Source organism: Pelodiscus sinensis, chromosome 18 (genome assembly GCF_049634645.1).
Source record: "Pelodiscus sinensis isolate JC-2024 chromosome 18, ASM4963464v1, whole genome shotgun sequence".
In the NCBI taxonomy this organism is placed as follows: Eukaryota; Metazoa; Chordata; order Testudines; family Trionychidae; genus Pelodiscus; species Pelodiscus sinensis.
The window spans coordinates 31,521,204-31,639,737 of NC_134728.1; the positions used below are offsets into that span (position 1 = coordinate 31,521,204).

General features: G+C 45.2%; 1 protein-coding gene across 1 annotated transcript; it reads left to right on the top strand.

Moving 5' to 3' along the window:
- Positions 1–7,208: 7,208 nt before the first annotated feature.
- UQCC1 (ubiquinol-cytochrome c reductase complex assembly factor 1) lies at positions 7,209–118,172 on the top strand. Its single transcript, XM_075901448.1, has 10 exons — positions 7,209–7,518; positions 12,834–12,938; positions 13,794–13,898; positions 24,575–24,682; positions 27,984–28,056; positions 38,707–38,764; positions 60,064–60,172; positions 109,261–109,338; positions 113,068–113,181; positions 116,362–118,172. Exons 1-10 carry the CDS (start codon positions 7,351–7,353, stop codon positions 116,494–116,496), a joined length of 1,053 nt encoding a protein of 350 aa, XP_075757563.1. The 5' UTR covers positions 7,209–7,350; the 3' UTR covers positions 116,497–118,172.
- The last annotated feature ends 362 nt before the right edge of the window (positions 118,173–118,534 follow it).

The following is a 118,534-nucleotide window of genomic DNA, read 5'->3' on the forward strand; positions in this document are numbered from 1 at the left end:
AGAAAGCCCGATAGCTAAAATGGCCATCGGAGCTTTCTTGCGCAAGACTGTCTACACTGGCACGGACGCTTTTGCGAAAAGCAAATCTTTTGCACAAAGGCATGTGCCAGTATAGACTCTCTCTCGCGCAAATACTTTTAACAGAAAAACTTTTCCGTTAAAAGTATTTGCGCAAAATCATGCCAGTCTAGACGCAGCCTATGTGAATGACACAGCTCTTCAGCACTGTTATGAACTGAATAAACCTTGATATGGGTTATTAAAAGGAGGTTGTTGAACCCACCCGGGAGTTCTGGATTGTGGAGGTAGAGGGCTTTTTGCTGAGGGATGTGGGGGAGAGAGACAGACATACATGAAAGAAGGCATGTTACAGAACTAGACAGGCAGCAAGAAATCCAAAGAGCAGCCTATAAGAACTGGCAGAAGCCTAGAGAAGACAGCTTCCTGTTTCCATAACTGGAGTTCTTTGAAATGTGTTACTTATGTCCATTCAACATAGGTGTGTGTGTGCTTGCCACATTCACTGGTGCTGGAAGATTTTTCCCTCAGCGGTATCCGTAGGTTACTGACTCCAGCACCCTCTGGAGTGGCATGCACATGCTGCAATATATAAGGTGCCACCGGGCCCCTCCCTTCTCAATTCCTTCTTGCCAGAAACTCCAACAGTGAAGAAAGTCAGGAAGTTGAATGGACATAAGCAACACATCTCAAAGAACATCAGTTATGAAAACAGGTAACTGTTCTTTGAGTGCTTTCTACATGCAGACCACAACTCAGCTCTGCCAAACATTGGATCATCTCTGGCCTGCTGCATAATAGTCAGAGGGTGTGTCTAGACTACCTAGTTTTGTTGACAAAAGTGGACTTTTGTCGACAAAACAATACCAGCGTCTACACTACCGCGGAGTTCTGTCGACATAACGTCGACAGAACTCCGCGGTTTTGTCGACGCTGGTATACCTCATTTTACGAGGCAAAACACCTTCTGTCGACAGAGTTCTGTCGACAGAAGGTGTTATTGCCTGTAACACTGCGTCCAGACTACGGAGTTCTGTCGACAAAGCGGCTTGCTTTGTCGACAGAACTCCATGTGTCTGGACGCTCTTTGTCGACGGAAGTTTTGTCGACAGTATCTGTCGACAAAACTTCCGTCGACAAAACGCGGTAGTCTAGACGTACCCTTAGGTAAGCTGCTACCACTGACATACAACTTGTGAAAACCCTGAGGAGCATGGTCAGCCCAAAGGGCAGCACTGCAAACTAAAGATGTGAACAACTAGTTGACTATTTGATAAGAAAATGCTTATCGGACAGTCGACACACTAGTCACTGCCTGCCTGCCCCTATCAGAAAGAGGCAGTTGGGGAGGTGAGGGTGCTTCAAAGTGGCAGAACTGCCTGGAGCCAGACCCTTGGCTCCATGCAGTGCTGCAGCTTTGAAATGCTGCATATAGCCCCAGCTGGCCCCAGGCTGCATGCAGCATTTCAAAGCAGCAGTGCCACGTGAAGCCCACTCCCCCGCTAACCCCGGGTTTCATACAGCACTGCCACTTTGAAATGCCTCAAGCACAGGGCCAGCGGAAGACCCCTACAGCCCTTGGGCTCGTGCTACACCTCAAAGGCAGAGGCATCCTTATAAGCTATTCAATTAACCAATTAATCTAAATTTAACATCCTTACTGCAAACTAGTAATGGTTCAGACCTACCATGAATCAAAGAAATTGTCTGTGTCCCTCAAAGATTGCTTTATGGGAATATGCATCTTTGAGGTTGAGGGTGGCATACCAGTCCCTTGGATCCAGGTCAGGAATAATCAAAGCCAGGGAAACCATACAAAATTTGAGGTGGACCAGGTGATGGTTCAGGCCTTACAGGTCCAGGATAGGACGAAAGCTCCCTCTGGCTTTTGTGTTTTATTCTTTTTTTTTTTTTTTTTTTTTTTTTTTTAAAGCCCTGGTTTCTGAAATGAGGTGGTACCCTCTCCACTGTCCCTGTCCAAAGCAACTCCAAAACCTCCAGCTCAAGAAGTTCTTTGTAAGAAAGGTCCCTGAAGAGAAACAGGAAGGGTGAGTGGTAAGGTGGGGTAGAGGATAGCTGTAGAGTATAGCCACGCTGTATAGTGGCTAGGATCCAATGGTCTGTGGCAATGTCTCTCCAGGCTAGGAGTGAAGGTGGGATGCAAATAAATAAGGAGGATTCAGTGTAAAAACTATGTTGCCCTCAGGCGTGCCCTCTAAAGGTGTGCAAGCCTGGCTGGAAGAGGGCTGGGAGTGATGGCTCTGCCTCCTCCAGGAGGGCTTTGAACATCCCTGAGGTTCTTGTTGGGAGTAGGGCTCTTTTGGATGGGGCTTCAACTTTTTCCTCTCCAGCCCTGGAATGTACAACTGCAAGGTTGTTAGGATGTAACGGAGTCACTGAGCCCATGTAATTTGGTGTCCGTCTGTTCTGCAAGTAGGACCGCTTCAGTAAATGGAAGGTCTTGGATGGGAATGCTGAGCTTCCAGAGACAACCCCAAGGAGGAGTAACCATCCTGCTCTCCACTCGAGAATGCAGATCCATGGCTCGTGCTGCCAAACGTGTCACATCAGAAGCCTCCTGCAGTGCTAGCCTGGCCATGGAGGCTCCCTTGTCTGCAAGTGCACTAACCTCCTTGCGGGGGGCTTCTGGCCTCAAATTTAGACATTGCCTGCTATGTATCCAAATCATAGTGGGCAATAGGTGTGAGGGTAGCAGACCAGCTGTCAGCTCAGGCCAGAGCCCTAGGCCAATTCACTTGTGTATTAATATAGATTAAAATGACTGTTAAATGTATATGAGTGTATTTGGTGTTCAAATGTCATGAAAACAATGTTATGTTATTTGTATTGTTTCACTTAGTGTATGCTGTTATAATGTAGTAACAAACACTTATATTGTGTATATATCCCTGAAAGGAGACTCAAGGAGCTTGGCTTGTTTACTTTAACCAAAAGAAGGCTGAGGGGGGACATGATTGCACTTTTTAAATATATTAGAGGGATAAATACCAGGGAGGGAGAGGAATTATTTAAGCTTAATACCAATGTGGACACAAGAACAAATGGATATAAGCTGGCTAGTAGGAAGTTTAGACTTGAGATTAGACGAAGGTTTCTAACCATTAGAGGAGTGAAGTTCTGGAACGGCCTTCCAAGGGAAGTAGTGGGGGCAAAAGATCTATCTGGTTTCAAGATTAAACTAGATGGGTTTATGAAGGGGATGGTTTGATGAGATAACATGATCTTGGTAACTAATTGACCATTCATTATCAGTGGGAAATAGGTCAATGGAGGGATGATAGGAGTTACTATAGAGAACTTTCTGGGTGTATGGCTGATGAGTCTTGCCCACATGATCAGGGTTTAGCTGATCACCATATTTGGGGTCGGGAAGGAATTTTCCTCCAGGGTAGATTGGCAGAGGTCCTGGAGGTTTTTCGCCTTCCTCTGTAGCATGGGGTACAGATCACAGCTAGAGGATTCTCTGCATCTTGGGGTCTTCAAAGTATTTGAAGGCTTCAATATCTGAGATACAGGTGAGAGGATTATTCTAGGAGGGGTGGGTGAGATTTTGTGGCCTGCACTGTGTAGGGGGTCAGACTAGATGATCATAATGGTCCCTTCTGACCTTAAAGTCTATGAGTCTATAAATAAATAGCCCCTCAAAGGGGAAAGACTCATAGTATACTAGAACTGGAAGGGACCTCTTAAGAGGTCATCGAGTCTGGTCCCCTGCCTTCATGGCAGGACCCACTACCATCTAGACCAGGGCTACTCGGCCCATGGCCCATTTGTTGGCCACCTACGGGGCAGTTTGGGTTTATGCAGGGCTCAACACGCAGCCTGTGGGTGGGATCCTTTGAACACTGCTTCCACTGGGAACACGCTCCACAAGGGTGAGGTGTCTCCCAAGAGGGGTGTGATGAACCGGGCTGGGTCTGGGCACAGCTGAGGGTATCTGTTCAGGGTGAATTGCTCAAACTCAGGGCTCCTTACAGCCCCTGACGAGAGCCCTTCCCAAACAGGTCACAAACCAGTCACACCGAGCAAAACCCCTCAGACACTCCAGCTCTCCCTGTGCCCCAATCAGCCCCCGGCCTAACACACAGGTGAGGGATTACAGAACCCAATCTCACCTACCCCGAATGGGTTCTCCCAGTCCCAAAAGACCAGCCACAGTTCCCAGTCAATTTACACTTTGGATCTTATCCACAAGAGCACGCTGAGCCAATCCATTAGAATCTGTAAACCTTTAGATTACTAAATGAAAGAAAAGCATGAGAGTAATGTTGTTTAAGGAGAATACATTACATGCATCAAATCACCAGGTTCTCGATGCAGGCTCCTAGCAGAGATGTTATAAACAGCTATCTTAAAAGTCTCTGGTGTACATCCTACGTCAGAAGGGGTCTACGATTCTTCCCGGCTCTCTGCCCCTCACAAGGCTGCAGCTAGGATCAGGAACAGAATTTAAGACCAAATGGCATCTTCCTGGCCAGAGCAGGTCACATGGCCCAGTGACCTAGCCCTGTGTCCCATGTCCATGGTCATCAGATACTGGCTGGTTTGCATGTCCCAGACACATTCCTCAGGTGTGTATTTGGCCATTGTCTCTGTAGCCCTGCTAATCAGCATAGTCACTAGCTGAACATTCTTTGCCCATTGCTCTGTCTCAGAGAATCATCCAGCATAAGCATAGATTACATATTTATAACTCCACATACAGATATCAGACAAGTACATCAACAGCATATACAGAATCAGTAAAATACAAGCTTTCATTTGACACATCACATGGCCCCCTTTGTACATCCTTTGGGGCACCCCCCCATGGGTGCAGCAGTGACCTGTCTGATCCCCTTAAAATCCAGTAACGTGACAACAAGGGCGGGGTGTCTCCCAGGCAGAGTGGGCACCGAAAGACGCAAGCGGATGGGCTGGCTGGAACAGACTGGTAAAGGGTGTCAGCGTTTCTAACCTCCACGGAGAAGGTGCTGGGAGCACCGGGGCATTGTGGGAAGTGCTTTGTATTCATGCCCGTCAGTGTGAAAGAAGCTATTTGCATGTATATGCAACCCCACTTAAGTTGCAGCCCTTGTCATGTGCTGTGAGTATCATTGTGGCTCCTAGGGCTTCCAAAGTTGAGGAGCCCTGATCTAGACCAGTGGTGCACAACCTTTTCCCCAGCATAACCCCCAGGAAAATTTTGTTTGAGGGAGAAAAAAAAATGCCGCTCTGCTCACCTGCCACTCCCCTGCCCCCCACCATGTGTATGCTGTGCCGGGGAAAAAATGGCAGCCAGGCCAGCGCTACGACCCCCTCTTCCTCCCCCCAAAAGACAGCCACGACCCCCTTGGGGGTCACAACCCACAGGTTGTGCTCCACTTATCTAGACCATCCCTGATAGATATCTATCTAACCAGAAGCCAAGTAGAATACAAATGAAGACTGCTAATAGAAAAAAAGCTAATTTCAAAGCAAATGCTCACATTTTTGGCGGAAGAGGCAATGCAAATGAAGCGCTCATTAGCAACTTCTTGCACTTCGTTTGCATATTCTCTTCCGCAAAAAGCATCGGAAGAGGTTTGTTCCAAAAAAAGCAGTGTAGACAGGTCCATTTTGCGCAAAAAACCCTTTTTGCGCAAAACAGACCTGTCTACACTGCTTTCTTTGGAACAAACCTCTTCTGCAAAAAGCATTGGAAGAGAATATGCAAATGAAGTGCAAGAAGTTGCTAATGAGCGCTTCATTTGCATTGCCTCTTCCGCCAAAAAGAGGCAGTGTAGACCTAATGCCTGTGTACTGATCAGAGGTCAAAGACTCAGTTTGCATTCCTGTCACCACTGGAAAAGCCCACATGGGTAATGACACTTTTAACTGGTTTTCTATAAGAAGCTATAAATATGGATTCAAGGAAAGATCCTGGAGCTCTGAACTGTTTGCATCCTTAGAGGGAAGTGTACCAGATGCAAAGTTGAAGATCTCCAGAGACAAGCTGGGTACCTTGAAAAGACTTTTAGGAAACTGGTAGTTTATTACATCATTGCCACCATTTGGAATTACAAACAGTGACTCATCTATGCATATATTTTACATTTTTAAACTCTCTAAGGCTATGTCTATACAGCGGTGTTATTTCAGAACAACCGATGTTATTCTGAAGTGAAGAGCGCTTTTACACAGCAAACCATTATTTAGAAATAATGGCGAGCTGGAGGACTTACTCCAACTCCCATAACCCTCATTTCACTAGGGCTACGTCTACACTGGCCCCTTTTCCGAAAGGGGCATGCTAATTTTCCAGGTTGTAATAGGGAAATCCGCGGGGGATTTAAATATCCCCCGCGGCATTTAAATAAAAATGTCCGCCGCTTTTTTCCGGCTTGTAGAAAAGCCGGAAAAGAGCGTCTACACTGGCCCCGATCCTCCGGAAAAAGCCCTTTTCCGGAGGATCTCTTATTCCTAGTCACTTATTTCCCTAGTCTGTATTTGTTCCCTTCTCCTCTTACCTCCAAATCTGTCTAGCTTGCTGCCTACCAGCTCCACTGCAGAGCCTTTTCAGCCCCCTCCATCTCTCTCAAATTAGGGTTGCCAGGTGTGCAGTATTGAACCAGACAGTCTGGTATTTTCACCTACTGTCTGGTAAAAAAATTCAGAAGATACCCGACACCTAAAACGTCTGGTGTTTTCAGATTTTTCCTCAGCCAGGAGGTGAAAATACGGGGTGCCAGAGGTTCTGCTGGGGGGCTGTCTGGTCTGACACAGGGAGGCAAGATGGTGGGCAGGGTCCTTTTTTTTTTTTTTTGGCTCAACAACTTTGGTCTCCCCCCTTTTTTCGCAACATTTTTTCCCACCGGTGTTTTGTGTGTGTGTGTGGGGGGGGGGGGGGGGTCGGTATTGCTGGTTAGCCATCTGGCAACCCTCGCTCCAGACCCCCCGGCCTCTCGCCACCCAGCGCTCAGAACCCGGATATCAATGCCTCAGGCTCTGCCTCCGCCCACCGACTCCCCTCCTCCAACCTGCCTCTTCCGGGCCAGGCCCGCTCCCGCAGCCCAGCTCGGCCGATCACAGCCGTTAGTGCCCCTGTCTCCAGGCAACCGCCCACGGCGTCCCCCCCAGCCCCTTCCGGCCGTCCAACCCCGTCGCTTGCCCCTCTCCGCGTCACAGGAAGTGCCGCCATCTTCGCAAGGAGGCGGCCTGCCCCAGCTCTTCGTGTCTGCCCGCTACTTCCGGTCCCCCGGCCGTGGCGCCCCGCGCAGGCGCCTGGCAACGCCGGCCGTGTGTGGGGAGGCGGCTGAGTGACCAAGCAGGCCACTGGCGCTCGCGCCACCCATGACCGTGCGCGGCGCCTGGGGCTTGAGGGAGGGCGGGCAGGCTAGGAAGTGTATACGCACGCGCAGTTTAGAATTCCACCCGCAGCACCCCCCCATCAGAACCGGAAGTAGTTACCATGTTCCGGAAGTGCTCCGGACTGTCATGGCGGCCTTGGGGAGAGCTGCGGTGAGTGAAAGGTTGGGTCGGAGCCGCAGCTTGTCTCTGCGCTCGGGGTCCGGCGGCTGCGGAGCCTCCCTGCTGCGCGGCTTGTGCCGGTAGCCGCCCGCCAATGCAGCGGGTGCCACGGCCTGGGAGCGGTACCCGGGCCCGGGACTCGACCGGCGGGTCTGGCAGGCCCGGCTGTGCCGCTTGGCGCGCGGCTCGGGGAGGGGAGCTGGGCTGCAGCGCCTGACACAGCCTGGATGCCTTCGGCTCAGAGCCAAGCACCTTTCCGGGATACCGATCTCCTTTCCCTTGAACCGTGGCTGCGCGGCCTCGATTCATGAGCGTCGGACAAGTCTCACGTCAGACACCTTAGCGCCGCCTTTAGTCACTCTCCATAGAAGTCGCTGGGTTTTATTTCAGGATCGCCTCACTTGTTGGAAGCTGTATGTCAGGACATTTCAAGAATTACTGTTTACAGTCCTCTGACCTGCTGAGCTAATTTTCTGAATGTTAAAGCTTTTATTCATTCGGACATTTGCAAATCATTTTGGGGGCTGGCCCCCATTAGCACAAAAAAAGATCTTTAACACTTTGATATTTAGAGAAGCCATAGCTCTTTCTTCATAACTCACAAGTACTTTAGGCAATAGTGAAAATAAAAGCCTGAGTCTTTGCTCTTATTGATAATAATATTTGCTGTTAGAAGATTTAGCTTGCATTGCTCAATTCATTTTTGTTTGTTGGAAAATAAAATGAAAGTCTATGTGCTTCACTTGAATCATTGAGTTGGGCAGAGGATGAAGGGTTTAGTATGCAGACTGACCTGGGGAGAAAGGACTATCCCAGCTCTCCCTCCGCAACAGCCCGGGGTCCGGTAAGAAGCATCCCTCCTCGCTGTGCCTGCTGAAGCAGCCATGGAGAAGTGCATGTCTTCTGGTGGGGACAGGTCCAGGTTAGGCTTGGTAGGGGACACGAAAGGACCACCTATCTCCTGGCAGCAGTAGCTTTGGGGCACATTTGGGTTAGGTACATGGCCAGAGGGGGAGGTGGCCCCTTCCTCTAGCTCCAGCATGGAGCAAATATGGCTGGAGTGGGAGGAGGTGAGGTATCCCTTCTCATGGTCCCAGCATAGAGCTTCCACAGCTCGGGAAGAAGCATGGTTTTCCGGCTGCCCAGAACGGAACTGCTGCAGCAGAACTGTGCTGGTGTGGGAGATGAGGTGCACTGGCAGAGGTGGCACTCTGTGCTCCTGCCCTGAGCCCTCTTTCAACATTAGCTCAGTTATGTCCATGATAACTATACTTGATTTGGTGAGTGTGTCTCTTTTCTGTTTGGTTTTATGAAAAGCAAACCCATTGCAGGCACATCCTGTTTTCCTGGCACAACCAAATTCTTACCTTGCTTTACGTTTTACAAGAGGAAACAGTATGCCAAATTTGGTGGTCCTAGCTTTTGAATGAAAAGACATACTCTCTCAAATATATAGTAGATAGTAGCACCTAGGGGCGGCTAAATATTGTACAGTACACAGCACAATGGTGCATAAACATTAAGTAGTAGAAGCCAGAAAATACTGGAGATTAAATATTGGCTGCTTGTCTGGTATAAAATTTTAGGCTTTGGTTATGTGGAGCTTTGATTATGCACTCCAGTGGGAGAGGAGGCTGTATGACTGGGACAGCTAGCATCTCCCTGGAATAGGTGGATGCTAATGTTCTCTGTTGGATACTAGCTGAATTAGCCCGAAGGCTGTTAAATTACCAATACAATGGGGAGGGTGGTAAGTAGGTAAGTCTGGTATAAACTTAAACTTGGAATGTCACAAAAGAGGATGGAGAGAGGCTGTTCTCAGTAGTGACAGAGGGCAGAACAAGGAGCAATGGTCTCAAGTTGTGGTGGGAGAGGTCCAGACTGGATATTAGGAAAAACTATTTCACTAAGAGGGTAGTGAAGCAATGGAATGGGTTACCTAGGGAAGTAGTGGAGTCTCCATCCCTAGAGGTGTTTAAGTCTCGGCTTGACAAAGCCCTGGCCGGGTTGATTTAATTGGAATTGGTCCTGCCTAGAGCAGGGGGCTGGACTCAATGACCTTCTGAGGTCTCTTCCAGCTCTACAGTTCTATGATTCTATGAAATGAATTGGTTCAGTTGAAAGAATGTTTTCAATGGCTTATATAACTTTGTTAATATTCTGAGTAACAAACAGGGAATTGGAAATTTTTCATAGTTGAGAAGAAATTTCTCACTGAAAAGAAATTTGCATGGTTGCAATGTTAAGTCACTTGTTAATACCTGTCTAAGAAGACAAGAATAGGTGAAAGAAGCAGGGTTAGCACTCTACATTAAAGACATCATCTGGTTTAAACTTATCAGACCCAAAGGAACTTTGATCAATATGCATTCATGTGCTAACAAACAAACTGCAGGAAGGAGTACTGGTAACGGACTCCTTACCACCAAATCAAACAGGGAACCTTGCTTTGGAGGTTAACAATAAGTTCACCCAGTCCCTGAGTCCCAGGTATTCCCTTGTGTTGTCTAGGGATGTAAATACCCCTTCAAAAAGTTAACCGATTAAATCATAATTTTAATTGTTTAACTGGGATCCGCCAGCCAGCCAGGGTCCTACCTCTGGTTAACCGGTTATGGGTAAGCATGTCAGTAAGGCTACTGCTTACCAGGTAATCCGTTAACACTGTGGTCTCCAGCCTTTTTAAGCACAAGATCACTTTTTGAATTTAAATGCAATCAAAGATCTACCTCAAACCCAAATACTCTTCCCCACCTCCTTTGTGACCCTTCTCTGAAGCCGAGGCCCTGCCCCTGCTCATTCCATCCTCCGTCCCTCCAGCACCATCCTTCACTTTCACCAAGCGGGGGTAGAGAGTTGGGGTGCAGGCTCTGGTCTTGGATTAAGGAATTTGGAGTGTGGAAGGGGCTCTTAGCTGAGTTTGGGGCAGGCAGAGGGGATTCTAGGTGCAGGTTCTGGGAGGGCATTTGGATGCTGGGGTGCTTGAGGTGCAGGACGGGTAGGTTGGGGTAGGTTTTCAGGATGTGGGTACCCAGCAGGGCCCTGCTTATCTCTGGTGGCTCCTGGGTGGTGATACAGTGGGGCAAAGGCAGGCTCACCCCATCCTGGCTCTGCACCACTCCCAAAAGCAGCCAGCAAACTCTATCCCAAGTCCTGTTGTACCCTAACTTTGCTCTGTGGAGATAAGGTGCTCCCTCTCCCACCCTGTATCCTGACATCAGAACCTCTCCTCTCCTTCCTCTGCCCTGCACAGAGAGCAGGAGACTCCTGAGGGGACAGCTCCAAGGCAAAGGGCAGGAGATGTGCAGCAGTAGGTGTGGGGGGGAGGGGGGAAGGAGGGAGCAGGGCAGCTGAAGTGCTGTGCTTGATAGCCTTTTGGCCAGACCAGTTGGGATCACCTGTCAGGCTCCAAGATCTACCATTAAATCCCGATCTACTCCTTGGTGACCACTGGTTTAACAGGTAACCTTTTACATCCTTAGTAGTGCCCCTTATACACTGAACACACACAGAAATACCAGGTCTGCTGTCCCCAAAGGAACAATATACACACCAACTTGTAAGATTCATCTCAGGACTAGGATGATGTGTAACACCACAGCACCACTGACGTATATTTATAGTGAAAACAAGAATATCAGACAAGAGATGGAGCATGTAGGGAGTAAGCATATTAGAAAAGTGTCTATAAAACAAAATCATAACATGCTTTATAAGGACTACATTTAATAAACAAGTTAATCTCTAAAGCAGTTTCTCACCCAAAATCAACTGTAGCATTATCATGCAAGGTTGGTTGATATCCCGTTTTCATGAACGCAAATGCATTGCCCATTTATTTCCTTGGGTCTTTGCCTGCTACCTATATCCCCAAAGTTCATTGTCTGTTCAAAGAGATAGGATAACAGCCAATAACCAGTCTTGTGGCATCTTAGAGACTAACACATTTATTAAGTCATGATCTTTCGGGGGCAAAACTCACTTCATCAGATGAGTGATAGAAATGTAGCCGTGTTAGTCTGGTGTACCTGAAGCGAAATACAGGACTATGTAGCACTTTAAAGACTAACAAGATGGTTTATTAGATGATGAGCTTTCGTGAGGAAGTGTGTCTGGCCCACGAAAGCTCATCATCTAATAAACCATCTTGTTAGTCTTTAAAGTGCTACATAGTCCTGTATTTTGCTTCATCAGATGAGATTGAGTAGAAATTACAGAATCCAGGGTATATATAACAACTAAAGAAATTCCCTGTCAATTGTAGGACCAGTGATAACAAAGCTAATTAAGTGAACCTGGATGTGATTCGTAGCATGTGATTTGGAAATGCGAATATCAAAGGAAGGGAAGTTTTGTAGTGCATTAACGAGTTAAGATCTTTCTTCAAGCTTAAATTGATAATGTTAAACTTGTAAGTGAACTCCAATTCAGATGTCTCCCTTTATAACTGATGATAAAATTCTTGTGTAGAAGAATGGCTACTTTTAAGTCCATTATTGAAATTTCCATGGAGGTTAAAATATTCCCTATAGGTTTATGTAAGTTACCATTCCTGATGTCTGATTTGTGTCCATTTATCCTTTGTTGCAGAGACTGTCAGGTTTGACCAGTATACATGGCAGAGGGATATTGCTGGCACTTGATAGCATATATCATATTAATATTGATGGCTTGTTTTTCCTGTTTGCTGCTTTCTGGTTGAGTTCACATTTCTTTGTTAACATTTTACTTTGTATGTAAATAAGCATACATTGTGTTATTTTACAATGTTTAATTTACATTCCCACAGAGAGAGAGAGAGATTCTTCTGTCTGAAGGAAAACCTATTTTTCACCTCTGCTGGTATCCATCACTTCGATACAGACTTGAAAACATTTTCAGTGTATATATTAAACTTCTTCAATAGTATCTGCACATCCATTAAATAATAATACTAATGACCAGTTTGATATTGGCTTTCATTTGAGACTTCACATGACATTTGTTGGTGATCCAGAATGTACACACCTGAATCATCATAATTTCTATAAACTTCTTACCTGTTGTCATTATGAGGTTCTATCAGTGTGACTTCAGAACAGCACAGGTTATTCCTGAGTGAATCTGTTATGAATGACCATCAAGTTCATAGGAATATCTGTCTTATGATTGTTTGGGGTTTTTTGGATGCCCACAATGGATAGTTATAATGTAGATGGAAGTTCTAGTAGTCTTCTCTTTTCCCTGGTTTCAGGTAATATATGTGAATCTTGGGATGTTCCCCTTCACTGCTGGTTACTATGTGCATGTTGATCTCTCTACTCTAGAAATTCCAGATTAGAGTGCCCCAATGGATTACAGTATGCAGTGGATTAATTAAGTCAACTTTGCCCCAAGCAAAGTGGGACAGAATGCTCTTTGGCACTCTTCTGGTAAGATATTTCATTATTCTAAGGTGTGTAAGAATTGGGGATATGCCTAGATCCACACATGTGAAATAAAAGAATACAGTCTTCTAACACATGAATGGAGGGGACAGTCCTTGCCAGAGCTGCTACCTGGGCATCTAGAAAAAGAGATCTTGTAAAACTGAAATGATAGCTACTCTTTCCCAATTAAGGGAGCTGAAATAACCTTGTACAGTTCTGTTTCCCCAACACACAGTCATCATTTCTGTTCAAGCCCATGCCTGTTAGACACTGAATAAAAGGCTGAACCACTTCAGTTAGATTAGATGGAGAATTACATTTTTCAGACAGGCCATGAAAACACACAATCTATGCTTGTGTACTAATGGTGTTAATCATAAAAGCTAAATAAGTGGAGGTTTGCAAGGCAAGACTGGTTTAGGAGCGGGGGTGACTTGAGTATCTAACATTGTGTATCATTTTTATGACACTCCAACAGCATTAGTATCAAATCACCAACCAACATACAATATATTTGGCATTGGAAGGATGTTCATACCAAAGAGGGAGAAGAATTGTTTACTGTTGTATAAGTAGGATTAATGGAACAAATATGTGAGAGAAAATCTAGACTAAATTTCAGGACAAATTTGGCGATACTAAGATCCATGGGACTGCCAGCCTAGTCTATAAAATATTTAAAATATTAGTGAATGTACTGTAGGAACAAACCCACACTAGACCCAGGGAATTGGCTTGATGACCTAACAGAATTTTTAGATGGCCTAAGAATGTAATTTAGTGAATATTTTAATGTAACACCGTTTTAGTGTTTATTCCTCAATGCTAATCTCACTTTGATTTTGTCACTTTTACCAGAGGCATGAGACTTGCCGACCGCAGTTGAACAAAATATGTGGTGGATCGATACCAACCAGTGGTGCAGTAACACAGCAAAAAAGAATGCTTCACAGCACTATTCAGGTTAGAATAGTTTATTATTATTGTTAGCGGCTCTTTTGTACTAATCACTGTACAGGCACTTTTAACTTGTGACAGGATTACTTTGAGTACATTACTGGTGGATGGGGAGAAGCAGTACATGTGCTACACCTTGATTTAAGTAAGGCATTTAACACATTACCATCTGACATTCTCATAAGCAAACGTGCTGTGGATGAAATTACTGTAAGGTGGATGCATAGATGAAAGACCATACTCGGAGGAGTTACCAACGTAATATGTGGCACATAATTGTCCTGCTTTACTCAGCACTGGAGAGGCTTTTGTTAGAGTACTATGTCCAATTTTGGGTGCTACAGTTTAGGAAATATTGGAGTCCAGAAGAGAACAGCAAAGGTGATAAAAGGTTTAGAAAACCTATCCTATGAGGAAAGATTAAAAAAAACTGGACATGTTTAGTTTTGAGAAAAGAAGAATGAAGGGGGACACCATAGCAGTGTTCAGATATGTTAAGAGCTGTTATAAAAAGGACATTGATCAACTGTTCTCCATGTTCACTGAAGGTAGGACAAGAAATGGTGGGTTTTAATTGGCAGCAAGGGACATTTAGGTTAGATGGTAGGAACAAAATCACAATTCTAAAGCTAGTCTAAGCGCTGGAATAGGCTTTCCAAAGAGATTGTGGAACCCCATCATTTGGAGGTTATTAAGAACTGTTTGGACAAACACCGATCAAAAATGGTCTAGGTTTACTTGGTTCTGCCTCAGAGCAGGAGGCTGGACTTGATGACTTATTAAGGCCATTTTCCATCTCCTCATTTATATGTTTCTTTGTGATGATATCTTTAAACAGTCCAGGAGATTGAGAGATGCTCAACCTGAACATTAAATATAGGATAGACATTATTGTAGACCAACACAGTGATTTGAGAGCTGAAAGGTATCTCTTGCCCCCCTCCCCCGCCCCACTCCCCACCCCTTAGAGGCTGAGCACGGAAAATGTCATGTTCCTTTCTCTCTCCCCAACTGGGTGACAGTGAGCTACTGGGAAAGGTCCCATGAAAGGACATGCGAGGAGATGGGGCTGAGAAGGAAGAAAAATAATTATAGGGGACAGAGTCTTCCTTGTTTCCATCAGGAGAAAGGAGACGGAAGTGTTGCCCCACTTCTCTTCTTGGTTTGTGTGTCTGCGAATGATATGAGGTATAGCAAATTTTGCAGTTCACTGAATGCTTAATACTGTCATACTCAATATTAATAGTGGTAACCAAAGATGTTGCACTATGAACACAGTGTCTTCTGCTGACCAGTATTGTTTTGTTTCCTTTTCTCCCTGTAGCTGTTCATTACATCTACTGTGACCTCTTGTTTGGACTGTAACTTCATTGGTGCAGAGTCCATCTCTTATTTTTGTTTCGTGCCTAGTACGATGAGCTCTTATCTTTGATGGCCTTTAGTTTTTTATGTCTCCTTCCCCGTGATTCTCAGCCTTCTCAACGGCATGTAGGCTTGAGACTGGGATGGAATAGTTCTACCGTGTCCTGAAAAGTCTTGTCTGAATACCTCTTTGTCTCTCTTAGCTTCTTCAGTTTAGCCACTCTGGTGTCTAAAGTCTGTACTTGGTTTGCAGGCCATTAGCTGTTTGCACCTAGTGCATGTGTATGCCATCCACACACAAAGCATGCATTATATATGCTACACCCAGTGCAATAAACTGGATAGACCTCGGCCTGCTGCTGGACTTCTCCCTCTCTTTTTACTTGCACAACTTTTTGTGGTTTGGAAGGGAGAGAAGTGGCTGAAATTTAAAGAATGTTAATCTGGCGCTCAGGTTCCTTCTCTAAACTTCTTTACAAAACTCCTGTTAGCTATTCCTTGATATTAGCTCTTCTGGATGCTTTAGAGCTGACTTTTTAAAGGCCTGTTTTCCCTGAGTAGCTGTGCTCCCTAGTTTATGTTGGATGGATACTAAAGGGCTTAGGGATGAAAGTCTTTTTAAGAAGTGCTCAGCCTTGCCTAGCATGATCTAGGCTCAGTGCACAGTCCACCCCAAGCAGACCACATTCTATATGTCAGTCAAGTCGCAGGGTAACAGGTAGATACCAGCAAAGGATACATGGTCACTCCTCCTTCACTTGAAGACCTCCATTGCAAATCTGCCCTGTTAGTTAAGCCAGAGAACAGGAGCAACTATCTTGAATAATTTTGTATAGTCTGTTAATTTTGCCACCTCACTGTTTACCCCTCTTTTCAGGTCATTTATAAATATGCACTGCGCTGAACAGCACTGGTCCCAGTACAGACCTCTGGGTAACACTACTGGGTCTCTCCAGTCTGAAATTGGCCATTTATTCCTACTCTTTGTTTCTTTTCTTGTAACCAGTTACTGATCCATGAGAGGATCCATGACTGCTTACTTTGCTTAAGAGCCTTTCATGCGGGAAGTACACTGTATCACTTGGATTACCATTGTGACTCCTGCTCCATAGGTTGACAAGGCATGATTTCCCTTTACAAGAACTGTGTTGACTCTTTTCGACCAAATAGTGCTTATCTGTGTATCGGATAATTATGTTATTTAATAGAGTTTCAATTAGTTTTGCCTGGTATTGGAGTTAGGCTGACTAGCCTGTAATTGCCAGGATTGCCTTTGGAGCTTTTAAAAATACTGGCATCACCTTAGCTACCCTCCAGTTGTCTGGTAGAGAACCTGATTTAAGTGGTAGGTTACTTAGCACAGTTAGTAGTTCTCAACACTGCTGGTCATCACAGCTCTTTCCCACCAGCCTGTATTGGTCTCCTGAACCCAGAGATGGTGCTGAATGCACCAGGAACTGGTTCTCTGCTATCGGTTGCTCATTTTCTTTGTCTGCTTTCTATTTCCACTGTCACATCACCTGCTCAGTGGTGTGGCTGGCAAATACACCTGACTTTGAGTGCTGAAATATAGCCCAGGTAGCCTCTGCATATTTAAGGCTGTTGCATAGTGACACAGAGCATAAAGAAGTATGGGAATAAACAGGAAGAACTAAAAGTACTTGAGAATAATCACAGCTATGACACAGTTGGCGTCATAGATATTACACATGACTAGAATATTAATATAGAGGAGTACAGCTTGCTCAGGAAGGGCAGGCAGGGAAGACAGAGAGGAGATATTGCCTTGTATATCAAAGATACAGTCCTTACTGCCTTGCAAGAGTTAATTTTGTGGACTATAGCTGCTAGGCCTTCCTGCCCAGCAGAGAAGAGCTGCCCCAAGATGTGGGACATGTGACCTTATTACCCTATGGAGCAAGGCATTTCCATGGACTCTGGCCACTGGACTTAAAAGCCCTTCAGATCAGGACATCTTTATGGACTCTCATTCTTGGGTCTCATGACTTTGAGGGGAGTTTGAAGGATGGGGGGAACTCATCCCACACTTCACATATGGTGAAGAATGCAGGCAGCATTCAAGGTTTGCTGTGAGGCCCATCCTTAAATCCCTGGTAGGGGGGAAATTAGTTTTCCCCTTGTGGCAGCGTGAGAACAGGGAGCTGCCGAAGCCTAGTGGAAGGCAGATATGTAGGGAGCTGGATATGTGACTTTATGTTCCCCGAGTAGGCTGTTAAAGACTATGGGACACCTGCAGCCACTTAAAGTGGAGGTGCACACTATAAAACTCCCCCAGGCAAGGCGGGGGGGGGGGGAGGAGAAAAGGGACAGACTAGAGGAGAACTCAAGGAGAAGGGAGCAGCCCAGAGCAGGAGAACACACCTGAATGAGCTGATGTGAAGGTTTGCTCTGCAATACCAGGAACGAGGGACAGCAGGATGGGTTGGGGAAGTGGTCCAGGGAGGGGCTGCTGCTTGGAGGGCTAAGGCCAAGGTACATGGCCTGCTTGGGACTGTCCCTCCACTATAGCGCCCTGGGCCGGAACCTGGAGTAGGTGGGTGGGACCGAGTTCCCCCCAACCCTCCCCTCTGGCTGGAAGGGCCAGCAGGGACTGGAAAAAGAAGGACACTGGACTGGCCAGTGATGAAAGAGGCTTTGGTAGCAGGGTACCCTGACCTTCGTGGCAGTAATTAGGGACACTGTGAGCCTCTGAGGCCCATAAGAACCCACCAGGAAGCGCAGGACCCACAGGGCTTAGCCCAGACTTTGCCACACCCTCTACAGTAGTGGTGGTCTACTTGTGGCCCTGGGCCTTATGCACCTCACCAAAGTAAGCCGCTGGCATGTTGCCAGACAGGTATTTTACCTTGCGCCTGCAGGTATGGCTGTCTGCAACTCCCATGGTCCATGGTTTGCTATTCCCGGCCATCAGGAACTACAAATTGTAGCCATTGGGAGCTGCAGTTGGCCATACCTGTGGATGCAAAGTAAACAACCTGTCTGGTGGCCTACGAGTACGTTACCTTGATGAGCTGTATGTGGCCTGCATGCTGCAGGTTGCCCTCCACCACTCCACACATAGTGGCGCTTCGCTGCCCAAAAGATTATCAGACCTCAAGATGGAATCCGACAAGGTTTAGAAGTGGCTTCTGGAATGTCAGCAAAGTAGATTGCCAGTCGACACCAGCAGATGGAGCATGAACTCATCACCCAGCAGCGAACCCAACAGGAAAGTTTCATGCAACAGATGGTGGCTTTATTATGACCTGAAGGCAATCAGGTTCCCAACCCAGCGGTGTTTGATGCTGGCACCCTACTATCCAGCCTCCTGCTGTGACTTATCAAGCTAGGAGACCATACAACCATAGAGGTCTGATTCAGGATGATGACCATCCAAGTCTCGTCCTGAGAGGAAGATCTGCAGGCAGGAATGGGATCAATGAAGGAAGACCTGTTGGCTAGTGAGACACATGAATGCTGTTGTGAGTGCAGTTAAGAGGGGCATGGGTGATAAAATTGCCCTATATCAGGCATGTCCAAAGTCCGGCCCGCGGGCCAATTGCGGCCCGTGTTCTGGTTTAATACGGCCCCACAGGTAATTTGGCAATATCTATCTTTTATGGCCCCCAACGAATCCATATGTATTGAGATGAATACATTGTAAAATCTCAGTTAATGTCAGTTGGTCTAAATCAGTTATAAATATATTTGGACACAACATGTATACTTGGTGTTATGTTCCTGTTCATATTTTTTGAACTTAAAAGTTGACAGACAACCTTTATTACCAATAATATGTAATGTACTTTACAATGTTCCTGACATATATTTCAGCTTCCTGGATTTTTTTTTCATCTGGCCTTCAGATATGAAAGGCAGAGTGATTTAACACCTGTTTAGATTTGTCATCCATGTGACGAAATGAAAAGTATGCCGTTTGCAATAAACTTTGCATAAAATAGTTAATTTGCATTTAATTTTAATGGTTCAAAGAATGTCAGGCAAAATGGCCGGCCCTCACGCATGTTCACTTCATCAAATCTGGCCCTCTTTGAAAAAAGTTTGGACACCCCTGCCCTATATGATTTGTAACCAAGGACAAGTGTGGTAGCTAGCCCATGAGCCTGGAAGAAAGCAGGTGGGAAGCTTGCGGTACTTGTGCATGTAGATTGGACACCCAAGATGGGCCTGATTCATTCTAGAATATAGTCAGACCCTGATCTGGAGAGAACTGATCCCTGAGCTCAAGCAGCAGGATCCTGAATTTCCTTAGAGTGCATCCATGAAGTTGCATACTTCTGCCTGACTTCCTCAGTAGCATTAGAGATCTCTCACCACTATGCAGTTCTACAGATGGACATGGTCCCTAAATTAGCCTATCTAGTTATCCAGTTATTTTGGCATTTGACTGGGCGTGGTCCAGTATGTGCATGAATGTGCCCAGCATCTGCCAACAGGGGAGAGTGATGAGATAACGCTGAAGAAACTCCTCAGTCACACTGAAGCCAAGGATCCGGGGAGTAGGGCCTTCTCATGATGGGGGGAACCCTAACTGTGTCTTCCACTAGACAGGCCCTTCTGCGGACAACACCCAAGTCAAACTTGAGTGTGATAGTGATTTCTTTCAAGAACAACTGGAGAACCCAGCGCTTAATCAAGTCTGGGCACAGGCCATAGTTCAGGACCAAGAAGGGGAGGCAGCGGAACTGCCTTTATCAAGTGGTTGAAGAACCCCAGATCCATGAGATGATCTGACAGCTGTTGGTCCCCCGGAGATCGTGCAGGGACCTCTTACACCTGGCCTATTAAGTATGCTGGGCTGGACAATTGGTAAAGGGGGGAAAAAAAACCTCCCAAAGGTAGAATATGGTTCTTCTGGCCAGACATCTACTGGGAGGTGTGAGACTATTATGTCTCATGGTCAGAGTGCCAATGGACAGGATCAAAGGGGGTGCCAAAAGCCCCACTCTGTCCATGGTTGGGGTACCTTTCAAGCATGTAGGGGTTGATTTGGTAGTCTACTGTACAAGAGCATGACTGACAATTGCTATATCTTTGGTTATTGTGGATTTTGCAACCTGATATCTCGAGGCTGTCCCTTTTTTAGGCTTCCAGAGCTCCTAAAATCACAGAAAACTTGTGAAAGTTTTGCTTGGGTAGGATTTTGCAGGGGATTCCTAACTGATCATGGCAGCAATGTGACCTCACATTTAATGCCACTTCTTAGATGTCCAAGGCCTCTGAACCTCCATGTACCATCCACAAATGGACAGTTTGGTGGAAATGTTTAATAATACACTAAAAAGCATGTTGCAGAAATTTATAGATGAAGATCCATTGCTCTGGGCTGCTCTACTCCCCACTCTCCACTCCCACCAAATGGGAGGCACCCCAAGTGACAATGGGGTTCTCTCCCTTCAAACTCCTCTATGGTAGGCAATCCCAGAAAAATCCTTGACTACTTCAGGGAGGGATGGTAGAAACAAGAGACTTGGGCAAAGGGAGTGGCCCATCATGTACTGCTGTTGTGGGAACAGCTCCAAACACTGAGGAATCTGACGCAAGCACAGCAGGCTCAGGTGCAGCAATATAACCAGGGGGCTCATTTATGAGCTTAGAACGCAGAGACTGGATTCTGCTCCTGTTGTCTTCAGACGAATCTAAGCATCTGGCTAAATGGCCACTAAATGCCTGAAGCCCATCTGTGGAAATACATGGAGCCAAGTGTGACGGACCGGGCCGTGTCTGGGCACAGCTGAGGGCGTCCGCTCAGGGCGAATTGCTCAAATCCGGCGCTCCTTACAGTCCCCAGACTGGTGACCTCTCCAAACAGGCCACAAACCAGTCCCACAGAGCCTGCCTGAAGCCTTCTGAGCAAAACCCCTCCAACACCCCAGCAATATCCGTGCCTCAGATGGCCCCGGGCCTCATACACAGATGGGGGGTCCTAGCACCCAATCACACCTACCCCGAACAAGTTCTGTCCGGTTCCAAGAAACCAGCCACAGATCCCTGGTCAATTTACCCTTTGGACCTTACCCACAAATTATGCTGGGCCAATCCTTTAGCATCTAACAACTAAAGGTTTATTATCACAAGAAAGAAAAGCATGAGAGTAAAGTTGCTAAAGAATCATACATTACATGCATCGAAACTTCCAGTCCTCGATGCAGGCTTTAGCAGAGATGATTAAGCTGCTGGTTTAAAGGTTCTTGTTGCACATCCTAGCATCAGGATGGGTTCACAGGTCTTCCGGGCTCTTCGATCCCTGCAATGCTGCCTCTGGGATGAAGTGCTGAGCTGAGAACCAAAATGGAGACTACCACATGGCCTATTTATCCCTCCTTCCTGGTCTCTTCTTGGCTATAGCAGGTCACCTGGTCCACCTTATTCCTGTGTTGCCTGCTGGTAGGCCTTAGGTATGAGTCACCACTCATGCTTTAGGTGTGTCCTTGGCCCATTGAGTGCCATTGTCCCACAGGGCCTTGCTGATTAGCATGTCCATAGGCTGGACTCTGCCCAATGCTCAACCGCATGCAGAGAAATATTCAGTCTCCACACAGATTACAGATTCCTAACTACACACACAGACATCACACAATCACACAAATAGCGTACACAGGATCAGCAGACAGCAAGCTTCTATTCAACACCCCACATAGTCCCCTTTTATACCATTTTCTGGAGCCAACACCCCCACCTATGGGCGCAGCAGCGACCTAGCTGCTCCCCTCAAAATCCAGTAACGTGACACCAAGGCAGGTCGGGATTCCAATGTGCTTAGCCCTGGGCTTCCACTGTGCTATTGACTGGACTTTCAGCAGCACTGTTGACAGTGCTGACTGGAGCTGCCAACGTCCCATGTCCATTGAAAACCGGACACCTGGCAACCCTAGATGTCACGCACTTTGAAAGAGAGCAATAATGGAATTCTGTAAGGGATGTAATCAACAAGAAGCTTAGTTGTGAAGCATAACTGCAAAAAATGACCATTAATCTTAAAACAAAAACAAGAAAAAAATGCCTTCACATATATTGGAATATCTACCTATGGGCTGCGTCTAGACTGGCAAGTTTTTCCGCAAAAGCAGTTGCTTTTGTGGAAAAACTTGCCAGCTGTCTACACTGGCCGCTTGAATTTCCGCAAGAACACTGACTTCCTACTGTCTGAAATCAGTGCTTCTTGTGGAAATACTATGCTGCTCCCGTTCGGGCAAAAGGGCCAGTGTAGACAGCTCAGATTTGTTTTGCGCAAAAAAGCCCCGATTGCGAAAATGGCGATCGGGGCTTTTTTGCGGAAAAGCGTCCGTGCCAATCTAGACGCACTTTTCCGCAAATGCTTTTAAGGGAAAACTTTTCCGTTAAAAGCATTTGCGGAAAATCATGCCAGTCTAGATGTAGCCATGGATTAGATTTTAGTGAGTCTTAAGTGTGTGGGAAGTTTGTAGAGTCTTTTCAGTTACTTAGGCCAGATCTGCGCTAGAAACTTTTCCAAGTATTAGTAAATGCTAATTTGTAGAGTGTTTTGTTTCCCTCCTGCCCACAGTTCTACATTGATAAAATCATTCTTAGATATCTGTCTCCTTCTCCCTCTCCTTTCTCCTCCTCCTATATTTTAGAAATATGCATCTGTCTGTTCATCCATGAGTCCTTTGTTTCAAAAACTCTTGAACGCTAAGAGTTAGGACCACCAAATTTGTTATGCAGCTTTCTCTTGCCATAACTTAAAGCAAGGTAAGGGTTTGCTTGTACCAAGATAATGGGATGTGCCTTGAATTTGATTGCTTCTCATAAAATGGAAGGGGAGAGGTCTGGTAGGAGAGAGTGAATTATACTGTTGAATGACTATAGTAGTGGGGCCAGAGATGCGGGACTGGGACAACTATAACCCCATTGGGCCAGCAGGAAACTGGGGTGGAGAAAAGGACAGCTATCTACTATATATTGTGTGTCTGCGTGCCACCGCGCCCCCAGGTGTGCCTGCTGCAGCGGCCAGGAATAGACGCTTCTCACTGGGCCCCCAGCCTGCTGCAATGAGAGACGGCTGGGGTAGTTCTCTCTTGCTGAACCAGCCTACACACTGAGCCCCTAATCCCCAGTCCCACTTCAGAGCAATGATTTAAATGAAGCGTGTACATTTTCCAAAAAACAAAAATTGAGTTGAGCTGAGGACCTGAGCCACCCTGGGTAAATCGTGTAGTGAAGTTACATTTGAGATCTTCTGATGAAAAGTGTAGTGGTGGTATTATTATTCACTTTTAAAAAGATTTTTGCTAATGTAATTTATTTTGCTTTTTTGCTGTCATAATTGAGAGTACTCTAAGAGGGACTGGTAGTACAGTTATCCTACCAAACCTTTTCTAATGTAGATCTGGCCTTAGATAATTCAGGACAAACAATTAGCCTGACATGTAATATTAATTTTCTCAAAGGACTAACTTAAAAAAATCTATTTTTAACTTGTTATGCATAGAGTTTCTTGGAAGTTTTCAGGAAGTTCATTCATTTCCCAAAAAGCAAATGTTTGCAATTTTGGGGAGGTTACTCTGTATTCTTCAGACAAGTAGGGTGTCAACCTCTTGTCATAACATGTAAAGCTCAACTTAATTTTAACTAAGGGCCAATGACCTCTGCTTTCATACTTTTATCAATAATGTGAAACTTTGTGTGTGTGTGTGTGTGTGTGTGTGTAACATGCTTAAGATTTACAGATCATGCTGTAGTTGGAGGTTATACAAGTGGAAACTCAATAGTCTTTGCTAGGATTAACAGTTATTTTGTATTTTCACATATAGATTGTGCAGACAGATTTCTGAACTATACCTATTAGAAAAGGTGACATAGACATTAAAAAGGTGTAACTTTTTTAACAGAGACATTAATCACTGGAACATGTTACCATGATATGTGATGGATTCTCCATCACTTGATGACTTTAAATAAAGATTGGATGTCCTTCTAAAATGCACTGTAGCTCAACCACAATTTATAATGTTCTAATGTGTAGCTATGTTTGAGCAATCTTTAATACCGTATGGTTCTACTTTATTTTATTGGTTCATCCCCCCCATGGTAGGCTGGAGGTGTGTACAAAGTTTCTTATCACTTGAAATAAAGTAAATCAAAGAGTATAGATGTAGCATTCCTAGGAGTAGTAGCATGTCTGTTTTGTGTACTCTGTTAGTTATGAGAGACAACTTACAACAGAAGTTAAAATTGTTAATTATATTGATTTGTTTAAAATAGTCAGATTGAATTGCTGAGATAAGGATGTGGTTCTGTCTTTCATTTGAGCTTTTTTACCTTATTTTACATTACAGCTTCTTGCTGCAAAAGATTCCCTACAGCCATCTGAAGAGAAAGTGAGTGCCTTCACAAAGATAATAGAAGCAATGGGATTCACAGGACCACTTAAATATAACAAATGGGTAAAGCAATTATTTTGATAGTCTTAATATTTTCCTGTAGTTGGTTACTTTACATCTGTTTTGAGAACTAGATTCTTTGTGACATGGGAGGGGTAGTCATGTGCACAGTCCCATTCATAATATCCATATGAAGTCCCCTCACACAGGATGAAGAATAATAGCCCAAGGCTTTAACCTGCCATGATGTATGCACAGGGCTTCCATTGACACAAGTAAAAGTGTGTTTTTGTTTTGGTGTGTATGAATCTGAAGGCTACTTGGATTCCCAAAAACTTATTTCTTCATTTTATTTATTTCTTCATTTTATTCATGCATCAAAGTTCCCACATTGCAGTTACGTTTTAGCAGTCATAGCTGGCAGGAATTTTTTGGAGCTTGTGAACAGAGTGTGTTGCTGAAGAGCATTACATGTTGCTTTTTCTATTGGTCCCAGCAAAGGCTGACCACACTGCCTCTGCTTTGTTACCAGTTGCTTTTGTCCAGAGACTTGGGCTTTCAGAGGGGATGGGTTTTGGGGTTATGAATCTAGACTGTGACTCTGGAGACCTGGATTCATTTCCTGGGTTTGCCACAGACTCCGTTGGGTAAATCACTTAATCTTTCTGTTCCCTACCTCTAACATTTCATTATCTTGCCTAGCGTGTACACACTTAATGGACTGACTTTTGCTGTGTTTGTACAGTGCTTAGTGCTGAGGGCCCTGATCTTGTTGCGGTCTCTCCATGCTATGATGACAGCAATAAATATGAAAATAAGAATTTTAATGCTAAGCAATGATAGAAATGTAGCCGTGTTAGTCTGGGGTAGCAGAAACAAAATACAGGACTCTGTAGCACTTTAAAGACTAACCAGATGGTTTATTAGATGAGCTTTTGTGGGCCAGACCCACTTCCTCAGATCAAATAGTGGAAGAAAATAGTCACAACCATATATACCAAAGGATACAATTAAAAAAAACAATTAAAAAAAAGTGAACACATATGAAAAGGACAAATCAAATTTCAGAACAGAAGTGGGATGCGGGCGGGGGGGAAGGTAAATGTCTGTGAGCTAATGATATTAGAGGTGATAATTGGGGAAGCTATCTTTGTAATGGGTAAGATAGCTAGAGTCTTTGTTGAGACCCCCGCGTAGAGTGTCGAATTTAAGCATGAATGACAGTTCAGAGGATTCCCTTTCAAGTGCAGTTTTAAAAGGCTTCTGAAGCAGGATGCAGGTAATTAAGGCGTTGAGACAGTGTCCTTTATGGTTGAAATGGCAAGAAACTGTTTTTTCTTTGTGATCCTGTCTAATATCTGTTTTGTGGGCATTGATCCTTTGCTGAAGTGTCTGAGACATTTGTCCAATGTACAAAGCAGACGGACACTTTCGGCACATGATAGCATAAATTATATTTCTCGATGCGCAGGAATATGTGTTCTTGATCTTATAACTCACTTGGTTAGGTCCAATAATGGTATCAGCAGAGTGAATATGTGGACAAAGCTGCCATTAGCTCACAGACATTTACCTTCCCCCCGCATCCCTCTTCTGTTCTGAAATTTGATTTGTCCTTTTCATATGTGTTCACTTTTTTTTAATTGTTTTTTTTAATTGTATCCTTTGGCATATATGGTTGTGACTATTTTCTTCCACTATTTGATCTGAGGGAGTGGGTCTGGCCCATGAAAGCTCATCATCTAATAAACTATCTTGTTAGTCTTTAAAATGCTAAGCAAGACATGATAGATCTTGAGCTAGTCTGATATTGATTTAAAATCTGGGTTAAGTTTGTATAACTCAATTTCCCTTGTATATAATGACTCAGTTGTGTCCTCCTTTAAAGAGCTAAATATGGGTAATCTGACTTTCTTAAGTGGTTATTTGTGTCATGTGCATTTGAAGTGATGCATTTTGACTTGTTTCTTTTCTGTTACTCTTCAAAAGTGCACACATTCTCCTCAGTTCTCTCCAGACATCACACTGCACTACAAAGAGTGGAAGAGTTCCAATAATTGGCAGTTAATATGTCAAACCCTGGCAATCTCTAGATTTCCTGTCTCCTCCTGGGATCCAATCACTTAATATTTATACCCCAATTTTTCCCATCTATAAAAAAAAGTGATTAAGCTACTCTGTCACCAGGATGGTGGCAGGATATTATCATTAATGTTTGTGGTGTGTTCAGATACTATGGTGAAAAGAGACATTGAGAAGACTTTAAATAAAACAAAGGGAAATGGATTATATATTTAATAGAGGATTATAAAGCCAGAATGAAAATTAATTGAGACTGGGTCCCTACTAACAATATGGGTTGAGATCATTATGCAGTGGTAACAATACAGCAGAACAAAATTTCCGTAAATTTTAATTGAAATAATTTTGCATTGATATTCTTTTATTGTATTGATGTTGTCACAAAATCTGAATTCAAATGGGTTATGTTTTCTATTGTAAATTGTAATTATAGAGGCATGTTGTAAGAATTTAGGCATAATTCTGATTGAGAGCTTTGGCTGTCAAATTTTTCCATTTTTCTAGAACTCCTCCAAGACTACTGAATGAAAAGAACAATTGTGTCTTAAAGCTGTTCTCCTCCTTTTGGAAATTATTTCCTTCATTTCCTTGTAGTCAGATCACATTTCAAAATACGAAAAGGTGGATTTAAGTGTTTTCTTAAAATGTAGAGAGTGCCCATTCTGTCTACTAGTGCAGTAGGTTCATGGTTCCCTAGGAATCCCAAAGGCAGGTGGAAGGCGAGTGCTGTGAAATCTGTCCCTTTCACTGTCCCTTTCCAGGGTGAGTGGAAGAGAGCAGTTAGGAATTCTCTTCTTCTACTTCACATTATATAGCCTTTTAGAAAATGTAATGAACAGCCTAATGTTGCACTGGAAAGCAGTAAACAAGACTACCAAGCCTTGGCCCATATCAGCAATATCTTTGTCTGAGATTCTCATTAAACTTACTTGTTCTATGAATGAAACTAAACAAAGAAATTTTGATGAGTCTTCAGTGGTTTCTTATTTAACATTTTTAAAAATTGACTTGTGCCAAGTTAATCTCAGAATAGTATAAATTGACAGTCAGAGATATTGGAGGATATCCTGAAAGACAAGACAAGTCAATATGTATCTATTTCTTTTTGAAATGCTTTATGATGGCTTTAAGGAAGGATATTAAAATCAGTATCTGGTCCAACACCTGGACACACAGTTTTGATTGTGGAAGAGCACTATGTATGCTTGTGTAATCATTCCAGACTTCATGGTGACCTTTTGGTGAGTATTACAGATATTTTGTTTTCTCTCTTTCTCTCTAGAAGATTAAAATAGCGGCGTTGCGCATGTACACTTGCTGTGTGGAGAGAACTGACTATGAGGAATTCTTTCACAGTAAGTTATTAGTCTCTAGGATATTAGAATCCTAGAGTGTCCCCCAAATGACATCAGAGCTGACTAGAACATGGAGTAGCCAGTGCCTGTGACAGGTGGGTCAATTACATTCCTCTGTGTAGTGGGGAAAGGACTGACTAGAACTTGGGTCTGTTGTGCCTCTCCCCTAATTGTCCTGCCATAGCAGAGGTGCCTCTCCACCCTTTCTGTAAGTCTGGAGCAGACTGTAGAAACTGAATTTGCTGCTACCATCTCATTCTCCCTACACTTTCTGCACTGTGGGGAGAGTTTGTTTGAATTCTAAGATGTGGCCAGACAGAACCCAGAGTGATCCATCCATGAGGCTGTCTAAGACCTGAAGGTGTTCCTCCCCTGTGGCTTGGACTGGGATGACCCTTCTTCACTGTGGTGGGGCTGGGACAGCTAGCTTCTGGAGACACACACATGAGAGCTGTCTGTCTGTCTGCATGGGAGACAGGGTATTTGCACTGTGTTTTTCATGCTTATTTGAATTGTCAAAAAACCTGATGGAAATTGCATATACAGTACATTTTCTGAGAACTAAGATTTACAGTTATCTCTGAAAATCTGGGCAAACGTTATCTTGGCTAAATTAATTAGTTTTGGTATTTTATATATGCTCATGACACAAAAGTTTTCCTTTCTTTTCATTTTAATTGGGTCTCTCAGTCTCTATTCAGCAGAACTTTTACTTAATTTTATAGTGATGATGGGTAAAATTTAGAAGAAAAATTCAGAACATAACCAATATTAATAAGTGAAGACCTCGGTACTTTTCATCACCATGTAATTTTGGCAGATCTCCATGTCCTCTTCTGGACTCATTTCTGGATGGGTACAATTTTCACATGGCAACTTTTAGATATTTTTACCTGGAGAGCATTAAGACTAAAAGTTTGTGTGGAGTTTTTTATGTTTAGTGTCATTGTAACGTATTTTTGATTAGGCCAGTAGCATAAAAAAGCATGCAGTCCTTTTAAAATAGTTTACAAAACTGAGGATCATGTGAAAATGAGAGAGAGTCACACAGAGAAGGCAAAAGGTGGAAAGAGTGAAAATACTGTAAAAGGGATTAAACAAGACAGAATGAGAGGAAAAATTTTAAACAGTGAGGCAAGAAAAATAGGCAAAAAGAGAAAATGGAGTATCACATGAGAAAGTTTTAAACCCTCAAGAAAGGAAAAAGAGCCTATAGCCTGTTACAGGTCACATGGCAGAAAGAGAGTCAGCCCCAGACAAATCAACCTCTTCACTGAGCTAGTGAGAAGATATTCTATAGACATTTAATAGAATATCAAAATAAATGTGTTTTCCTGAGCCAGTGAAAAGTTTGTCTAAAGCCATTGCCTTTTAGGAACTTGTGACAGGTGTCTTGATTTTCCTAAATCACTATGTATATAGCAGGGTGGGGTTTTGTATGTGTGTGTGGGTGTGGGTGGGTGTTTTTAATCTAAGGATGTTTCATAGCGGAAGCAACATGCCCTTTCCTGCAATAAAAGAAATTTTAAATTTTAGACTTGGAACTGAAACATCATGCCCCAATTAGAGATATTTCAATAATATTTTGTTTAAACAAGAGAATGAGATGAAAACTGCAAGTTTTTGTGTTAGGGATAATGTGTAGAAAGACTTTAAAACTAGTGCTTTGAAAAGCTTTGCTTAAATAGTTTCCAAGTATGCAAAAATAACCAAAAACTACTCTAAAGACTTATTATTGTATACAAAACACACACAGTCTAATTTGAGAGGCTAGTTTAAATGGATTTGTGAGAATTGATAGCATTTTTATCTCTGGTAAAGTATTATTTCTTCCTGACTTTAAAAAAAAAATCCAAATACTGTTAAATATAATCACACAACGTACAATTTTAACAAACTTTTTAAAGATTGTGGAATCTTCATCACTGGAGATATTTAAGAGCAGGTTGGATAGATATCTATCAGGGATGTTCTAGATGGTGCTTGGTCCTGCCATGAGGCCAGGAGACTGGACTTGATGACTTCCTAAGATCCCTGCAAGTTCTAATATTCTATGATTCTAAGATTAACATGAAAAGCAGGGCATTGATAAATACTTTGTAGCATGCACTTCTAAAGGGAACCTGGGACAGAGGAAACAGCATTGTTATGTGTAAGTGAAACAGCTTTGTAGCTGTCAGACACAAAACCTTTTAAAGGTAAAATAACCAAAATCCATGTCTTAAGGATATTTTGTAGAGGGCTAGTGAAATAAAAATGATGTTTTTTTTGCTCTGCCCCCAGCTTCCTGGAATCAGCCACTGATCAGTTTCAACAGCGGCTGAATCTGGAGCCTGGGACAGAACAGCTGGGGCACTGCCGGGTAGGTCCCCCCCAGGACCAACCCGACAGCACCCCAGCTGCTCTACCCCAGGCGTCCACAACAAAAGCCTGGTCTGCTGGGGGGGGGGGGGCGCACTAGCTGCGCCCCCACCCCCTCAGCAGACCAGAGACACCCGGAGCAAAGCCGCAGAGGCGGCGGCGTCCCACGCCTCTGCGGCTTTGCTCCGGGTGTCCCTGGTCTGCTGGGGGGGAGTCCCCCCCAGCACAGCAAGGAGACACGAGCAAAGCCGCACAGGCGGCGGGACCCTGCTGCCCGTGCGGCTTTGCTCCTTTGCCCCGGAGACAGGAGACAGGACTCCTTTGCCACAGCAGGGAGACAGGAGCAAAGCCACAGAGGCGGGGGAACCCGCCGCACTGGCAGCGGGGTCCCGCCGCCTGTGCGGCTTTGTTCGGGTCTCCCTGCTGTACTGGGGAGTCCCCCCCAGCACACCAGGGAGACCCGGAGCAGCTTTTCTCGCCCCGGAGGACGCGGTGGCAGGACCGGTGCACTCTGGGCGGTCCCGCCGCCCGTGAGCTCCGGGGCGAGAAAAGCCCCGTTTGTAAGTGCGGATCCGACTTAAGTCGGATCCGCGTAAGTCAGGGACTGCCTGTATAGAGAATTAGCCTTTGTGAGGGCTACTTTTTCAGTTTGCTTAATTGTGTAACTTGAGTAATGGGGTGTTGTATATCTGAAAAAATGTACCCTCCTTTAAAAAACATTGAATAGTTGCAACAAGAGAATTTTAATTAGAGAAGTAAAATGTCTCTAACATCTATTTACAGGATATTATTTGTAAAAGGAAGAGTTTGTGGAGTAGTATGATATTCCTTACATTTACAGATAAAATATATATTTTTTAAAGAAAAGCCATAGTTTTTTACTGCATGAAGAAGGGAGATAAAGACTGTTCCTGTCTTAAGACACATATCCCCTCCTTTTTTCCCTAAAACAGCTGTCTTTTGTGCGAAATAATGTTTTAATCACAGGATTAGAGTGAAATAAAATGAGAATTGAAATAAAGTGTTAGTATAGATTTTAATCAAACATGTTAAAAAAGGTTAGCTGATTCATTGAGTTTGTGGTCACTAATTCTGCACTGGATCCCAGTATTACACAATGTCCAGAAAGGAAATCAAATGTTTCATATTGTTTGATCTTCACTAGAAAGCCACAATACGGCCAGATATTTGCCTTTTCAGGACAATGCATATCACAGTTGAAGTAATTCTAGGCTTTTTAGAGTGCAATTGCAAATTCTGTCAGTTTTCACACTCTTAAATCATTAATTCCTTTTTAAACTTAAACTTTTTAAACTATATCACATAACTCAATTTGTTTAATTCCGTAAGAGAAGTAACTCAGGATTTCCTTAAACAGAAGTTCCTCCTTATTTATCGAGGGAGAGCAATGGACCTTTGAAGTGCTAGCCCTAAACTATTGGCTTAGAAAGTATTGTGTAACTTAACTAACCTTCAGTTTGAGATGCTGGATCCCAAGCAAGAGACCCCAAGTGATTCAAATAGTGGGTTATACAGAGATGAATTGGAAGTATGTTGCATGTAAGAATGTTTAGATGGTTGGAGGAGATCTTGCCACAGTAGCCTAATTGGCTAGAGTCTTTTGTATTAAGATTGTACAGAGTCCATACTGTTTAAAACTGCAAACTAAAAAGGACTCTTGACACAAAGTAAAATGTTTTAAAAAGTATACTTAAGAAAAAGTACCATTATACCTTACACACATTTCTTAGTTTAAATTTTTCAGTGGTTGAGCATTGGTTTTTCAGAGGCCTTAGAGACTCTGGATGCTGAGAGCTCCAAAGAAGCAAATGGATTGGGCCCCAAATGATTTTAGCAGACCCAAACAAGATGCTCAACAGGATGTTGAAAGAGATGAGGATGCTTATTATCTAGGCATGTACTAGCTAATATTGAAGAAGAAATATGATATGGATCCTGTAAGCCTAAAACCATCATACAAGCAGTTGGACAGGTTGATGTGTAGAGAATTATCAAGCACTGTCTGAAAGAGAAGCAATTTAATCACTGTCCTGTGTCTGTTGTGGATTTCCCCTTTCCTAGAGGAGTCAAAACTGTGTGAACTGGACTGTAGATGATGTGCACTATCAAATCAAAGAGAGTGTGGAGAGTGTTTAAAATAACACATTTGGATGTGCACAGCAGTGCCTCTCTTTAACTGGGAACATTTAGCTTAAGGGGCACAGAGGCAGAGGACACAGAGTGTTAGCTAAAATAATCACACTGAGAGATAAATGTTTAATGTGGAATAGTGAACATCTTTGTTCAACAAATTACAAAACCCTGTTAAGGGGGGGACAGGGACCTATAAGTTAGAATGTGGTGAGGGATGTAAAAATAAGCGTGTGTTGTAAATAAAACATTAATTGAAAATGGCTGTGTGAAATGTTTCTTCTGAAGCTCCCCCTCAGAGATCCTTGTGTCATATGAATGGATCAACACACAACTATGTGACCATCCACACAACGGCCTCCAGTTTTTAGAAGGTAAATTTCTGAAAGGGGTGATGCTGTTTTCAACCTCTGTTCCTATTTGCCCCCAGAAGGTGCCCTCTGGACTACCTTTTAGATGTTCTGAAAGTTCCCTATTTGGTAACAGGCCCCAGAACAAGTAGGCATGTTGAGTTCTGCAATGTCTTTCATAAAAATACTCCAGTTGCCTCTTGTTAGTGAGTGAACGGTTGTTGGTACTGTCCCTAGGTCAGATCATCCCACTGCAGAAGATTACCGCTGCTGGGGTCAATCTTCCGAAGTTCGATTTAGTGAGTCTAGTTAAGACTCACTAAATTGAACTCAGAGGGCACCCCCACTGGCGTCCAGTACTCCTGCTCTTGCCAGGAGTGAGGGAAGTTGATGGGAACATTTGGTCCTGTCAGCTTCCCACTGTGGGGACACTGCCAAGTTCAGCTTATGGTAAGCTGATTCCAGGTACATAGTCTACATAGCTGGAATTGCATACCTTAAGCCAAGCTGCCAGGTCTAGTGTAGACCTGGCCTTAGACCTCACAACTACCACACCCCACTGTATGAAATTTTTTATCATCCCTAGAAGAACCATCTTTATGCTGACTCAATTTATTTAACATCTCAATATTTTTAGAGTGAGCTTTTATTCCCTCCATCTCCAGTACTCCAGAGTTTAAAGGATAGAGAGGGGCACGTTTATTCAGATATGCACGGCTTCTCTGTACTACAGTTTGACAGTTCTTTAGCACATGGAAAGAATGGCCATCATAAAGATATTGCCTCCACATAATTTAAACACAGCCTGTGAAAACTGTCCTTTTTATTTCACTCATCTGCTACAAAATATCTCTAAAAGATACTTCTAAAAATCAATATCCATATATGTGATGGCTACAAAGGCATTATTAATGTTCTGTTTTTCATCTTAAAAGTATATTTATTAAACAATCACAGCAAAAAATGTTTTAACAGATTTTTTGTTAAGTCAGGAAGAAATAGCATTCATATCCAGTAGAAAGTGTGATCAGCTCTTACATATATTAGTTTATACTAGACTTTATTTTGTTAGGCTGTGTGTATTTTTGTATGAAGTAATAGGTGTTTAGAACTTTTTTTTGGTTTGGGACTGCTTTTGCACATTGGCCAATTCATGTAAGCAAAACTTTAAAAAGCTCTATTTTTTTAAAGTCTGCAACATTTCTAACAAATATTCCTAAAACAAAATCTTGTGGTTTTCATCTTTCATTTGTTTAAAGACAATATTACTGTGGTATGTTGAATATGAAGTTTATTTCTAATTGTTTTATTGCAGGGGACAGGGAGGAGCATATTTGGTTCAGCTATGACATGTACCGTATTTTCCGGCGTATAGGGCGACTGGGCATATAAGACGACCCCCTATTTTTTTAATTAAAAGATAGGGTTTCATCTTATACCCCAGCGCCCCTCCGCCTCCTTTGCTCCCGGTGTCCCTGGTCTGCTGGATATAGTCCCCAGCAGACCAGAGGCACCGGGAGCAAAGCCGCAGCAGCTTTGAAAGCCTCGGGGGAAGCCGGCGGCCGGGCATCCCAGGCGGGGCTCCGGCGGTGGGGCATCCGAGGCGCGCCTGGGATGTATACCCGGCGTACAAGACGACCCCCGATTTTTGGGGGATGTTTTTTTAACATCAGAGGTTGTCTTGTACGCCGGAATATACGGTACTTAATTTTTTAAAAATTGCTGTCTCTTAGTGATCGAGGATGATCAAGGCCCCCCCAATGGTTTTAGATTACATTTAGGGGCATATAAAAGTTTAAGAAAACACACACACACTATTTTTATATGCAGTGCTATTGTGGCCATGTTGATCCCAGAATATTAAAAAATGCCCCGGAGATGATCCTGGCAATTGCAGATCTGTAAGTTTGATGTCAGTACCGGGCAAATGAGTTGAAACTATAGTAAATAATATTGTCAGACACTGAGATAAACATAATTTGTTGGGGGAAAGTCAACATGGTTTCTGTAATGGGAAATCATGCCTTATTACTCTACTAGAGTTCTTTGAGAGGGTCAACAAGCGTTTGGACAAGGGGAAATCCAGTGGACATAGTATACACAGGTTTCCAGAAAGCCTTTCACAAGGTCTCTCACCTCTTAAATAAAATAAGTTGTCATGGGCTAAGAGGGAAAGTCCTCTCATGGTTTTGATAACTGGTTAAAAGATAGGAAACAAAGAGTAGGAATAATGGTAAGCTTTCAGAATGGAGAGAGGTACCTAGTGGTGACCAGTCCTGTTCAACCTATTTATAAATGATCTGGAGAAAAGGGTAAACAGTGAGGTGTCCGTGCCAATCTAGACGCTCTTTTCTGCAAATGCTTTTAATGGAAATCTTTTCCGTTAAAAGCATTTGCGGAAAATCATGCCAGTCTAGACAGAGCCATCAGGTTTGTGGTTGTTTTTTGTACCTAAGACCTTCTCGTTGCTCCCACCAGAATAACACAATAAGTGCTTCTAGAATTAGAAGATTAGTGTTGAAGGAGACCTGAGGAGGTCACCTAATCCAACCCCCAACTAAATTATTCCAGCCAAGGCTTCCTCAAGCTTGTGTGAACTGGACTGTCAATGTGAACTATAAAATAATTTTTCTTGATTTATAGGGCTCAGCCCACAATAACCACATCCAGACTTTACAGCATCCCACAGAGCTTTTCTTTTTCTGTGTCTTATCACGTGCATGTTTATTTCTTACTAGAAGATTTACCCAGCATTGATCAGGTCCTTAACTCAATTAATTTTTTTTTCATATAAATCATTGCTCTGGGATGGGGCTGAGTATGTGGGTTCAATATGCAGGCACCTTGGCAGGAGAGGACTACCCCAGCTGCAGATTCAGGCCAGGTGAGAAGCGCATCAGGAGACCAGTTTGCTTAGCCCTCTTCTCCCTGCTCCACAAAGAGCACTGTAAGGTTCAGTTTTTGAAGAGACTGCCAGGGCATGTCTCCCTTTTCATAGAAGCATAGGGCTGGAAGAGACCTCAGGGGGTCATCGAGTCCAGTCCCCTGCTCTAGGCAGGGCCAATCCCAACTAAATCAACCCGGTCAGGGCTTTGTCAAGCCAAGACTTAAACGCCTCTAGGGATGGAGATTCCACCACCTCCCTAGGGAACCCATCCCAGTGCTTCACCACCCGCCTAGTGAAATAGTTTTTCCTAATATCTAACCTAGGCCTCCCCCACTGTAATTTGAGACCATTGCTCCTTGTTCAGCCACCCGCCATTACTGAGAACAGCCTCTCTCCATCCTCTTTGGAACCTCCCTTCAGGAAGTTGAAGGCTGCTCTCAAATCCCCCCTCACTCTTCTCTTCTGCAGACTAAACAGACCCGACTCCCTCAGCCTCTCCTCATAGGTCATGTGCTCCAACCCCCTAATTATTTTCATTGCCCTCCACTGGACCCTCCCCAATGCGTCCACATCCTTTTTGTAGTGGGGGGGGGGGCCCAGAACTGGACACAATACTCCAGATGTGGCCTCACCAGTGCCGAATAAAGGGGAATAATAATTTCTCTAGATCTGCTGGCAATGCTTCTCCTAATGAAACCTAATTTTCCATTCGCCTTCTTGGCTACAAGGGCACCCTGTTGACTCATATCCAGCTTCTCATCCACTGTAATCCCCAGGTCCTTTTCTGACGAACTGCTACTTAGCCAGTTGATCCCCAGCCTGTAACAATACTTGGGATTCTTCTATCCCAAGGGCAGGACTCTGCCCTTGTCCTTGTTGAACCTCATCAGATTTCTTTTGATCCAATCCTCTAATCTGTCTAGGTCACTCTGGACCTTATCCCTGCCCTCCAGCGTATCTACCTCTCCCCCTAGCTTAGTGTCATCTTGTGAACTTGCTGAGGATGCAATCCATCCCCTCATCCAGATCATTAATAAAGATGTTGAACAAAACCGGTCCTAGAACTGATCCTTGGGGCACTCCACTTGAAACCGACCGCTAACTTGACATCTAGCTGTTGATCACTACCCGTTGGGCCCGACAGTCTAACCAGTTTTCTATCCATGTGTCCAATCCATACTTCCTTAACTTGTTGGCAAGAATATTGTGCGAGACTGTATCAAAAGCTTTGTGAAAGTCAAGATATATCACATCCATTGACTTCCCCATGTTGACAGAGCCAGTTACCTCATCATAGAAGATAATCAGATTAGTCAGGCACGACTTGCCCTTGGTTTGTGTCCGAGCTTTGGAAGAATTTCTGTCTCCTCTTCCCCTAATATCCGTTAGAAACTATCTGTTCCTATAATATGAGAACTTTAAGATGAACTTGTGGAACAGATTGTGTGCACCCAAGGAAGCAGTCCTTGAACATTCATTTGTTCAGCTTGGTTCACGGTCATGCAGGATACCATAAGGTGTACCAATGTGTAAACAGTGTGGAGAAAGTCTCCTGCAGATACCTGGCCCAAAAAGTCAGAGTTCAGGATGTTTTCATTACCCAGATAATTCTTATTGTCTTTTCCCCCTTATGCCTGCTGTTATAAAGAAGTTAGGGAGCAGGGAAGCAGATTTAATGTAGCTACTTTTTAGCAAGACAAAGAGTTGCTTGTGCCTGCCAGGTTTTATACGGAAAGCTCTAGTGAATTAAGGCCAGAGGGGAATCACTATGTTCTTCTTTGAGTGATTGTCCCTATTGGTTCCCTGTGAGTTACTCATGTGCACCATATCCCTGAGTCAGAGAATTTGAAAGCCATGTTCATTGGTCTGTGCATACACCCTGATGTAACTCATGCTTCCATCTAAGGCAAAAAATGGGGGGAACATTGACTGCTTCTCCAGTTCTGTTTCACCACCACATAGTCTGAGTAGAAACCCTCCGGTGGCCCCACCTCCTGCACTCCCCACAGCCCTGAGCCCCCTGAATCCCCAAGGCCCTGTCATGACTCTTGCACCTTCCACACCACCAGCCTCCCCTGCACTGAAGGACTTGGACAACTCCAGGTAAGTCTTTTAGTTGAGAATATGAAGTAAAAAATATATGTGCATGCACACACACACCAGTCCTTCCACTCCTCCAGAAAAGACTTGAGTAAAATTCTCTATGCAGAGATCCACATGAGGGCTGTGCATCTTTGACTGCCATAGTTCATAGACTTGGTACAGCCCTTTTTGTAGAATTGAACATTGTCTTGGGTAAATAGTAGAGCCTGTCAATGTGCCTTGAATGCCAACATATTCTCCTTCTGTCAGGGAAGAAGGGAAGTCTGTTCCAAAGGAGGAGGGGCCTTGACATTTGTAGACACACAAAAGAAGGAACTGGTAGCAAGCCTGTGTCATCTGACCTCAACAGTCAGATTAAAGCATGAAGAATGAGCTGCTTCTGAATTGGCTGGTGTGAAGTCTGAGGAGTGAGATCAGATTAAGAGGGATGGATACAGGGTCTTTTCTGTGCTAGCGGAGTTAGACCTGGAAAAAGAGATGGGGCACCCTTATTATTAGTGTAACCTTTACAGTTCAGTAGCATTCAGAGGCCAGGCAATCTAGGTGCTGCCAAACATGCATTAAATGACAATTCCTTTCCCAAGGAGTTTGCTGTCTAAAAAGTGTGAAAAAAATGTGGTTTTAGTCTTCTCTGTGCCAGTTAAACACAAACTTCTGGAAGTATATCTGGACAGGATCTTCTGATACATGTTTAGTGTATAAAATAATGTATAAAAACATGTAAATTAAGAAAATTTCTTTTGAAATGTAAAAATGGAAAACTTTCAGTTTTTCTGTGTTTTGTTTTATTTCTCTTAGGGTGTCATATGCCGGATACATTAAACTCTTGGTTTCTGGTAGCCCAACTTCATGTCTGGTAAGTGAAAGTTAAAATAATAAGTTGTTTTATTTTCATAATACAGACTGAAGCAATACTGCCACATAAAAAAACCAGTTCCATGGTTATTGATAGAGCCCTGCGTGGCTAAAAAATTTTGTATATGCATCTGCATCTATATCAACAAAAATGAGCCATGAATATCTGCATCCACAATTGTGAATGCAAAGTGAATATCCACAGATTTGCAGGGCTCTAGTTATTGACAAGAAACATTCAGTTTGTTTTATTAACTTGTGTATTTTATCAAATTTTTATTAAAGGTCTAACAGACCCAAATTGAAACTAATATTTATACTCTTGAAAATCCTCAGTAGAAGAAAGAGCATTGCCCTGAGCTTATCAAAAGGCCCCACTCAGGCTGGATGGAAAAGTCTGATTTAGCTGTTTTAGGAAAAGTTTACATTTACATAAAAGTGGTTTAAATTGTGAGAATTTGCGGTGATTTTAATTGCTGGCTCTCAGAAACCTTTAACAAATTATGGCACTGACATTTACACTTGCACCTCTAATATGTGCATGCAAATTAAGTGAATGTCAGATTGGGCTCAGGTAAAAATATGTAATGCCATCAGCAATAGTTTTTTCTTCATTTGTGAAATAAGAAGCCAAAAATATCAAATTTTCATCTAACATAACATATTTGAAAAGGTCAGAGGAACATAGCAGACACACACAAAGGAATGCAGTATGTTCCAGACTGCCAATACTCTCAGGAGCCTAACATGTGGAGAATTAAGTTTACCACTGTAACCTATCGGAGCTATCCACAGGCCATAAGGAATTGCTGGACAGAAACTTAGTCCAGCAAAGTTGTTCCCCTCGTTTTTCTACTTCTCTAATTTCCCTTCTTTCCCCTTTAACTTTCATACTCTTAAATGTGTTTAGAATCTTTTCATCTTTCTTGGCAGCCTATTCCAATGAAAAAATTGTTAACGTAACATTTGAAACTTGAATTAGATATAAATTATGTTTTGTGATTATTTAAGGAAAGACTTTATTGTGTTGTATCTTTTTGGTCATAGCGTTGGGATTGATGTGGACACTTTAATTAATAATGTCCTGACTATTTGGGTTTAAATTTGCAACCTAAAGCTGTGTTTGTACTCTATTACCTTTGATTTACAGCTAGCAAAATTAATTATACAGCAGAGCGAAACAATTAAAAACCAGACAGAGATCATATAGACAAACTATAGGGAAGGGGGAAACAAGGAAAGGAATGAGGGTTTCACAAGCCTGACTATAAGTAGTTTTTTGTAAGACAGAATGCTGTCAAACTAAGTTTTTTTTGCCATCTTAAGATCTATTTCTTTATCTAGTGATAGTGGGTTCCATTAGGACAGGCTCTCCTTCTTAGCAGCCTCATATCATATTACACTATTGTAATGGAATTTAGATAGAACGTGAGTATGTAACTTCCTGCTTTTCAGCTAATGGCTGCTGCTCTTTCACTCTGGCTGCAGATAAAGGCCTCAGGGTTTAGGCCTTTCAGTATGGTTACAGAAATAGGCCTTATCCTTACACTTGTCCTTCCCTTAATCTACCGTCTGTTACTTCACTGAAAGATTCATTCCCACTAACAACATAAGCAGAATCTCTGGCAGTTTTCTGTGTGGTTATCCTAAGTGCTGGAAAGTGTTTATCTTCAAAGGAAAGGCTGCTCCTGCTCCAGCTAGCCTGTTATTACTTGCAGCTAACCACAGACACATGCAGCTTTCGGAGTCTTCACCCAGTCTCATGCTTCTGCTTTGTACTTCCAGTTCAGGTTCTGCTTCATCTTAAGATGTCTGAGGTTTTGTGAATATACATTGGCTACTTCTTACATTCTTATTATTTTAGAAATGGAAGAGGTCAGCCTGGTTTAACATGTGTCTTGCACTGTTTGTTAGTCTTCTTTAATACTTCCTTCCATTGTACCTTCATTAGATTTAATTCCTTAAAACCTGTTTTTCTGATATCTGACCAGGTCTTGACTGGTGCTGAACCAGAGAACTTGCCGGACCACGGGACATCAATATTGTAGTGAATGGGTCTCTCTCTCTTTTTATTTCACAGGGGCAAATAAACAGAACACCTACAATGCTGCTTAATAATGTCTGACTGTGGCTATGCCCACAATAAGCATACCACTGGCTGTCTAAAATCATGCCAGACCATGGATGCTGCCGGACCAGAGAATGCCAGAGTAGAGAGGTTCAACCGGTAGTTTCAAAGAGCTTGCCTCCAGCATGTTGACAGCTTTCTTTTGCCAGAGTTTGGAGCCAAGAGATCAAAAGACTAGAGATTTAAAAAGTATATCTTAGCAAAGAATTGTGGGTAGTGATCGTGGGTCACATTGACCCACAGAGAGAGGCTTTGTGCTGGAGTCGAAAGAGACTGGTCTTTCCCAGATCCAAGGAATGGTAAGCCTTATGGAAAAGCAGATGTGCAAAGGCTGTTCTCTTGTTTTTAAGATCTGTTTTCTCTTAAATGCTTGTTCTAACACAAAGTGCTTTGCTTGAAGAAGGCTGTGTTTGATCATTGATTACCATTGTCATTGCCCTACAGCAGTGGTCTCCACCCTTTTTAACCACAGGATCACTTTTTCAATTTAAGTGCATTGTAAGATCTACCTCGGACCCAAATATCCTTGTCCCACTTCCTTCCTGCCCCTTCTTTGAGGACCTGCCCTTGTTCCACCTTTGGAGGCCTCACCCTGCTCACTCCATCCCCCTTCCTCTCCCATCCTCACTCACGTTCACCAGGCTGGGGTAGGGGGTTGAGGTGCAGGCTCTGGTCTTGGGTCAAGGGTTTGGAGTGTGGGAGGGGCTCTGGGCTTAGCCCAGGGTGGGGGCTTGGAGTCCAGGAGCGGTTTCAGGGTGCAAGCTCTGAGAACGAGTTTCGGTGCAGAGGGACTCATGCCTGGGGCAGGAGGTTGGGTGCAGGAGGAGGTTCAGGGCTGGGACAGGAGTTTAGGAAGCAGGCTCTGGCTGGGCTCCATTTAACTGAGACTCTTTCCAGGTGGAGCAGTCCAGTTAAGGCAGCTTACTTCTGCCCTGACTGTGCACCATTCCTAAAGCATCTGGCATGTACAGCAATGGCTCCATGGTGCCATGTGCTGCTCCTCATCTACAGGCACTGAGCCCACAGCTTCTACTCGACATGGATCCCTATTATTGATCAATGGGAGCTGCAGAAGTGATGTCTGCAGGCAAGGGCAGCATGTGGAGACCCCCTGCTCTGCCTCTCTCAGGGGCTGCAGGGACATGCCAGCCACATCCAGGAGCAGCAGTTACCAAAGGGATAATTACTCCAGCCAGGACAGGTTAGGTATTTTAGAACTCACTGCTCAAATAATTAAATTTAAGCATAAGAGAGAAATGAAAATTATGAAATGTACAGACCAGTACAAAACCAAAAATAACCCACTTTGCAAGCAGTAAAAGAGGTAACAACCATCCCCCACGTGTGCTGGATGAAAGATGAGAGTGAAAGACAGTGTGTGTTTGTGAGACTGTCACTCTCACACACTGTGTGTGTCTCTGTCAGTGATTTGCATTGCCAAGCTCCCTCCGTGCCCTTCTGTCTGTGTGGAGACCGAGTATAGAAGTGGTGTGAGGAGGGACACCCTGACGTCAGTACCACCCCTTCACCTTCCCATACCCTGCACAGCAAGCAGGAGGGTCGCAGGGGGGCAGGTCAAAGATAGACAAGCCAGGAGCAGCATGACAGTGGGTGGAGGGGCAACTGAAGTGCCAGCCCGTGATAGCTTCCTGGTCAGACTAATCAGGATCACCTATCAGAGGTTCCAAGATCTACCAGTAGATCCCGATCTACTAATTGGTGACCACTGAGCTAGAGGGAACAGAACTGCAGGGTTTGAATGTAAACTAGTCCTGATGAGGCACAGTTAGTGCCAGAAACAGCCATACCATGGCCCTAGCTCCAGCTCCTGGAGCCGCGATGTGGCCTGCCCTGGCCGCAGCTCCAGCCCTTGGGAAGGGCTGAAGTTGGGGCCAAGGCCACATGATAGCTACCCAGTTGCTCCCAGAGTGGGGCATGTGGCAGGCAGCACCTGGCTCCAGTCCCAGTACACAGGGCAGCCGCCCAGCATAGGGCCTGCCCCAGGAGTAGCTGGGAAACCACCACAGCCCTACTCTACTACCAAGCCCACTGCCAGCAGCAGCTTACCTTCCACATACACGGCTCTGCTGAGGAGGTGGGTGGGATTAGAATTCTTTGTGTGTGCCCATGCAGGCTCGCACCCTAGAGGAAACCGTGCTGGTAATGCTGTTAAGTGTAAGTGTGGGTTTTATGCTTTATCTATTTACTTCCTTGTGCCAATACAGTACAATTGTGTGAAACTTTGTTATGAAAAGAGCTGATAAGCCTTGGCTAGGCATAGACTTATATAGAGTGCATCAGCACAGTCGGACATTACTAAGCCCCATTGTAAGCGTTCTGTTTATTCACCTCTGTGAAATAAAAATAAAGAGACCCACTGACTACAATATTGACGTCCTTTGGTCTGGCAAGTTCTCTGGTTCAGCACCAGTCAGGACCTGAGGGTGCCAGACTAGAGAGGTTCTATCTGTAACAGTTTGTTCCATTGTCTTTCAAGCCTGTGTCTGAGGCTGCTTATCTAGCTCTTGTGTTGTTTTCCTGTTTGGCCTTCCTACTGCCTCCTGTGAAATTAAACAAGACATTTTAATAATCCTCCTCAATTATACAGTAACTTTACCTTACTGACCAGGTTACTTACAATATTCACTAGTGATGGTCCTCTGGTTTTCCTGCTCCCTTTATCATTTTATGGTAAGTGTCAATGAGTGTGGGTGAATGTGTGAGCTGTGCTGGCAGACAATTGGTTTGATCTGTGTGGGTGGCAAATGAGAGGTGTGTGCTACGGTGAGGTCTGTGTATCTGGGGTTATAGTATGTGCCAACTCTGTTGTTTTGATTTGTGTCTGAGGGTGTTGTGCTGAACAGTTTGTATGGATGGCATTTGGGCTCTTGGGTCTTGTAGCCAGGTCAAGTAATCCACTATCTAACCAATCTCTCTCATACAACCAGTGAAAATGGTTCAGGCAGATTAGTTGTAGAGTAGGGTTGGAATTTAGTTGAGTTCCTTCTGATATCACAGTGGTATAGGACAGTTGGCATATATTCAAGGCTTACTATTGCTGCATTCTAAACAGATCTAAAGTCAAAACTGATGAGAACTTAACAACTGGACATCAGACTGCAAAACCCTGTGGTAATTCAACTTCATTGCTTCACACTAACTCATCAGACTTAATATGCTTCAGAATGACACACACACTGACATTTCTGGGATCTTCTTATAAAGATACCATTTTGACATATCAGAATGCTTGGATTAATTTATAGCAGTTCATCATCTCTCACACTCCCTCTCAGATGTTCCTAGTGAATTGGAATTAGCACCTGCTTTGTGCCTTCTTTTCTTTACCTGTGATCTCCTGAGTCATCAGAACAAGACAGACAAAGCCAGTGTAAATCTCGTAGATTCTGTATAAGAACATAAGAATGGCCATACTGGGTGTCAGCCGACGGTCAAGGCAGTGTGTGTGTGTATGTTTCTGAGAAAAGGTTTAACGTCTGTGTCTTTACTGCTAGGACTGGGGTCCTGTCGCAGAGGGTGGCCAGCAGGCCAACAGACGCCCTGTTATATAGGAAGAGCTTATTACACCTTAGATTTTAGCTGCTAGAACACAGGGTTCCTTCGCAGCGGGCAGCCTAGGAAAGGCTGAAAAGGTGCCCCAACGGATCTTGTCACCTGGGAGTGACACAGATCCAAACGCCCAAGCTCTCCCTATGTCTGTCCCTTTATGACCGGCTGAAGTTCTTTTAAATTGTGCTTGGTTCTATTACAGCAACTGAAGGAGTCAGGTTAAAGCTTAAACAGTTACAGGTTTATTAAAGAAGCTTATAAATCATATGGGGTATGTCTACACTACCCCGCTAGTTCGAACTAGCGGGGTAATGTATGCATACCGCACTTGCTAATGAAGCCCGGGATTTGAATTTCCCGGGCTTCATTAGCATAAGCGGGGAGCCGCCATTTTTAAATCCCCGCTGCTTCGAACCCCGTGCAGCGCGGCTACACGGGGCTCGAACTAGGTAGTTCAGACTAGGTTCCTATTCCGAACTACCGTTACTCCTCGTGAAACAATGGCTATTGCTCTATTTCTTAAATGCTAGCAAATATATATATATAGGTCTTAAAAATGATTACAGGAAAAAGTTAAAGATAGAAAATAGAAATAATGGTACCAAGTGACAGTTTACTCTTTAAAGAGCTCTAACACTATGTGTATATATATACTTAAAGGACCACATCCAGGTACAATTTTTACCCCTTTCTGTGCCTCTCGACTCTAGCGTGTCAGGCCAGGGCCGGTCTCTCAATTCCTAGGAAAGACGAATACGAGGTGGGCGTCCCCTCTGGAAACTCGAGAGATCAAACACCTAACCCGACCAGCAGATAGATGGTAGATTGACACTGAGAGAAAATGTGCTGCTGGACCCATCTATATACCCTTGGGGGCTCGTATCCTCTTTCTTATCTAAGATGCGGAATTGTACTGGTCTGTTTTGTGGCGCCAGTTCTTACAAGCAAGTTTCAAATTAATTGACACTTGCAAGAGAGAGATAACTAAATTGTGAGTACTAGACATTTTTTTACTGGGCGAGAGATTCCTCCCCCCGCGGACGGCTGTGTGTTCGAATCAATATGGGTTAAGTCAAGGACACTCCTTGGCAGCCTCTTGGTCAGCAATTGGCGTATCTCTGTTACAGCCATTCACGGTCACAGCAGCCTGGGCCTTCTGCTCTGTGTGCCCTGTATGCTCTAGGCAAGCAAAAATAGATGTTATAAGGGGGGGTTCCTGTCTGGCTACAAGGTCCCAAAGGTCCATCCAGCCCAGTACTCTGTCTGCCGACAGCGGCCAATGCCAGGTGTCCTAGAGGGAGTGAACCAAACAGGTAATGATCAAGTGATCACTCTCCTGCCATCCATCTTCACCCTTTGACAATCAGAGCCTGGGGACACCATTCCTTACCCATCCTGGCTAATAGCCATTAATGGACTTAACCTCCATGACTTTATCTAGTTCTCTTTTAAACTCTGTTATAGTCCTAGCCTTCACAACCTCCTCAGGCAAGGAGTTCCACAGGTTGATTGTGCGCTGTGTGAAGAAGAACTTCCTTTTATTTGTTTTAAACTTGCTGCCCATTAGTTTCATTTGGTGACCCCTGGTTCTTATATTATGGGAACAAGTAAATAACTCTTCCTTATTCACTTTCTCCACACCACTCATGATTTTATAGACTTCTATCATATCCCCCCTTAGCCTTCTCTTTTCCAAGCTAAAAAGTCCTAGTCTCTTTAATCTCTCCTCATATGGGATCCATTCCAAACTGCTAATCCTTTTAGTTGCCCTTCTCTGAACCTTTTCCAATGCCAGTATATCTTTTTTGAGATGAGGCGACCACATCTGTACGCAGTATTCAAGATGTGAGCGAACCATGGATTTATATAAGAGCAATAAGATATTCTCCGTCTTATTCCCTATTCCTTTTTTATTGATTCTCAGCATCGCATCATGTTTGCTATTTTGACTGCCACTGCATACTGCATGGGCGTCTTCAGAGAACTATCCATGGTGACTCCAAGATCTCTTTCCTGATTAGCTGTAGATAAATTAGCCCCCGTTATATTATATGTATAGTTCCAATGTGCATTACTTTACATTTATCATTTACCATTTTGTTGCCCAGTCACTTAGTTTGGTGAGATCTTTTTGAAATACAGGCAGTCCCCGGGTTACATGGATCCGACTTACATTGGATCCCTACTTACAAACGGGGTGAGGCAACCCTGTACTAGCTGCTTCCCCCCAGCAAACCAGGGAGACACGAAGCTAGCGCCCCTCCCCCCCCCAGCAGACCAGGGAGACGCGGAGCGGCTTTTCTCAGCAGACACCTCAGCTTGAGAATAAAGGACTGAGGGAAGTGAGGTGTGGGAGAATAAAACTGAGCGCTGGAGAAATGTTTGGCTAGAGTTTCCCCTACAATATGTACCAGTTCCGACTTACATACAAATTCAACTTAAGAACAAACCTACAGTCCCTATCTTGTACGTAACCCGGGGACTGCCTGTACTTCACAGTCTGCTTTGGTCTAAATTGCCTTGAGCAGTTTAGTATCGTCTGCAAATGTTGCCACCTCAGTGTTTACCCCTTTCTCCAGATTATTTATGAATAGGTTGAATAGGATTGGTCCTAGGACTTACCCTTGGGAACACCACTAGTTACCCCTCTCCATTCTGAAAATTTACCATTTTTTCCTACCCTTTGTTTCCTGTCTTTTAATCAGTTCTCAGTCCACGAAAGGCTCTTCCCTCTTATCCCATGACAACTTAATTTACGTAAGAGCCTTTGGTGAGGGACCTTGTTAAAACTTTCTGGAAATCTAAGTATACTATATCTACTGGATCCCCCTTGTCCACATGTTTATTGACCCCTTCAGAGAACTCTAATAGATTAGTAAGACAAGATTTCCCTTTACAGAAACCATGCTGACTTTTGCCCAACAAATTATGTTCTTGTATGTGCCTGACAATTTTATTCTTTACTATCTTTTCAACTAATTTGCCCGGTCTTACCGATCTGCAATAGCCAGGATCGCCTCTATAGCCCTTTTTGAATATTGGTGTTACCTTAACTATCTTCCAGTCACTGGATACAGCAGATGATTAAAGCAGGGGTTCCCAAACTTTTTGACACGGGGACCAGTAAATCCATTCACAAACTTCTGCAGGACTGGTAACGGTCATTTGCATATTCATTAATCAAATGATGAATATTCAAATAAGTTGTTTCTGGTCCTCCCAAACCCCCCAGTGCCAGCTTTAGCAAAGCTTTTGATATGGTCACCCACAATATTCTTGCCAACAAGTTAAGGAATATGGATTGGATAAATGGACTGTAAGACAGACAGAAAGCTGGTTAGACTAGGGTTTCCCAAACTTTTTACTTTAGTTGGAACCCTGTTTTTTTCAATACTGTTTTTTGCAGCCCCAAAATATAAACACTTAAAAAACAAACTGAGGAAATACCAGACATATAACATTTCTGGTATTTTCTCATTAGGTAAGTTTTATTGTTACTAGATGTATCGGTTTGTAGTTTCGAACTGCCTGGCTTGTAAATGTGCTCAGGCTGCATGAGTGTGTCTACCAGCCAGACAGTTCGCAACTACTCGAGGGGGTGTGTGTGTGGGGGAGGAAGACAATAGAATCCCTGGGTCGGACTAACTCGTGCTTTGCGGGGGTGGGGGGGAAGAGGGGCAGCGCCCCGAGAGCTACATATGGCCGGGTCAGTCCCACTCCCTGCAGGCCGATTCATTCCTCCCCTCTGCTCCCCCCGCTGTGCCTCTGGCCAGCCCCACTTCCCACAACCCCCTCCTGGGCAGCCAGTTCTCCCCCGCTTCTTCTCCCAATCTCCCTTGGCCAGCCCCACTGCATCCTTGCTCCATCATCTCCCCTGGTGCCTGCTGCCCCCCAACTCTTCACCCTCCTCTGCTGTACTGACTCCTGCTCTTCTCACTGCCCTCAGCCCTCCTGCGACCTGCCCCCCTCCACCAGCCCTTCTCTCCCCGCTGTCCCCACTCCTCCAGTAGCCCCACTCTGATCATGTGAGCTACCCCTCTTCTAACACCTGTCCTGCTTCTCTCCTCTGTTGCTGGTCCCTCCCCTGCAGGTGTCTGCCCTTCTGCTTCATCCCAGAATCCCCTGGCACCTGCACCTTCCCTTAGCCCTGCACCCTCCTGGTGCCTCCCTCTTCCATTATTGCCCCTGCCCCCTTTTTCCCTGATACCCACCCCCTCACCACTCTCTGCCCCATTCCCCTCCTGCCCCTCTTTGCCCTCACACATGCCTTGCTCCATCCCCACCTTTCTCATGCTCACCTCTTCTTTCAAGCCTTCTCCCAACACCTTCCCTTCTAGCCCCCAATGCCCTTCCCCTCTCCTCTCCCAGCATCACCCTGTCCCTCTCCCACTGACACCTCTCCTCCCCTCCCCCCCTCTTCCTCATTGTCTGCTCTTGGCCCCCTGGCATTTGTCTCTCCTGCACCCTGTCCCTTGGTGTCTTCTCCTCCCCCCACCCAAGCCCCTTCTCCTTCCTCCTCCCCGCCCAAGCCCCTCCCCTCTCGCAAGCCCAAGCCTCTTCCCTTTCCCTCGCTGCCGCCTCCTCCTCCGTCTCCTCCTCCTCCTCCTCCTCCTCTCCTCGCTGCCACCGCCCAAGCCCGTTCCCTGCCTTCTGCCTTCCACGTTGCGGGGCCAGAGGCCAAACTCAGAGGCAGCCCCGCAATCTGCCTCCGAGGAGTTTTAAAATCCCAGGCTGTGATGTCACGTCACGCCCGGGTGTCCTCCCCACCCATGTACAACGCTGTGCATGGGCAGCAGCAGCCGGCGAGGAGGAGCCACGCACGGCAGGGACAGGCCAGGGCCCTCTCCAGGCAGAGCTGGGGGAAAGACCAACTCCACATATTGGTGGAGCGGGGCCCCCGGCTCTGTAACTCGCTGGCACTTCCGGGTTCAGGGGCGCGGGGCGCAGTTCAACCGAATCGGCCTAACGCCGACCCTATCGGCAGCCACCAGGCACGCTGAGGCCCGGTATTTTTTTCCCGTGGCCCGGTACCGGGCTGCAGCCCATAGTTTAGGAAACGCTGATTTAAAGGCTAGGTTACAAACCATAGTTAATAGTTCCACAATTTCACATTTGAGTTCTTTCAGAACTCTTGGGTGAATGCCATCTGGTCCCGGTGACTTGTTACTGTTAAGTTTATCAGTTATTCCAAAACTTCTTCATTCTGTGATAAGTACTCAGATTTGTCACTTACAAAGGATGGGTCAGGTTTGGGAATCTCCCTAACATCCTCAGCCATGAAGCATGAAGCTAAGAATTCATTTAGTTTCTCCGCAATGACTTTATCGTCTTTAAGTGCCTCTTTTATATCTCAATCGTGCAGGGACTCCACTGGTTGTTTAGTAGGTTTCTTGCTTCTGATGTACTTAAAAAACATTTTGTTATTACCTTTTGAGTTTTTGACTTGCAGTTCTTCAAACTCCTTTTTGGCTTTTCTTATTGCATTTTTACACTTAATTTGGCAGTGTTTATGCTCCTTTCTATTTACCTCACTAGGATTTGACTTCCATTTTTTAAAATATGTCTTTTTATCTCTCACTGCTTCTTTTACGTGGTTGCTAAGCCGCGGTGGCTCTTTTTTAGTTCTTCTACAATGTTTTTTAACTTGGGGTATACATTTAATTTGGGCCTCTATTATGGTGTCTTTGAGAAGTGGCCATGCAGCTTGCAGGGATTTTACTTTAGTCACGGTACCTTTTAATTTCTGTTTAACTAACCTCATTTTTGCATAGTTCCCCTTTTTTAAATTAAATGCCAGAGTGCTGGGCTGCTGAGGTGTTCTTCCCACCACAGGAATGTTAAATGTTATTATATTATGGTCACTATTTCCAGGCGGTCCTGTTATAGTTACCTCTTGGACCAGATCCTGCACGCCACTCAGGACTAAATCGATAATTGCCTCTCCCCTTGTTGGTTCCTATGCCAGCTGCTGGCCTCAACAACACTAGAACCCAGACCCTCTTCACCTCTCCAGAGATTCTGTCCTACCCACTGCCTCTCTTTATCCCCAGATCTTCTGTTTTAGCAATAAAGAAGCATCTTTTCTCCCAGTCAAGAGACAGTTCACTGCACAGTGTGGAGAACAGTCTTTTAAATGGTAAAGACCATTTCTGCTTAGAGTCCAAGCTATTCTACCACAGTCTTGGCAAAGATCCTTTTTCAGGTGGATTCCCGTAACATGGATACTGTTCTCTGTATGGGCCAGCAGAAAGTATCCAATCCCATCATGAACCTGAGTCCCTGCAATCCTGGATGATCAAATCTAAAATCTCAAAGAGTATCTGCAGCCTTTTTTAAGATCCATTAACATCTATATCCATCTCCCACAGAGAAATAAAGACAGGCCTGTATCCTCCCATCCTCTTGTTTCTAGGAGCCTAAATGCATGACCAGTGCATTTCCTCTTTGAAAGAACCTCTTTCATCCTGGGATTAAAACTCGTTCTCACCATATGGGACTTCCCCTTGAATCTATTAGGGAAGTCACTTTAGAATATCTAATGCTGAATGCAGCCTTTCTTATGACTGCTGTCTGCTCCACAAGGAGAGTTCGTCATCTTCAGTAATGCTTCTACCACCATGTTTTGCCATTCATAAAGACAGGGTGATCATAAGGTCTCACCCCTAGCTTCATGTCCAAGGTACTGTCAGACTTCCATCTCAACCAATGCACTTCCCTCCCTATATTCATTCCAAAGCCCCATTCCCACCCAAAGGAGTCTGCACACTCTAGATATTCAAAGCAGTGTTCCCTGTGAGCTGGGCAGTTGTGCAGCCACTCAGGAGAGATTCAAATGCTATCCAGGTGATTAGCAGAGCACCTGTAGCTAGATTTTTCTTTTTAATGGTGGCTTTCTTTCTCAGGGTTTTTGTTGTCTATAGGGAAAGATACTAGAGAATGCCAATTACTAGTCAAAGACATCAATAGGGGATAAAAAGATATTAAAAAATGTTAAATTTTAGTTAGAACTACTGTCCCCCAGAAATTAAAATACAGTCCTCTAGGGCCACTGCAGCATCTGTGTCTTGTTTGAGCCTCATTGCTTTCATGAAGTTTTGAAACAGTAAGGCTACGTCTACACTGGCACCCTTTTCCGGAAATGCTTAAAACGAAATGCTTATTTCCGGAAAAAGCGCGTCTACATTGGCAGGATGCTTTTCCGGAAAAGCACTTTTTCCGGAAAAGCGTCCGTGCCAATGTAGATGCGCTTTTCCGCAAAAAAGCCCCGATCGTCATTTTCGCGATTGGGGCTTTTTTGCGGAAAAGAAATCTGTGCTGTCTACACTGGCCCTTTTCCGGAACAGTTTTCCGGAAAAGGACTTTTGCCCGAACAGGAGCAGCATAGTTTTTCCGGAAAAGCACTGATGATTTTACAGTAGATCGTCAGTGCTTTTCCGGAAATTCAAGGGGCCAGTGTAGACAGCTGGCAAGTTATTCCGGAAAAGCAGCTGATTTTCTGGAATAAGTGGCCAGTGTAGACACAGCCTCACAGTGAAGGTCAACATATATGGTCACACACCCCTTTGTGTATTGACGTGCCTAATTTTGGTGTGTGGTACTATGGTTCATGCTCAGCTAAAGAAATCTTCACCCATCTTGTATTCAGAGAGCACTGCTTGCTAATCTGTCATCTTGAAGATGAAAGGAAGGTTACTCATCAACTGTTATTCTTTGAGAGTCTGCATTCAGACTCCCACACTACCTGCCCACTTTCAACTCTGTCTCAGAGTTCTGGATAAGATCAGGATTCTGTGATTTGGTGGAAGGAACTGAGTGGCTGCGTCTAGACTGGCAAGTTTTTCCGCAAAAGCAGTTGCTTTTGCGGAAAAACTTGCCAGCTGTCTACACTGGCCGCTTGAATTTCCACAAGAACACTGACGATCTCATGTAAGATTGTCCGTATTCTTGCAGAAATACTATGCTGCTCCCATTCGGGCAAAAGCCCTCTTGCGCAAATGCTTTTGCACAAGAGGGCCAGTGTAGACAACACGGTATTGTTTTGCGCAAAAAAAACCCGATCGCGAAAATGGCGATCGGGGCTTTCTTGCACAAAACCGCGTCTAGATTGGCACGGACACTTTTCCACAAAAAGTGCTTTTGCGGAAAAGCATCCGTGCCAACCTAGACACTCTTTTCCGCAAATGCTTTTAACAGAAAAAAAGCATTTGCGGAAAATCATGCCAGTCTAGACGTAGCCAATGGGTCTGGAGGGTGCATTACCTTATAGAAAGTAGACAAAGATATTGCCACAACTTGACATCAGAAAGAACCCATCCCACGTGTGTGGGACTCTACAGAGATGACTCTCAAAGAACAGCTGCTGGTGAGTTACCTTTATTTGCCCTACATGACAAGAATAAACTAAAAACCAACAAATGGTCTAGTAGAACCTTATAGACTAACAAAACGTGGATGGTGGTATGAGCTTTCGTATGACCAGAGTTTAGTTAATGATTGCACAGGTCTTTGCCAGTATATTACTCTATTGAAGTATTATTAGTTAGGGTCGTGTTGCTGCTTGGAGGAGCAATGAATACTGCATACAAGAGGAGAAACAGCTCTTTCGTCTCTTAGATCTACAGTCCTATATGGTGTTTAGGAGGTGGTGGAAGGGAGGTTTTCCAGGTATTCTGGGATGAGTATTTGGCAGAAAACTTTCTAGAGATAAAAACTGATTTAAAAGGAATTGAGAGATGATTACCCACATGCAGCTTTCAGGTTTTTGTTGAGGTGAAGATTTTAGCTCAGGACGACACTAGGAAATTAGGTTGGTGTTACTAGGGTATTGGATCTCACTGGTGTAAGAAATGTGCACATTTGAGTGACACAGTTAACCTGACCTAACCCCTAGTGGAGACAGCGCCAGGTTGATGGTAGAATTCTCCTTTTCACCTAACTGCTGTCTCTTAGGAAGATAGGTTACCAAAATTGATGGGAGAACCCCTCCAGTCAACTTAGGTTGCATCTTCACACAGCATGTAGTCAACCTGTGGAACTCCTTGCCAGAGGAGGCTGTGAAGGCTAGGACTATAACAGAGTTTAAAGAGAAGCTAGATAATTTCATGGAGGTTAGGTCCATAAAAGGCTATTAGCCAGGGGATAGAAGTGATGTCCCTGGCCTCTGTTTGTCAGAGGCTGGAGAAGGATGGCAGGAGACAAATCGCTGATCATTGTCTTCGGTCCACCCCTCTCTGGGGCACCTGGTGCTGGCCACTGTTGGCAGACAGGCAACTGAGCTAGATGGACCTTTGGTCTGACCCAGTACGGCCGTTCTTATGTTCACAGAAGCACCACAATGATGCAGCTGCACCATTGCAGTGTTTTTAAGTATAGACAAGCCTTTAGTGATCTAAACATCATCTTGGCAATCCCTAGACACCCTGATGCTATTAGTTCAAGTCGAAGTAGGGCTATCTTACACCTGCATTCTTGGAGTAGATAAATAGAGCTCCATGTAGTTTGATTAGCCCATGTGTACCTTGCAAAATTATGTTGATCTAAATGATGTTAGCCTAAAGTTGCCACAGTTACTCATCACTTATGCATGTGCACATCCTCACAGGGAGTGTTTGTATTAAAGCAGAGTGCAGTGCAGCATGAGTGGATATCCCACTATGCAACTCAGATATGGCTGAAACAAGTAATGCAGGAGTGACTGGAGCCCTTTCAAATTCTCATAATGCAGTGTTCTCTGTGCTCAGGTCAGTGGGTTCTCAAGAATTTCCCAGATTGGATGCTGTGGGATGGAGTTGATGTCGGCAGTCACAATTGTTTCTTATCATAGAAGCTTTAGATAGCGATCCTTCTAGCGCTGCAAATCTCAGCAGTGTGAGGCCACATGAGCTTGGTCCATACATAGTTTTTGTATCACGGAAAGCTCCTCATATCATGTCTGTGAGCAAATGTTTGGATTTGTTTTGTTTTGTCCTCCCCTGTTTGTTTTTGATTTCTTGGATTCTCCTTTGAACTTCACATTTGAACTGATGAAGAGAGTTCTGCTTCTGGATATTGGTTAGTTTTGCCAAAAAGCATTTCTCTTCTGGTGTGAAGGGGCTGTAATCTCAATGTTGTTGTAAAGGCAGCCCTGATAGTGGTGGGAAGAAAAGTGAATGCACTCATTGAATGCCTTATGGATGATCTATTTTAGGGCTTCCCTGTCTTCTTTGACCCTCATGTTGTCATTTCTAGGTGTGCGTATGGTCTGCTTTTTACTGATGAGTGCTTGGAAGAATGCTTCTCTTGGTGCACTAAAGATTGGAGTCTTTGGATGTTGTATTGCCGCCTGTGTGATTTTGATTGCTTTCTATGTTTTGGTGCAATCCTGATGGACATGATTGACTTCACCAGGTGGTGATCAGTCCAGCCATCAGTGGCTCCTCTCATGATACAGGTGATTTGGACATCTCTTAGATCCTGTGTTCCTACAGTGACATAGTGTTGGAGGTGCCACTGTTTTGAGCGGGGGTGTTGCCAAATTATTTTGTACTTATTGCTTTGTCTGAAGATTGTGTTTGCTCTGCACGTTTGGTGAGTAGACAAATGCCATTGGAATTAGTCTTGCTTACTCCTTCCTTCCCAGTGGTGCTATTCCATGTGCTAAAAGGTTGATCTTACTTGTTTTGGAATGGACAAGAAAATGTTGTCAGTATAGTGGGGCACTGACATTGGCTTCAGTCACATTTAAGTGAAGACACATCCACAGCTGCCTTGCTTCAACCTACTCATGTGCTTGTCAGCTAAGTGCTTGAGCTGAAGCTTTGATGGTTCTAAGTAATTTGAAACTATTAGTTTAATCACTGTTTAATGCGTGAAATTTAATTTGTATCAAGTAGTTTCATGGTGATTAGTTAGGTTTAAAATCAAAATTAATGTCTTTTAATAAAGTTACAGAGGAGCTAGCTGTATATCATTTGCTTGAAACACCAAGATTTTAAATGTATTTTTGTGTTGGAATTGCATGGTTGTTCTAACCCAGTTTATTATTTGGCTGTAATAACAGTTTTGCAGTTTCATTATTTCTTCATCATGTTAATCTAATTTTTCTTGCCAGGCATTATGATTTTGCTTTGTTTCCTCATTACTGACTTCAGGATATCACATTGGAAACAGTAACTGTTTGGTCATTGTGTTTTATTAGCAAGTGTGGGCCAAAGGCTTTTCTTGGATCCACCTGTAGAACACTCAGTGATTTGAAAAGGGCTCCTGCTTGTGTATATGAAGACAGAATTTGTCCCTTAGATCTGAGTTCAATGTACATATCTCATAAAGGATCCAATTTCAGAGTAACTGGTTAAAATGCAAGTATTTTAACTAAGTGTGGGTACTGCTGGCTTTTTCCATCACCAGTGCAGAATAGCAATTGTTTTAGGTAACCAGATAAAAAGCAATATTTATAAGATATTTTAAATGTCAAAATATCATAGTTTTAAAGTAATGATGCATATAACTTTTTAAAACTAGTAATCTGAGTGTGGAACAGTTTCACCTTACTGGTGTGACAAAGATGATTCAGTATTTGACTGGACTACAGAATGTGTTCTGTAGTGAAAAAGTAAAGCATTTCATACCATGTTGATCTAGTTAGAAAGTTTATAGTCTAAGAAAATCCATGTCTTTTAAACCTCAGATGGCAGGTGTCGTAACAAACTACCAAATTTTCAAATAAACTTCAGAATTCCATGACCTCACTCTTGGTGCTGTTGAACTGCTCTATGACAGCACTATGCATCCAAGACACAGCGTCTTTTCAGGCTTCAAGAAGGACGAGGTTTACTCTGAACACTGCTCCATTCTTGCACTTCTAGTGATGGATTGTGATTATTGGTCCATTGCACTCTTACCTTCTCCTTTGACACTACTGAGGAATACTGCAGATTGGATGGGAAGCAGCATTTATATTGAGGGAATCTCTTGCTGGGGTTGCTTGCTTTTTTCCCTTGGATTGACTACCCAGCCCATAACATGTAAAACTCCTTTTTTCATCTAGAGTTGTGCTCCCGAAACATGCTCTTTCACTGTCTCTCTGTGGGTATGTGGAAATCAGTGGGATTCCAAGATTATCACTAATCATAGTGTTTGTGTGGCCAGGACTTGGAAATCTGAATACACAGGACAGACGAATGGTGTGTAAAAGGGTACAATAGCCTCATTTTATACATAGAACTGAGTTAAGCCAAAGGTCAGGCAAGGAGTTTGTGACAGGACTGGGAAGTGGATCTATATCCCCTAAGTCCCAGCCCAGTGCTTTCACTGCAGGATTATTGTTCCTTTCTGGATGGGTCTGATACACTCTGCTTCACTCGTGACCATCCCTCTTCCCCACCACCTGCTAGTGCTGAAGGAAGGACAGTACTGCCAGCCAATGAAGGGATCATCAGCTATCCTCATACCTACACTGGAAGTCACCACATGAGCTCTGGGAATACCACACAGCACCAGAGCATTTTCCCATTTAAAAAAAAAAAACCCTGACACCTTTTTAGGAAATTCCCCCCATCCCTCTCTCTTCCACAAGCCTCTCTCACTTTGCCCATCTTCGCATTTCTCTCGCCAAGTCCTTCTAGCCATCTTTCTTGCATTCCCTCCCCACTTATCCCTGTACCTTATATTTACTTTCCTTCTGTCTTCATACATCCCTTCTACTCTTCCTCTCTTGCTTTGCCCCAACTCTGTTCTCCTATTCGCCTTTGTCCCAGCATCCCTCCATCCTTCCTGTATCACTGTCCCATCTGTCTTTCTTCCCTCTGCTCCTCCTGTGACTCTTACTTTTCCCCCCTTGCTCTGAATCAAGGTGCTAATCTTATGCCCTGAACCACACTCAGCGGCTTAGTTGAGCTAGTGAACTCTCCAATGGCAGCACTAGTCGCTACTGCCAGATATTAGAAGAGATTTCAAGTAGGGATGTTATAGTATAGTCAGTTAACTGATTAACCAATAAGCAAAAGCTTATAGGCTAATGCATAGACTACACACATTTCTCCTCTTACCCCTGCCAGTTCATTTTTTAGCAGCCTGGCTCAGTCCTGGCTCGCGCTGGGTCTGGGACCTATCCCCACTACAGCTCTGCATTTAAAGTGTATGAGGAGCCTAGTGGGCAGGCAGTCTGGCTCAGTTCTGGCTTGCTCCAGGTTCGGGAACTCAGATCCCACCTGAACAGGGGCTGCTACCACCCTGCTGCCTCTTTATCTGAGGCAACAGCACAGGGTGACAGGCAGCCAGTCCACAAGGGGAGCTGGTTTTTAAACTGGCTCCCCTCGCAGACCAGCTCCCGCCTGGCACCCTGTGCTGCTGCCTTTGATACAGTCAGTGTCAGGGGTCTCTCTGCGAGTGGGGCCGGAGCTCATTGGCTGCCGGCCCTGCTCCCAGGGACTATAGAATAGTCGACTAACCAATAAGAATTCATGAGGTTACTCAACTATTCAGTTAACCGATATTTAACACCCCTAGTTTTAAGTTTGTTGTAATGTACTCTGGGCCACCCAGCAAAGCTTCCAGCTGTGCATCTTACGGCCAAAGCTTCAGATCCAGTTTGCTTCAATCAGAAAGCACAAGAAGTCCAAAATAACCCAAGAAAGAGAAGAAAGGGCAGACGGCCAGAGGCAGAGGGTGTGACAAAGAGCTGCCTGACCTTCCCATTGCTATCCCAACTGCTGCATAACCAGCTCCGGCCAATAAAAATTCACCATTTCCAGATGTCCTCGATCTAGAAATTAGGTCTTTGAGATGTTTTTCATCTCTGATTTCTAAGTTTAAAACAAACACATGTAAGTGGTTTGGAAAATGTAGCTCTCATCTGAAAAGTGTTTTGGTACCAGTGGCTTCATGGGGCTCTAGTTTTCATGGCATCAGTAACTCACCTCTGTAGTAATTTTTGCTCCATTTACAAGAAAAATTTGTTTTTTCTAATGGTCAGTAGCCTGCCTGAAATCTGAGATATAAACCGATTCCTTTTCTTTTTGCATGTCATCCCCAGTAGTAAGGATTCTGTAGCTAATTTATTCTTTCTACTGAGGCAGCATCCACAATATGGTAAGCACCATCAATGTGCATAGCTAGACACAAGACTTGTGTACGCGAGAGAAACATACACATTTAAGCACCATTCCCTTTGCATTCACACAGGAAAGTGCTCCAAGTGGTTTACTAGCACACTACTAATCAAACAGAGTAGAATTTGATTTTTCTGGTCTAAACACCAGGTTAGCCTGAGCTGTTTCAGTGTTAGTTTTGATGCAGAGAAGCTGATACAGTTTAACCCAGCTCTCCTATGAATGTTTCATAGTGCACTTGGAACTTTTCAAAATCTCCCAGAATGCACTGCTCTGGGGAGTGGGCCATTGCAGCTGAAATGGTTTAGGTCAGTGCTAGAATTTTTCTACTACGTGAACATTTAGTTCATGGGAAGATTTGTAATTGCTACACACTCAGTGTCCATGAGTATGTGTAGACCCTGCTGCTGTGAACTAAAAGTTCTCTAGTGCATTTCAAAGTCAGGTGAATCAAAGCACACTAGAGAACTTTTTGTGTACTGTAACAGGGTACATGTAGTACATAGCTGATTACTGAGGGGTAAATTTGCACCCCAGATTGCCACATATGAAGTCCTTAGGCTTGTCTGTACTACATACTAGGAGTATTAGCTTGCATAGACATACCCATACTAGCTCTCATGTGAGCTAACATGCTAAAAATATCAGTGTGGTGATAGCCTTGGCCACTGTGAGTACAAATCTTCCTGAATCCCATGGGTATGTACTCGTGCAGCCAGCACATTTGGCTGCTGCCTGTTCTACTGGCGCTGTCCTATTATTTGTGGTGCTGTAGCTCACATGAGAGTTAGCCTGAGTGTGTCTACACAAGCTGGGAATCACACCACTGGTGCATAGTATAGACATAGCCTTACTGTGGACATGGGTCAAACATGCAGTGATTCTTAACCTGATGCAGCATGGCTAATGAGGACACGGAGGCAGTTCAGTACAGTCTGTTTTAATTACAACATGTTCAAATGCCTGAAGTGAACTAGGCCCAAGACCTTCACGTTCCTAAGGAATTGTTGAGAAGTGAAGTTGGACAGACTCCAGTGCTACCTTCAGTAGCTAGATTGGCTCTGCCAGCTTATTGGAAGAAAAAGCAATAGAAATGCATTTTCACTAATGCCTTACCTACATTTGGGAAATGTTCCCTAAAGTTCAATCTGTTTTTAAATCTGATTGAAATTTCATTGGCTCTGGCAGGCAGAGCCATTTTTCTACCCTGATTTTTTGAGGATTTCTCTAGTTCAAAGAATGATTCTAGCCATAGTAGCCTCACCTGTTCTGCAGGTCCAGCCATTGGTGAAAACTGTTTAACTATTCATGTAAATATCCCCACTGTAGACTAGACTGAAATCCAGCAGCTTTGGCTTGAAATATATAGAAGGCAAGTTTGTGAAAGTAAAAATATGCCATGCTGAAGTGAGATTTGTAAGGGAGTTAAAAATAGGAGTGTTTTTTTTACTCTTTTAAAGTCTGAAGAAGCAGTTGGAAAACAAACCAACTTCTCTTGTGCTTGTTCTTTTGCAGGATGTGTCTGGTGCGAATGAAGCAAGAAGGTCGAGCTGGAAAATACATGTGTCACTATATAGTTCACTCAATGTGGGAAGATGTTGAACAGCGTGGTAAGGTGATGGGGGTAAGTCATAGAATCATAGAACACTAGAACTGGAAGGGACCTCGAGAGGTCATCAAGTCCAGTCCCCTGCCCTAACGGCAGGACCCAGTACCATCTAGACCATGTATCACTCCCTGATAGATGTCTATCTAACCTGCCCTTGAATATCTCCAGATATATTATTTCAGTCTTCCTTCATAGGTCATGTTCTCTAGACCTTTAATCATTCTTGTTGCTTTTCTCTGGACCTTCTCCAATTTCTCCACATCTTTCTTGAAATGTGGTACCCAGAACTGGACATAGTACTCCAACTGAGGCCTAATAAGCGCAGAGTAGAGCGGAAGAATGACTTCTCTTGTCTTGCTCACAACACTCCTGTTAATACATCCCAGAATCATGCAACAGCGTCACACTGTTGACTCCTATTTAGCTTGTGGTCCACTATGACCCTTACATCCCTTTCTGCAGTACTCCTTCCTAGACAGTCGATTCCCATTCTGTATGTGTGAAACTGATTGTTCCTTCCTAAGTGGAGTATTTTGCATTTTTCCTTATTAAACTTCATCCTGTTTACCTCAGACCATTTCTCAAGTCTGTCCAGATCATTTTGAATTTTGACCCTATCCTCCAGAGCAGTTACGACCCCTCCCAGCTTGGTATCATTTGCAAACTTAATAAGCTTACCTTTTATGCCAATGTCTAAATTGTTGATGAAGATATTGAACAGAACTGGTCCCAAAAAGACTCCTGTGGAACCCCACTTGTTATACCCTTCCAGCACAATTGTGAACCATTAATAACTACTCTCTGAGAACAGTTGTCCAGCCGGTTATGCACCAACCTTATAGGAGCCCCATCTAAGTTGTATTTGCCTAGTTTATTGATAAGAAGATCACGTGAGACCGTATCAATTGCCTTACTATAGTCTAGGTATACCACGTCCACCGCTTCTCCCTCATCCACAAGACTCGTTAGCCTATCAAAGAAAGCTATCAGATTGGTTTGACATGAATTGTTCTTTACAAATCCATGCTGGCTGTTCCCTATCCCCCTTATTATCTTCCAGATGTTTGCAGATGAATTTCTTAATTACTTGCTCCATTATCTTTCCTGGCCCATAAGTTAAACTGACTGGTCTGTAGTTTCCTGGGTTGTTCTTATTTCCCTTTTTATAGATGGGCACTATATTTGCCCTTTTCCAGTCTTCTGGAATCTCTCCTGTCTTCCAGGATTTTTCAAAGATGATAGCTAAAGGCTCAGATACCTCCTGTATCACTCCTTGAGTATTCTAGGATGCATTTCATCAGGCCCTGGTGACTTGCAGAGATCTAATTTTTCTAAGTGATTTTTAACTTGTTCTTTTTTTATTTTTTCTTCTAAACCTACCCCATTCCCACTAGCATTCACTGTTAGGCATTCCTTCATCATCAGACTTCTTGGTAAAGACCAAAAAAAAGAAGACACCTCTGTCATTTCCAAGTTTCCTGTTACTGTTTACATAAGAACGACCATAGTGGGTCAGACCAAAGGTTCATCTAGCCCAGTATCCTGGCTGCCCACAGTGACCAAATACCAAATGCCCCAGAGGGAGGGATCACAACAGGCAATCCTCATGTGATCTCTCCCCTGTCACCTACCTCCAGAGAAACAGAGGCTAGGGCCACCATTCCTACCCACCCTGGCTAATAGCCATTGATGGACCTAATCTCCATGAATCTATCTAGCTCTTTTTTGAACCCTGTTAAAGTTCTAGTCTTCACTGCATTCTCTGTCAAGGAGTTTCACAGGTTGACTGTGCACTGGGTGAAGAAAATCTTCCTTTTGTTTGTTTTAAACGTGCTGCCTATTCATTTCATTTAGTGACCCCTAGTTTTTTTTATTGTTGGAATAAGTAAATAACTTTTTCTTATTCTCTTTTTCCACACCAGTGATGATTTTATAGACCTCTCTCATATTCCCCCTTAATCTCCTCTTTTCTAAGCAGAAAAGTCCAAGTCTTTTTAATCTCTCTTCATATGGGACCCGTTACAAACCCCTAATCATTTTTGTTGCCCTCAATGAGCAATGGGCCTACCCTGTCCTTGGTCTTCCTCTTGCTTCTAATGTACTTATAGAAAGTCTTCTTGTTTCCCTTTATGTCTGTAGCTAGTTTGTTTGTGTTTTGTGCCTTTTCCTTTCTAATCTTGCCCCTTGGTCTGGTGTTGACTTCCTGGATTATTTTTATGACCCAAACTGTTTAATGTTTTTGTGACCTGGCACATATTAGAACAGTGGCTGTGGGATTAAAGTGGGGCAAGATTAAAGTGGAGCAAGACTTGGTCTGCCTGATTTCAGCTGGGATTTCAGTATTCCATGCACCCAGGACAGTGGATGGGAGCAGGGAGTGAGGGCAGAGTTCCTAGATAATTCTATAACTAGCAATCTACAGATTGTATTCTCTGGATATCTGATCCTGATCTCCGAAGGGATTTTGTAAAGAAGCAAGAGCTTCAGTGGCAGTTTGGTTCCAAGTTAAGGGCTAAATGCAGGAACCACTGAGTGAGGTTCTTTGGCCTGTACTATGCAGGTCACCCAAGGTTATCAGAGTGGTTCTTTCTCCCTTAACATCTTTGAATGCATGTGCTGCACTCCATCCCTGCACTGGCATGGGGCCTCAGAGAGTGCAGCAGCACTAGAAGACCTTCTCAAACCTTGAAGTATACTGTTCTCTGAAGGAAAGTGTGAGCGATCTTTATTTTGTTCATCAGAACTCGGGACTCCCACGTCCCGTTCCCCCCTACTGTCCATGCAGTACCCTGCAGTTTCCTGAGTCCCCCTCCTGATCCTTCATTCACTGGGCTGAGCTTAGGGTTCCGTTGTCCTCGGGACTGCTTGCTGAGACTACCCGACTCTGTCTCCCACGTCCGACTCCTCAGCCTGGTCTGTCCTGCTGACCCTCGCACGCGGGGCTCCTTCCTCTGTCTTCTCCGGGGGTTCCTGTGAAGTGAAAGGCACACGGTGGGAGCCAAACCACCCCTCACTCCCCCCCGCATTCTCCCCTCCCTTCTTATCCATCTCCTCTCCTGCTTACGTATCTCTGTCCCTCCCCTGGCATCAGCACGCTCCACTGTTTAACCTGCCGCGATGCCCTCTCCAGTTTCCGCAGGGTCCCAAAGCTTGCTCTTTCACCCTGGCTTATCTGTGCATGCGCACTTGGTCCGTGCATGTCCCTGTCCATGGCACAGCATGGCTCTGCTTCCCCGTTGCGCCCCCGCCCAGTGGCAGGGCCGGGGCTATTCCTCTCCCTAGCTCCCATTGCCAGGGTTCTACCCTCGTGCACTACTCTGGTGCAGGCGCCACAGGGTCGGTGGGGCAGTGATCCATCTCCTCCCCAGGCCGCCTCCACGGTTCTGATAGTGTGGGGTCTGCACCCCAGTCACAGGAAGGAATGTTCTTGTCTTCATAGAACTCTTAAATACTTCTCTAGGCAGCAGTTAGGGAGGCAATGATTGTTGTGACTTGTGTTTGGAAAAGAGGAAACTGGTGTTATGCTATTGCTGGGCGGGGGGAAGGCATTGTCCAGGATTAAAATAAATACAATAGAAAATCTGGAAGGGTTAATATACCAGTTAGGCCTGTATGGTCCCAGTTACTAAAGAAACTAGACTTCAAGGTCGGGTCAGCTAGGGAGCTGGATCAAGTAACGTTGAAAAGGGGGAAAATGAGAGGTAATTTTTGTCTCCTTTTTCCTACACTCCCTTGTTTCTAAATTGCATCAATTGTATTATGAGCTCTTTGGGCAGCTCTCTGTATGTGCAGTGGTACAGCTAATGATACTGGTTGTCTCATTGTGCAATGAGTGTATCTATTGAGGTGTACACTACACTCTTCATTGCTCAGAGAGTCTGTTGAAGGGTTGATTCTGGGGGATTTCCATTCCATCAATGACAACTGATGTTTTCGTTGCCTGAAACTTGGAGAATTCTGCTGTCCAGGTGCTTTACCAAGTTTGTAGCAGCAAGTTATACAAGGCAGCTCCCCTGTTAGATATAGTCTTTGGAAAAGATCTAAATTTAGGGGGTCATGTGTTTCTATGTCTCCTGTAAATCAGGCTATCCAATGGCCTTCAAAGAGCCTCTTTAAGACTAAAAAAGAAGTTTTAGAAATCTGTCTTGTCTAATCGTGTCCTGCAAACACTAAAATGTATTCGGTGTGGTTATTGCATGATGTCAGTACGCACAAAAGTTAAAGTTGTATATGTGTGTATAAGTTCTTTGAGTGCTTGCTCATATCCATTCACTTTGGTGTGTGAGCTCACTACATGGACAGGTGCTAGAATTTTCTATCTTGGTGGTATCTATAGGTGACTGGTTTTGGCATTCTCTGCAGTGGTGTGCTTATGCTACAGTATAAAGGACACTGCTGGCTCCCCCATCCTCAGTTTGCAGTGGTCCTGTTAGGCTTAGCAATGGCACTGAGAGTATTCACCTAGTGCTTGTTGATGGTGGCAGCTTACCTCAGATGTCAGGGTATCCAGATTTACCCAGACCTTGTCGACTGGCTTGTGAAAGGCCACTCCAGATCAAGCACAGTGTTGCAGTGCTACAAGCCACATGCCAGGCTCTAAGCCCATTGATAAATGAACCTCCATGACCTCAGCAAGGAGAGTCTCTGGAATGAAAGCCCTCACATCAGGTCAGAGGAGTTGTTTTTTAAATAGAAGCTTTTAGGGGCAGGTTATGTTAAGGTCTCTTGCAGACTTCAGCACTCGAAGTGCCAGAGTGGGGAACAGCCTTGACACTTGCTTGATGCTTCTCACTATAGCACTGTTCAGCTAGTTAGCTCATCCAAAATGGACTCCCAGATCTTGTCTCTCCAGTGGTCCAGTCCTTTTCTGATTAGTCTATCATATTTTTTCTGTGATAGACTAAGGCAGTGGTTTTCAACTTATTTATTATTGTGGGCTGCATATCTCTCTCTCCCCTCCCCGCCCTGCTCCGCCCCTCCACAATGTGTCACTTAGGCTGCAAGTTGAGAACTAGTGTCCCCACAGACCTATAAGCCCAGCACTTCCGGTCCTGAGATGCCTATACGGAGTGGAGTCAGGAGTGGAGCCCTGAGCAGAGGCTGGACAATAGGGTCCCCTGACCCCACAGGGCAGTCCCAGAACCCCAAACGCCATGGGGCCAGCCAGCCTCCATGGACCGTGGGGTGCCAAGTGGCAGCTCCAGATCCAAGCTGCACTGGACAGCCTGGCAGCCAGGTACCCAGAGCGTGTCATGCAGCCTGTGATCTTTAGCACACAGCTGGGCCGCAGCTGCATGCTAATTGGGCCATGCAATGAGAACCTCTGGAGTAAGGCTATATCTACAGTACAGCTTATGTCAGCATATCTTATGTCACTAAGAGGTGTAAATAGACCACCCCCTGCGCGACATAGGTTTCACTGTCCTAAGTGCCGGTGCGAACAGCACTGTCAGTGGGTGAGCTTCTCCCACTGACAGAGCTTCTGCTATTTTTGGTTTTACTGTGGTAAGTGGGAGAGCTCTGTCCTGTCAGCATAGAGTGTCTTCAGCAGAGATGGAGCAGTGCCACAGCTCTGTTGCTGCAGGGCTATTCGTGTAGGTATGCCCCTAGGTGCACGTCATGATGTCCCTCTCCCTATGCTTTATGAAATTAACTGATGGATGCAAATATATATAACTTGAAGATGCATTGGACAAAATACCTTATGTAACCTATCAATCTTAATGTCATAATCTGCTGGATCTAAATATATTATTTTGGTGTATGTATCACTCTTGGGTATAAAGTTAGATATATGGAGTATGGAATGCTTTATGGTTTTAAATATGCAAATGAAAGCCAACAAGGGTGTTTCCCTCAATGTCTGGATGATCATAGAATCATAGGGTTGGCAGAGTCTTCAGGAGGTCATCAAGTCCAACCCCCTGCCCAAAGCAGGACCTACCCCAACTAAATCATCCCAGTTGGGGCTTTGTCAAGTCAGGACTTAAAAACCTCTAGGGATGGAGATTCCACCCCCTCCCTAGGTAACCCATTCCAGTTCTTCGCCACCCTCCTAGTGAAATAGTTTTTCCTAATAGCCAGTCTAGACCTCCTACACTGTAACTTGAGACCATTGCTCCTTTTTCTGCCATCCGTCACTACTGAGAACAGCCTCTCTCCATCCTCTTTGGACCCCCCCCCCACCCTTTCAGGTAGTTAAAGGTTGCTATCAACCCTCCCGCCCCCAGTCTTCTCTTCTGCAGACTAAATAAACCCAAATCTCTCAGCCTCTCCTTGTAAGTCATGTGCTCCAGCCTCCTAATCATTTGATCACCTGTAAACAGCTGCTTTTGTTTTAAGTCTTAGCAGTGGTTGGTCTTAGGAAATCCTGTGACCTCCCTAACTGGTCGAGATGGAGGACTTCTTACTTCAACTCCTGTAACCCTCATTTCATGAGAGGTAAGGGAAGGAAGAGTGTTCTTTCTTCAACTTCCTGCTGTATAGATAACGCCAAAAGCCAAATTAAGCTATTTCAACTTCATCTACGCAATTGATGTAGCTGAAGTTGCATATCTTAATTTGACTTTTGCCCTGTAGTGTAGACATGCCCTAAAAGTTGCTCTTGCAGGGCATACAAGATTAGGCCTTGTTCTGTTCCCAAGTTCTGGAGTATTTCCAAGAGGAAGCAGAGAATGCAGTCAGTCTTGAGAAGCTGGAAGGATGAAGTTTTGATCTTAGAAACTATCGAGGCGATGCTGAAAATTATTTTATTGAATTGCAAGTTTTTGAGCTACATGGAGCACTTCTTTGGGTCTGGGACATACTCTGAAGATATGTCTTCACTACTATTAAACACCTGCAGCTGACCTGTATCAGCTGGCTTGGGCTCAGGGGCTGTTTAATTGTGGTGTAGACATTTGGGCTGGTGCTGCAGTCTGAGCTCTAGAACTCCATCAGGGGCTCCAGATAATTTAGCATAAGTAGTTAATGCATACTTGAAGGGACAATTTAGGGTGAAGAGAGTCATTGACACCCCAGCAGTGAGAGAACATAAAAGGTTTCCGGGGATTACAAATTATGTAATAAGACAGTGTCTCATTAAGACCTGATTTTTAGTGTCTAGCAAAGTTATAAATGTAAGCTTCAAGATTCATCTTTTGAAAGGATTGTACAGGTTTCTGTTGATCAGATATAGACTCACCCTTTTGTGAAAGGTGGTCACTCACAGGTGACATAGGTTTTTTTTTGTCTGTTATCATTTTCCTGTGGAAGTTCATTTGAGAGTAGTTCTTGTTTGGTTTCACCCACTTAGCCATTACTGGGGCATTTAGTGCACTGGGTGTGGTATACATAAGTTGTGATAGGCAAGAGTAGAACCCATGGATTTTGAAAGGTGCATTGTGGGGAGCATTGTTCATACCACAATCTGTAACCCCTCTTTTGTTAATACATCAGGAAATGGCAGATAGATTAATAGTGAAAAATTATTAAAGTGCTTATACACAAATGCTAGAAGTCTAAACTGGAGTGCCTAGTTTTAAGAGGATATTGATATAATAGGCATCACAGAAACTTGGTGGAATGAAGACAATCAATGGGACATAGTCATACCAGGGAACAAAATATATTGGAAGGACAGAACAGGTCGTACTGGTGGGGGAGTGGTACTATACGTGAAAGAAAATGTAGACTCAGATGAAGTAAAAACCTTAAATGAGCCAAAATGTTCTATAGAATCTCTATGGATAGTAATTGCATGCTCCAATAATAAGAATATAGCTGTAGGCAGTGCTTTTTTTGTTTAAAAAAAAAAAAAAAAAAAGGTGACGGTACTCTTTAAGACCCAACCGACTGTTGGCCATTTTCATTACAGAGGTGCAAGTACTCTCTGTTCTTTCCCAGGTAATCTCTGACTGGAGATGCCGGTACTGCATACTGGGAAGTTCCATCACAAAAAAACACTGGCTTTAGGGATATAGTATTGACTGCCTGATCAGGACAGTGATTGTGACTATGAAATGCAAGGGAAGATTAGAGAGGCTATCAAATTAAAAAACTCGATAATAGTGGGGGATTTCAACTATTCCCTTATTGACTGGGTACACGTCACCTCAGGACGGGATGCAAAGATAAAATTTCTTGATACATTAAATGACTGCTTCTTGGAGCAGCTGGTTCTAGAACCCACAAGGAGAGAGGCTGTTCTTGATTTAGTCTTAAGTGGAGCGCAGGATCTGGTTCAAGAGATAAATATAACAACCACTTGGAAATAGGGACCATAATGTAATAAAATTTAATATTCCTGTGCTGGGAAAAACACCTCAGCAGCCCAACACCGTGGCATTTAATTTCAGAAAGGGGAACTACACAAAAATGAGGATGTTAGTTAAACAGAAATTAAAAGGTACAGTGACAAAAGTAAAATCTCTACAAGATGCATGGAAACTTTTCAAAGACACCATAATAAAGACCCAACTTAAATGTATACCTCAAATTAAAAAACACAATAAGAGAAACAGAAATGTGCCACTGTGGCTTAACAACCAAGTAAAAGAAGCAGTGACAGATAAAAAGATATAATTTAAAGAGTGGAAGTCAAATCCTAGTGTGGAAAATAGAAAGGACCATAAACTTTGTAAAATTAAGTGTAAAATATAATAAGAAAAGCCAAAAAGGAGTTGAAGAACAGCTAGCCAAAAATTCAAAAAGTAATAGTAAAGTGATTTTTAAGTACATCAGAAGCAGGAAGCCAACTAAACAACCAGTAGGGCCCTTAAGTGCTCGAGATGCTAAAGGAGCCCTCAAAGATGATAAAGTCAGAGTGGAGAAGCTAAATGAATTCTTTGCTTCAGTCTTCACAGCTGAGGATATTGGGGAGATTCCCAAACCTGAGCTATTCTTCTTCGGTGACAAATCTGAGAAATTTCATAGAATCATAGAATACTAGGACTGGAAGGGACCTCAAGAGGTCATCGAGTCCAGTCCCCTGCCCTCATGGCAGGACCAAATACTGTCTAGACCATCCCTGATAGACATTTATCTAACCTCCTCTTAAATATCTCCACAGATGAAGATTCCACAACCTCCCTGGGCAATTTATTCCAGTGTTTGACTACCCTGACAGTTAGGAACTTTTTCCTAATGTCCAACCTAAACCTCCTTGCTACAGTTTAAGCCCATTGCTTCTTGTTCTATTCTCAGAGGCCAAGATGAACAATTTTTCTCCCTCCTCCTTATGACACCCTTTTAGATATCTGAAAACTGCTGTCATGTCCTCCCTCAATCTTCTCTTTTCTAAACTAAATAAACCCAATGAGGTGTCATTAGAGGTGGTTTTGGAATAAATTGATAAAGTTAATAATAACAAGTCACCGAGACCAGATGGCATTCCCGCAAGAGTTCTGAAAGAACTCAAATTGGAAATTGCAGGACTATTAACTGTGGTTTGTAACCTATCCTTTTAATCATCTTCCATATCTAATGATTGGAAGTGGACTAATGTGACCCCAGTATTTAAAAATGGCTCTAGAGCTGATCATGGCAATTACAGACCTGTAAGTCTAACATCAGTACCAGGCAAATTAGTTGAAACTGTAGTAAAGAATAAAATTGTCAGATACATAGATGAATATAATTTGTTGGGAGAAAGTCAACATGGTTTCTATAAAGGGAAATCATGCCTAACTAATCTGCTAGAGTTCTTTGAGGGGGTCAACAAATATGTGGACGTGGGGGATCCAATGGATATGATATACTTAGTTTTCCAGAAAGTCTTTGACAAGGTCCCTCACCAAAGGCCCTTAAGTAAAGTAAGTTGTCATGGGATAAGAGGGAAGGTCCTTTCGTGGATTGATAACTGGCTAAAAGACAGGAAACAAAGGGTAGGAATAAATGGTAATTTTTCTGAGTGGAGAGAGGTAACTAGTGGGGTCCCCCAAGGGTCTGTCCTGGGACACATCCTGTTCAGCTTATTTATAAATGATCTGGAGAAAGGGCTAAACAGTAAGGTGTCAAAATTTGCAGATGATACCAAACTGCTCAAGATAATTAAGACCAAAGTAGACTGTGAAGAGCTTCAAAAAGATTTCACCAAACTAAGTGATTAGGCAACAAAATGGCAAATGAAATTTAATATTGATAAATGTAAAGTAATGCCCATTGAAAAACATAATCCCAACTATATATACAATATGATGGGAACTAATTTGGCTACTACTCAAGAGAGAGATCTTGGAGTCATTGTGGATAGTTCTCTGAAAACATCCACTCAGTGTGCAGAGGCAGTGAAAAAAGCAAATAAAATGTTAGGAGTTATTAAAAAGGGAATAGAGAATAAGAAGAAAATATCTTATTGCCTCTATATAAAACCATGGTCCTGAATACTGTGTACAGACGTGGTCACCTCATTTCAAAAAAAGATATATTGGCACTGGAAAAGGCTCAGAAAAGGGCAACAAAAATGATGGGGGGTTTGAAACGGGTGCCATATGAAGAGAGATTACAAAGACGTGGACTTTTCAGCTTAGAAAAGAGGAGACTAAGGGGGGGGGCGTGATTGAGGTGTATAAAATCATGAGTGGTGTGGAAAAAGCAAATAAGAAAAAGTTACTTACTTTTCCTACAATATATGAACTAGGGGTCAGCAAATGAAATTAATAGGCAGCAGGTTTAAAACAAACAAAAGGAAGTTTTTCTTCATTCATTGCACAGTCAACCTGTGCAATTCCTTGCCAGAGGATGCAATGAAGGCTAGAACTTTAACAGGGTTCAAAAAAGAGCTAGCTAGATTCATAGAGGTTAGGTCCATCAATGGCTATTAGCAGGGCTCGACAAATCGCTATATCTGCTCGCTTGTGGCGAGTAGATTTCATCTGGTTGCCCCGTTCACTGGCGCTGCGCACATGCACAGTGCCAGTCTGACACGTGCGCGATGCGGGGCTGACGAGTAGATCTCGCCGCGGTTCGTTGAGCCCTGGCTATTAGCCAGGATGGGTAGGAATGGTATCCCTAGCCTCTGTTTCTTTGGAAGTGGGTGACAGGGGAGGATCACGTGGGGATTACCTGTTGTGATCCCTCCCTCTGAGGCATCTGGTATCCGCTGTTGGCAGACAGGATACTGGGCTAGATGGACCTTTGGTCTGACCCAGTATGGACGTTCTTATGAACTGCAGCTTGAGGCCTGCTCCCCTGAGTGGAGGTGCCAAAGTGTTAGGCAGGAGGCTTATAATCTGAGTCTCACCACCCAGGGCCAAAGCCCTCAGGTCATGGCCTTTGGCAGTGAGGTCTGGGCTTTGGCTAGAGGTCCTAGTCTGTAGAGCTCAGGCTTCCCTTTGGATCTAGGCCCCAACAAGTCTAAGCCAGCCTTGGTGATTCCATTAAAATGGGATCGCAACCCAATTTGGGGTTTCAACCCATAGTCTGAGAACCACTGGCTTAGACTCAGCAAATCCTGAATCTTGTTAGGAGTGAGCCTATGGTTCTGATTGACCTTAGAGCCCTATGGTTCTGATTGACCCTTCAAGTACATACTAAATATTCGTTGTGACACTCTTAGGACCATTCCCAGACCTGAAGAAGAACTCTAAGTAGCTCAGAAGCTTGTGTCTTTCACCAACAGAAGTTGCTACGGTAAAAGATATTACTTCACCAACTTTGTCTTTCTAAGGTAGTTTTTGGTTGGCTAGAAAAGGCTGAGATGGGTGATTGATGTAGCTACATAATTGACAGCAGAAAGCAGAGCAATTCATTAACTTATCTTGCACACTTTTAACTGTATTGTTTTGTTAAGAGGCTTTCAGGCATGTGCATCCATTAAAATATACAAATCTTCCTTTGGTCAGACTATTTTTAAAAGCCACTTTATCTAAAATCAGTAATAGTAATGAGAGTAGAATTTTCCAGGGGTCCAACACCCTTTCATGGTTAGTAACATGTAGTTAGTACAACTGATGCAGAAAATGAACATGAAGTTTTATGTTTCAGAATTGGCATCAGTGTATTTAGAATTTGCTGTCTGTTCTTAAAAATACAGGATCATTGCTATTACATTATTAATACAGCGTGTTGCATTTTTACTCTTAATTTATATCAGCTCCAATTCCAGTTTGTTTGTATTATTCCATAAACAGATAATTACATCTTTGAAATCTGAATCTCAGCTACAAAGTTTTGGGACAGTGTAGCCTGGGTTCCTTCAGCACTCCAGAGTGTCAGCAAGAGTCAGGAATCAAAACATGGCACAGCTGTAAAAACAGACAGAGTGCTTTTGGCCTGAGCAGTTCTACTGGTGCAGGCAGATTTCAGATATAAATTTTACTCTGCTGCCCCTAGTACTAATGAAGTCAGTTTCTTTTGGTGGGTTTGCAGCCAGGTGTATCCAGTTCTGTGGCTAACCAGTGCTCTTTACTTAATTTTTCCACTTGTGACATTTTTACCAAACTTAAAAAACAAATATAAAAATTGGCTAGATGTAATGGCTGAAAGTATTACTATTAACATTAGGCTGGGTAAAAGACTTCCTTTTGATCCTGCTCTGCCAAATATCTCCATCTTGTGGCTTACAGGGAGCTGATTTAAATTATCCAAACTTGGCAGCTACTTAATCAGTTTGCAAGGGGGAGCCAGAATCAGTGTTATAGATTGCAAGTGTTTTTCTTCCTGTCAGAGGAGCTTGGCAACAAATATATTAGACTACCTTGCATATCATGTTTTGGTAAACCTAGCTATAAAAAGCAAGGCTTTGTAGTCTCTTGAATGTATTCTCATATTTCTGAATCAGGGTACAGTGGAGTTGACTCTTAGGACTCCATACATGGAAGTTAGAGAACTGGAGACTTCAGAAAAAATGCCTGCTCTTTTTTCTTAGATCTTCCTTGACAGCTTTAAAATTCATTAACATTACTGTACATAAATTGGATTCTATCTAAACATATGCGTCAGAGTCTGATTTGAAATAAACATTCCTAATTCAGAAAAGTTCCTTTTTAACAAGGAAGTTTCTGGTATGATGCAGTTATACTGTATGTCTAAAATGTATCAGATTTGCTTCTTCAGAACAAAATCCTGATTTGTATCTGTTTACGTTTGAAAATCTGTAAAAGATTATGGGAACAGGAGGGGACTGTCCAGGCCATTATGGCAAACCCAAATTAAAATCTAGTTTATCTTAATCCCACCATTTTGCTTTCCTACCAGTCCACTCAACCCCCCTTTTGCATGTCTTATGAATTTGTTTATTGCCCCAGCCTTGCATAGCACAATACAACCTTTGTTATGCTTTCAGCTAAAGCAGTTTATTTGCCCCATAGTTGCTCTCAGTTATACTAGTGTGAATATAATGTAGCACCATTAAAATCAGTGGCATTACTCCACATTTACATCAGTTAACAGCAGAATCTGGCTCAGAAACTTTGAGCACAGGTTTCTCCCTTGTTCTGCACTGTTAGAAAAATAATTTATTTTTAAGAAAACAAATCCAGCTGTGTCCTATTTAGCTATATTCTGAGTATTGGAACCTAGTTTGTGATTCTTTTTCAGATTATTCATGTTCCATATTACATTTTCTTAAATTTGCAACAGTTCAGTTCCAAAAGAAGCTACTCCTAGTAGAGGAAAAAAGATGAATGAGGTTGCCCAAGGAGTCAAGAAGCATGATTAAAATGGAGATGGGGATAGGAGAGCAGGCAGCATAAAAGTCAGGATGAGAAGTACATAATAGAAGACAAGTGTTTTGCAGGAAGACAGTGTGGATTGGCGCAAGAGGAAAAGAGGTAGTGCCACTACTTTCACCACCCTTTCTCGAAAAACACAGGAAAAAATCATACGCAAACTCTCTTGTTTCAGTTGAGTGAAGTTTGCTAGCACTCAGCACTGCCCTGTGCTCTTTGAGAATGCAAGAATTTAAATCCCCAAACTCTGTTGGTAAATTAGGAATTGAAGAGCCGCGATGATACTTCCCACACAACACAGCCAGATAACTTTAACTCTTCCCCATAAACATGGCAATAGATATGGTCACCAATGGTTCAGAGGCATTAAGACTGGTGATCTCTCACTCTCAGATCTTGACTATGTGAATGTTGTTGTTTGGTACAGAGACCTGAGAGATTTCAGAAGGTACTCCAGCAAGTTGAGGAGGACTCTGTTAACATTAATTTCCATGTTTTGTGGTTAAAGACAAAGCTGCTAAATCTATGGAGTACACCCACAACCCAATATCTTTGATTTATGAAACTGTCAAAGCAGTCTCCATTTTTTGCTGTTTGGATTCTATACTCACCAGTTCCTCCACCTATCATACAGAAGTTCTCCACAAGATTGACATTGCAGATTCTGTCATGGGTCATCTACAACAAATATGGAATCAACATCATTTCAGCATGACAACCAAGTTCAGAATCTATTTGAGCTGTATACTGTCCATGCTGCCGTGTTGTGAAACATGGACACTGTTAGGATGTAACATTTTGATTATTTTGCTAATCAAATAGTCGATGTAATTTACATCAACTATTTGATTAGACGATACGACTGTGTCTGCCTTTGAAGTGTAGCCCTGATGCTGGGCTCCCTGCAGTGTTTCAAAGTGGCAACTTCCATTTTGAAGCACTCTTTCCTCTTCCCCCCTCTTGCTGCCTGTGACGGCTCTCGTGGGTGCGAACACCCCCTCCCGCCCGGGTAGGGGGGTTCGGCAGACCCGCCGTCTAGGGTCCCCCGGAAAGGGGCCCATAGTTCGAGTGCGATCACCCGGCCGCGAGTCCGGGCCGGGGATCCGCGGACTCGTTGTCCCGACTCCTCTCTGGCAGCCCCAGGGTACCAGTCTGTCTGGGCGCTATGAGCGAGGGGACGGGGTGGCCTCCGGCGGCCTGTCCGTGGGCAAGGTCCTCGCCGGGGCAAAAAGGGGGGTAAGGGCCTTGGCCCCCTTCTCGCCGTCTACTGTACCTTACCTTGTTCACCCCCTGCGGGGGGGGTGCGGGGGTTGGGGTTTTCGAGATGGGGAGGGGGTTTGGGGGACCCGGGCCCGCCCTCTCCACCGGGTCCCAGCCCGGGGCCCTAAGTGGGGGAACAATGGGGACGTTCCTCCCACGACAGGTGGGGTCTATCCCCGTAACGCACCTGTCCACGGGTGCCAGAAGGACCCCGCCCCGGGCTCCTTCCACTCCCCGCTACCCTCCGCCCCGTCAGGGGGGCCCCCAGGGTCGCTTACCCCGCCCGAGGCGTCGGTCTCGTCCCGCTGCCGTCGTGGGGGTTCGGGTCCGGTCCTTCTTCTCCTCCAACGTGGGGGGGTCTCCCCCTGGCAGGTGGGGCGGCGGCAGCTCCTCCGAGTGCCGCCCTTACCTGTTCCGCCCGGCCGCTTTTCAAGCGGCCCGGGCGAGGACGCCGGGGGCGTCAGTTCCGCCCCCCGGGCGTCCCGACACTCATGGACGTCACGGCCGGGGCGTACCGCCCCGACGCTGGACCTGCGCTGCTTGGCTTGAGTGGCGCGCCGTTTGGGCTCCCCGCCCATCTGCTGCAGCCGCTCCCGGCCCCTCCTTCCCCGGCGCGGGGCCGGCCGCCCCTTCCCCGGCTGGGTGTCCCCCCGGGTCCGTTCTCCCCTGCTCCCGGGGTTGCCGGTCGGCCCGCCCGGCGGCCTGGGGGCGGGGCGCTTCCTGCCCCGGCTCTAGTGCGGACCTGCCTGGGTCCGTCACACTGCCTCTTTCTGATAAAGGCAGCAAGGGAGGGGGGAAGCAAATAGTCGACTAATCTGTCCACTATCTGATAAGCAAGTGGTTATTGGATAGTCAATTAGTCGTTCACATCCCTAGATAACAACAGTGCTCAGACCTGGCAAAGCTGAAGGCTTTCCACACAAAATGAGAGTGTTGTATATTGGACATAAAGTGGAATGACTTAATCTGTAATTCAGATATTCACAATCATTCCAGTCTACGGACGACTGGGGCATTGTAAACAGGTTGTAACTTACACTTTTTGGACTTCTGTAAATATAAACAAATGTTTTTGTCTTAGAGATTGGCTGAACAAGAAGTAGAACTGAGTGGACTTGTAGGATCTAGTTTTCCTAGAACACTAGAACTGGAAGGGACCTTGAGAAATCATCTAGTCCAGTCCTCTGCCCTTACGGCAGTACCAAGCACTGTCTAGATCATCCCTGATAGGTGTCTGTCTAACCTGCTCTTAAATATCTCCAGTGATGGAGATTCCACCACCCCACTAGGCAATTTATTCCAGTGTTTAACCACCTTGACAGGAGGTTTTTCCTGATGTCCAACCTAAACCTCCCTTGCTGCAATTTAAGCTTATTGCTTCTTATCCTATCATCAGAGGCCAAGGAAAACAATTTTTCTCCCTCCTCCTTGTGACACCCTTTCATATACCTGAAAACCGCTCTCATGTCCCCTCTCAGTCTTCTCCTTTCCAAACTAAACAAGCCCAGTTCCTTCAGTCTTCCCTCATAGCTCATGTTCTCTAGACCTTTAATCAGTTTTGTTGCTCATCTCTGGACCTTCTTCAATTTCTCCACATCTTTCTTGAAATGTGGTGCCCAGAACCGGACACAATACTCCAATTGAGGCCTAATCAGCACAGAGTAGAGCGGAATAATTACTTCTCTTGTCTTGCTCACAGCACTCCTGTTAATGCATCCCAGAACCATGTTTGTTTTTTTTGCAAGTGTCACGCTATTGACTCATGTTTAACTTGTCCACTATGATTTCTAAATCCCTTTCTGCAGTACTCCTTCCTAGACAATCACTTCCCATTCTGTATATGTGAAATTGATTGTTCCTTCCTAAGTGGAGTATTTTGCATTTGTCCTTAGTAAACTTCATCCTGTTTGCCTCAGACCATTTCTCTAGTTTGTCTAGATCATTTTGAATGTTGACTCTATCCTCCAAAGCACTTGCAGTCCCTCCCAGCTTGGTCTCATCTGCAGACTTAATAATCATGCTCTCTATGTCATCATCTAAACCAGTGGTCCCCTACCTTTTGAGGTTGTCGGGCGCCAGGGGGCGTGGCCGTTCGGCCGCCGGGCGCCAGGGGGCGGGGACACTTGCGTGCCTGGGGGCGGCCCCCCCCCATAGCCACATGTCCGGGGGCGGCCCCCCCCATAGCCACATGCCCGGGGGCGGCCCCCCCATAGCCACATGCCCGGGGGCGGGGCCCCCCCATAGCCGCGCGCCCAGGGGCGGTGCCCCCTCCAAGGGCTGTGCGCCCGGGGCCGGCACTCTCCCCGCCAAGCGCCGCGCGCCCGGGGCCGGCACTCCCCCCGCCAAGCGCCGCGCGCCCGGGACCGGCGCTCCCCCCGCCAAGCGCCGCGCGCCCGGGGCCGGCGCTCCCCCCGCCAAGCACCGCGCGCCCGGGGCCGGCGCTCCCCCCGCCAAGCGCCGCGCGCCCGGGGCCGGCGCTCCCCCCGCCAAGCACCCAGGGCCGGCGCTCCCCCCGCCAAGCGCCACGCGCCCGGGGCCGGCGCTCCCCCCGCCAAGCACCCAGGGCCGACGCTCCCCCGCAAGCGCTGCGCGCCCAGGGCCGGCGCTCACCGTGCGCCATGTGCCCGGGGCCAGGCCAGCCCCGAGCACCTGGCGGGCGCATGCAAATGCCCCCACGGGCGCGATGGCACCCGCGGGCACCGTGTTGGGGACCACGGATCTAAACCATTGATGAAGATACTGAACAGAACTGGCCCCAAAACAGATCCCTGTGGAACCCACTTGTTATGCCCTTCCAGCATGATTGTGTACTGTTAATAGCTACTGTCTGAGAATGATTATGCAGCCAGTTATGCACCCACCTGATAGTAGCCCCATCTAACTTGTATTTCCTTAGTTTATTGAGAAGATCGTGCAAGACTGTGTCAAATGCCTTACTAAGTAACCATGTCCACTGCTTCTCCCTTATCCACAAGACTTGTTTCACACTGTTTAGGTGCAGTTATGTACAAAAATCTACATTTATAAGTTGCATTTTCACAATAAAAAGCTCACACTACAGTACTTACAGGAGGTGAATTGAAAAATACTGTTGTTAATCATTTTTACAATAATATAATTAAGCATAATGCCCTTAGTATTCTTTTATAATAGAAAACAATATATTTGAAAATGCAGAAAAATCTAAAATGTAATGTTTCAAGTGGTACTCTGTTTAACAATGTGATGAAAACGTGATTAATCATGATTTTTTGTGATTAATTTTTAGTTAATCACATGAGTTAACTGTGTTAATCCATAGCCCTATTCATAAATTCTCTTTTGTTTGTGATAATGTATAGCCTAGCAGTTATAGAAATGTAATTTATATCTTTAGTTTCTCTTATCAATTATCTATAAATTATATGTTAAGAAATATAGACAATGTGATCAGCTTCTCCTTTTTTATGTGTGATATATATTGCTTTAAGAAAAAAATTATTTCCACTTTTGCATCTTTTCCTACTTAGCATCGTTTTAACCAAAGAAGCATCCTGTTATGGTTGTGATATTTTGTTTTTTGTATATCTAATAAAAAACTCTTCACAAATATTTTTAAAATTTTTAAGTTTAAATGTATTCTTCCAATCAATTTTTCTCATATTTATTTCCATATTTTTGGGTATTGAAAATTCTAAACAACTGTTTATGAGCGGTGTATGCATATTACTGGTCAGACTCATTTTCTGAATGTAATTCAGTTGTGATAACTTGTATCTAGGCAGCCATTACTTTTTATTTCAATGATCAATCCCATTGTATCCATCAGAATAAGGTCTAAAATAGAATTAAGCCATGTTGGTTACACTACTTTGTGCATTGTAAAATTATCAGCTGTAATTGTATGAATGCCAAAAGATATTCTACTTGTGACACTATGAGTCCTATACACTCTGTCTTCCAGATTAAATTTCTTCATAATAATGCAAATTTTCTTTTTGTATCTTAGGAACTGCTGATTTTTTTGTTTTGTTTTTTACTCTTTGATGGAGCAGGAGTACTAGATGATGACAGGGGTGCTGAGTTCAATTTTAGCGGGTCTTTACCAGATCCGCTAAAATCAAACTCTAAAAGATTGATGTCGGCAGCATTGATCTTCTGCTTAGAGAAGGTCTGGCTTTAGTGTACAGGGTTTATCTCATGGGACTTTTTAGTCTATTCACCTTAGAGACTGCAGTGACTGCTCAGCAGAGGAGCCGTCTCAGCTGCATGCAGCTAGCTAATGTGTGACTAGAAGACGGGGCTTTTGCAAGCTTGGTTTGTGGGAAGCAGTCGGGATGGCACTCCCGTTGGTTGGGTGAAGGCTTTCAGAAACTTGAAAACCAACCTCCTGGCTTCAGAGATCAGTCCAGTGTGGCAGAAGGATGGTATTGAATAACCAGTGGCTTGAGGGGGAATCATAGTGAGTGGCAATTGGTTTATGTGTTGGTGGTGGTGGGTAAAGAACAGGTTAGGAACTATTTAGAAAAGCTAAACGTACACAAATCCATGGATCCAGACTTAATGCATCCGAGGGTACTGAGGGAGTTGGCAAATGTCATGGAGGAGCCTTTGGCCATTATCTTTGAATAGTCGTGGAAATCGGGAGAGATCCCGGATGATTGGAAAAAGGCAAATGTAGTGCCCATCTTCAAAAAAGGGAAGAAGGATGATCCAGGGAACTATAGGCCGGTCGGTCTTAGCTCGGTCCCTGGAAAAATCATGGAAGGGATTCTTAAGGAATCCACTTTGAGGCACTTGGAAGAGAGGAAAGTGATCAGGAATAGTCAGCATGGATTCACAAAGAGCAAGTTGTGCCTGACCAATCTGATTAGCTTCTATCATGAGGTAACGGGCTCTGTGGACATGGGAAAGTCAGTGGATGTGATATTCCTTGACTTTAGCAAGGCTTTTGATACGGTCTCCCACAATATTCTTGCCAGCAAGTTAAGAGAATGTGGATTGGATAAATGGACGGTGATGAGGTTCAACAAGGACAAGTGCAGAGTCCTGCACTTGGGACAGAAGAATCCCAAGCATTGTTACAGGCTGGGGACCAACCAGCTTAGTAGTAGTTCTGCAGAACAGGACCTGGGGGTTACAGTGGATGAGAAGCTGGATATGAGTCAACAGTGTGTCCTTGTAGCCAAGAAGGCTAATGGCATATTAGGTTGCATTAAGAGGAGCATTGCCAGCAGATCCAGAGATGTGATTATTCCCGTTTATTCGGCTCTGGTGAGGCCACATCTGGAGTGTTGTGTCCAGGTCTGGGCCCCGCACTACAAAAAGGATGTGGACGCATTGGAGAGGGTCCAGCAGAGGGCAACCAAAATGATTAGGGGGCTGGAGCATATGACCTACGAGGAGAGGCTGAGGGACTTGGGTCTGTTTAATCTGCAGAAGCGAAGAGTGAGGGGGGATTTGATAGCAGCCTTCAACTTCCTGAAGGGAGGTTCCAAAGAGGATGGAGAGAGGCTGTTCTCAGTAGTGACAGATGGCAGAACAAGGAGCAATGGGCTCAAGTTGTGGTGGGAGAGGTCCAGGTTGGATATTAGGAAAAACTATTTCACTAGGAGGGTGGTGAAGCACTGGAATGGGTTACCTAGGGAAGTAGTGGAGTCTCCATCCCTAGAGGTGTTTAAGTCTCGGCTTGACACAGCCCTGGGTGGGTTGATTTAGTTGGGATTGGTCCTACCTAGAGCAGGGGGCTGGATTGATGACCTCCTGAGGTCTCTGCCAGATCTATGATTCTATGAAAAAGGGCTAACAGCTGTCTTTTTATACAGGGTACTTGAAAGTGTAACTTAGCCTAGCTATTTATGGAGCCTCCAAAATCAAGAGGCGTCTTTACTGTGGACCATGAAGGCCACATGTGCATGTAAATATATTCCTTTGTGTCTCATAGTAGGTTAGACCATCTAGTTCTGTGATTGGGCTGGGGGATTGGGCTGTTCTTATCCAGCTATAATCTGTGTCTTTGGGTCCTTTTCAGTAAACTGTGTGTAAAGAGATTTTAACTCATTTATTTAGGAGCTTTTGGAGTTTGCTTGTTCACCACAGTCCCAAGACTGAATTAAATACAGAAATTATATTGGAAACTTAAACATTTTCTACAAGTATGTTAAATACTGTCTTTGATAGCAACTGTTTAAACAGGCCATCCCCACCATTCTGGAGCTCTTGCTGTGCAGCTTTCTGCAGAGTTCACTTTTCTCTCCAGCCTTTTCCTTGAGGGCAGAACTAGGGCAGAGAAATAATTTTTATTCACTTCAGAAAGGTTACAGTAATAAAGAAACGCTTGTTAACATCAGAGAACATGGCAGCCAGGAGTTTTCACAGTCTGGCATTGTTTATTTTACCAGCAATTTGGAACCTTCTACGCTCTTAAAATATTGGCAAGAAAATATTTAACTGTTAACTGTTCTGTGGCTTGCATATGTATGGTACTCGGGGGAGGAGGAGTGCTTAGGGAAATCAAGTCTTTCTCTGTGTTTGAGTGAAACTGAAAAGTGGAAATTATCAGCGTATAGAAGGTGAAATCAGTGTGATCATTCAGATGATGAAGTCTCAAGGATAGCACAAATACACACGGACTGGGCAGGCATCGCAGGATATGTGCTGGGACACTCAGTGCTGAGTGCAGACACAGTAGAAAGGTTGTGGTAGCTGCAATGATGATTTTCAGAATTAGGTATTCTTAATGGCATAGAATTGTCCAGCCATCTGATAAAGGTTAGTGCAGCAGCAGAGATCCCCATCACGAAACAGGCACATGGATTACTCACTATCAGGGGTCTCAAACTCACAGTCCGTGGACCATCTGCAGACTGAGCAGTTCTGCAGTCCAGCCTAGGGACAACTGCTTCCATGTGAGTCCCTGCAGTGCTGAGTGTGTGTGTCTGTACCCTTCCCCCCAAGTCCAGCCCTTGCTCCACATTGCCCCTCCTCTGCCCTCGCCCCCATCACACCCCTTACTTCAAGCTCCTTCCCCAAGGAGCTTGGTCTTAGAGATTACCGGGGCCTGGCATGGGGTGGCAACAGGGGAAGAGCCCCCTCACACCTCCAACAGCGGGAGCTGCAGGGAAGCAGCCTCTGCTCTGCTGCCATCTCCCAGGCAGCCTGGTTACTCTGCTTCACTGCAACGGCAGGAAATGGGGCCACCCAGCCCCAGCGCAGGCTGGCCTGAGAGTTGGTGGAGCAGAGCAGGCTGCTTAATTGTTCTGCTTCCCTGCAGCGCCTGCCCAGTGGAGGGGGAATGTGCTGGGACCCTGCCCTCCGCTGTGGAGCACTGGCCCTATGGTAAATTGAGTTTGAGACCCTGGCCCACTCGTTTCCATGACAATTAGCAGTTGTTACCGCCTGGATTTGAATAAAGTAAACTCTCTTCTCTGGGATTTGTACTACTGAGTGGTGATTTTGCAGTCAGTTTGGGTGACTTCCTGCTCCCGCCCGGTTCCACCTCATCTAGCCAGTCCACCTGATATTTCATTTGATTATAAACTGTGGGTAAAAACAGGTGTTTTTTTTTCTTTTGAATGTCTGTGGAGTACTGCCATTTACCAGTGAGGAAGGTGCTGGGTTTTTGGAAACTCATGGATCGCATATACATTTTGCCAAGGGCAGCATATTCTTTCACTCAGATTAGACTATCCTGGTCTATTCACCAGTATGATCTGTAATACTTCAGATCATCCACTAGCCTGTATCAGAACAAGAAGAACTGTACAAAGAAGGAATCAGTCAGTTCCTGGACACATCAGCAGACAACTAGTTAGAATTGAGCATTCTAAATAAACACCTTACTTATGGACATTGACATGAAGTTGAAACAGAGAATCCTCAAAACCTCAGCCTCATGTAGATCCAAACAGCATCAATGAACGGTACTTCCACAATTTTATTACCAATAGGGCATCCGTCATGGTCTGTATCATAGAAACACTGTTCACACTGAAGGCCCAGTGCTAGCTCACCTTGTACTCTCAGGCTACTGTGTACATCATAGAAAGAGGCTTAAGAAATTATTGTGTGTTCCTTTCTAGTTTTAAAAGATGAAAGGATTTACTTAATGGCAGGAAGAGCAAAAAAAATTAAACATCTGTGTCTTTGAAACGGAGTTTAATCTAATCTGAGACCACAAACATATTTTAAATTCCTTATCATTATTAAACTTAAAAAACAACAAATAGTCTGGTAGCACTTTATAGACTAACAAAACATGTAGATGGTGGTATGAGCTTTCATGGGCATAGCCCACTTCTTCTGATGACCAGAGTATGGGATGTCCAGGACCAAAATAAATAGGGGAGGGAGTGTAGAAGAGGAAAAAATCGGGGCGGCGGGAGGGTAGGAGGAGAGGGACGATAAGAAGAGGCAGTGGGTAAAAAATATCAAGGGGAAAGTTGAGCTGGAATGTAATAGGAAAAACAAATAGTCTATAAGTACCTAAGACTGGATAGTCAAAAGTGGCAGATAAAAACCATTAATTAGCAAACAACAAATAGTCCAGTAGCACTTAAAGACTAACAAAACATGTAGATGGTATCATGAGATTCTACATAGACAAAGAACCATTTTGTCACCTTCATTGTTTGGGAGTGTGTTGATAATGACCCAGCCATCCAGTATCTTTATTCAAACCATAGGCGTGAGAATTGAACTTGTGAATGAATTGTAGTTCCAGTCCTTCCCTTTTCATTTGGCTTCTGGAATTGGTCTGTAGCAAAACAGCTACTTGAAAATCTGGTAATGCATGCCCAGGAAGATGAATGTGTTCTCCAACAGATTTTTGTATGTTCCCTTTATGGATATCTGATTTGTGTCCATTAATTCTTTCCCGTAAGGACTGTCCAGTTTGTCCAGTATATATTGCAGTGGGGGCACTGCTGGCATTTGATGGCATAGATTAAATTTCTGGATGTGCAGTTAAATGAGCCTCTGATTTGGTGGCTTATGTTATTGGCTCCAATGCCAGCAGTGCCCCACTGCAATATATATTGGACAAACTGGACATATTTTTTACCCACTGTCTCTTCTTGTTCTCCTCTCCTATTTTTTCCTCCCCTCCCCGCATCCCCCTTCTTCTCCCTTATTTATTTTGGTCCTGGACATCCAACACTCTGGTCATCTGAAGAAGTGGGCTGTGCCCACGAAAGCTTATGATACCATTGACATGTTTTGTTAGTCTTTAAAGTGTTACCAGACTATTTGTTGTTTTTTAAATTTATCCAGTACAGACTAACTCAGCTACCCCCTGAAGCTTTTAATCATTATTGTACGCCATCACTAGAGGGCCAAGTTAAAAATATCTTTGTATCTTAATTGTGTATTTCTACATCTTAAAATATCTGTATTTTTTTTTAACACTTAACGGCATTTCTTGGGTTTGTAATGTTTGATTTGGGATACTTATAATATCCCTGTAATGTTTGAAAATTTGATAGCGGAAGGCAGCTTAGGTGAAAGTGACCATGAAATCATAAGAGTTCATGATTCTAAGGTACGGTAGAAAGGAGAACAGCAAAATAGAGACAGTAGATTTCAGGAAGGCAGATTTTAGTGAACTCCAGAGAGCTGGTAGGTAAGGTCCCATGGGAAGCAAGACTAAGAGGAAAAACAATTGAAGACAGTTGGCAATTTTTTAAAGGGACATTATTAAGGGTCCAAAAGCAAACTATTCCACTGCGTAGGAGAGATAGAAAGTATGGCAGGAGAGTATCTTGGATCAACTAGCAGATCTTATATGATCTAAATATCAAAAAGGAGTCCTATAAAAACTGGAAACTAGATCAAATTACAAAAGATGAATATAAGCACACAACCACGGGTATGCAGGGGCCAGATTAGAAAGGCAAAGGGACAAAAAGAGATAAATCTAGCTAGAGGCATAAAGAATAACAAGATGTTCTATAAGTATATTAGGAGCAAGAGAAAGACCAAGGACAGGGTGGGCCCATTGATTTGTTAAGAAGGAGAAACAATACCAGGAAACTTGGAAATGGCAGAGGTAGTTAATGACACCTTTGTTTCGGTTTTCATCAAGAAAATGGATAGTGACAGGATGCATAACATAGTGAATGCTAGTGGAAATGGGGTAGGTTTAGAAGTCAAAATGAAAGAACAAATTAAAGATTACTTACAAAAGTGAGATGTCTGCAAGTCACTAGGGCCTGATGAAATGCATCATAGAATACTCAAGGAGCTGATAGAGGAGGTATCTGAGCCTTTAGCAATCATCTTTGAAAAATCATGGAAGTCGGGAGAGATTCCAGAAGACCGGAAAAGGGCTAATATTGTGCCCATCTATAAAAAGGGAAATAGGAGCAACCCAGGAAACTGCAAACCAGTCAGTCTAACTCAGTGGTCCCCAACCTTTTGGGGCTGCTGGGCACCCGGGGGCGGGGCCCGCACATGTGCCCAGGGGTGGGGCTGCGCACGCGCCCAGGGATGGGGTCACCCATACGCCGCGTGCCCGGTGCTGGCGTCACCCAGGGCCAGCACTACTCCTGTGCCGCACACCTAGGGGCGAGGCCACCCATACGTCGTGCTCCCAGGGCCGGAACAGCCCATGCGCTTGATGCCCGGGGCCGGCACTGCTCCTGCTCCTGTGTCCAGGGGCAGGGACGCCCATACGCCACGCACCCAGGGCTGGCACCGCCCATGAGCCGGGGGGGGCGGGGCTGGCCCCGATCACTCGGTGGGTGCACTGAAATGGCCCAGCGGGCGCATGGCTCCTGCGGGCACCGCGTTGAAGACCACTGGTCTAACTTGTGTTCCAGGGAAGATAATGGAGCAAGTAGTTTAAGAATCCATCTTCAAACATCTGGAAGATAATAAGGTGATAGGGAACAGCCAGCATGGATCTGTAAAGCGCAAATCATGTCAAACCAATCTGATAGCTTTCTTTGATAGGATAACAAGTCTTGTGGATAAGGGAGAAGTGGTGGACGTGGTATACCTAGACTTTAGTAAGGCATTTGATACGGTCTTGCATGATCTTCTTATCATTAAACTAGGCAAATACAACATAGATGGGGCTACTATAAGGTGGGTGCATAACTGACTGGATAACCATTCTCAGAGAGTAATTATTAACAGTTCAAAATCCTGCTGGAAGGCCATAACAAGTGGGGTTGCTGCGCACTCAGCCGGGCTGCCACGGGGGAGCGTTTGGGAGGGAAAGGGGGGCGGGCGGTGATGTATACGGCCCTGCCCCCTGATCATGTACGTCAGTGCCCCGCCCCCTTCTCCACCCCGGTGGCCTGCTTCATTGGGGAGGACCGGCCAGGAGGGGAGCGGTGCTGGCCAGGAAGGGGGGGCCTGGAAACAGCTAATGGGGGGCAACGGGGCTGGCCGGGGGAGATGGGCCAATGGGAAGCAGGGCTGGTTGTGGGGGGGGGGGGGGGGGTCGGGCAGAATGGGGCTGGCCACGGGATATCAGGGGGGACCAGCCAGGAGGGGGCAGGGCTGGCCGGGAGTAAGGGGGGGAGGGAAGCAGAGCTGCGGGGGGGAGTCAGGGGCCGCAGGGGTGGCCGGGAGGAAGGGGGAGTGGGAAACAGAGCTGGCGGGCGTGGGGAGAGGTACAGCGAGGAGAGGTGCAGGAAGAGGAACTGACCGGCGGGAAGCAGAGCTGGGGAGAGGGTGCAGGGGGCTGGCCGGGGAAGATCAGGAGGGGAAGTGGGGGAGAAGCAGCCAGCCAGGAAGGTGGGGTGATCAAATTGGCCGGCGGGGAGCAGGACTGACCTGGGCACTTGCTGCCTGTCCTGCACAGGGTCCCGGCGACGCACGAGTGAGGAGGAGGCTTCCTCTCCTCCTCACACTCAACCGACTGAGGGCTCTCAGCTGAGATTCCTAGCCGCTCCCCACTCCAGGCTTCTGTCCAGTGTGCAGCTGGAAAAATCAGAAAATACTGGACTGTCTGGTACAATGCCAGACACCTAGCAACCTTACGCACTCCTCTTCCCCCGCAGCAACCTGGCTGAGTGCACAACACTCAGCCAAGCTGCCATGGAGGGAGGTGAAGGGGGCAGGGCGGTGATATACACGGCCCCGCCCCCTTCCCGTCCCGCTGTGGTGCTCAGCTGAGTGTTGCGCCCCTCAGCCAGGCCGCTGCGGGGGAGCCAGCAGTGCAAGGGGCCATTTGGGCTCCCCCATGGTGGGAGAGGAAGGGGGGGTGGAGTGGTGATGTACATGGCCCCGTCCCCTAGCCGTGTATGTCTCTGCCCTGCCCCCCTCCCTCGCGGCGGCCTGGCTGAGCAGGCAGCACTCAGCCAAGTGCCACGGTGGGAGAGGAAGGGCAAGGGGGGCGGGGAGAGATGGGAGGGGAGGGAGAGGCAGGAGGAGGAGGAGAAGGGAAAGGGAGAGTGAGAGGCAGGAGGGGGAGAAGAGAAAGAAAGAGACGGAGAGAGAGGCAGAAGGCAAGAGAGACAGGAGGTGGAGGAGAGCTGAGGTAGAGAGGGGGAGGCAATAGGAGGAGAGAGAGAGAGACGGCGTGAGAGACCGGAGGCGCAGGAGAGAAGACCAAGGTGGAAGAGAGACCTGAAAATCCCATCTTATGACGGGCTAATTGGCTAGTAAGATAAGAATTGCATTGAGCCAGTACATGCACACCTGGTAAACAACGGTAGTATTACTAGTGTAGGGAGTCCCATGTCTGGTGAGTTTCACCAGGGACCTAGACCTCAGAAGGTGCCCTGGATTCCCCCAGCTGGAGCCATGTCAACCACGGCCCTAGAAGCGAGGATCAGGAACAGGACTCCCCACGGTAGAGGGGATGTAAGTATTCCAAATGCCTTTTACTCTTATATGCATTGCTCTGTAGTGCTTGCTGATGTGCACTCTGTATTATCTGTATAGCAACAATTCAGTAACATTAACTCTGTAGTAGCAATGACATAGTGGCTGCGTCTAGACTGGCATGATTTTGCGCAAATACTTTTAACGGAAAAGTTTTTCCATTAAAAGTATTTGCACAAGAGAGTGTCTATACTGGCATGTGCCTTTGCGCAAAAGATTGGTTTTTGCGCAAAATCATCCGTGCCAGTGTAGACGCTGTCTTGCGCAAGAAAGCTCCGATGGCCATTTTAGCCATTGGGCTTTCTTGCGCAATAAATTAACATTGCTGTCTACACTGGCCCTCTTGCGCAAGAGGGCTTATCCCTGAGCAGGTGCATCAGAGTATATGCACAAGAACCACTGATTTTGTACATTACAAAGTCAGTGTTCTTGCGCAAATACTCGCGGCCAGTGTAGACAGGCAGCAAGATTTTGTGCAAAATCATGCCAGTCTAGACGCAGCCAGTGAGACTAGTAAAGGAAGACTATCCCTAATCGACTCTGTGTTGAAGAGAATCTATAATCCTGTTTGGCCCTGGCCCTGTGAGTTGACACAAAGGAGATAATGTTAAAGGTATCAATGAAATATCTATGTAGCATTAAAAGACTTTTTGCATATGGAAGGGAATCCTAGTAATGGTATAGTTCCTTATAAATGAGTGGTAAAATTTTTGTTGATGCAGAAAATCTAGTTCAGTTCTGTGTTTGGAATCCAAGTTGCTGATCTGTCCAAACCATTATAGTGGGGTGATTGAGCCAGAATCATTGAAATTGTATAGTCATTTTTTTTTAACAGAGGTGAAAACAAATTCTATATATTCTATTTGGACATAAAGTATCAATTTCAAATGCTTATTTTTGTTTATGAACTGCTTGAATTTTGAAGCAAATGACATTTGCTGTAACTGTTTCAAAAAGCATCATGTGACCATAATTTTTCCAGTTTCTCATATTCTCTTCAGACTCCTTTTTAAAAATGTGTTAGAGCAGTCTGAAGTAGGAAATTAAATGTGTGTTATTCTTTGCTATGAGTAGTTGGCAAGACTATTTGTTAAAAGTTGCAACATGTTTTTATTAAGAGTTATTAAGGTTTAAAAAATTACTATTTTTGGATGTCCGCATCAGAGGTATATTGACACAATGTTACTGATGGCGTAAGCTGTGATGACAGAATAGTAATTATGTCAGCACAATGACTGAGGGGGTTTTTTTCCCCATGGCATACTGTTACTGCTTACTATGTCATGATGCTAGAGATGCAATTGGACCTATGTTAACACAATTACCTTTGTCACCCTCTAAGACAGGGGTCTCCAAACTTTTCAGCCCGAGGGCCGCATTAACTATCAAACAGCAGTTCGGGGGCCGCTTTCACGACGGGGAATTTCAGTTGCCTATTGCACCCTCTGTCGTAGCGCGGCCGGTACTCTGACCATGCACTCCCTCCAGTGCTGAAGGGGAGGGAAAGGGGGGCCCGGGCCCACCCTCACTCACGGGCCCCAGCCCAGGGCCCTAAGGACACGGAACCAGCTGGCTCCGGTCCGGCTGATGGGGCTCCTGCCGTAACTTGTCAGCCCGCCAACTCTAACGAGTTCTGCCCTGGACTGCTTCCTTTCCCTCCTCGTGTGACCCTCTACCTCCCCCCACCGTGGGGCGGTCATCTTTGATTCGTCCGTCAGGCTGACGGTCGTATATCCAGACGCCCACCCCTCCCGCCGGGGCTGGTCCTGCCGTCTGGGTGGCCGTCGGGTCTGGACTCCTGAGAAGGGGGGGGGGGCTTTTCCCCCTGCTCTCCCCTTCCTCTGCACGCTGTCCTCCCCTCCTGCTTGCCACCGCTCACTCCTTCCCCCCCCCCCCCCGGGCGGAAGGGGTCACCTTTTTAAAGTTCCCGCCGGGGTTCACGTTCCCCCGCACGTCGCCGGGCGGGCGTTACCACCACCGCCCATCCTGCCCCCTGATTGGCTGGCTGCCCTGTCAGTCTGGGCGGGGGAACGCCGCCCGTGCTAACCCCCGCCCCCTGCGCCGTTTGCCGCCGCGCGGCCGCTTGTCAGCGGAGCGGCCCGCTTCTCCTGCCCCGGCGCGGCGTGAGTACACACCGCACACCCCTGACAGGGCCCCCCCCCCCCCCGCGGCAAGAAGGGCCCGTTCGGCGGCGCCCCAGGGACGGGCGGGGGTCGCCTCGTCACACCGGCACGCGGAAGAAGGCGGGGCCAGACAAAAAGGTCTCCACGGGCCGGATGAGAGGGCCTCGCGGGCCGCATCCGGCCCGCGGGCCGTAGTTTGGAGACCCCTGCTCTAAGAGATAGACCATTGACAGTGTTTATGGGTCTGCTGCAGCAGGTCAACCAATTGACCTAGTCTTCTAGTTCAAACACACGAGGCTAATGCTCCTAGAGTCACAAGTCCTGGGTTCAGTCTATGCAAACATGTATGGAGATTTTAATTCCTGTGACTCTGAAGCTTGGGACAGTGTGCAATCTTCATTAATACAGAGTGGTTCATTGTCTCTCTCTAGTGGCTTAACAATGTCTCAAATATCATCTGTGTGAGAATATTCTTTGGCTTATCTGGCTCTCAAAGCACTGGCCTTTACTGCTTGAGCTAAAGAACTAAAATGATTAGCTCAGGAACAGAAGCTATCTCATAAACCTCTGTACATGGTCTGATTGTTTCAGGGGGACAATAGCCATGTGTCAATGAGGTTTATATATTGTTTCCACTAGAGTAAGAAGTACGGGGCTATTTGGAATAATTATTACGTCATATAGAGGTAAATCTTGCTTACATCACTGAGACATGCTTCAAGGCCATCCTCAATTCTGTTTCAGTATGATTAGTTCCTGAACCATACTCTGTATCACAAACCAAGAGAGGCTCCTTCATAATACCAGAAATGAAGGAAAGAGGAGGCAGAGTAGCAGTCCTGTTCCCCTCCAGTCTGAGATGCAAAAACAAAATGTGGATTAAAGTGCATCTGTATGATCTCTGTGGCAAAGGACAGAAAGTTTCCTAGGATTCTTGGAAAGACCCTCTGCTGGGAACCTGGTCAGCTTTCTGGAGGAACTAATAGAGCTCCCGTCCAACATAGTACTGAGATCCCCCAGATTCTCTCTTCTCAGGGACCTCAGCCTTCACCATCCTAGACAACATAAATGATACAACACTATTTAATGTCATGTCCCACGTAGAAATCATGGGAGTCTTCCAGACAGCTTGGATGCAGGATATACTGGATTCTGGCATCAACCTCAGAGATATTACTCATACTACTGGTCTCACCACCTCATAGCTGACAGAGATCAGAAACTTCTTTCCTTCACATCACAGTAATGAACATCCAAAGCTTGTCCACCTCCAAGACTCCTGTATCTTTTGGCTTTAAAAATCACTGTAGAAGAACAAGCCACCAAAACAGAAGCTGTAGACGAGTTAATATAACAGTACAGCCACCTGATGTCCATTACCATCAATGATTTGGTGCTATGCCGCCGCCTCCCCTCCCCCCCCCCATTGGAGAAGATCACCATGGAGCATAGAAGAGCAACAGCAGATAAGGCAGAAAGTTACAATGCCAAAAAGGGATTCTGAATCCATCAACTACAAAGAGCTCTTACAGAACTTTGCCACTGCAGGAAAGCATCAAAATGAGCCTTTTACTCCTCTACAATTAATACAGCAGAATCGCAGCCAGCAAAGCTGTCTTAGTCACCCAGATGCTAGACCGCAATGTCAATTGCTGTGAAGAGCTATCAGTGTATTTTACTGATATGATCAATTGAAAGTGTACGGAGGTAACTGGGAAAGAACCTCTCTCTCAGTGGTCACTCGATAACAAGTAGGACGTCTTTCTGTCACCTTCCTATTTGTAGATCTGTAGATGTCTGACCAGCCCAATTCTGGAGCTGCAGATCTTATCTCAGAAGAGGCAGGTGTTGGTGGCTATTGGAGAGATGCAGCGCAGTTTTTGCTGCTCTTTTCTCCTTCTCCATCTCTTCTCGTTTGTGCTGCGGCGGGACTCAGATTGTGCCACCCCATCACGGATTACCGCTCTCCACTGGGGACAGTCCTGGGCAAGGTTCGCCCAAGTATCGACACTGATGCTGCACTTTTTCATGTTTGCCTTCAACACGTCCTTCAGTCACTTCCTTTGGCCTCCAATGCTCCTCTGCCCTTCCTTCAGCTCAGAAAACAGAATCTGTTTTGAGGCGCTGATCAGGCATCCAGACTACGTGACCAGTCCAGCAAAGTTGTTGGTAGATGATGATAGCTCAGTGTAGGTTATGTTCGATGATTATATGTTGTCCAGGTTTCACACGTGAACAGCAGTGCTGGAACAACCACTGTGTGGTGCACAAGGAGCTTTGTCTTAGCACTGATGTCCTGGTTCTCAAAGATACTTCGTCTCAGGCAGGCAAAAGCAGAACTTGAGCAGCTCAGGCGATGCTGGATTTCTGTGTCAATGTAGACTTTGGCGGAGAGATATCTTCCATGATACAAGAAATGCTCCATATTTTCCAGCAGGTTTCCATTGACTTGAATAGAAGGTACATGAGATTGTCCATTCGGCAAGGGTTGACGGAGCACCTTGGTCTTTTTGATGTTCAGTGTGAGGCCGAGATTCTCATATGCTTCAGCGAAGGCGCTTAAGATGGACTGAAGCGCTGTGGGGGAAAGACCAGCAACCATATTGTCATCTGCCTACTGTAACTCCATGATCGAAGTCGTGGAGGTCTTGCTTTTGGCCTTCAGTCTCATGAGGATAAAAAGCTTCCCATTAGTTCTGTAGACAATCTTCATGCCATCTGGAAGCTTGTCAGTGAGATGGAGGGTCATGGCAGTGAGGATGCAGAACAGTGCTGGGGCAGTGACACAGCCTTATTTCACTCCTGTTTTGACCTCAAAGGGTTGCTTCGGGATTCATTGTTACTCAGCATGGTGGCAATCATGTTGTCATGAAGCAGTCTCAGGATGTTGACACATTTTTGTGGCAACTGATCTTTGAGAGGATGATCCACAGGGCACTACAATTGATTGAATCGAACACTTGGGTCAGGTCGATGAAACTCCTGTCTAAGGCTTGATTTTGTTTGCAACATTTTTCTTGCAATTGCCGAGCGGTGAAGATCAGGTCCACTGTTCCTCAGAATGGTTGGAAGCCACACTGGGATTCTGGAAGAATTTCTTCTGAGAGTGGCAGGAGTCGATTAGCAAGGATACAAACTAAGATTTTCTCTACTGTTGCCGTAAGAGAGATGCTGCAATAGTTTCCACAGTCCGATTTGTCACCATTCTTGAAGAGACTGACAATCAGTGTGTGTCTGAACTCTCACGGTATCTGCTCCCTATTCCAGATCTTGAGAATCAGGAAATGGAGTTTTGTGGAGCTCTGGCCCACCTTCTTTTAAGACTTCAGCAGGGATTCTGTCTAGTCCAGTTGCCTTGTTGCTGTTAGAATCATAGAATCATAAAACACGAGAACTGGGACCTTGAGAGGTCATCGAGTCCAGTCCCCTGCCCTCATGGCAGGACCCAGTACCATCTAGACCATCCCTGATAGATGTCTATCTAACTTGCTCTTGAATATCTCCAGATATTATTCCAGTGTTTAACCACCCTGACAGTTAGGAAGTTTTTCCTAGTGTCCAACCTAAACCTCCCTTGCTGCCGTTTAAACCCATTGCTTCTTGTCCTATCCTCAGAAGCCAAGGAGAACAATTTTTCTCCCTCCTCCTTCTGACACCCTTTTAGATACCTGAAAATCGCTATCATGTCTCCTCTTAGTCTTCTCTTTTCCAAACTAAACAAGCCAAATTCTTTCAGTCTTCCCTCATACGTCATGTTCTCTAGACCTTTAATCAGTTTTGTTGCTCTTCTCTGGACCTTCTCCAATTTCTCCACAACTTTCTTGAAATGTGGTGCCCAGAACTGGACACTATACTCCAATTGAGGCTTAATCAGCACAGAGTAGAGCGGAAGAATGACTTCTCGTGTCTTGCTCACAACACTCCTGTTCATGCATCCCAGAATCATGTTTGCTTTTTTAGCTACAGCATCGCACAGCTGACTCTCATTTAGCTTGTGGTCCACTATGATCCGTAGTTCCCTTTCTGTATTACTCATTCCTAGATAGTCGCTTCCCATTCTGTATGTGTGAAACTGATTATTCCTAAGTGGAGTGCTTTGTATTTGTCCTTATTAAACTTCATCCTATTTACCTCAGACCATTTCTCTATTTTGTCTAAATCATTTTTAATTATGACCCTTTCCTCTAAAGCAGTTGCAACCCCTCCCAGTTTGGTATCCTCTGCAGACTTACTAAGCCTTCTCTTTATGCCAATATCTAAATCGTTGATGAAGATATTGAATAGAACTGGTCCCAAAACAGACCCCTGTGAAACCCTTGTTATGCCCTTCCAGCAGGATTGTGAATTGTTAATAATTACTCTCTGAGAACGGTTATCCAGCCAGTTATGCACCCACCTTATCGTAGCCCCATCTAAGTTGTATTTGCCTAGTTTAATGATAAGCAGATCATGTGAGATTGTATTAAATGCCTTACTAAAGTCTAGGTATATCACGTCCACCTCTTCTCCCTTATCCACAAGACTTGTTATCCTATCAAAGGAAGTTATCAGATTGGTTTGACACGATTTGTGCCTTACAGATCCATGCTGGCTGTTCCCTATCACCTTATTATCTTCCAGATGTTTGCAGAGGGATTCTTTAATTACTTGCTCCATTATCTTCCCTGGAACATAAGTTAGACTGACTGGTCTGCAGTTTCCTGGGTTGCTCTTATTTCCCTTTTTATAGATGGGCACAATATTAGCCTTTTCCGGTTTTCTGGAATCTCGCCCGACTTCCATGATTTTTCAAAGATGATAGCTAAAGGCTCAGATACCTCCTCTATCAGCCCATTGAGTATTTTAGGATGCATTCCATCAGGCCCTGGTGACTTGCAGACATCTAATTTTTCTAAGTGATTTTTAACTTGTTATTTCTAAACCAACCCCTTTGATGTTGCCTGCATAGAGGTGAATCCACTGGACCCAGTTATCTGATCAGGGAGGTTAAGATGGACTATATTTAGGGCAATTTTCTAGCCTCCTCCCCATACGGCGTGAGCAGAGCAGATCCTAAATAGGGCTGTTCAGTCATGGATGCAGCTGCTGCACTGTTCTACCACCTCGGTCCTGAAAACAGAATGACTGATACACACATCCACTGCCTCTGTGCTGGTCCATTAATAAAAGCTTCTGGACTTCACAATCCTGCTCCCATAGCCATTCGCCAGATGCTGTAAGGCTTAAGCTTAGAAGAGTAGTACATAGAAAGATTCTTGTGCATCACTTCTTTTAGCATGGGGGGGACTGTTGCACTGCAGCCACCACATGATCCTTGACTGATAGAAGGCCTGTGTCCAATGGCATGGACTCCACAATGATTGGGATTAACCTTCATCTGCCTTCACAGCCCTTGTAGCATTACCCTTGCTATCCTCTGCCTGTTCTGCTGCTGAGGACTTTTAGAATCGTTCTTCATCTGGTCTGTCCCCCTTGACCTTGCTGCCATGGGTGACCCTACCAGGAGTACAAGACTCCCAACGGCATCGCTCTCGGGTTCATTGGAACGCACAAGTCCATTCACCACGATAAGGTGACGATCTGGAGAGTGAATGAGAGAGAATATTCCATTCCTGAGTAGATTGTATTAGCTACCATACCAACTCTGAATGGGTTTAGTCCCACCACCCATGAAAAGCTCAAGAAGCCCTAAAAAAAATTAGTCTCATTCTATGAATCCATGCTTAGCCGGTGAAAGCCAATGAAGACCAACTATGTACACTATTAATGGAAATAATTGATACCTATTTTAAATAAAGAAGCATCAAGTTACCAAGCTCTATGAAAAGTATAACTGAAGGTTTCTCCAGTAGTAAAGAAACCAACATTTGGACAACACTCCAGCTAATGACTTGTCTCCAGTCTCCCAATCCTGGGCAAGATAACTGAGAAAGTAGTAATCAGTGAACTCCAACACGTGAGATCAGCCAGCATCCTGGAAGCCCTGCAGTCCGTGTTCAGACCGAAACATAGCACAGAGATGACTCCCGTGACACGGAAAGATGATCTCCTCGGTGCAGTAAATTCTCCATGATCATATTGCTGAACCTCTCTGCAGCCTGTAAAACAGTGAACAGCAAGGTTCTGCTCATCCACTTATATGACACTGCAGGTGGAGAGAATGCAGCACTACGGTGACTCCAGTCATTCCTTCTCAGCAGAGTTCAGAGGGTTGTGATGCATATGTTGGCCATGAGTAATGAAGGTTCTAACTTGCAGCATTGCACAGAGACCCATAGCATCCCGTCATCTTTCTGATAGCTACATGAGACCACTAGAAGAGAACAAAGCTGCCAGCAGTATACAGTTACTACCACTACTTAGAGCTTAGGGATGTAAGCAACTAGTTGAGTAGCTGACTACCTGATAAGTCTAGGCTTATTGAGTAGTGACTCAGCTAGTCACTTCCCTTGCCCCTCCCCCACTTGATGCGTGGTAGCTTTTACTACATTTAAAAAGCAGAGGTGCAACATCTGGGACCTCGCGCAAGCACCCAGTCCCAAACTGCTGCAGCTCTGCTTTTCAAGTGTAGCAGCAGCCTGGAGGACGAACCCCCCTCTTATCAACTAATTGCAGCGAATCCCCTTATCGACTAATCAAGTAGTCGATGAAAATTCCATCGACTACTCAATTAGCTAACTAACCTGCTATTTAACATCCCTGCCGTGTCTACAAGAGATCAACTCTTAGATCAGTTGGCTCAACCTGAGCCTAGATAAGACCATAGCATTTCAATTTGGGAAAGGGAAACACTTCAAAGGACTAGCTAACATGTTATCTCCTCATGCACTAAAGGCTCACAGCCCTCATTCATCCAAGTAACGCAGGGCTTTGCACTATTGTTCAGAGATTACAAGGCCAAAAGGGACTGTTGTGATCAGCTACTCTGGCCTCCTACATGACTCAGTCCAGAGACTTGCCCCCCCCAAATTTTCCTAGAGCAGATATTTAAAAAAAAAAAATGCAATATTGATTTTTAAATTGGTAGTGGTGGGTAATCCATGGCAGCCCTTGATAAATTGTTCCAGTACATAATTACTCTCACTCTGAATTTGTTTAATTTCAACTTCCAACCATTGGATCCCTGCTAGATTGATGTGCCCAATATTAAATATTTGTTTCCCCTTCCAATTCTTAAAGATTGTAATTAAGTCGCTCCTTAACCTTCTTTTTGTTAAGCTGTGAAGAGCGAGCTCTTGTAATCTGTAATGTTGCTTAAGGGCAGTACCGTTAATACAAACTCATAATAGCAAAGGCCTGTCCAGTTAAAAGACTCTTTATGTACCTCTTTAACTTCCACACATTATATACAGTATCAGAGGGGTAGCCGTGTTAGTCTGGATCTGCAAAAGCAACAAAGAGTCCTGTAACACCTTATAAGCTAACAGATGTATTGGAGCATAAGCTTTTGTGGGCAAAGACCCACTTGGTCAGATGCATGTAGTGGAAATTTCCAGAGGCAGGTATAAATATGCAGGCAAGAATCAGGCTAGGTTAATTCAATCAGGGAGGATGAGGCCCACTTCTAGCAGCTGATCTGGAGGTGTGAACACCAAGGGAGGAGAAACTGCTTTTGTAATTGGCTAGCCATTCACAGTCTTTGTTTAATCCTGAGTTGATGGTGTCAGATTTGCAGCTCAGCAATTTCTCTCTGAAGTCTGGTCCTGAAGTTTTTTTGCTGCAGGATGGCTACCTTTAAATCTGCTATTGTGTGTTCAGGGAGATTGAAGTGTTCTCCTACAGGTTTTTGTACATTGCCATTCCTAATATCTGATTTGTGTCCATTTCTTCTTTTGCGTAGGGACTGTCCAGTTTGGCCAATGTATATAGCAGAAGGGTATTGCTGGCACATGATGGCATATATTACATTGGTAGATGTGCAGGTGAATGAGCCAGTGATGGTGTGGCTGATCCGGTTAGGTCCTGTGATGGTGTCGCTGGTGTAGATATGTGGGCACAGTTGGCACCGAGGTTTGTTGCAGGGATTGGTTCCCGAGTTAGAGTTACCATGGTGCGGTGTATAGTTGCTGGTGAGAATATGCTTCAGGTTGGCGGGTTGTCTGTGAGCGAGGACTGGCCTGCCTCCCAAGGCCTGTGAAAGTGAGGGATCGCTGTCCAGGAAGGGTTGTAGATCACTGATGATGCTTTGGAGAGGTTTTAACTGAGGACTGTAGGTGATGGCCAGTGGTGTTCTGTTGGTGACAGTATATACCTCCAGATCAGTGGCACCGCTACGGGCACCCGTATGGCCCCACAATATGCCAACATTTTTGTAGCTTACCTGGAACAATGACTCCTCAGCTCACGTCCACTCACGCCCTTTCTCTACGTACGTTACATTGATGATATCTTCATCATCTGGACCCATGGGAAGGAAACTCTGGAAGAATTTCACCACGATTTCAACAGCTTCCACCCCCACCATCAACCTCAGCCTGGACCAGTCTACACAGGAGGTCCACTTCCTAGACACCACAGTGCAAATAAGTGACGGTCACATAAACACCACCCTATACCGAAAACCTACCGACCACTATGCCTACCTTCATGCCTCCAGCTTCCATCCCAGACACACCACACGATCCATTGTCTACAACCAAGCCCTGAGGTACAACTGCATTTCCTCCAACCCCTCCGACAAAGACCAACACCTACAAGATCTTCACCAAGCTTTCTTGAAACTACGATACCCACACGAGGAAGTAAAGAAACAGATCAACAGAGCCAGATGTGTATCCAGAAGCCTCCTGCTGAGGGACAAGCCCAGGAAAGAAACCAACAGAACACCACTGGCCAGCACCACTACATGAATCTGACGAAGTGGGTCTTTGCCCACGAAAGCGTATGCTCCAAGACATCTGTTAGTCTATAAGATGCGACAGGACTCTTTGTCACATTATATACACTTTCACTTTGAAATTGAGGCCCTCTATAAACAATTTCCAGGAACATTCACACATTCCTAACCATCAAATTAGACTGCAAAACTTTAACTTTGACTTTAGACTTCTCCCTAGGGAAATAATGCATCATACACTCTACCTAGGGAAATAATGCATCATACACTCTTGGATGTCTAACAATGTATATTTTAATGTTGCCAAAGTTGGAGTTAAGGTTTTGCATTCTGATGTCATGGTGAGGAATGTGGTATTGTGTTACTGCATATAGTGAAGATATAAGGAAGTTAATAAAGGAAACAGTCTTTCAGGGAAAGTGGCAAATATGATGTTAAAGCATGTTAAAGGAGGGTATCTTAGCTGGATATTTCCTTACCTTTAAGCATGTATGTAAGTATGGGGGGGCACCCAAGCTTTCTAAATTTGCTTTGAACAGTCTTCTTTGAGTGCTTGTCCATGTCGATTCTATTCTAGGAGTGTGCATGCCCGCGTGCACAATTGTGGGAGATTTCTTCCCTAGAGGTATCTGTAGGGTCAGCTGTAGCACCCCCTGGAGTGCCACACTCATAATTCAGTATATTGGGCACCACCAACCCTATGCCATCTCAGTTCCTTCTTACCACCCATGACAGTTGGTTGGAGTGTCTTGTCTTGCAGATTGCAAGAGCATTAGCAGTTCTTAACAGCCATTGTATGATAGGGTACACATACCCCGCAGTGACCCAGGAGGGCTTAATGCCTTGTGGGTGGAGGAAGTCCCCCGGCCCCCAGCCACACTGGGTGTGCTCCAAGGACGGGAGTAGTATAAGAGGAATAGCTCCTCTCAGTCTGGGCTGGGCACAGGGGAGGAAGGACCTGCTAGAGCTACTCCAGGGGTGGACCAGCCAGAAGCTCAGACAATGGGAGCTGGAGACCCAGGAGCCTCCAGAGCTGGTGGAGCCACAAGAGGAGATTAGTGCTATGGAGCCTGAAAATCCAGAGACTAAAATGGGTCACACCAATGCCAGAACTGGTTGGAAGTGACCCAGGGAGGGGCGCATGAGTGGTATTTCCCACTCGAGTGAGCTCAGCATGTTGTGGTGGGATTCCCCCCTGAGAGAGTGGTAGATCACTTCCCCGTTGACAGGGCCCTGGGTCGAGGCCTGGTAGAGTAGAGTGGGCCCGGGCCCTTCTACCGGGGCTGCTTCCCCAAGCCCCTGAGACACTAGCTGTTAAGGTTAGGCTGTGCTTCCCTGAACCCCAGGGCTCTGTTACTGACTCTAGCCATTAGGCTGTGCTGCCCTAAACCTAGGACTGTGTTACAGATTGTGGCCATTGGGCTGCGCTCCCTTGGGACAGGGTGTATTTACAATGTGACACGTTATTGTCTTTTTACATAGTTTGTAGGTACTTAGTTAGCCAATACGTGTTAGGTTAGATGGTAAGAAGAGTCCTGCCTTGGCTTTGTCCCGAAGTGGGGCATGCCCCACTCTCTCAGCTTCAGACCATGCTAGACATGCAGCAAGCTGATGCCCATTGACAAACATCTGTCAGGAATAGTCTAGATGGTGCTTGGTCCTTCCATGAGTGCACGGGACAGGACTTGAAATCCTCTTGAGGTTCTTTCTGGTTGTATGGGTCTATCACTGATCTCTGAGACACCTACTTGAAGCATTTGGGGGAATCCCACAGAAAGGACAAGTGTGGAATCTGTAAATACTTTTGACTTAGAACCCAAAAGTAGCAGGATTTTTGCTTGAGGAACCTCCTCATGGATGCTGCACTTTGTCCTACATCAGAGCCCTGTCACTTGGACCCCACACCCGTTCAATTGTCCTGGTCTTGGCTAACCTCAGACTGTTGGGTATTTGACAAAAATTTTTGGGCTACAATTCAAAGCCAGCCTTCCTACCCATCCCCTTTCCCTGTCCCTATTTCAGAGACCCTTCTCACAAGCAACTGATTGTCCAGGATGTTGAAAATCTTGTGCACCTGGGTGTAATACAGTTGGTCCCTAAGGACATGAAAGCAAAGGGCCTGCTGCCCCCTAATCTCAAAAGCAAAAGGGGGCCTTAGACCCATCTTGGCCCTGCATCATCTCCACAAGTCTCTCAAGTTACAGTGGGGGAGTTCTAGGTTGGATATTAGGAAAAACTATTTCACTAGGAGGGTGGTGAAGTACTGGAATGGGTTCCCTGGGGAGGTGGTGGAATCTCCTTCCCTCGAGGTTTTTAAATCTCAGCTTGACAAAGCCCTGGTTGGGTTGATTTAGTTGGGATTGGTCCTGCTTTGGGCAGGGGGCTGAACTTGATGACCTCCTGAGGTCTCTTCCAGTTCTGTGATTCTAAGAGGTTGAAGTTTTTCATGGTTTCCCTGACCTCCATCATCCCCTTTGTGCATCCAGGAGACTGGTATATCACCTTGGACTTGAAGGGGACACATTTCCCTTTTCCTGAGGCAAAGGCACTGCCTTCATTTTATACTGGGCCAGTGCCATTTGCAATGCCCTTTGTTCTCTTGTTAGCCCCAAGAGTGTTCACAAAGTGCATTACATAAGTGGCTGCTCACCTCTGATGTTGGGATGTTCAACTTTCCTGTACCTTGACAACTGGGGTATGTCTAGACTGCATCCCTCTGTCGGCAGAGGGATGCAGATTAGGCAGGTTGAGGCAGGAATTTAAATATCCCGTGCCTAATTTGCATAAGAATGGCCCCCGTGTTTTGCCGACTCAGCACTTTGTCGGCAAAAAGCAGCAGTCTAGAGGGGGATGTGTTGAGAAAGAAAGCCTTTTTTGACAGATCCATTATGCTTTGCAGGAGGCATAAAGGATCTGTTGAAAAAGGCTTTCTTTCTCAACACATCCCCCTCTAGACCAGTGGTCTCCGACCTTTTTTTTTGCGTGAGATCACTTTGCATTTAAATGCAATCCAAGATCTACCTCAGATCCCCTTGTGCCACCTCCTTCGTGCCCCTTCTCCAAGGCCCCACCCCTGCTCACTCCATCCTCACCCTCCCTCACTTTCACCAGGCAGGGGCAGCATGTTGGGGTGCAGGCTCTTATCTTGGATTAAGGGATTTGGATTGGGAGAGGGACTCTGAGCTGAGCTTGGGGCAGGCAGTTGGGCTGTTGGAGGGGGTTCTAGGTTCAGGAACTGAGAGGGCATTTGGATGCAGGGCTGTTCAGGGCTAGAGGTGCAGGAGGGGGTTCATGACTGGGGTGGGCACCAGCTGGGCAGTGCTTACCTCAAGTGACTCCTGGGTGCAGTGGAGCTAAGGCAGGCTCACCTCTGTCCTGTCCTGTCCTGTCCCTGCACCACTTCCAAAAGCAGCCAGCAAACCCCATTTCAAGTCCTGGTGATAGGATACAGGGTGGGAGAGGGGGAGCCTCTTCTCCCCAACCTGCCCTGCACAGAAAGTAGGAGGCTCCGGAGGGGGCAATTCCAAGGCAAAGGGCAGGAGATGGGCAGCAGTGGGGAGAGCGGCAGCTGAAGTGCCAGTACTTGACAGACTCTTGGCCAAACCAGTCAGGAACCCCTGTCAGAGGCTCCAAGATCTACCAGTAGATCCCGAGCTACTGGTTGGTGACCACTGCTCTAGACTGTCGCTTTTTGCCGACAAAGTGCTGAGTCAGCAAAACGTGGGGGCCATTTTAATGCAAATTAGGCACGGGATATTTAAATCCCTGCTCATTTGCAATGTCGACCTGCCTAATCTGCATCCCTCTCCCGACAGAGGGATGCAGTCTAGACAGACCCCTGTTTACTAAGGGGCTAGCCCCAGGATCAGATGTAATGGCACCTCCATCTGGTCTGTTCCAACTTTGGCCTGGAAAAAGTCCTTTTTGCAGCTCCATCCTCATCAGCAACTCTTGTATCCAGTGCATCAGACCTGGTGTGGGGAGCCCAGCTGGCCAATTCCAGCACACAAGTTTGTTGGTCCAGTCACAGTTGCTTCCTACACATCACAGTCGCGGAGCTCAGAATGATTCACCTGGCCTGCCGAGCATAGAAAGCAAGGTGGTCTAGGTCCTGACGGACAATACAGCAACTGTGTTCTATAGCAAGAAGCAAGGCAGGGCCAGATCATCTGCCTTTTGCCAGGAAGCCCTCAGCCTCTGTACTTTTCTCTGCATTACAGCATCCATCTCATAGCTGCTCATCTCCCTGAGGCTAGGAATGCTTTGGCAGACCATGTCAGCAAAGCCTTTTTGTCATACCATAAGTGGTCCCTCCTTCCAGAAGTGGTTACATGAGGTGCATTTGTTTGCATAGAGACAGAACAGGAAATGCTATGTTTTCTGCTTAGTTCAGGAGACTGACGGCTCCCTTTAGACACTTTGCTGCCCCCGTGGTCAGGGGCTTTGTTATGCTTTCCCCTCCAGCGGTGTAAATTCACAGAGTCCTCAAAAAGATCAGGGTGAAAATGATCCTTGTAGTGCTGGGTTGGCCTCACCAGCACTAGTTTGGCACATTTCTGGATGTCTCAATGGCTGCTCTGGTCAGACCTGCTATCTGTAAACCATGGCAGTTTTCTGCATCTGAACCTAAGGTGCTGCAGCTGACGGCTTGGCTGCTGCATGGTTGAATGAGCAGGGGCAGCAGTGCTTGTCTGACATGCAAGAGGTCCTGTTGGGCAGTAGAGAGCCCTCCACCAGAACCATCTGCGTGGCCAAATGGAAGTGGTTTGTCTGCTTGACTTTGGATAAAAGCATCTGTCTCGAGTGAGCCTCGCTACAGTTGACCCTGGACTACCTTCTCTGTCTCAGGCTCCCAGGCCCATGCCTTTCATCAGTCAAGTTCCAATTGGCAGCTACCTCAGCCCCCACCTGCCTCTCAAGTATAAGTCCATTTTCTCCCAGGACATGACTGCCAGGTTCCTTGAGGGCCTCGAGTGTTTCTACCCGCACATCAAGGACCCCATTCTTCCATGGCACCTCAATTTCATGCTGCCATGAGTCACAGGGCCCCCCCTTCAAGCCTCTGACTTCCTGCTTTCTGTCTCCTTAAGGGGCAGGTCACATTTCTAGTGGCCCATTTTGTCTTTGAAATTAGGGCACTCACCTCAGAACCGCTCCATACAGACTTTTACAAAGATAAGGTCGAGCTGAGGCCACACACAGCTTTCCTGCCCAACATGGTCTCTCAGTTTCACGAGAGTCAGGACATTTTCTCACCTGTCTTTTTTTCCCTACATCTCAATAGGGCATTGCATTAAAAGGACCAAGCCATTTTGCAAGTTGAAGCAATTGTTCATCACAGTGGCCAGTAGGATGAAAGGTTGCCCAGTGTCTGCTCAAAGAATATCTTCTTGAATCATGACCTGTATTTACTACTGCCATGATCAGGTGAAAGTGCCACCTCTGGGGATTGTCACTGCCCACTCGACCAGGATGCAGGACTTTACTGTAGGGCGGCCACCTGATCATCTAGTCATATGTTCACATTCCACTATGCACTTACCTCAGAAGGCCTGAGATGATACTGACTTCAGTAGGACAATAGTACAAGTCACTAAACTGTGAACTCCGAGCCCATCTCTGAGGAGACTGCTTGTGAGCCACTGTAGTGGGACAGAGTGGCCACCCACTGACCCAGAGGAGGAGGAACCCCTCTGGCCGCCATGTTGGGTTGAGCCTGCCCCTGCCCGGACACCTGACAGGAAGTCAGGGGATGGGTCTAGGGCTATAAAAGCCCAGCCTGTGTATTCAGTCAGGGCTGAGCCGGCAGAGGAACCAGAGGCTTGCTCATGGCTCCCAGCCTGGGAGGCTGGGGCTGAGGCCTGGCCTGGGCCTGGGCCTCCAGCCCTCTCTGAGCCAGAGGCCGACTACCTGCTCCCTGCCTGAGAGGCCGAGCCCTGGCCCGACCCGCCTACCAGATCAGACCATGCAGAAGACCCAGAGGGTCAGCCTAATTCCGTGCCCCAGCCCACGCCCAGGAACTGGGAGAGACTGCGGCTGCTGCCAAGGCCAGAGGCTTGGCCCGAGTCCCCGACTGAGCCTGACCCTGAGGACTGGCCCCGTCGCCTGTCCCAGCCTGCACCAGGAGACTGGCTGAGCCCCGTGGACCTGTAGGCAGCGGAAGATTGGACCAGACCGCCGGGACCCCAGTAGGATGAGACCCCCATGAACTCCCTACCTATGCCTCCAGAAACCCAGGTACTGGATGAGGGGGAGAGGGGTAGTGGGGGCTGTTAGGGCCCCAAGGCCGACGCGTTTTGGGCTGGAGCCCCCGCTGAGCCTGTAGCAGCCTGCACTGCTGCTCCTAGGGCCCTGGGCCAGGACGCAGTAGAGTGGGTGGGCCTGCGTTCCCACCCCCAGCCACTTACTGGGTGGCAGTCTCCCCCTCGCCACCATCGTAGGTGATTGTCCTGCACCCCTCCTGAACAAGGAGCCCCCAAACCTGAGTGTGTTGCTGCCATGCCGTGAACCAGAGCCTGGCCTATTGTTAAACTAACTGTGTTTGTTGCTGCCACGCCCTGAACCCAGGGTAGGGTTGCCAAGTGTCCAGTATTTCTGCTCTTTGTCCGGTAAAAAAAAAATCAGAGAATACCGGACATGTGCAGTGTGCAATGTCCGGTATTCTCTGGTTTTTCTGGCTGCACACTGGACGGAAGCCTGGCATGGGTGGGGGGAGAGGCTGGGACGTGGAGCCACGATCGGCGCTAGGAGCCTGTGATTGTGCAGAAGCCTGGCGGGGGTGGGGGGAGTGGCTAGGACTCCCAGCCACTCCCCCCGCCCCAGCTAGGCTTCTGAAGTGCCCAGAGAGGCGATCGTGGCCCCACCTCCCAGCTGGAGATTCCCAGGCTGGAAGGCGGGGCCGCCATCGGCACTGGGAGCCTGTGATTGCGCAGAAGCCTGGCGGGGGCGAGGGGAGTAGCTGGGAGTCCACCCCCGCCAGGCTTCTGCAATCACAGGTTTCCAGCGCCGATCGTGACTCCGCCTCCCAGCCTGTGAGTCCCAGCTGGGAGGCGGGGTTGCGATTGTCACTTATCCCGTGTTCCTTTTTTTTTTTTTTTTTTGCTTGACCAAAAAATACTGGGTGTCCGGTATTTTTGGGGAGACCATCTGGCAACCCTAACCAAGGGCCTGGCCATGTGTCATGAACTAATTGTGTTTGTAATGGCCACGCCCTGAATAAGGGCCTGGACGTGCTCTAGAAACTGACTGGGGTTGTTGACACGCCCTGAACCAGGGCCTGGCCTATATATATAGGCTGACTTTTTTTGTATGCTGCCCTGCCTGAAGGAAGGTCCAAGACTAGTGACTTGGGGCTTGGCTTAAAGGGCCAGTGTAGTGGGGCGGAGTGGCCGCTCACTGACCTGGAGGAGGAGGAGGAAGCCCTCCAAGAAGCCAAACCGGCTACAGACACACAATGAAATCGACACAAGCAGGCACTCAAAGGAAAAGTGGTTTCCTACATTTTGCAATGGTTGATCTTTGAAACGTGTTGCTCATGTCCATTCCATTCCCTGTTCTTCTACCTCCTCTGTTGGAGTTGCCAAGAAGATGGAACTGAGAGGGCGTAGGAACATACTAACATGTGAGTCTTTGATAACTGCACATGAGCATGCACACACGTAGAATGGAATGGACATAAGTAACACATCCTGAAGAACAAACGTTACAAAGACAGGTAACTTTTTTTTTTCAGGCACTGGTCCATGGATGTCCTGATTCTGGTAACTGTTTGAGGTAGGACACTCCAGAGTGTGATGGAGCCATGTTCCAGGAGAACTCATCTGGTTTTATTGTTTGTTTCCCGAGAAGGGAATGGTTTCCAAAGAGTGCTAATTTCTCTTAATGTGGTTCGCTTGTTTTATGAGAGAGACTGTTTCTCCAGCTCTTTGTAGTTATGCCTTGTTGGCTACATTTCTTAAAAATAGCATGATATCCCAAGATGTACTTATTGCCATGTTTGTTTAACTTTATCTCCTTCATTAATCCAGTTCTTACTAACCTAAAGCTGCTGCTTTTTGTTTTTAATATAGTAAGTGCTTCCCTAGGGATGTTTAGTCCAGGACTTGTCCCTGTAATGGGACTATTTGTTTTCTTTACCCCTTTGCAAATGCCTGCTGTAACATTTGTAGTATGTGTTAAGTAATCCTTAAGGTAACATTTTTATTATGTCATAAAAAGTGCATGGCAAATATATTATAACTCATGGAATTTGTTTGTTTAAAAATGGAAGGATAATTTATTGAGTGTGTTACATGAGACCTGCTCCCCTATTAGAGTGTAGAAGTGCTGCTTATTTAGAAGTATGTTCTATTGAGAAAAACCACAGTCCCTGGCATCTATAGAGAGAGTATAAGTGTGGTTGGCTAGAAGTGACATCATAGTTTATGTACTCAATAAAAGTTTAATTAAGTCATTACAGGAGTTTCAGTCATCATTTAGCCCTCTGATTTCTTCTGTTTAGGTTTTATTAAACATTCAGCAATAGCTGGTCACCACATCTTGATGGCCTATAAAGTATCTGCATGAATTTAATAGCTTATATAATTGGAAAAATATGTGTAATTGACATAAAAGGAACATTTTCTTTGTGGTTACACTATATGTTTGCTTATAAAAATTGAATTATGAAAAAGGACAGTGGTTTAATGAAGGATTGTATAACTTGTAGATTTGATGGCATGATATAAAATCATTTTTGAGAGAGTAGCTATTCCAGAATGTTAAGATTATTTTATAGCTATAATCCTAATTGACCAGTACTGTGTAGTGTCTGTATTTGATGTGGTATCGCAAGCCCCAAACAATAATGCATTTTCCATAGAAAACACTATACTGATCCCCAACAGTTTTTTTGTTTTGGTTTGTTTTTTAAAACAATCCTCACTTCCATCTTCAGTGTCACACATGGGATGAGGGGAGCATGCATTTTTGTTTCTTTATTTTGGACAGTTTTGAAGATAATTAAATTAGACATTTTTAGATGTGAGCATTTGGAAACTGCCTGTACTAGGCAGAACACAAGAGAATATCCTAGAACACTAGCCATACATAAGCAGTCTCAGGTGTTTGTGACTGAGGTTTGAGGAATGTACTAAGCAGAGACCATATGGGGCTCCTTTGGTGCGTCTTTCCACTCAAAGCCACTAGGCACTGTCAGAGCTCCTTCTGAGAACAAGTGCTCAGTGTCCCTTAAGTCTGTCATACAGGTCCAATATAGGAAAGAATCTTTCCTAAGTCTTTGCCAGTTAAAATGCAGCTACATCTATGATAAGAAAGTTTTCATTACAAGCTGTTTGGGGCAATTTGTGTTGACAAAAGGAAAAATGTAGACGAAAGAAGCATTTTGTAGTGCAGAATGAGTCTGATTTAGCTATCCTTCGGGAGGTCTGGCAGTCTAGCTCCTTCTGGAACTCATAGCTCTGCTGAGACAGGACTCAATGCCACAAACTGATGAGCACCTATACCCAAACTAGCAATCATTTAGGAATCTGGTTAAATTTAACCTGTGGGTAGCCCCAATAACTTTAGGCCCCTGCTTAAGGTCTTTGCACCTTGTAGAATTGAGCCCATACATTAGCTTTAGTTTGACTGCACAGTCTCACACAGTAGCAAAACCAGCTCATTCATTCGGCACATCTATGAGGCAGAGAGAAAGCAAAAAAGGAGGGCCAGAGAAACTGACCAACCAGATAACTCACAGCCAGGAGTTTTAAAAAAATTGGTCAAGTAGCTCTCTGAGTTCTTAATGCTAATATTCAACAACTCTTGGAATGCTAGAGAAGTCCAGGAGGATGGGGGGGCGGGGTGGAATTTAATATTGTGGTAGTATTTAAAAGGAGAAATGCAGTGACCCAGGAAACTGTTGGCTGGGTAGCTAGATCTTGATCCTATCCTGGTCAATGTCATAAAAAGGCTTCCATGCAAGTGCCCAGTATCAGTGAAATGATGGTAGCAGTTTAATGGCATTCAGCATGTCACTTTTCCAACAAACCAATACTGATTTTTGATGTGATTACTTGGTAAAATTCTGTGATTTGTGTTTATGCAGAAGATCAGGCTAGATGCTGTTAATGGCTTTAATATTTGCTAATCTATGAAAGCAACAGTGACAGGCAGTCTGGAGCCAGGGAGGAGTTGGCAGGAAATGGGAGGAATGTGAAATTGACGAGAGAGCATCCCAGGCTGGGAAGTCTCCTACCCCTAGGCACATGGTAATTTTCATTTCTGCAAAGTCTGTGCCAGCTTATCATTCATTTACCTCTACCCTGCAACCTACATGAACCACACTGCACATGCTCCAGTTCTACCCCTCTCAGACTTCGCGGCTCTCCTCAGACCATGCTGCTCTCACTGCTCACAAATTATATTTGTTTTATTTTTCAGATTGATTCTGTTACTCTAAAAGAAAGTATGAGAAGCATGACAGAAAATTTCTATGCAGCTATATTTGGCTATGATGAGGTAAGAGGATATAGTCAGCCCTCCCTACTGACAAGACTAGACCAATAAGCTGTCTAGTGCACAGTTCTCTCCAGTGGCACTGAAAGGTAGGAGCTTCAGAGAAAGGAATATAACACCTACAATACACATCATAGCACAATGGGGACAGAATTCTTCCAGACTGTAGCTCTTATGATCAGTTTGTACTTTGAAACCTGACTAATGCAAACTCTTGTGAGAGGATCAGCCTAGTATGCTGCCTGAGGGTATGTCTACACTGTGGAGTTTTTTCGGATAAACTTCACTTATGTCCACACTGCAATTGCATTCTTTCGAGAAAAAAATTGAAAGAATAGAGGGGTTTTTCCGAAATTGGTAAACCTCTTTCTACGAGGAAGAAGCCTTTTTTCAAAAGAGCTCTTTTGGAAAAAGGCCTGTGTGGATGGGGAAGAGGGAGTTCTTTTGAAAGAAGAGGAAAGAGGAAAAAGCACAGGTGCCCTGGTGGCCACTGCGTCCATAGTAATCACAACTGGAATGCAAGAGAGTGTCCATTCAGTTTAGACGCTCTCTTTTGAAAAAGCAGATCGCTTTTTTGATGTGCATTTGTCGTATAGATGCTCTCTTTCAGAAGAAGTTTTTTTGGAAGATCTCTTCCAGAAAAGCTTCTTCCGAAAGAAGCCTGCAGTCTAGACACAGCCTCAGTTGTGTGCCTTAGGCTATGTCTACACTACTATGTATGTATAAGTTATGTTGCTCAGGGTGTGAATAAGCCACCCCCTTAAGCAATGTAAGTTACACCTAAGTGCTGGTGTGGACAGCACTGTGTCAGTGGGAGAGCTTTACCCACCAGCATAGCCACTGCTGCTCATGGGGGAGTGGGAGGAGGAATTATCTATGTCAATGGGTCGCTTACACAGCACTTACAGCATTGCAGCTGCACCAATGAGTGGCAGGTCTAGCTCCTCTTCTTAGCTCTGGCACAGACTTGCTGTCTAAATTTGAGCAAGTAACCTCCCTCCTCAGTGTCACCTGATCCAGCTGTAGAGTGATGATGGTATTAATAGAGCCTGTCTAATGGGTCAAAATGCACTGCTGTGCATAAGGGCTGTGTGACTCTGCGATGGAAGGAACTACATTAGGGGCAAGCTCATTTCTTTTGCCAGAGCTGATGGCACTGCAGGTGTTGTTCATTCACATCATCATCTACTTTAGGTTTTTATTTAGCTGTCTGCCTTATGAACCGTGAGTTTCCCCAAAGTATTGGACAGCGGGATTCATCAAGATCTTTCCTTTTATTTATTTTTAAGTGTAGCCATGGGAAGTAAATGTACGTCTCTCTTTTAAAACAGTTAAATAAAAGGCAAATGTCTTGTTAAAAGAAAGTCAGATATTGATCTGTAATGTGTGACGGTAATTCCTGGCTAGTGCATACCTGATGGCAGCACCCATCAGAGGACAGGCATTCTGATGTCACAGGGATGGTTATAATCAGTGTTTCCGCTAAGATTTTCCATCCATCAGCAGAGTGAGTTTCGTTACGGGCACCAATATTGAGGTTGTGAGCTCTTGTGCATGTGTGCCTCTGTGGCACCCAGCAGTTACTAACAAATATCATTAGATAGATAGATAGATAGATAGATAGATAGATAGATAGATAGATAGAAAGAAAGAAAGAAAGAAAGAAAGAAAGAAAGAAAGAAAGAAAGAAAGAAAGAAAGAAAGAAAGAAAGAAAGAAAGAAAGAAAGAAAGAAAGAAAGAAAGAAAGAAAGAAAGAGCTGTCATTTGATCTGTGTTAATGCCCGTGATTAATGCTGGGCAGGATTAATGCATTAATTTTTATAATGCGTTAATTTCAGATGTTAATGTGGCGCTGCCCCTTTGAAGTGCAGCTCTCGCACCTCAAAGGGGCAGTGCATTGGAAGCCTGGGATCAGCTAGAGTGCCCAGCTGATCCCAGGCTCCGCCTTGCACTGCCCCTTTGAAGTGCCGCCACTGAGCCTGGGGTCAGCTGGGCACTCCAGCTGATCCCGGGCTCCCACCAGCACTGCCACTTGGAAATGCCGCCACAGCATTTCAAAGGGGCAGCACACACGATTAATTGAGCAATTAATTTTTTTTATCTAATAGATAGATAGTAGATAGATAAAATGTTAAAGAAGAAAAAATACTAAAACAAGAGATAATTAACAAGGTACATGCCTTTATTTATTTAATATGAAATCAAATAAAAAGAAAATTAATACAGGCAGTCCCCGGGTTACATACAAGATAGGGACTGTAGGTTTGTTCTTAAGTTGAATCTGTATGTAAGTCGGAACTGGCGTCCAGATTCAGCCGCTGCTGAAACTGACCGCCAGTTCTGACTTACATACAGAATCAACTTAAGAACCCCAAGCGTCCCCAAGTCAGCTGCTGCTGAAACTGATCAGCAGCTGATTCCAGGAAGCCCAGGGCAGAGCAACTCTGCCTCGGGCTTCCTGTAGTCAGCGCTGGTCAGTTTCAGCAGCAGCTAAATCAGGACGCCTGGGGCAGAGCAGTGGGGGTGCTGCTGGGTTGCTCCAGTAGCGCCGCTCCTCGGCACTACTGGACCAACCCAGCAGCACCCCATCTGCTCTGCCCCAGGCGTCCTGATTCAGCCACTGCTGAAACTGACCAGCAGCGGCTGAATCAGGACCAGAGCACTGGGGTGCTGCTGGGTTGGACCAGTAGCGCCCAGAGTGGCGCTGCGGGACCAACCGGAAGCACCCCAGCTGCTCTGCCACAGGCGTCCGGAGAAAAGCCTAGTCTGCTGGGGGGGGAGGGTACTAGCTGCGCCCCCCCCACCCCAGCAGACCAGGAAGATACGGGCGGCGGACCGAGACGCACCGCGGTCCCGCCGCCTGGGTCCTCCGCGGCTTTGCTCCCAGTCTCCCTGGTCTGCTGGAGACCAGCAGACCAGGGAGACGGGGAGCAAAGCCTCTGAGGACGCCGGCAGTGGGACAGCCGCGGGGCGACTGGGCTGTCCCGCTGCCGGCTTCCCCCGCGGCTTTGCAAAGCCACCGGGAAGCCGGCAGCGGAGCAGCCCAGGCGCGCCTGGGGTGCCCCGCTGCCCGAGCCCCCCCCGCCGCTTTGCAAAGCCTCGGGGAAGCTGGCAGCGGAGCAGTCCAGGCGCGCCAGGGCTGCCTCGCTGCCCGAGCCCCCCCGCGGCTTTGCAAAGCCCCTCCGCTGCCGGCTTCCCCGCGGCTTTGCAAAGCTGCGGGGGGGGGAGGCGCTCAGGCAGCGGGGCAGCCCAGGCGCACCTGGGCTGCCCCGCTTCCCGAGCCCCTCCGCGGCTTTGCTCTGCGTCTTCCTGGTCTGCAGACCAGGGAGACGCAGAGAAAGCCCCAGAGTACACGGGCGGCAGGACCGCGAGGTCCTGCAGTCCGTGTACTCTGGGGCAGCCCCGTTCGTAACTGCGGATCCGACATAAGTCGGATCCGCGTAAGTCGGGGACTGCCTGTACTGCAAAATTTTCAGTAGCCATTTGGTATCTTACATGTATCTGTTCCTTTGAAGCATGTGTGGTGTATATTACAGTGGTGTTGTAGCTGTGTTGGTCTCAATGCCCTGAGTACAGATATGAAAAAGAGATGGCAGCTCCCTGAGGAGGCAGCTGTAAGAGATGTGTAATAAACTGAGACTTACCTAGTCAGACATCAGGTAGCTAAATCTCACCCAAGGTTTCTGCTTGGTGTTTACAGTACTCAAACCTTCTCTCACTCATTATTTTAGGGAATCTTGTCTGATGACCATGTACTGGCAGCAGCCCTTTGGAGGAACCTTTTCAGCAAGTGCTGTGAGGACCCCAGACAACTGGAATTGCTAGTGGAGTATGTGCGCAAGCAGGTGAGCAGCAGCTCAGAGCATAGTCTCTCTTGATGCTTCTTAGGAAAGTCAAACTTTGGGTAGCTTGTTTACCAAGCAGCACTGCACAGCAGTGACTACAAACCTGAGGTTGTCCAGGAGTTTTATAAAATCCTGTTCCATTTTCCCCTCTACTGGATCTGGGTGCCTTCAGTCTGTGCCTAGAAGATTTGCTTTCTTATGCTGGAGCTGCTCACAACTTTGTAGTTGAGGTAGCGTTTTTCATTTGGCAGGAATTTTATATTTTTTGTTTCTAAAATACCTAGAGAAGTGCAAAATAATGGAATTTAGGGTATAAACTCAACTGGTATTTTAGTTCATGATGGTTTGATAAAAATGGATTGAGACTGAAAGAATAATACAAAATCAAAACAATCCCTTTTATATTTCTTACTAGGTTGTCACATTTTTTTACCCGTTTTACAATAAATCAGAAATACAGTATAGGCTTTATTATACATACAACTGCTCATAATGAGAAAACATGGTTTTTACTTAAGACATGATAATCTGTTAATTATAGTGTAGCACACCAAAATACAGGTTTCCACACATTGGTTGGATTGTAGGCTGAGAGATTTTTCTCACTAGTAGCAGGGAGAACCATAAGGACAGAAAGCACAGCAGGCAGAAACCTGAAATGAAGGAGCCCTCCTTCTGCAGAGAAACTGGACTTTCTCTTGACATGCTCAGTGGAGCATGAGAGAGAAGGTGTCTAGTGAGATGTTGGACATAGACAGAAACCATGGAGCGGACCGAATAAAAGGAAAACAGACGGCCTAAGGATGGATAGGCTAGTGAAGAAGTCAGAATAGTCAATAATTTGAAGGTCACAAAAGGGGCATGCAAAATGGGATCAAAGCAGAGCAAAGCCGCGGAGCACGCGGGCAGCGGACAGCCCAGACGCGTCTGGGCTGCCCGCGTGTTCCGCCGCTTTGCTCCCCGTCCCCCTGGTCTGCAGACCAGGGGGACGGGGAGCAAAGCAGAGCAAAGCCGCGGAGCCCGAGGGCAGCAGGACAGCCACGGCGCATCTGGGCTGTCCCGCTGCCCCTGTGCTCCGCGGCTTTGATCCGGACGCCTGTGGTACAGCAGCTGGGGCGCTGCCAGTTGGTCCCATAGCGCTGCTCTGGGCGCTACTGGACCAACCCGGCAGCACCCCAGCTGCTCTGCCCCAGGCGTCCCCAAGTCAGCCGATGCTGAAACTGACCAGTGGAAGCCTCTGCCCCGGGCTTCCTGGAATCAGCTGCTGATCAGTTTCAGCAGCAGCTGACTTGGGGATGCCTGGGGTTCTTAAGTTGAATCTGTATGTAAGTCAGAACTGGCGTCCAGATTCAGCCACTGTTGAAACTGATCGGTTTCAGCAGCGGCTGAATCTGGACGCCAGTTCCGACTTACATACAGATTCAACTTAAGAACAAACCTACAGTCCCTATCTTGTACCTAACCCGGGGACTGCCTGTAGTCTACTTAGATTTCCAGAAAGCCTTTGACAAGGTCCCTCACCAAAGGGACCTTTGCTGCTTGTTAGTTCCTTATCCACCACAGTTCTTGTACTAATCACCGTCACTGATGTTTGTCATATATGCTCTAATTCACACAGGAATTAATTCAAGAAAAATCTCTGACCTGTGATATAGAGAAAGTCAGACTAGATTATCAAAATGGTCCTTTCTGATTTTATAATCTTTGCAATGTGGTAAGGAGTACACCCCTCATCAGCATCAGACATGTCTGCCATGTGTTACTGAAATGTGTGTTACTGGATTGCCAGATGCTGTGAGATGGCCATAGAGCTGCAGTAACCAAGCAGTTTTTCTCAGTTTGTGTCAGGCCAGGAGACTGTGACTGTTTCTTTTGAATGTGAACTGAGTTATGTTAATCCATTTCTTTGTCACCTCAAGATGGCAATATGCCCTGCATTGTCCTCACTTTAAATTAGTGTGGAAATTAAAGATGAAACAGCCTGCATGACTTAGCAAGTAGTGTCTGTCACCAGGAAAACATGACGCCAATGCTCCTAGATCTGCATTGACTTCTGGGTGCAGAGTAAGATGGGGGTTTTACACCAGAAGCTCTAAATAGCCAGAGACATGCCTACTGAAAGGGCAACTCCCTCTCTATGCTGTATATCCACAGCGTGTAGGCAGGCAAAGTAATTCAGTTGGAGCCTCCTTGGTAGACGAGAGTGAGCTGCAGACAGGACTTTCTTTATGAGGGGCCCTTAAGTTCAGAATTTACTCCCCCTTCTTCCTCTTCCTTGATCCAAATGTGATGACCTTTAGGGCATGCTGCTGCAATTCCATCTTTTTACCCAGTCTGATGGTAAAGCCAGCTTTTGGCAGGGCCAGGTGAGAACTGAGTTGTGGTTATCACTGATTGGCTCTTTTTGGGTTGAGGGAGATGAGTCATAGAGGATCTTTTAGCTTGACCAAAGTTTGGTCTTGTGATATAGCCTAGAATTCATGAGGCCTGGGTTTAGTTCCTGGTTCTGCCACAGACTGCCTGTGTGATCTTGAGCAAGACACTGTGAAGCAGAGGCAGTCCTTCCTCCCTCTCACCCATACCTTGTCTTGTGCTTTCATGTCACCCTTTTGGGACAGGAGCTTTATCCAGCTATGTGTGCAGGTCTTCCGGCCCTTCAGCTCTGATACCAAGCATAGCATGGCGGCAGCACCTAGTACTTGGGAGAGAGGTTGTTTTGTAAAGGTCTAAATGAATCGTTTCACTTATTGATTCATATTAGTCACCAGGACACTCTCAGCCACCAGTGAACCGAATATCCCCTCCATTCTTCTAAGCATGAGGGTCTGATCCAATATACTGGTTGCAGGTCAAAGCTTCCTCAGCACCCTGCTCTCTTGTTTGCCTCTCTGTCAGGATTTTCAGAGACCAGTTTATTTTAGAAAACCTTGTGTAGACAGTCCTCCTGTAGCTCCCTGTCTGCTAGCCCCCTTTTGAAGAACTTTCAGCCAGTTGCCCCTTCCTTCTAGTCTTCTTCCGCTCAATACTAAAAGACTCAAAGGAATCCCATGCTTCTACTTCCTTGCTTGAAAACATGCTGCTTGCGTGAACTCTTGATGAGTTTGGAATTGTCAAGAGAAGTCTTGAGACCATCTTTAGTGAGTTCAAGTCAGAGATAAGTTATTTCCTTGTGCGTTTCAGATGCAATACCTGGATGCTATGAATGGAGAGGACCTGCTACTGACTGGAGAAGTGACTTGGCGCCCTCTTGTGGAGCGTAATGCCCAAAGCATCCTGAAGCCAACTTCCCCAGCCTATAATGATGAGGGACTCTGAGATCTTTATCAGTCAGTGAACAATATGTTAAATCAGCTTGTACCTAAAAGAGAGGTTCTCTCATTCTGTGAGGTACCCAAGAAGGGAAGGAATAAATATTTGTTTTTGAAAGAATATATTTAAATAAATAGCCTTTGTGTATGTATTTACATGTTTGTAAACATGACAGCAAAACTCTTTTGAATATTCAACCTAGGATTAAATATTGCTAGTTCATTTGAGGGATGCCTGGCTGTTGGAGAAGTGTAAAGCTGGCTCTGCAGATAGGTCCTGAGAGACAGTGTTAATCTTTTGAAAACCAAATATCTTACCAAAAGTGATAGGCAACTCATGAACAGGGCTCTCCACTCCTTGGCAAGAGGGGAGTGCTTCACACAGATACAGTGATGTGACTCTGCACCATGAAGAGCTGCCAAGCACAAGGCTGAGTTCTGTTTGTTCTTGATGTTGAAATACAGCTATCCTGGTTTGGAGGGACAGTGTCAATTTTTGAATTAAAATGGTTGGGAATTGCCTGAGAAGATCTTGAAATGGTTTTCAATTAAAGCCCCTTTTAGGGTCAGTCGGTGATTGGCCCCTTACACAGCTGCACAAGAAGAGGTAAGTGCAAGGAGCTGGAGCCAGGACCTGGCATATCTACAGACCTTGTTAACCTCCTTGGGTACTAGTCACCTAGAGAGGCAGGGGACAGGGCCATGGTAGGATTTTGACTAACAGCCACTTTAGAGTCTTTATTGTATCAAAATAGCCGTATATTCCTGATATGCCCATATACTTCTAGAGGTATGCTCTAGTGGTTGCTGCAGTAGAGTACATCTCAATGGTCTATTCATGTTTTCTGTGGAATAAAAGTATGCTCCACCCACAAAGAAGAGGTTCAAGACCTTTTCTAATTAAACAGGTGACAGTTACCTGAACAAGATTGTGGAATGAAAACCTGTACCAAATAAAAAGAAATAAGGGCTTTATTGCACAAGCTGGAAGTCAATATTGGGTTTCTATAGTTTAATGTCTGAAACTGGGTTTATTGTGTCCAAAATGTTCATAGGAAACCATTTGATCAAGTAATAAAACTGTACTTGTTTTGTGTACTGTGAAAAATGTATTTGCTGAAATTGGTGCTCTGTCATGTCAGGATATAGTCAAGTCATCTTTAATGTCTGATTACACTAACACACATCAAATGTTCTTATTTCTGGTGTAAGTGTGATGTCTTCTGTAGCTGCCTGCTCTTAATGCCACCTTTCCTAGGCCATTTGCATCCGTGTTAGTCATCACCTTTCCTGTCAGTGCCAAGAGAGATGAGAATATGATCTCCGAAACACAGGCAAGTGCTTCTTAGCCTTCGTTTGAGGAACAACTACTAGTACATTTTTCTCTGTGTGAGCATGTGTAGAAAAGTAATTTTGTTAGGTTTTTCAAAAAGCAAACTTCCTCCGTTTAAGATGTTATGAGTCATATAAAGAAACCTTATATGTGTGAGGTATATCCCACTTCTGTAAAAACATTACAAACCAAACAACTTTCTCTCAGTTTATTTAAGATGCTTTTGTTGCAAGCTGAGCTAAGGAGAGAACCCTCTTCTGTATGAAGTATTATGCAGTATGTGTGAGATAATAACACCTTGTAATTCATTACAGCTGTGTTGTATTTACATTAAAGAAAGCTTAGCTGTGTAGGAATTTGCTGATTAATTTATTTTTAATGGGAGTGAAGTATACCAAGAACCAAAATAAACTTTACTGTGTGTATCTTTCTGCTCCTGGAATAGATGGAAAAATTAATGGTAGATATTTTGGCTCAAAACTACCTACATTAATTCATAAACAAAATGGTCATTTAAATGTTAACTCCTTTCCTGCTCTGTCATTTTAGCCTTCAGCTATCATACCTGTCATGTCTCCCAGGCCACGAGAACACTGGACTAAAACATTATAGCATTTATACCATAGCATAGAAACTTACTGGACATAGACCTTGCCATACCACAGATATGGTAGGCCTTCAGGCTAGAGTCCATCATGCCTTTTGTGCTATT

Coding starts and splice junctions, on each gene's coding strand:
- UQCC1 (XM_075901448.1), top strand. CDS start 7,351: ATGACCGTGCGCGGCGCCTGGGGCTTGAGGGAGGGCGGGCAGGCTAGG. Junction 7,519..12,833: donor CGGCCTTGGGGAGAGCTGCG/GTGAGTGAAAGG, acceptor TCTCTACTCTAG/AAATTCCAGATTAGAGTGCC. Junction 13,899..24,574: donor TGCTTCACAGCACTATTCAG/GTTAGAATAGTT, acceptor TTTACATTACAG/CTTCTTGCTGCAAAAGATTC.